This window comes from Ascidiella aspersa, chromosome 8, assembly GCF_963924565.1.
Source record: "Ascidiella aspersa chromosome 8, kaAscAspe10.2, whole genome shotgun sequence".
NCBI classification, from domain to species: domain Eukaryota; kingdom Metazoa; phylum Chordata; class Ascidiacea; order Phlebobranchia; family Ascidiidae; genus Ascidiella; species Ascidiella aspersa.
Genome location: NC_139454.1, coordinates 2,266,633 through 2,371,452, shown reverse-complemented (window position 1 = coordinate 2,371,452; position 104,820 = coordinate 2,266,633). Strand labels below are relative to the sequence as shown.

At 35.9% G+C, this 104,820-nt stretch overlaps 5 protein-coding genes across 5 annotated transcripts; all 5 read right to left on the bottom strand.

Moving 5' to 3' along the window:
- Positions 1–26,608: 26,608 nt before the first annotated feature.
- LOC146134846 (TATA element modulatory factor-like) lies at positions 26,609–63,164 on the bottom strand. Its single transcript, XM_083395682.1, has 25 exons — positions 62,936–63,164; positions 62,032–62,200; positions 60,691–60,917; positions 59,846–59,916; positions 59,291–59,393; positions 58,880–59,025; positions 57,584–57,641; positions 56,216–56,475; positions 55,664–55,880; positions 54,498–54,616; positions 53,818–53,945; positions 51,963–52,062; positions 50,045–50,183; positions 49,123–49,265; positions 47,467–47,633; positions 46,417–46,573; positions 45,645–45,737; positions 44,464–44,620; positions 37,284–37,476; positions 36,048–36,213; positions 35,577–35,675; positions 33,992–34,138; positions 32,410–32,535; positions 31,431–31,541; positions 26,609–29,377 (listed from the first exon to the last, which is right to left on the bottom strand). Exons 1-25 carry the CDS (start codon positions 63,081–63,083, stop codon positions 29,342–29,344), a joined length of 3,480 nt encoding a protein of 1,159 aa, XP_083251808.1. The 5' UTR covers positions 63,084–63,164; the 3' UTR covers positions 26,609–29,341.
- On the bottom strand, positions 38,815–41,679 carry LOC146134847 (uncharacterized). Its single transcript, XM_083395578.1, has one exon. It carries the CDS (start codon positions 41,677–41,679, stop codon positions 38,815–38,817), a length of 2,865 nt encoding a protein of 954 aa, XP_083251704.1.
- Positions 63,165–63,991: 827 nt separating the features above from the next.
- Positions 63,992–71,385, bottom strand: LOC146134845 (protein TBATA-like). Its single transcript, XM_083395618.1, has 11 exons — positions 71,308–71,385; positions 70,828–70,994; positions 70,391–70,492; positions 69,944–70,022; positions 69,551–69,675; positions 68,880–69,023; positions 68,025–68,122; positions 66,590–66,704; positions 65,664–65,768; positions 65,292–65,363; positions 63,992–64,703 (listed from the first exon to the last, which is right to left on the bottom strand). Exons 1-11 carry the CDS (start codon positions 71,331–71,333, stop codon positions 64,603–64,605), a joined length of 1,134 nt encoding a protein of 377 aa, XP_083251744.1. The 5' UTR covers positions 71,334–71,385; the 3' UTR covers positions 63,992–64,602.
- Positions 71,386–75,049: 3,664 nt separating this feature from the next.
- LOC146134844 (glycine amidinotransferase, mitochondrial-like) lies at positions 75,050–81,707 on the bottom strand. Its single transcript, XM_083395019.1, has 7 exons — positions 81,611–81,707; positions 79,540–79,730; positions 78,502–78,639; positions 77,317–77,481; positions 76,743–76,806; positions 76,206–76,322; positions 75,050–75,631 (listed from the first exon to the last, which is right to left on the bottom strand). The coding sequence occupies exons 1-7, from the start codon at positions 81,705–81,707 to the stop codon at positions 75,522–75,524; spliced, it is 882 nt and encodes a 293-aa protein (XP_083251145.1). The 3' UTR covers positions 75,050–75,521.
- Positions 81,708–92,688: 10,981 nt separating this feature from the next.
- Positions 92,689–98,215, bottom strand: LOC146134843 (uncharacterized). The gene is made up of 7 exons (XM_083395681.1): positions 98,111–98,215; positions 97,243–97,338; positions 96,804–96,998; positions 96,096–96,239; positions 95,100–95,195; positions 94,407–94,565; positions 92,689–93,907 (listed from the first exon to the last, which is right to left on the bottom strand). Exons 1-7 carry the CDS (start codon positions 98,213–98,215, stop codon positions 93,503–93,505), a joined length of 1,200 nt encoding a protein of 399 aa, XP_083251807.1. The 3' UTR covers positions 92,689–93,502.
- Positions 98,216–104,820: the final 6,605 nt, after the last annotated feature.

Genomic DNA, 104,820 nt, shown 5'->3' with positions numbered 1-104,820 from the left:
TGCTAGACCATTTTGCTGTGACCTATGAGGAGCTGCGTGAAAAAGTCAAATCCAGCAAGAGCAGCAGCTGAAAAGGTCGCCTGAAGGCCTGTATCAAGACGAATCAGCAAAAGTTCGAAGACTTTCCCATCAAACAGCCACCGACTCGGCGGTGAAAAGAATCGCACATACGAAGCTAACTTTCGCGGCGGCAACAATCAACAACAAACGCGCGATAAACAATGGATCGCGGCGCGCTAAAAATAGCGGCGTGTAAGGTGAATTAGGGGGGAAGCGGCTTGTGCTTATGGGCGCGGATGTAGCTTGTTTACAATTGCTTGCATCGCGTGGTCTTAATTACCAGCAGCGAATCGGCTGTTTTTTGGACTCTAGTCGCAATTCGAAATATTAAGGTTAAGCAACAACCAACAATATCGCGCGTTTTTACGTATACTTCGCTTTGCAGTGTGTTAGGGCGGGAATTGCACGCTCGCGTAGTGTTGTAAACAAGTCCTCTTCCAAAACATATATATATGTAAAAACGCAAATATGTAAAAGCTTAAGTCAAGTCATAAACAAAAAACACAATGCTTTGAGCTTCCCAAGTAAAGTCTAACGACAATTTGACAACACCGTTCATATCTACAATGTGTTACTTTTTTTATTTACAAAATCCGGTTTTACGAAAAATATCCTGTGGCCTGGATTTTCGGCGGTAATTCGACCATGCAACCTTATACAATTATAGCATAAGTACTATGCCATCTTAACACTTGCAACAGATATCAAACTGCCTTTCGTTTAGCGCTAACCCAGGTTGACTGACCGCTGCCCAATCAAGTACAAGAAGCAACATCTTTGTAAATGGCTGTACTTGTCTAGTTCTAAATAGGGTGATCAAGTGGCAATATATAAAACAAATTGTATTGAATTCTCGATAAGCTGGACACAATGTGCTTCATCAGGTCAAAGTAGAACATCAGCCTGATAAAGAACGGTTGTGCGAAAGCTTGTCTAAAATCAGTACAAATTGTCTTTCTATAGTGTCACCTTATTACCCTATCCTAACATACAACATAACATGGGCAAATATGGCCTAACTGCATTGAATAGTAAATGGACGAGAGCAAGTATCGATTACCCAATATAAAATATTTGCAGCGAACCGGAAACATTGCCTTTTTTCTTTTCGCTCTCTTCCTGTGAACAGTATTTTGCCATTCTACTGAAAACAAAAACTACATCAATACAATTGAGATTACTACTCCTTAAAATCAGGGGTAAAAGCATACTAATGTCTTATCGGAACGATGAAACAAGTAATGATGTCGTCACAAATTTACGTCATAACTAGGACGAATATTTTTTGACTTGTCACAAAAAGTCAAAATTTACACGTTAGGTCAAAATTTGTCAAAAATTTGTAAAGTCAAAATCAAATAAAAATGCACATATATCGTTTACAAAATTAAAAAAAATATATAGTCAGCTTTTTGAAATTTGTCGTTAAGTTGTTTAAAAATTTATCGTCCAATTTTATCAAAAAAATTTAGTTTTGATTTGTGTTCAAAGTCATTTTAACCGTATTATATCTTTATGGGAGCAATATACTGTATAAAAAACGCGTGATTAATGTCGCCTAGCTCATTTAAATCAATGTATTTCTAACAGGTCAATTTTTGTCAAAAATAATATCTATTTTTAGGTCAAAAAATATTCGCCCTAGTCATTTCCAAACGTCTAAAAAATAACCTTAAAAAAACGGAAGGTTTCGTTCAAAATGGTGGGCAAAAAAAAATCTCATATTTTAGGTTAAGTAAATACATTCAAGAAAATGGCGTGATTGGTCTGGTAAAAAACAACATTATTTTACCGGTAGTGCAAAAAACCTAATGCCTACCCTATTACAGACAGCACCACGAGAAAGTGATACAGATAATTAATTCATACCTTCACAAGTAGGTGTTTTTTGTTCCATTGAGCTTTTTTTTTACGCATCTGCTTCTCGACAAGAATTCAAATTTTAAATGAGCTTTAGGAAAAACCCAACGCAAGATTTTAATAAAGCAATTGCAATAAAATATTTATCGGAAGTGTAAAAAACGAATTTTTTATCGTTTTACCACTGTGTCTTTAATACCAAATTTTTACGCAAATGGAAGTGGTCCGACAACTTCCATATTTTCCTTTAATACCAAGATTTTACGGATCTGCAAAAACTATTTTACTTTTGCGAGCTTACTTTCACCACTGCACAAATCTAACACCATTAGGATATCCCTTGAAGTCAACAACTCGCGCTTTCTCCCTGTTGCGAACCCTGTCGCTCATAGCGGCCTGATTAGCAGCAAAGGCGGACTAACATAAGGCGGCAAGTCTTCCCACAGGGGACTCCTGAGTAGCGACTGTGGCGGTCTGGGCGCAGATCAGTCGGCAATCACACTTGGCAGGTATTGCGCGCACTTAAAACAACAAGGACCTTTTTCTGCTCTGCAGCCTGTTGTTGTTTTTAACTGGATAGGGTAAAGCGGAATGCGAATTGGTGAGGGCTTTTCGGCAAACATGCTGATTATCTGGACGCGAATGTTTTCCGACAAAAAGTAACGAATAAGGTATCATATAACATCCAAACAAGCTGATTTCCGGTTTACTAAGTTCTTTACTTCGTCTAACCTTTAGCATGTGCAACTATATTTGCTTGTTTTTTACGATTCGGATTCAGGCAGATTCTGTTATTCGCAAAAAAATGTGCACTTAAGTCACTGTTTTCAAAAGACCTGACTTGACTTGAGTTTTACGAAAAAATGACTTAACGTTATATAAGTATTTTTGACAAATGACTTTAGTCATTATTTTTGTAAAATTGGGCCGTCTATCTCAATTTGTGCATGTGAAACAATAACCTTGCTATATACAATTCTAACAGTTTAACGTTTACTTTTACTGACAACAACTTGACTTGCTTTAATTGTGATTTGAATAGGACTTCCCTAGTTATTTATTTAAACAACTTATTTTAAAACTACATGATTACAATACATGGTTCATAATGGCTGGAGGTTTTAGTTAGACATAGAAGGAACATCAAAGCTATAAAAGTAGGTAGCAGGTCTGACAACTTTTCATGCGTTTAGGTAAGGAAGTTATTCTACTTTAACGACTGACTTAAAACATGAGCTGGCCTGTTGAAAACGGCCACCATCCTTGATCTGGATCGAAATCCCCGGGATACCAAAGCGCGGTGTGATCGCGTGAGTGACCTTTAACCCGTTTAATGACCTCGGTCGGGGTCACCAAACGTCGGCGCAATTTAAGTGACTGGTAAAATGTGAGGATTTGTTTGCAAATAGTGGACTGATGTGGAGATTATGATTTTAAGTGGCACTAAGGAGGCAAGGAAACCGCCATTCAAAAAGACGAAAATTGTTACACTTATAATTTTTTAGTGATTTTAACAGGAATCCAAAATTTAATTGCCCTGCAAAAAAAATAATTGCCCTGCAAAAGTAAACTGTTTGCTTATATTTCTATCATTACCTGAAAAAAAATCATAATAAATACGTTAGACACTTAACGTAAATAAGGAGTTGTTAAACTGGGTCCATGGACCCCTTGGGGTTACGTTTTGGGGGGTCCGTGAAGGCGTAATGAAAATCTTACTGTATAATGAAAACAAAATCACTTACATATTTGCGCATAAATTCGACTTAAAGTCTAATTGCTTTATGAGGTCACCTTAAAAAAGCATTGTCGACCATGGTCCACAAACCAAACCCAAAATTCTTAGAGGTTCGTGTTTAAAAAAAGTTTGAAAACCCCTGACCTAAATCAAAGAAAGAAGCCCTGCTACAAAAACAATAAAAACACCGCGAGAAACTCCTCTTTAATCGAAACTCAAGGTTGCTGCAAAGCTCACAAACTAATGCAACACAAACAAACAAGTTACGCAGGCTGTCGTTTGGATTTCTCCCTTGCACGAAACATGGCTTGGGTCCCTAGGGCCGATTGGAGTCAAAATCCAATGACGGCTAATTGGATTGTCCGGATAAGAGGGCCCCTTATTGCATTATCGTTATGTAAAATTTATGGAACAATGTCACAAATGCGTAGCAATTAGACGTGTTGTGCCGCAGAAGATGTAGGTTTTATGTAACTTTATTCGTTTGGTCATATCTTATTGTGTGTGGCACAATAAAACTTTCATTAAAAGCGGGTCGCGAACTGAAAAAGGTTGAGAAGCACTGGTTTAGGAGACTTGAAATCGGCTAAATTGCACGGTCAATTTGAGGGGTGATTAACAGGGGGTGTTTGTTACTTCTCATTGTATTCCGATCCCCGGTGTTTGGGTAAAAAGTATGACCGTCTGATCGGAAGTTAAATCAGCCATTACTATGGCCACAAATTTTACTTTGATAAAATGAGAAAAAGTAGTTTTCCAGGTTGTTAAGGCAAAACGTTGATTATATTATTATTTCACGTTTTAATGTAATGTTTCTAAAGCATTAATTTTTAGGGTAGAAAACTCTATGTTGAATGGCAAAAAGCAGCCTACAAAACGCAAACTATATATTGAAGGAATACTGCAACTGTATCGGGCGTAGTCCTCGATACGATACTATCGGACACACCTAATTAAACTACCTAAAATAGTTAAGATTGGTCACAAAACTTGGTTTAATAATAGATCTCAGTAGAATAAACTTTGGAGCATAATGGTTGGGGTTACAGTTGGACGTACTAAATCAAAGGTCTGACCGCCATGTTGAAAATGAATAACGAGATATTCGAAACGTTCAAAATGGCCTGTTTCAATGTGGTTCCAAACAAAACCACAAAATAGAAAGAGAGTGGCCCAAATAATAGATAAAAGATTCATTCTTTTATTAGCAAACGTTTCGGCAATTTCTTTTGCCATCATCAGTGCAGTAAGTCTTACTGCACTGCACTGATGATGGCAAAATAAATTGCCGAAACGTTTGCTAATAAAAGAATGAATCTTTTATCTATTATTTGGGCCACTCTCTTTCTACTGAAGATAATCAACAGATCCGTGTTTAGTGTTCCTAAAACCACAAAAGGTATAAAAAGATCTTAAACAATTTTATTCAAAAATAGCAGAAAACTATAGTTACGCAAAATGCATCATCAGTTTTGCTTAAAAACGTCAATATGGGTTTTGATACTCTTTAGAGTCTGGTAAGTTTTTCAGCGACAGCGTAAAACTCCAATTTACGACCATAAACTTGATAATTTCCGAAATCAAATAATAATTTCCAAACCAAAACAAACTACGGGATTTCTAACAAGAATACAAAAATTGGATAGAAACGGGGACGGTTGCTTTCGTAAAACTCGCAAAGCCAAATTGGCGATGCCAGTGCGTGCCTAATACAAATGGCCTGTAGGAATCTGCCTAAACACACATAACATTGGACCGTAAGGGACAAAGACTTGGCGAAACTGATACAAACAACACTGTGACGCTAATTTGGAGCATAGTGGTTGGAGGTTGTAGTAAAACGTAATAAGAATATCAAAGCCTATACAGAAGAAGGCAGCATTCTCTTGAAACTAAGTAAAGATTTATTCAATAAATTTTAGAATAAAGATTTATTTCGAAAATTCAAAATGATACCTACTTCTGTATGGGCTTTAATATTGTGACGCTAATTTGCGCTAGGAGCGGCGCCCAGCAACCCATATATTGAAAAATTACGAATTCCTGGAATCGGCCACAAGAAAAACAATTAAGTCGGTTCTAGAGCCACAACACACGAGGCGCGGACAAAAAAAGCGAATATGTTTAGTAAACAGTTCTTGGAAACTAAAAAAATGTGTTTTCGACGTTTCCTGCCAATGGCACTACGCGAAAGCTCGCGTGTTGCTTTGAAAATGACTGAAGTGCATTTTAAGTCAGTTCCATTTAATCATTGCAGGTCCAAGTCAAGTCATTGTCGGGGAAAGTCAAGTTATTTGCATTAAACTAACATGTCAAATTATTACAATTGATAAAATCCATTTATTAGCGGTAACTCATTTTAGCAAGAATCAAACGGTAAAGACAAAGACCTGAGTCAAGTAAAGTTACGGCATTTTGCCAAACAGACTTAAGTAAAGTCATTTGAATCAATAAAGAAAACAAAACAGTGACTTAAGTAAAATTAAGTCATTTGAAACAAAACAACTTAAGTTAAGTAATGAAAAAAATGTGACTTAGGTCAATTCAAGTCATTTGAACCAAACGACTTGAGTCAAGTGATGAAAACAAAACAGTGATTTAAGTTAAGTCAGTCATTGAGGTAACTCATTGCAACACTGAAATCCTGCTCAAAACAGGGTCAGCAACAATAACAGCCCAATAACGAAATAAACGTGAGCAAAATTTAAAGTGGGTATTACTCACGAATAGAATAAAACGGAGTCGGGCGTGGTTTTGTGGTGAACGCGATATTGTTGACAAACGTCAATCCTAGCCAATAAAAGGGCAATTATTTCCTGCTTGTCTGTGCCTGGTTAAAAACATCGAAAGACTACAAAAAATATTTGCTGTTCTAAAATTCGTTGCAGAGCCCCGGAAAAAATCTATTTTAAACCCAAACCAACCTTGTTCGGCACTAAAAGAGTTCACGATATTTTTGTAAATCCGTAACAATTTTTTTTCTTCTGTTGTTTTTTAGGGAGGACTCATTTTAGATCACACTATAAACAATAAAACTAAAAACAGCTTTTCCTTTTTAATTTTTTTTACCCTTTGTGGAAATGGAGAGGATGTTCTATAAAAGGGCTTAGCATGTCAAAATCATAAAAAAAATACATTTTTAGTAAGTACATACGTAACAAACAAAGGCCTGAGTAAATAAGCTGTTAATTTCATCTCTTTCCACCACGTAATTTAGTGAGATCGTAATTCGACAGGTTGTGACTCACATCCTTAACAGCCATCAAGACGAGTTGTTAAGCATTGGTTTAAAGCAAAATTTAGCCCAACAAGATAGGCCTGGGGTTGCTGAACCAGTCAAAGGCCAACAGCTGTATTTCTTACTAAAGGATTGCCCGATACTATCGGATCGGAGCCGATACGCGATACCGAGTGATATTAACGGTACTCAACCGTTGTGATTTATCATTAAATTGTAGATAAGTATTTCTATTTTTGAAATCACATCTTTATGTATACTTTTTATGCAGTACTATTTCCAAAATAAATAATTCAAATTATCAGATTGCGTGAAAAACATTAATTAGGCTGCCTGTGTTTAAATATAAGGATCAACCTTTTCTTCAAATAATATCAACAAACCCATTAACATTCATTCGAATTAAGAGACTGATCATGCCGGATTGGCGAAATATATTTCTCTAGTAAAAACTAGAACTTATAAATGACTGATTTTAATTCAGACAACAAAGTCTTAAAGTTTATCAAAACCCATTTACTAAGATGTCCATAAACCTATTAAAAATAAATATATATATATGAAATATTGCTCAAACTACATCTAATAGATAACTATATACAAATAAAAAAAATATTCAATTTTACAGAAATATATATTTTTTAACCTCTTTTTACGAACAGTTTTAACATCATATGATACAAAAGCAAGAATCTTTTTTTTTAATTTTATTGTCTGCGGTGGATTTCTTACTTATGAAAGTATTTCAGCTTATGTTCTAATCACCTTTGTGAAAACCATATCAAACAATACATCGAAAATCGAATCGAATCGCTTCATCACGCAACTTAAAAACGGGTTGCAAGCTTTCAGTCAAACCTGAAGTCCTTCAAACGAGCCAAGTGATCCACACTGACACCCTGATATCAACAACAACAACAGCGTATGGTGCGTTGGAACGCTAAGCATCTTGGAAATATGTCGAGTCCCCAGTCGTGGTGTGGAGAGCATGATGTAACCGGGCCAATGGGACATATATGGTTCAAGAAAGGAGCCTGGCACCGTTTTAAGGCCCTGTTAGGCCGTTCTGTTAGGCCATTTTCGAAATGGCTTATTCCCTTTTTCCTTAAAACTCCCTGGCTGTGAGAAAATGACGACAATGCGACAGCCCAAGCACACCAAGCAAAGTAGACATTTCTATTATAAGTTGCAACTTATTTTCAGGCATAAGATTGATTAAATGTTTAACTATGTATGGGTTAAACGCGTGGTTCCCAGTCGGGGTGCCATTTTTGATTGTGTATGATTGTACAATAAATCAAGTTATATTTTTTCAACGTTGTGTAGAGTTGATGTGTGTTGTTCCAGTTCCATTTATTGTTATATTATAGTGCATTAATTAACGAATACACTTGTAGGGGTGCCGCAAACTGTTCAATATTTCTAAGGGTCGCCGCAAGCACCAAGGTTGGAACCACTGGGCTAGGCGAATAGTAAGAGCCACAAAAGTAAGCCACAAAACGTACAGCAAAAAACGATAAAGGCTGGACCAAGCACGTTCAAAAGGAATTTTTCGTTTTTTCGCAAACATAAACAAGTTTTAAAGCAACTATGAGCATTGGCCGAGCGGTACTTAAGGGAAATAAATAATTTTTATGTTACCGATTAAGCCAGTCAGAATTTTGAAATGCGGCGGGGAATTTTTAGGCCGTCAATAAGGGCTTTAGCTAGGACCCGCAATCCATCTAAATCTGCCTGTTACATGTTGTTGTTGTTGTTGTACCGCGTGGCATATGAGCGCATCGCACGCGCAAGCCGACAACCTTTCGTCGAAACGCGATAGCCGTCACTTTGAGAGGCCATAAGAGAGATATCCGGTTTCACAGTCAAGGATAGAAAATAGAGTGTGGGCGTATGCTGTTGTGGCGACCAGGGACGATTTTATTGTGCGCGGGGCTTGAAACCAGACTTGGGACACCTAGATAATTCTAGTTGATAATAAATTCAAAAAGGTCGAGTAGATCAATATAATCTTGATAATTAAGACGTTTAGATATGACGAACTTGTATTTTTTTCAGTTAATCTACGTGATTTCGGGCTTTGCAATTCATTATCAAGCTACATTACAGATCCGTGCATAGTGCATCACAGATAATTCTAGTTTTCTAATTCAATAAATTGGTCCAAAATGCGACTAGTTCGAATTTCTAATTCTAAAACTATTGTTCACATTTTTTTTTTTTTGATTGTAAGAATTAAATGTAATTCTGCAGTTCAAATTCTAGTTTATATTTTGGTTTGGAAAATTTGGTAAATCTAATTCTAATCTAATTTAAGAAAACAAAAATGATCTAATTTTAATCTAATTTGGAAAAACAGAAATGCTAACTGGCGCGTAAAAACAGCAATATAACAAAAAACATTCATCCCTGTTTGTAGGTTCATACTTACAAATATGTCGTTCAGTCTGAAATAAACAATTGACTGCAAGAATAAATACAATGGCCATAAGCATTTCACGTAAGAATGACGATAAAATCGGATCGGCACCGATACCAGCCTAATACCGATAATTCCACTATCGGATATCGAGCCGTCTTCTATATTATCGTCATACTTATCTTAAACGCTCAGCCATTGTATTTACGAAAAACATTTATCTGGAGAGAAAAAAATTAGGATCATACTTGCAAAAATGTAATTTACCCTGGAAAGAACAATTAACCAGACAACTCTAATAAATACAAATACTGACCATTCTAGATAAGGAAGGAAACAATATCGGATTTGAAGTTTATCGAGTTTTTGATGCTAAACTAATACATCAGAAAACACCAAAGGCCAATTCTAGGCAAACCAAATTCACCTAAACAGCAGCCGCGACTGCTACAGTGCTACAAAGAAGAGATAGTTTGATTTAGGAAACAATCTTTTTGTTTATTAAAGCCGAGTGTAAACTTGAACTTTATCGAAAGCGTCGCTTCGGCTGATTAAACAAAGAAGAAAGAACCGTGGCTCGCGAAAGCAGCGAACAACCTGATCCGATATTATCTTTACTCTTACCTAATATGCGAAAAATATTTTTATGGGTAAAAAAAAAATAATTTACTCTGGGATAAACAATTCACCAGACTGCTGTAACAAATACAATGACTAAGCTTCTTTTGCCTACAGTTAAATCTCGCCAAGTCGCACAACATTGAACGAGGAGGTGAACAGAAATAACATCCGGTTTGTTTCTGTGTTGCTGCAACAACAATAGTACAGACCTTAGGGGCGCTCGTTTTCGTTCGACGTTATTAATCGAGGAAAATGGGTATTCAGAACTTGCCAAGAAGCGAATTGCCATTTTCTATTCCTTTTCTCTCTTGAAAACACAACCCCACTGCTCCATCAGTAGAACGTCAACTATAACAAGACAAATATTCAAATATAATGCCGAAACTCCAATCATAACAAATCGTATGTTGTCTTCAACTAGACCTGATTTGAAAACAACGAACAATTTTGAGGTTGTGGGGAATTTCGTTTATTTATTTCAAATAATAAAATTGGTACACCATCTTGCGAGCAATAACTTAATTAAAAAAGGAAGGAAAAAACAAACATATTTCAAGAAAATTGTTTTATGTGCAAAAATAAGATAAATATACCACTCAATTTGAAAAAAAATTCCTCACTTAAAACATTTATTTCAACCAAAGTCATTTGAGTCAATGGCTTGAGTCTAATTTAATTAATTTGTCTAAAAGATTCAAGTCAATTCAAGTCATTTCCCCCAAAGCCTTAGGTCAAGTTAAGTCATTTGGCCAAATGACATAAGGCAAGTCTTTTGAGTCAGTGACTTAAGTCCTTACAACACTGTTGCACAACCTAAAAACTAAAATACATATAAGCGCTTGAGAATTATGTAACGATAGGTAAAGAGATTTAACAAAACACACAAACCACCATCCGCTACCCACAGAAGGAAATCGCTTTCCAGAAAAATACTAATCCATCCATCTCCTGACTGTCAACTGACTCGGTCCCAAAACACACAATTAAGGGGCGAGGAAAGGAAAACACCCCCTTTACTCTGTAGGTGTCATCTTGTTTACACCTGTGACCACCAAGACACATCGCCGCGCGTGACAAAAGTAAATAAATAAAATGTAAATGGCTGTATTTGTCTAATTCTAAATTGGCTAATAAGGTAGCACTATAAAAAGACAAATTGAATTGAATTCTCGACAAGCTTTCGCACAACTGTGATTCATCGGGTCAAAGTAGAAAACAAATTGGTTGAAGAACCTACTATTGAGGTAGGCCAATATAGCCAACGATGTCTGCTGTATTCCAGAGAAAGAGTTTTTTTTTAGACGAACTGGCCCGATATCTGGGCACGATATGTTTTTAAGGTTTTAATAGTTGACTGATTATTATTGAAATAGATTTTTGGTTTAAAAATTTGATCGGTTATAAACTTTGAAGCATAATAGTTGAAGGTTGTAGTAAGACGTAATAAGAATATCAAAGCACATACAGAAGTAGGTATTACAATTTTTTTTTCTACTTGAAGCATGGTTGTAAAGTTTGTCAGGATTTCAATACAATTTGTCGGTATAGAGTCACCTGATTACTCCATATTGAAACGCAACCACTGTGAAATACCCGGGAAAACAAACAAGGAAAGTGCGGTAGGCTTCTATGAGGCTGGTGACAAGCGAGATTCCAAATCACAAGGCAAATATGGACTTATTCACCGCAGAGTCACAAGACGTTCGCTCCACGAGGAAAAAATCGTCAGTATAGGCCGGAAAGCTAATAAAGAGCGACTATACGCCAGAGGTTCTTTTTTTGACACGAGGCCCGTCACAATTTTTTTGTTTTGCGTCGACCAGGTTGGGCATTGAATTTTTAGATGACGTAAATAAGTGACGTCATAAACAAGTGGATTTAAGAAACCTGCTGTTTTCGGTACAATAAATGTGAAGCAAAAAAAAGGCCAAACTGTCAAAGTAGAAGGCGCCAAAACGTTTATTTTAATTAAAATCTTCGTTTTTTTAGAAAATATTCTCATCGATAAATTATACACTTAAATTTCGTTTAGGATTAATGGACCCCCTTAAACTAGTCCACGTAGCCCAAGGACTCAAAATAACCCAGTTTAAAAACCTTAGCTCTGGGCGGTCGTCTGGAAACTTGAATATTTGACAAGCTAACGGGAAAGAGTAAGGGATGATCTGCTCCGTTGGCAAGTTCAACCGCGGCCTTGCAACGTAACGTCACGTATTCGAGCTTATGCGAGCTTTTTATTTGCCGTGACCGCGACTCAACTACGGAGCGGGAGAATTCGGCGAATCTCGCGAATTTTTCTGCAGGTGACAGGAGTGCTTATTATATACCGTCAGTGATTTTGGATCGAAACCAAAAGCGATATGAAAAATGAAACGCGTTTCATAACGGGTGACTCGGAGAGACCTGTCGGTTATATTGAACACAAACTATAACGAACGAGGAACTGTACAGGATTACAGGATGCGACAACTTATAATAAAATTAAACGTAAACGACTAAAGTGTCTTGGCAATGCACAAAAACATATGGTGATCAAATGGACACTTATCGCATGCTGCAATTTTCAATAGGATAGACTCCACCAGATAAAACTGGAAGACATAAATCGACATGGCGACGAACAATCACATAAATATGATAAGTCTAACATGGGGAACAACGCAACAAGCTGCTCAAAACAGTAAAAAAATGAAAGAACTTGTCTAGGCTGTATGCCCCGTGCGGGGTTAAAAAGTTTAATTAACCGATTGATATAAAGACACAAAAGCTATCACAGGGCTTGAAGAATTGCTAACCGTGCCTCAGTTTTAGGGGGTCAGCAACCTATATGTTATACTCCAAAACCCAACCAAAAAAAGGAAAATTAAATGCAGCAAAGCAAGTAGACCCTTCTCAGTTAGCCGCTCGGTTCGTGTTAGTGCTTTTCTAACTCCTTTAGCTTGTGGCACAGTAAAAATAAGAAAAGGTTCTCGACACGCTTTCTGCGAAACTACACTTTCATGTCTCGATATGAAAAAACTTTAAACAAGACAGTTTTTTTCTTATTATTTTTTTGAAGTTGTGCGTTTGAAGAGACTTCCAACTGTGCCTCGTACGTTTTTGTTATTTTGGAAAATAACCTACTTGTATTAAAAATAGGTTTGATGATCCATTTAACTAACTCGCAATATGATGTTTGCTTACACTGTCTGGCAAAAAAAGGTTTTCTTCAGTTGTAACACACACTGTCACCTGATTGCCGTTAAATTGATAACAAAAAACAAAAAACTGTCTTGCAGAGTTTATAGTTTTTTCTTAGTGTAGTTTCGCAGAAAGGTGCGCCGCTATTCCTTTTTTAACTTTTTACTTTGCCGCAAGCTAAAAGAGTTTAAAAAGCACTGAGACGAACCGGCCGGCGAGCGGCTAATCTCCTAACCCGAAACCCGCACAACGCACCTGCTCATGTCGCTACCAGCTTTGCGAATCGTCAATCACCCAAAACAGGGGTCTCAAGGCTTAACAACAACAGCACGTCAAGCAAGGTTTGAGCTACGTACAACTGGCATGGTATGAGGTCGCCGAAAGGTTAATTCTAATCTCAAATCCCTACGTCAAATAAAGAAGCCGACTCACACTGCAGAAGCTTCACAGAAACCTTATATAAGGATCGGGCGACATTTTTCAGCCAAGCTGTTGCGCGTTTTTACCGATAGTTAGCTTACAACGGGGGTTCTCAAACTGGGATCCGTGAACTACTTTTAGGGGCCCAAGAAGGCGTATTTGAAAACCTTGTGTATATTTAAAAAAAATCATTGAAAAACCGCTTTGGCGCCTTTTTAAACGCATTTAGTGGTAAGAATATTAAAGCCCATAGTATACAAAAGTAGATATAATTTTGAACGTTTTATACCTACTTCTGTATTGGTTTTTGATATTCTCACTACGTTGCATAACCGAATCAGCGAAGCACATCTAATTTCAGGCACGCGAGCAACATCCTACAACAAGTTTGTCTGAAATACTCGAAAGCGGCACAAACAACATCGGTCATGCGTGCGCGGTGTTGACACAGCTTATGTTCAAGATAGAGCTCGTTGGTAGAGCAAAGCAAAGAGTAACGCAATTTAGGGGAGGGGGCAAATCACAGTGATATGTCGCCGCAGTTTGCGAGTACTTTATCTACGCGACTATCTAACTTTCTTTTCGCCAATGAATTGCGTTTCTTCTTTATCCCGCGGACGATAAAGTATCTCATGTCGAAGTTGGACGCGTGTGGGTTTAGAGATAATCCACTGTCAATCGTAAAAGCAAACATGCGAACCGGAGTTGGTCGTACTCTGGGAGGCCTGAACTGAGTCACTAGATTTAAAAAGTATTTTTCTAGATTTAAACAAAATGACTACAATCGGATGAAATGTAATAAAAGTGTATTGGGGAAATCTTGGTCAGAACTTTTTTTTTATAAATTCAAGAACCCAAACTATTGGAGTCGGCGAACTACCCAATTCTCTTCAATAAATTTTTGTCAGCAAAACTATATGAAAACAAGCATAAATAAGTTCGACTTTAATTAATATGATTTATGCCTCCTATTGCTTTCGCAATTTTCTTAAATATTTGAGAAATCTTGCTTAGAAAAAATTCTATAAATATTACAAGTTGAACTTCTGCAGACAACTAACCAACAAAATTAAGCAGCGACCGACGGGTTGAGAAACACTTTTTACTGCAACACTTGTAGGATTTATCGACTTGTTTTTCATGTTTCTGCTCATTTTGATCGAGTCTGTGCGACCTTCTAGGAAGAGTCCCTAAGGGACTTGACATTCAACTTTTGCCTCGATTCGAATTCCGCTTTCTTGTCTGATGTTTTGATGTGAAAAGTTCAAGGCGTGGATTAGAGTTTTCGAAATGCGAACCTAATTTTAGAAAGTAAAAAAAAGGCAGACAACTTTTGCGGTGATTTAAGGGTGAAATTAAGTCAATCAGCATTCCGAATTAATAAAAAAAACAGGTAATGACTATTGCTTGAGACAGAAAACTAAATACGCCACATTTTATTGTTTCAACCAAAATTCCGTTCTTGAACAATATTCCGTTTTTTAAACTTCAAGTCGACTTGTAGAAATAAAAATATGGCTGATAAAAAAGAGACTTACATATTCAACAGTTTGGATTTCTACATCTGTAAACAACAAAGCTCGCAGCTCTGGCGAAACCTCAGATCAAGGATTCTTGCCTTACAAAAACCACACATGAATCAATATAAACTTACACTGCTGCATGATCAACCCACAATTAACACAACCTGCTTTATTTCTTATGTCTCGGCAAGTCAAGTGATGTTGACTTAATCGCTTTAAAACGCAACGCACAACATCAACTTTTCAACGTGGAGCTAACTGCTAGAGTCCAGTGTTTCGCAACCTTTTTTGGGGCGTACCAAATACTAAGCGTATAAAACGAAGCTTGGACGACCCAATTATCTTCACTGAACTTTTTGTAAGCGAAAAAAGATAAGACATCATTCTTATAAGTGCGAATTTAATGATGTGAGTCATGGTTTAGTATTTTAACCACAGTTTTCTAAAATTTTGCAATCATCTTGCTAATAGTAATAACCAATCTCAATAATTGTAAATATGTGAACTGCAGCAGTCGGCGACACAACCAAATCAAACGGCCACACAATTATGCGTTGACACCCTTATATTAAGAAACACTGAGATAGACGAAGACTGAAACTACAGATATCATAACGGACAAAAATAAATTATTGGCTACAGGATCCAGCTCCATAACCTTTTTCTATCCAACAACTACAGCAAGCAGAAAAAACATCTACTAAATTAACTAAAACACAGCGCACTGTTGAACTTCAACTAACTTCAAGGTGGACCAAGCCAGGCGAAAGCGAACGTAGGGGGAGCCTAAAGCCTATGACAAGCCTGGTTCTAAGCGGCGCAGTTTATCTGGCATAACAGGAGAGCAATTGCGATGGGACGATAAGGGCAGAAGGGGCGGGCACTGTCGAAACTACAGCAACAACATCAGCACAACATGAGAGTAACGTTCGTTTAACTTCTATTTCGGGAGGGTCGCCTCTTTGCCACGTGTGTGGAATGTAAATTGTCGGCGTCTTTGCGATTTTCTTGCGTCGCGCCCTTGTTTAGCAGACTGGGATTTCTTAACCTTTCTTTTTCGCTGCGAATCAGATGCAAAGCGTAAGTATGACGGCGAGACTTTGTCGAACCAGTTCCCTTCACTACTTTCCAACAAAACATACGGATGATAGCATTAATGTAATTAATGGGAATTTAATTAATATGACACCTGTCTTTAACCGCTTTTGCAATTGTTTTTTTAATTCTGTAAAAATCATTTTTAGAAACCAATCTTATCAAGTCTTACATATTTAATAGAACAGCTACCCTATGTGCGTCGTTTTAAAATATTTTAATAAACCTGGAATTCAAACAAAACAAGAAATTAAAACTGAAATCCCAACTAAGGTTGCCGCTTTCCAAATTAGGTCCACATCACATTCATTCTACTAAAATCTTGATAAGTTTTCGCACAACCGTGCTTCATCAGACCAAAGCAGTGATTTTCTACTTTGAACTGATTGAGCAAAGCTTGCCAATATCTTAATGCGATTTGTCGTTAAACACCGTCACCTGATTTACGGATTTAAAATTAGGAAAACACGGCTATCAGCAGAGATTAGTATTGAACTTGTACATGGTATCGGGCACATGCTTCGATCCAACAATATCGGACGTCTCAAGTAAGTAAATGAAGCTATCATTTTCTCACGGTGGCATGATGTCTGAACGCATTCCAGTTAATTATTGTTTTAGCATGACTGTCCTGTTCTATGTTGTTACTTTGTTCAGTTTTTGTCTTTTGTTTGGAAACCTGTTTTATATTTTTTATTTGTTTATATTTTTGTTCAATTATAATTTGTATCGTAACTATGCAAATAATAGCATGGTTGATATTGTTATGCCTTTGTTTCCTCCGACAAATTCATCCAACTCCCGATTTCGCCAGAATTGAATTGAAATAATCGAGATCGACAAGGGCAGTAAATAGCGCGACAATAGGTCTTAAGAATCACAAAGCATTAATATTTGACTGAAATCCATTGCGGAAAATAAGTTTTCAAACGGGATCATAGGTCTTAAGAGCCGAGAAGAAAACAGGAAGAGAAAATACAACACAGACAAATAATTCAAAATAAAATATTGGCATAAAAGTGTGGTGAAGCCTATTTCATAAAGAGCCGGATAACTGTAAGAATTGCCAGATAAAAAGATTCATGTCGAAAATCGGCCACGAACTATAGGTTCAGCGGCCTTTCGAAACCAATCCGTAGATTCAATCACCCTGGGTTAGATGGGTTTGGATCGCGGCAAAACACTTGAATAATTTAAGGGCGGTCGGTGTACGGGCAGCATTGATACCGGAACTCGCGTCGGCATCGCTTTAGTCACTCTAGACCAGGGATGTCCAACATTTTATTATAGTGGGCCGCATTGACACTTGAAATAATTTAATGGGCCGCAGAACCTATTAAATTTTAAGATTAAGTATTGCTCTTTAAAGTTATAACGGGCCTTTAGAGGTATATGTATATATTGTTACCCATACTATATTATTAGTGCGCCCCTAAAAGCTGACTGGTACAATTTAATTAGGCTAATATTGAACGTTTAAAATACTACCTGGGAGTGAAAATGACTAGCGGGCCGCACAAAAATTTCAGGCGGGCCGCAGGTTGGACATCCCTGCTCTAAACTGCCAAACAAACAATATCGATTGGAGTGGTTTAAACCAGGGAGTCGAACCGGAACCGAACCGGAACCGAACCGGAACTTTATGAACCGGTTTTGGGTCAATTTTTTCCGAACCGTAACCGAACCTGAACCGGTTTTTATAAGATTTTAAGTACCTGAACCTTAACCGAACCCGAACCTGTAAACAAAACCGGTTCGCTCCTGCATGACGTCACAACTTCTATTTTACAGAGTCAAGTTACGCCATGTTCGAAATTGAATGAAAAAATACGAATATTGAATGAAAAAATCGTTTATTTTTTAATTTTTTAGATATTTTAATAATAAGTTGCTGTTTTTTCAATAAGTCACGTAACTTAGATTAAATGACTTACAATTCAAAGATTATTCTTTACATTTATCGACCCACATTTTGAGATTGAACGCAAATTATATTGTATCTGAACCGGAACTTTATGAACCGGTTTTAAAATAACGATAATTGAACCGGAGCTGAACCGGAACTTTTAAATTACTCCGAACCGAAACCGGAACTGAACCGGACTCCGAAAAAATCCTTGAACCCGAACCGAACCTGAACCGGAAAAGTCAAACGGTTCGACTCCCTGGTTTAAACACACAAAGAAAAAGGAAGAATTGTTGATAGGGTAGCAGTGTTCGCTATAGTGGTGTCCGATAATACCGATAACAGATGCGGGTATTATAGACTTTCATTACGCAAACCAAATCCAAGACTCCAAAAAACGCTTTTAGACAACCCTGGTTATAGCAGAAAAAACAAAGTTAATTATCTCCTTGCAACTATTTTTCAAGCTCAAATTTTTTGAATTGGCACAAAACGCCATGGGGACCCGGAAATAACACTACATCTTCTGACTATGTTTCGATTTGCGGGTAAAGTTGAAATCGCATGATTTGAAGAAAAATGGATGAAAAGTTAATAGGGCAACAGTGTTCGTCCGATAATATCAGTTTGGGGCCAATAAAAGTTGCCAAGTGCATGGGCCGATTCCGCGGGAACCGACTATTTTTAAGAAAAAAACAAAGCGTTTTTTAATGACTTTTGGATTCGGCAAACGAAATCAAAGAAAATCAAATACATTCATAATTCAAAAACGATTTGACATCACCCTGGTTAAAGCATAAAAAAAATAAAAGTTACTTGTTAAAAAAATAGAAATTACTTGAAATATTTTTAATTGGCAAAATACGCCATGGCAGCCCGGCATTAACTTACAACACATTCTAATGCAGGCAAGGTTGGAATCGCACGATTTTTCGCTTCGTACAACACTTGCTCTACCCCAGTGCGCACCCTAGTGTACTAAACCAATCGGTTAGAAAGAGGAAAGCCACTTTTTTCTATGTTTCACATTTAGCAGCGCTAGTTTATATACAAATTCTCGTAGGAGACTTATGAGATCGGTTTAAGACTGAATTGAAATAAAAAACGCCGACCGACAGGCAGTTTTCAATCCGTTGCAGGTCGGGGGTCGATTAAGAGCGCTTTTAGTTGGCAGAAAACAACAGTTTAAAAGTCAAAAAACGGGCCGGAATAAATTGATGTGGTGATTCACGCCAGAACTTTTAAACTGTGATCAGATCGATCGACCCGGCAAAGTGACATATAAAGCTGCCTGTGTCACAGATATCCCCAAAATTCACGGCCACTGCCGTTTTTTTTGTCCTTTTCCTCCGACTTTCTTTTTTACCTTTCTCTTTCTTGTACTCCTCTTGCTTTTCCTATCTCTCGAAGCTGGGCGAAAATCGATCGTAGGCGATCGCGCCCGTTTAGCCACCTTAAGAGTATCAAACTTGGCCCGGCCGTGCGACAAAACCGGTCAGGCCCCTTTTTTCGGCTCCCTTATGTTGGCCGTTTTCGCGTCAAGTCTATGCAGAGAAATGAGATTGCACTGCTTTTTATGTTATTTTAGGGTGGGTTGAAAGGTACATAAGGCCTTTAAAAGGGGACTGTTGTATTCCTTTGTAAAATCTTACAGACAGAGAACGGACTTTGGTCATAGCGGCGGAACTCATCCGATTTCACGCCTTATGATATAAGTGATAGCCACACACGTGTGTTTACGATACAATTTAACGCTGGCATGGGTTGGTAAGTATTTGGCCTTGTAAAGCCTATAGGACCTACTGAAACGTTGAAACGATGTGCTAATGACATTTAGTAGGCTAGATAACTGTATTAGTCAACCGGTTACATTCGAAAAGGTTTACCGAAATATGTCGGCTTAATCAAAATTAACGTGCAAGCATGGTCAATTGGTCAGGTTAGAAAAACAACCATAACCTGGGGTGAGGTTCGAACCCACGACCTCGGATTAGTAAAGGTGTGTCGAGGAACGACCGCACGTTACCTGTTGCATCCTGTCCGTACATTCAACCTCATTTAAAGGGGATCAACACCAAAACACACATTGTGTATTCGATCATAAAGCCCTTCTGGAGTCGTACTGGTCAAAGACAACGGCACACATTATATCAGGGGTGTCCAACTTAAACATGCCGGCGTGCCACTTTTTATCCTATAACTTCATTCCGTGCCAAAGTTTAGTAATATAATTCTTTCTAATAATAAAAGCGTTTTTTTTGGAAATAATAAAAACGTGTAGTAAAGAGTGCGCATTACTGCATCTAAATGTCCGTCGGTGAGCTTTTTGTTTCTTCACACCAAACTTTATACTTATGTGTATGCTAGCCTCCACTACAATATAATGTTATAGTATTAGAAGTAATTGTTAGTTGCCGTGTTGCAGCGATTGTTTTCTATTGTGAATATACAATGACAATTTACTGTATAAAAAATTAAGCATTTTTTGGCAATTGGTTGAATAGCAAATTAACTAATTTAGGGGGGCTTGCGTGCCATTTTTTATTTGGTCGTGTGCCACATTTGGCACACGTGCCGCTTGTTAGACACCCCTGCATTATATAGTTAACTTTCATTGGATACTTTGGGAAATCAGTCGGCCTATTCAGGGTTATAGTGCAATCATTGATGTAAGCAGGGTAAGACTTGAAAAACAACCAGTCTTCCGTGAGGTTCGAAATCATGTCCTTCGGGCAAACCGGGCCTTAGTATCAAGTTTATCAATGCCATTACGACGATAAAGTATTAAACCCGCTCTAAAATTATAAAGCGTCATTAGTGCGGATGCATGAAAAAGTTAAATGCTAACCAAGCTAGAATACAGCACGATCACCCAAAATCGCCTAAAATTGAAACGGCATCAAACAGGGGAATTTAGAAACAGAATACTGCAGATTTGTCGACAGCATTAGCGTTGCAACACGAAACCAAAATTCGAACAGAGCTAAAAACAAGCTTTTGAAACGTATTCTATAATACGAGAGAAACCTTTAGCGACAAAGATCAAATAGGACTTATAGTGAGATCCATAGTAAGCCGATAGCCCTCCCAACAATAAATCCACACCAAAAACAGCAATTGCGGCGATAAAATGCGTACATCTTCTCGTATGTCGTTTGCCCTCGAAGGCCCTCAATTTAATTTCCTGGCCGCGTTGAGATAAGAGAAACCGTCGAGCCAATCTCTAGGATCGCGCCCTTTTCGTCAAGTCGCGCTCGCGCAGGCCAGATGCCTCAGACCGATACTAATCGTGTGCTGACTGTCACCCCCCCCCCCCTCCCCCCCAAAAAAAAAAAAAACAGCCAAAAAGGGTGCTGTTCTGAGATGACACCAGACGAGGTGTCAAAAAAATCAATGACTGGACGGCTGGACAGTTCGGGAAATTAAAATTCCGATAATATCGCGGCGTATCGTGTTTTGTTGCGCAATGTGAATAACTGTCGACTAGTGTTCTAGCATTAAATGCTATTTTATGCATTTGATTTTGAAACCATTTTTTTCCTGTCAGAAATACCAAGAGGACTTGACATCAATAAGCTGCCAACGTTTATTACACTTTTTAAAAGACATAAACATTAACCGCTGGCTGACAAGCGAAAAAAGGCGTTTCTTTTGTTTTTCTTTGCTTAAATCGTGATTTGCACGACAAAGGTTTGAAATAAATGGAGCTATAACACCGGTCTAACACCAAGGCATGAATACTACATAAGACTTCCCAAATTTTTTCTGTTTTATTTTTTATTTTTTTGCACATCGATATCTTACCAAAGGTTAAAATGCACAAAAGCTCTGCTAATTAAAGCTGGCTACAATAAATGACCGACGTCCGGCTTTCAGTACAGTAATCCCACATGGCAAAAATAAAAAAGTAATATCTATTCAAAGGGAGCTATTTCCTTGAGCACTGACAAAAAAAGAAAAGCAGCTTCGTAAAAGAAACGATCAACACAAGCCGATTGCTGCAATTCAAACACAAATCAGTTAAGTTTGACATCACCTCGTACCGTACTCGTCTTAGCAAGGCACTCCTGCGCTAAAGTGTCTGCTGCGATTTAAGCACAAAAATCAACACGTTAGAATACAAGGTTCACAACGAACAGTATTCGTCTTAGCTGCGCTAAAGCATCTGCCTGGTCACTCCAATAAGACACAATTCGAACTGAAATCGATCAAATTCGTCCCGAAGCTAGCTCACCTGACCGCTGCAGAATCGACCGGGTCAAATTTCTCTGCGCTGTTTGTAACTTAACGACACAAAAAACGGCCGAAAATAGAGAAAAAACAAATCAATTGGGCGATTTCAAATTGCAATCCATGGACTCTTGCTTTTCAAATAATATAATATGATTTTAACTATGGCTTCATGGACCCGTAAAACTATGCCACGAAACCCCCAGGTTAACAATCCTTGGTATAAACTTACAAAGGGTTAAAAAATAGCGATAAGCGCTTATTAGCAAAGTGGCCTTGTAAGATGGCTTAAATGTTGAAGCCTCGTTTCGCGTCGATAAAATAGCAATTGGGGTGAATTGGCCTCAACTAATTGTAAATAAAAGCGCAAGGCTTATTGTACTTAGGCCTGGTGCCTATATCGATTAGTTTACGGTAGAATTGTTCTGTTTCATATTCGGCTAGCTCCTACTGATTTGGTCATCCTTGTATAAAAAACATCAATATTAAGGCCCCTGGGACCACAAGGCCTTCAATTTGTCACACGTGCACGCGTTCAAATTGGCGTTTGGCAGATGACTGTGTAATTGGGGTACAGGGACAAAAATAAAACGCTTGAAAATACACGTTTAAATATTTTACCTTCTCTTTTGTTAGAAATTCAAGCAACGTTTTCGAGGACTACGACTAAACGCATATTTCACTTACAAAATATTTTTGGTTGCGGAATATTTTGCAGCCATATTTTTGAAAAAAAATTATTTAGATTGTTTTTGGATCGTCTTATTCCAATTAGCGCGTTCCAATTAACAAACTTAGCAATATGTTTAACCTGCAGAAAATTTACTATTTTTATGTCGATAACAAAGCTATCTTTTTATGTCTATAAACATAAAACAAAACGCTTAACTGATCAATTTGATTCAAGTGATTTTTCTACCAGTCGTTTATTAACAAAGATTTAATTTTTTTGGTTGAACGCGACTTAAGCATTATAATCGCTAAATCCGCGAACAATTTATCTGTGATCTGACAAGGCGTTGGTACGGCTTAAGTTCTGATCATTCGTAATACTAGGCGGTTGTGAAAACTACCAAATATTAAGATACTAGGAAATAATCTTATAGGAATTCTAATTTATTGTCTACTATTTTTTTTTATTTTTTTGTCCCGTTAGTTCACTTTTACGTTAATTAAAAAGGTCAATACTTTATCTCTCAATAATGTCAAATGCGCTGAAAACAATAATGTCAAATGCGCTGAGGCATACGTTTTTAGTTGTATGTTATTAGGAGCAGCTACTAGGCTCTATATTGATCACAAGCGCACAACGCAAAACTGTTGCTATATATAAATGATGAGACTACAAAGATTCGTTGAAATCCACATGTTTGGATATTTATAGATTGGCTAAACCTATTCAGCATATAAAACCACTATGTTACTCTGAAATTGTGCATCAAAATTGCTGGTAAAATTAGGGCAAATTGCCTGAAAAAGAAAGCTTTTGAAGGACAATGTCTAATGTTAACTAGTAGTTTTTTTCAGGTAAAATAAATTTCACAGCCCATAAATAATTTGGTAAAAATATATGGACATTAATTTAAAGCATTTACAATGATGTCTACTTTGTATGGGCTTTTGTATTTACTCCCTAAAATGTCTCACAAAACAGTTTTTCATATAACAGAAATCAAATGCAAAGGTCATTCTGATTAGGTTCTTGGCAATTCTTTACTTCAAAATACTTACAATTATACTAAAAAACTAAAAAAAAACTGTCTAAATGCTGTACAAACTTTGATAAATGCACTTAAGAGATGCTATTTACTTCAAAAAAAGAACAAGAAAGTACAATGAAATGCACTTAGCCCTTTAGCAGACTGACTGCATACCTGCTATGTTTACTATAAGAGAGTTACCGTGTTTACAATGTCATTAAATTTTGCCTGCAGGCTCAATGTGGCTGACATTAACTTTTTTAAAGACTGTAGAAGTTATTTGAGACTGCATTTCTTCATGTACAAGGCCTACACTCTGTTCGCACCCTAATAGCATTGTATTTGGGCAACAAAAATAACTCACATTAGGTACTCGAATGTTTCCTTGCCAGTTGACTGCAGCACTGTTTGTCCAGGTCACTTTCTATTTAAGGACTGTCTGGTTTTGTCTTGAATGTCAGCTCAAAGATTTCACACCAATAAAGAGCCACCAAAAGTGCATGCGTTTCGTGGCTTTAAATTCAAATAAATTTACAAAGATGTCATGTGATAAGCCAGCTAACAACACATTTTATTTTGCTGTTTAATATTTATTTACTTTTGAAGTTGTAACTAGCAAAGTTTAACAATAGAAGTAAGCCATTTGGTAAAAACAAATTTAGACACAGCAAAAATGTCAATTTGAAGTAATTGTAAACAACTGGTCAATTTGTACAACTACGAATGACAACTATAATATTTGACGTTTTCTGCCATTCAAAAGTGACAGGTAGTTCATGTTTATAATTATTTGAAATATTTTACCACTATCAAACCTTCAACACCTTTTTAATATGTTGAACAAAGATGTGCAGTACCAGTTTAAGATGGACCAAAAAGGTTGTGCCAATAAAACCTACCAACTTACCACTCTTTTATACAGCTGGCTGAAATTCACATTTGTTAAGCATGCAAAGTGGAAATATATTACACTTTAAACTATCACTATATTACACTTTAAACTATCACATCACTTACTGTCAAACAACCCTTTGAACTTATAGAACAGCCATAACATCTACAAAGTCACATACATTTAGGCAATGGATATGAAAACACAAAGGAAAACAATAATATTGTGGTTAATTATTAACCACATTATCAAGTGTCCCATGAAAAAAATAGAGTTCTTTTTTTAAATTCAAGTTATTTAAACAAAATGACAACCTCAAGAACAAAACATAGAAGCAACATTTGCAGATTCAACTATAAAATGTCGGTAGTGTAGATACATTCTCTCTTTGGCGATCTATTTCTGGCTTTATTTTCAACAAAGTTAAACTTTAACTTTTAACTATGTGAGTGAATGCCATTTTGTCAACAAAACGCCACAGCTAGGGGCTGAACACACAGCTAAAGACACAGCCTGGTGGTTTATAGAGCACTTTGCTAAGCACAAAGACACAACCAAAATGTTTACCTAAGAAACTAAACACGTTAAGCCTTTAAGCAGCTTAGATACTTGTGGTCTGTGAATGGTTAATCAGCCCACAAAAACTTTGTCAGAGGAGCCTGGGTCCTGTTTTAAGTATTTACAATGATTGCTATTCGTCCGACAACGATGTTTTTCGGTATGCCATTTAACATTGGTTGTAAGCTGATGTAACGGCCCACTAAACGATTAATTTAAATGTGCACGTGAAAATCATTAAGAAAAAGGGGTTTAAAACGAAAAGTTCTAGCAATACTAATTCCAGCTGCAAAACTACCACAAACTTTACAGAAGTACGAACTATTTTAATACACCAAAACAGTAGAACCGCTAAACAGAAAAGCAACTGGTTCAGCTCAAAAACTACCGTACGAGATTATTGAACTGAAAGCGACCAGACGAAACTTTTGCTGAACCGTGCAATTAACCCTAATGCTCAATAAACCCCGTCTACACAAACAAAAAGGCTAGCAATTTGCAGTCGTTGCATGCCGACAACCTTACAATTCAGACATGCTGTCATTTTGCTTCGCTGTGCAAACTTAAGCTTTGCGATTTTTTACGAGATAGCGTTTATGGTTGTCATAGAAATCCTACACCGGCCGACTGCGTTTTTCGACTGTTATTTAAAGTAGAAATCTGACCAAATTGACTGGTCATTTCGATAGCTTCACTGGTCTTAAATCATGAAGAGGACATATTTTCTGTTTTGCAGTGTCTACTCTGTTATTATCTAAATGTGTAGGATAGATTTTTTGTCACCACTTTCAGAATACAAACAGTTTTTATCAGCATGGAGGACTTACCATTAGTTCAACCTGACAACATTTTCAATGAAGGCTTATTAATAGTTTGTTCAGGCAAAACAGCAAACGAACACAACTTTTTGAAAAGTTAGGCTTTGTATCAAGTAAATTCTACAAAAATCAAAAGCCTATTCGGTGGAGACATCTATATTTTGTTGCACTTGTTACAAACAAAAAAAACTAAAATATTTATTACCTACACTGGTCTTTTGCATCACAGCAAGTCATAACACTCTCTCCTTACATTATTTTAAATCCTGAACTCTAAATATAAACTACTCATCCCGAAATAAACTACTCTAGCCTTTCCTTGAAATACAATTTAAAACAGTAGTCGCGAGCCTTATCAAGGCTTGTTTTATTGTTGCCAGTTACTACTGGCATTATAGGAGCAGAGAGTGGGCAGCCAGAAAGAACGAGGAGTGAAAGAAATTAATTATTGCACCACGAGCAGTATTCACAGCAAACGTTTCGTGACCGCGTACAGCTGTACTACAACATAGACTGCCAGGGTCGCGTACCGATTCAAAGCAACACCGTAAATACTGAAATAAATAGACTCTATTCTTTTCACGTCGCTTCATATAGTGTAAAAAAGAGCGGCCCTAATATAGAATACAAGTGTGTTTTAAGTACATTGTGGTTTTAAAAGCGTTTCCTATAGGAAAATAAGGCGAAACAAAATGCGCACACTTCAGCCATTGTATGACGTTTCTTGTAGAATGATATTTTAGAATGTTTTTTTAATAACATTAAACAGTTTTTTTCGTTTGGCCGAACATAGAAATGAGTTTAAATACAAATGACAAAAAAACATAATGTTATAAACTACACATTTTTTCGTATTATTAAATAAGCTTGTTACATCAAAATATGCTTTGGCTTATCACGAGTATTTTCATAATACGATACTTCTTTGAAGAAGCAATTTGTAACAAATGTAGAGTAAAAGTACTTTAACATTTGCGAAAACGACTGTACGCGTTCATTTAAAGTCAATCTTTTTTGCTAAATTTAAAGCGGTACACGGATATTTTAAAACGAGATAAAACTCGGTACGTTTCAAAAACGGGCGAGTGAATTAAAATATGGAAATACACGCTTGAAAGCAAATTCGCCACGTTAGCAAAAGCAAAGTTAAACACCGAAACTCCGTGCCGAGTAAATGAAAAAAACAAACAAGTTAAGCAAGAATAAATAGGGTAACAAGAGACGGCGTATACCAAATAAAGCACCGATTTTTGTGGACATTACGACCGTAAGTGCAAAATACACACATAACGTTGCGAGAGACTTGGAATATTTCACTGTATAGGGCTTCGCGTTGTTTTGGATTAACAGACAATACAATATACCCCAGTTTTTATTAATTTGGAGTAAGCAAATAAGTTATTTTATATCAGGGATGTTGTAATGGAAATAGTTTTAGCCCCAAAAGGTTCAAAACCGGCAATATTTTGCAAACGTGCCAAAACGAAAAGGGGTTACATGTCCTAGCACTATAAGCGCTCCGCAGTTTTAGTGTCAATTTCTCGAAAAACAGTAACATTTATTTCCCTCGCGTTTTTAACGATCCGGGTCGACTGAGTTTACTGACGTCATCCAGCTCGTAACTTGGCCTTTCTCGTTTTATTTGCAGCGCTTGTGGTTTGTTTTGAAGGAGTTACAGAGTTAGGTGCGTAAGCGTTGTAGGCGCGGAATTCCAACAATGCAGATACAAGCCAAGTGTTGTTTTTCGACACGCTTGTTGTTTAAATAAGGTTTGCATTACAAATGATAAATAAGCATAAAAGTAAGCGTGTGATGGTTTAACTCACATTATTTACTGTTAAATTAAATTGGGTGATTATATATGACATTAATAAGTGGTAGAAAGTGTGCTTGAAAAATGTTTTATATACTTGGCTGAATATCATAAGCTGGAGTCATCTTTAGCTTTCCAAGCCATGCATACAAAAAGTTCTTTATGTCAGCCATTTTGCAAATTACTTGCAACAAACAAAACTGACTTTGGCCTAGATATTGGAATTACAACTATATAACTACAGTTAATAGAGTTACAATTATATTATTTTGCCCAGAAGAAGACTGCCCGAATAGGTGGTCGAAACGTTGGTACTTTAATAACATTTTTGCCGGAGGAATAATTTTACAATTGAAACAATGCCTGGCAGCAACAACTTGTTCAGAATTTTCTTAAGTTATGGCGAAAACGACAAATTTGAATTTAACTGGCTAATAACTACAATAAGATATGCATGTGGCCATCCCTGGGGGCCGAAGACCACAGTTGAGAAACGCCGTGTTTGAAGCGCATCAGCAAATAGCAATTACCCGATTTTTAATGAACTGCTGTTGATTTTAGTAACGGCGGTTTTTAATGCGGTCAAAAAGCAATTCGACCGCGTTCAAACGATTTTCCTACGTTTCAGCAGTCAATTCCCAACCTTAAAAATTTAAATTGGATATGGGTCATTGGCTTCAAGGACCACGGACATCTGTGGGACCTACCTAACTGGTTTTAGAACGAAAATGGTTTAATGTGTTGAATAACAGAATCGAAATAGATTAAGACTTCAAGGGCGACGGCATTAAAATAATGTAGTATTTACTTGACCACAGGGGTCTAAAAAAGTAGTTTTAAAGTAGTTTAATTCATAAAAGCGCGTTTGCCGGTATTTATTAATTATATTTCCCTATTTTCCTTAAAAAAGCATTTAAACTTCATTACAGGTTCATTTTGGTTGGAACTAAAAAGAGCAGGTTTCTTGAGCCTACTTGCTTTGTTCCATGCAGGCTGTTGTTGTCCACGCTAACCCCCAAAAAATCGCGACACTTTTCAATATATATATAACTACCGGGTGTCGGAATAAAATCTCAGGTAGCGGACATCCCTAGTTTGTACAACAAGTTGTCAAAGATACATAAAGCGGATTGCACAACAGACAGCGTTCACCACTGCTGGTCGGATCATTCGGTGAGCGTCGAATAACTCTGACGCATTACACCGGACGGTGATGACGTAGTATGACGTCGGAATTTCCTAGTTTGAGCCTTCCGCCGGGGGGGGGGTGCTATGACGTAGCTTCCGCTTTTAGGAGAGCATCGATCTGGAAAGAGTGAAAAAGTGTGGAAATAAAAGTTGACAATGAATTTGGTTTCTTCGGGGAGCTTGAAATATAAAGAGGAAAAAAAACGTTAAAAGTGCGGCATTAATAGCATCAAGAGTTTGAAATTAAGTAGTAAATCGGAGGCTACTAGATATTTTTTGTATTTTGCCAAATGCATGTTGGAAACAAATTCGCTAGAATTACAAAAGAGTACAATTTGCAAATAAATGCAGTTTTGCAAGCTTATCATTTTCAAATAAAATCATTTTTTGCGATTAAATGCGGTTTTGGGGAAGTTACCATTTAAGTCCGGCATTTAATCAAAAAACATAAGATCAAAATGTTATTTTTGAAAATACACCGGATGCTTTTGAAAAGGCTTACAGAAAGTATTCGGCTTAATCAGGATTATAGTTGAAGCATGTAAAGCAATATAAAAGGCAGGTTTCGTCAAAATAAGGTGACGAGTATCTAGTATTTACATATTATTCAAACAATCGGGTCTACCATCGAAATGAAACAGGCAGTGTTGGGGATGAAGATGGGAAGTTAATATTTACATCAAATGAAAATGATACAAGTTTGTATCAAAACGTCTTAACCAAGATAATGTCGATTTAAACAACCTTTTTGGCATTGTAATTCATTATCAAACTCATTAGCTTCGCGCAAATTTGCAATAACGCAACAATATACACAATATCCATTGGTTATCAATATCGCTCCAATCGAAACAGTAATATGCAAATTTCGACAATCGAAAAAAAATAATAGGTTTTGGAGAAAAGCGATCGATCAAAATGAACCGTAATTTGAGGCTTTCTATTTATAGCGCAATTTCATTGGTGCTGCGCATAGCGTGCCCATGTCTTCTACAAATAAACGCAACAGGCAATTTGAGAGGGACCGGTTCGGCTCTAAGGTCGGCAATTTGGTGTTTAAGTAGTTAGTTAAGTAAAAAGCAGCGCTGTGTGCTGTGAAGTGGTTTGTAATTGTAGTGACCTAGCAAAAATTAAGCAAACAAAACAACATTCATTTTAGCGCTTGTGGCAATACAATGACATCCCAATAAAGTTCGTAAAAACTAGAAAATCTAGCTTTAACTTTTTCAGTAATTGATTGAAATTTACAATTAATTAAACAAGTTTATGGAATTCCAGCAAATAGAGATTTAAACAAAAAACATATCAGTGGTGAAAGTCACGATTTATCATCTGTGACTTAAACATATAACTTTGCCTGACATTATAAAAACTATAAAAGATATTATGTGAAAATAAGGCAGGGTCTCCACTTTGGGTGATTTAGGTCGTATCACGTCACAATGTGAATACAACAGCACATAAGTTCGTACAAACAGCTCAGTTTCAAGTGCGAACTAAACTGGGAATTTATTGAAGCTGCAAAAATCTTGCTCAGAAATAATCTCAATAAATATAAATATATAACTACAGCAGTCAATTAAATTAAGCCAAGTGAACTACTGCAGTCGGCGCGACCCGTAGGTTAAAAAAAACAAAGTTATAAAACCGATAGATAGTCTTCACGTCATAACAATAAATTGGCATAAAAAGATCGAATTAAATCAATGCTTTATGTATTTGCATTGGCTTCGCAATTTTTTCAAATTTGTAGTAATCTTGCTTAGGACCAATCTTAACAAAACTAATTATTAAAACTAATACAGTCGGCCACTCAACACGATCAAACGGCCACACATTGTTGGGTCGCGACCAATGGGGTGTAAAACACAGTTCTAAAGCTTACCTGTTGTCAGTAAATGTGCTTCACGCCAAGAAATTAGCATACACATGTTCGAATTGAATTAACACGATTTACGTCTTCTTATTGCATTCGCAATTGTCACAATATCTTAACAAATCGAACCATGTTAAACTACTGCAGTCGGCGAAAAACGGCCACACAATTTTATGTCACGGACCATGGGTTGAAAGAAACTTTTTAACAAATATAAGCATGTGAAGTAGTACTGCTGTATGCAACCAAATTAAACAGCGACCCATAGGCTGAGAAACACAGTTCTAAGTCCCACCTGTTGCCGATACATATCCTTCACGTCTTGCAAGTCGAGCTTCAGTTCTTCCGCCTCTTCAGCTTTTTCGCCGTACATAGTGAGGACCGCGTCTTGACGTGCTTTCATCTCCTAAAGGCAAAACGATTAGTAAAGGTTGATAGACGTGTGCATGATTTTAAAACTGGCATTGTAGCCAACTGTAAATTATAGAGGTGGAATAGCATATGGTGGAATATTTTCCAACCGTCTGTTAGGAGTAAATAGGACAGCCCTATGAGGGGATTGCTGAAAATCCACCTTAATTTTGTTAGTAAATTGGCGGAATACAGGCTGTAGAGTCGCAGCCGGACTCGGTAATCAGAAGTTGGACTCGTTTTTTTTTTAACTGACTCCGCAGTCCTGGTGAAAACTAATGGATCCGATCCGATACTGAATTCGTTATCAGTGTACAGGAATTCACAAAATGGGTTTTATAAGTGGATTCATATCTTATTCGACTGAATACAAAACAATGTATATAATTAAAATAGGAACAGAATTAGTGTAAATTAAGCATTCTCGCCAAACACCAACAAGTAACTAACAAGGCGAGCTCCTACCGCTACAAGGTGGTAACACCAACTAGATCAGTGGTTCTCAACCTTTTTTTCTTTCGTGGCCCATTTTCGTTGCACAAAAATTCTGTGGCCCAGTAAATTTTTGTGAAAGAAAAAATTATAAAAAAGGTTTAGAACAAAAAAAAAATATATATATATATATATATATATATATACAAACAGATTATTTATTCAACCGTCTTCTCAATTCCTCCCAAAGCAATTATTCCTGTAAAATTAGGTATAGTGGCACAAATGAAACTAAATTCTTCAGTAAATCTAGCTTTTTTAAATTGGTCTGTGGCTCACCTAAAAAGTTTCCATAGCCCACTGGTTGAGAACCGCTGTTATAGAATCATTACACAATTAAATAGGTCATAAACCAATCAATGGAAACCCACCGTAATCTTGGCTTTCATGGCTTGCACTTCCTTTGCAGTTTCTTCCAATTCTTCATTGAGGTTTGTGAGCCGCACAATTTCCTCGGCCATAGAGGCTCGGGTCCGCTCCAGTGTGTTGATTTCACCCTAGCGAGAGAACACACCGTGGTGACCCGGATTTGGTTATGTCTTTACAAAAGACAGCTAAAGAGATTTTTGCCGAAACAGCTAAGAACCGGCGCCTATAGGGTTAAATATATAGCAAAAACCAGAATTTAGTCTTAACAATTTTTAAAACACCTGCTAAAACGTTTTTTGAAGGAGTATTCTAGTGGCAGTTTGGTTTACAAAATAATATCATTCGTTTAATGGTGAAAATAACGGCCCAAATCGACGTAAAAAGCGACATGCTTTATTGTTCAAATGTTTCGGCAAATGCTCATGCCATCATCAGTGATTGCCGAAACGTTTGAAAATAAAGCATGTCGCTTTTTACGTCTATTTGGCCCGTTATTTTCACCATTAAACTTTTGAACAGATCCGTATATAGTGTTCCAAAATATCATTCGTGTTTTTATATATTTTTGAAACACCTGCTAATTCAGTTGACATCTGTACAAACACTGGTAAAATAACCGAAAACCAAATTTGCCTATTTATTTTATTTTGGTTTGTAAACGTTTTAAGGATTTTTTTACCCAAAAAATTGTCGTTTTTTCTACAGTTTTTTTAATTCCTAGTAGCTTTAAAATAAACTACTAAAATGTGGATATAAAGTTTTATTACGTTCCTAATGGATAGTTTATTGGACGATTCAAGGCATATGTTGGTAAAGATAAAGATTTCCGATAAATGTTTAGTGCAAAAAAAATCTTTGAACTATCACAAACCAATAGAAAATAATAGGCAAATTTTCTTTTTGGTTCCTACCAGTGTTTGTATAGATGTCAACAGAATTCTCAAGTGGCAAGTGTTTCAAAAATATATAAAAACAAACATGATATTAATCTCTAAACGAAAATGCTTCTACAATACTTCTTCAAAAGAAAAACAAGTTTTTATCCAAGCGACAAATTTCCAAACAACATAATGATTGAGTTGTGCATTAATTTTTTGACAATCACAAAAAGATTATATTTCTGCCAGCTGTATCACTAAAAAAGCTTAGCACCTTCCTAGACCAGCCTACAAGCAAGCTATTATACGACTACCCAAACGTAAACGTTTTTTTAGCGGTTTAACTAAATATAGTTTTCAATTATACTATAATTTAAACTTTTTTTATGGTGAAAATAACGGTCCAAATAGACGTAAAAAGCGACATGCTTTATTATTCAAACGTTTCGGCAAATGCTCATGCCATCATCAGTGATATGAAGGCCACATCAGTTACACCCGTTTATTAAACAAATTTGCTATTTATCAACTAACTTTGTCGTTATCAATTTTTTTAACAGTCACCAAAATAAGAGATTGTATTTACAGCCATCATAATGATTGAATTGTGCATTAATTTGTCAGCTGACAATCACAGAAAGATAATATTACGCCAGCCCATATTACTAAAGAACAAATATACTTAAATTATTATTACAGGCCTTACCTGCAGTTGTACTATTTCTCCATCCCGTTGCTTCAACTGAGACTGTAGGTTCTCCAGTAGTGTGCTGCCGCTAGCGACCGAACGCAGACTGTCGTACACGCCGCTGGGTGCCCCCGAAGAGCTGAACTGTCGCTCGTAAGCTTCGAGCTAGAGACAAGACGGGTGATGAATAGAATATGGTTTTACCAAAAAAACTACCATTTTAACTTCTTTACAAAATTTTTTTTAACAAGGGCTTTTTTGCCTTGTAAATGGTTTATTTTAGGTATATATTTTTGGACCCTGTAAAAATGTAAAGTGCATTTCGACCTAGAAAAAAAACTAAAACATTACAGTAGTGTAAAACAGTAGATGAGCAAATATAAACATGCCTTTTTACCGAAGCAATTACAAGCGTTTTGTAGAAGCCCAAAACAAAGTGGGTAACTTATACTGTAGATAAAAATATTTTTAAGCTTGAAAAGTTTAATTACCACTAGTTGTTAACGAACTAACGTACTATATTTTGATGAATTTCATTTGAAGGTAGAAAATGCTGCTTCAGATAGCAAATCATGGATAAAAAACTATATGTGCCGATACTACCCTTGTATCGGACGAGTGCCGATACTCCCCTTGTATCGGACGAGTGCCGATACTACCACTTGGTATCGGGTATCGGCTCCGATCCGATATTATCGGACGAGTGCCGATACTACCACTTGGTATCGGGTATCGGCTCCGATCCGATATTATCGGACGAGTACCGATACTACCAATTGGTATCGGGTATCGGCTCCGATCCGATATTATCGGACGAGTACCGATACTACCACTTGTTATCTAGTATCGGCTCCGATCCGATATTATATTATCAGACATCCCTAGTGATGGTTTACAGTTTTTGTGTGAAAAAAACATTAGAACTGTTCACGTTTTCTTAGCAAAATTGTATACTACTGCAGGTTAGCCGCTAACAACACCGGGGTAGTACTGTGGCCCTATGCTACCTTATTATAAACGCAAATATGATAGTTTTTTTTTATTAATTTACTACAGCATCGGTTTTACACCTGGACTGTACTTTATGCTAATTTCGGTTTCGGTATTTTATACTTGAATATTATTTATAACTTTTTGTATTTTAGTTGTGTTTGAGTTTTTAAGCGAAATTGATGACGCATTCATAGTACATTGTCATTTTTGGTAGTTTTAGGTCTTTTATACGCTTTGTGATTATAAGATAAGTTAGGGTTAGGGTTTCTTAAACTGGGGTCCATGGACCCCTTGGCGGTCAGTGAACAAATTTAAGGGGGTCTATGAAGAGCTACTTGAAACATTAGTGTATATATTTAAAAAGTAATCAATTTTCATAGAAAAGAGTTTCGTTAAAAATCGTTTTAGCAATGAATGTTTTTAGACACCATTTTAAATTCGCATTTTTTGGACGGGAAACACCACATTTCTAAAGTCTTTTTGTATTGTGACGTCAATTTATGACGTCATTTTTGAAAATCCCTTGTCCACTGTGGTCAAGGTGAAGCAAAAAAAATTATGGGTCCGTGGTAAAAAAAGGTTATGAATTACTGCATTAGAATGTACTCACATTGTTGAAGGTATCTGACGAACTCGCAACCGACTCGTTGTCAATCATACTCGCTGATGACGTAATACTTTCCGATCTACTCATCCACAAGAGTTTGTCCTGAAAAAAAAAAAGTTTAACTACTAAGCATTATATTTAACGTATAACTACGCAAATACTAGTTAATTAGTATTTTAGTTAACTACTAAACCAGTTGTACAGATAAACTAAACAACCAACAAACAGACGAACCAACCAACCAATCAATCAACTAACTACAGACCAAACCAACCAAACATCAAATTAATAGACGAACCAACCAATCAACTAACAATTCAACCAATTAACTGAACAACAAACAGACCAACCAACCAACCAACTAACAGACAAACCAACCAACCAACTAACAGACAAACCAACCAACCAACCAACCAACTAATAATTCAACTAATTAAATGAACAACAAACAGACCAACCAACCAACCAACCAACCTTTTCCTTCTGCATATTCTCGAACTGCGCTTGGTACTTCTTGCGATCGACCTCGGCCCTGACTTTCTCCATGTCAAGTTGGTTCTCTAGGGTGAGTCGCTCTCTCCTGGAGCGGTTAAGAGCATCCGAGTGCTCCTGCTCCTTCATAGCAAGCTCCTTCCTCATTCTAAAGCAACAAAAATGTCAAAGATATGTGAACCAGTCGTGTCTCCTATATATGAAATTTAATTGTTGTAGAAACCGCATTTTTACATTGAGATTCTTTTTTTTTTAATATTTTACTGCAAATTATCAGGAGAAATAACATAATGGTGGAATATTTGCTCACCACGCATTGTGAGTGGATGAATTATTTATTATTATTATATACCACATCTTGAAGTGGATGTTGAAAATCCACCTTATTTTAGTTACGTAAATGGTATAAAAACAGGCTGCAGAGTCAGGACTATATATATATACTGAATGTCATGTTAAGATTTTACACAACAAAAGCCTTAAGGGGACTCACGAAGGTTTTGCCAACAAATTGGAATAACGCTATAAGAGTTTTATCAATAACCTATGTAATCTGGTAAAAAACCTGAAATGTCACAAATAAAAAATGTACAATCTTTGGACGAGTACTTGAAACAAAAACGAAATGAAAGTTAAATTGCAGACAAGGCGGAAAACTTTTAGTTCAGACACGTTTTAAAAAGAGATATTTTGCCAAAGAATAAAATTTGGAAATACCAGCAATCAGATCGAGCGAGTAATTGTGTTAACTTAACTCTACTCGTTACTGGTGTGAGTAGTCCAACTGTACTTACAACTCGTCCGGGCGACTTAACTTATTTGTCGGGCGATTATTTTTTAAATTGTCAAAAAAATTGCCAATTATCTCATTTTCCATTTTGATAATATGCCCGGTTTCTGTTAATTTTCTGCAACTATTTTTACCTTGTAGTTCAACTGTTTACATAACATTTTTAGAGTGGTTTATCTTTTTAAAATATAAAACATATCAACCAAACATATTTATTGGTTTTGCATAAACCGAAAAAAAACCTTGATTGGTCAAAATTTGTCAAAAAAACAAATTTTTAGATCAAATTTGCCAAAATTTGCATTTTTTAGGTCAAAAATAACCGCCCCACTAGTTAGCCTTAAATCGTTTTAGCCGTTGTGGTACATCTGCATAAACCTTGAATACATAACGTAGGAATTTCGTATACTTGACGTAGTAACTCTTACCGTTCAAGTATAGAGTCGAACTCGTCGGTTTTCTTCCGTAACTTTTCTACCTCATCTTTCAGCTCGGACTTTCCCTTCCGCTCATCGGACAGCTGCAGCTCGCAGGCGGCCAGGCGTGAACGAAGGTCAACCAAGGTCATTTGCGCCATGCGTTCCTTTTCTTGCGCTGCTGCAAGTTGGGTCTGGGCGTCACCTGGAAAGTAGCGAGTTCTTATGAGTTGTTTTAAGTTTATTTCTTTCAAAAGTTGGTTGGAGGAATTATGTTACCTACGAGTTTTTTAGAGTAAAGGGGCTAATTTTACAAGTTTTTTGGAGTAAATTGTCTACTTTTACATGTTCTTTGGAGTAAATTGTCTACTTTTAAGAGTTTTTATCGAATAAATGGGCTACTTTTACAAGTTTTTTGGAGTAAATTGTCTACTTTTACAAGTTTTTGGAGTAAATGGGCTACTTTTACAAGTTTTTGGAGTAAAGGGGCTACTTTTACGAGTTTTTTGAAGTAAATGGGCTACTTTTACAAGTTTTTTGGAGTAAATTGTCTACTTTTACAAGTTTTTGGAGTAAATGGGTTACTTTTACAAGTTTTTTGGAGTAAATTGTCTACTTTTACAAGTTTTTGGAGTAAATGGGCTACTTTTGCAAGTTTTTTGGAGTAAATTGTCTACTTTTACAAGTTTTTGGAGTAAATGGGTTACTTTTACAAGTTTTTGGAGTAAAGGGGCTACTTTTACGAGTTTTTTGGAGTGAATGGGCTACTTTTACGAGTTTGTTTGAAAAAGTGGGTTCATTTAAAAGTTGGATTGGGTAATTGTGTGGTTTTATGAGTTTGTTGGATAAGTAAGTTATTTTTACGAGTTGGTTTGAGTAAGTGAGTTATTTTAAAGAGTTGGTTTGAGTAAGTGAGTTACTTTTACGCGTTGCAAACTCAGTTACGTTTACGGGTAGATTTGAGTAATTGTTTTGCTTACGAGTTAGTTCGAATTATTTAGTGCTTGTAAAGTTGTTTTTACCGACAGTTTTGATTGATAGATTTATACCGCCGTCGAAAATAAAATGTTCTGTCCAACGTTTTTAGTTTGGTATAAAAATTGTGAGAGTCTGAAGAGAGTTCAGCATTAAAAGGGTTGAAAAACCCAATACAGCGGCTATTGCTTAAAGCTTTCATGTCCCCTACTGTCTTAGCCCTTTCTTGTAGGAATTTTTTTTATTGGTTCACAAATTGCTCACTGCGATATTTTACTCACTTCGCAGGTTTCTGCTTTCAACTCGTTTTCGAATATCTGCAAACTCGTTTATTTACGCCACTAGGTGAAAACTATTCTGTAAACACCGGACTCCAAGTTAAATAATTTAGCATTCAAGAACTTTCTCCTGGTATATAAGCCTATCATATAAACTGCTAGTTTGCAGAATTTAATTACAATATAAGCAGTAAACATTTTTTTGTCCATATATAAATGAATGTACATCACAACTAAAAAAATCGTAATCACTATTAAACCAACGGTAAAAAACAAATTCAGTAACTTTGTTACATTTGGTCCATATCAATATCAACAGAAGCATTTCTTCTCTGTAAATATTGGGTTTTAAAATTATTGATTAGAACACAGCATCTGTCTATGAGTGTTGAGTAAAGCAATGGGTTCATGGCACTATTAATGGGAAGCAAAATACCAGCACTAATAATATATACATCTTTGGAAAGTGGAACACCAGAAACAGCCAAGTAAGCAAGCACACACATTGGGATCCAGCAACAGAAGTCAGTGACAAGCAAGCGAGAAATACGTTTTTGCAGTCTGGAATTAGGTTGTTTGTTCTTCGATTTAGCCATTTTGTTACTCTGTACATAAATGAGTATGTAAGCAACGAGCATGAAAATGAAAAGCACAAAGTTAAGTGTAATAAGAAACACAGAATATTGCCAGGAAGCGTCTTTTGAAGAAACAAACAGTCTGGGCATACAAACACTAGTTTCACCATAATAACCAAATATCCCCTTTATTGGTTGATTGGGGAAGGTTTTGCTGATAATTTGAATGACATCTTGCCAAGAAATGGGCGCTGTGTAATTGGATTGAACACTATTGGCTAAATACACCATTTTCTGTTTTGGGACCTGGTCAGTTTTGAAAAATCTACTTGGAAACCAAATATGAGAAACAAAATATCCTGAACTGTGGTCAAATAAAGGCACACTGGCAGCCATAAAAGCAAAAAGCCAAACAAATGCACACGGAATATAAATCGATTTCAACTCAAAAGTGCGTGTAATGTAAGGTTTATACACTGTTATAAGTCTAAACGCTGTCATAACAGCCATAGTACCCGAAGAGGCCATGGTAGCTACAACACACAACACCCCAAGAGTGGAACAGGTGCTACTTGTACGCCAAAGTGCGTCAAACGAGCAATAATCCCCCGAAAACTCTAAACCCTTTATGCTTACAGCAATTAGATAAATTCCCATAAGAAAATCAGCCGATGCCAAACTAAACAAAAATATGTAGGTGCTCTTTGTAAAGTTATCGGCGTTTTTTCGATTGACAACATCCTTTACGGTAATAACTATAACGGCTAAATTTCCGATGGCAGCCACCAACCCCATTAACCAGAAGAAGGCGCTGAATACAGGGTTGGCGATCATTTCCTTTTGATTTGAGAAAGTGGAACTCCGCTTACTTATGGGCGGGCACTCGTCACTTCCGTCCGAACATTGAGGAAATCCATCTTCAACCAAGTTGATGTCGACCGACAGGGGCTTTCCATTGCGACAGTAAAACCTAGTTTCGCTGCATCGCGTCGTATTCTCGTCCGATCCGTCGTCACAGTCTATTGTTCCGTCACAAAGGAAGTTAACATCGATGCTGGTGAGCGTTTCACTGGCGCAATCGTGACGCTTGGGGCACAATCCACGTTCGTCGCACGATGTCAAAGGCGATGACCACTTTACCCCTTTGCATGCCCCACCCCAGCCAGCCCTCCAACGCATACAGTCAATGTCGCAGAACTTGGGCCGAGGCTCACAATCTTTGCACTCATCTCTCATGTCCCAACAGTCAGGTATGCCATCGCATTTCGTGGCGCGTGCTGGCGGTGAGCCGTACACAGGTAGGCAATATATGTAATCTGCATTTGTGTTATCCCGTGCTAGTCCGCAATATTTCGTGTTGGATTCACCCATACAACTGACCTTTGGGTTACAGAGTGCTTTGTCCATATCCACACAGTCCGTTTCATTGCGGCAATGCATTCGGTGGGGAGGGCAAGTGTCTCTAGCGTCGCCCAAAACTGACTGGCAAACTGTTTGGTTGTCGCACAAACATTCATCGGAAAGGTCGTAGCAGTCTGGAACCCCGTCACAAACTTGCTGTTGAGAAACAACCAGTCGTTTGTCCAAACATAAGAAGCATTTAAATTGTCCATCAACGAAACATATATCTGACTTATCAGCGCATTGAGCTTCATCGTCGTAGATGTTTATCTGGGGCAAAACACAAATTCCTGTTCTTCCAGTTCCCGGGCATTTAAAACCCAGCCCGGTTTTGATTTCATCATCATTGCAGCGAACAGCATTGTCGCAATATTCATGGGTAGAAATGAGATTACCGTTACTGCATTGCGACAAACTTGTGTGGGTTCCCTCCTCACAAACCCACTGTCCATTCCCACAAACCCTGTCTCTCTGCCCTTCACACGGCCCCATAAGTTGGCGGCAAGTCGTATTATTGTAAAGTGCTTCATACTTGGTTTTGCTTTTCTCGTTTGAACAATACGTTACGTAAACCCACTTGTCATTAACTACCACACGCCGGTCATCGCAAGGCTCCTTACGTTCGACGCACTGGATCTTACCGTCAGCCACTTGTTGCTGGCAAGCTCTGCAAAACCACTCGTCGCTACCGTCCAGGCAATCTGGCCGATCGTTACATAAGCGCTCGCTCTGTAAACACTGAAGCCCATCGTTGCAATGCACTGCGCCACTTCCACAACTGCTACAGTTGGTCTCATCGCTACCTTTAGCGCATTCGCGGAATCCGTTGCACCAATGACTGGCGTTAAGGCACTGATTGCCATCATCGCACATCTTTGCACCTGGTTTGCAAGTTGCGCAGTTCGTCTCATCACTTAAATCGTCGCAGTGGGGGTGTCCATCGCACAACTGACTTGCTGGAATACACTTCATCTCGTTTTCGCATCTCTTCGATGGTGTTTTGCAAGTTGTGCAGATTCTCTCGACATCACCAACGAACGAACAGCTCTCTAGCTTATCGCAAACTCGAACTTGTTTAATGCACTTCACGTGAGGCCAGTTGCACTCAAACTCATCTACGGCGCATCTTGAGTTAGCTCCAATGCACAAGGCGAGCAAAACATAAGTAAACAACAACATATTGGGAATGAGATCTAATCTAACCTGACACACAGGAATTGATCCTTAGTTAGACGATGACTGATTTTGAACTTTTATAATTGTTTGCTCCTAATATTTAACTCGTTTATGAATAGGTCGCATAAAACATTACTCTTCCATTTACAGATATACAACAATAAGCTTCAACTTTAGAAGACAAGTTTCACACATAACTGCAATGCTTTACTACTCGTCTTAACTGAACCAATTCCGACCAATTTACTACTAGAGCAGGGGCTCTTCAACTGGGGTCCATGAACCCCTTGGGGGTCCGTGAACTAGTTTTAGGGGGTCCATCAACGACCAATTAAAATATTATTGTATATTTTAGAAGTAAATCAATTCATCAAAGAGAACAATTTAATTAAAAATAGAACGGTTTTACACTGACTGTAATAAGACTTCATTTCACTTTCACATTTTTGGACCGAAACCAGCAGATTTAAGTCTATTTGTATTGTGACGTAAATTTATGACGTCATTTTTTTTAATTTTTTGGCCTAGCGTGGTCTGCGCGAGCTCCAAAAAAATTTTAGGGGTCCGTGGTAAAAAAAGTTTAAGAACCCCTGTACTGGAGTAAACGAAAACACAAGTCAACCATTTCAACAACATACTATGAATGGGATTTAATCTGACCTGGCACTCAGTAATTGATGCTTGGTTTGGTGGTAACTCATACCGGTGTATATTTAACTTTTCTGACTTTTTGGTTCTGATATTTAATTCGTTTATAAATAAGTCACATAAAACATTACTATTCCATTTCAACGATACGTTTACAGGCATACAGCAATAAACCTTAGCGTTATAACTAGGGCGAATATTTTTTGACTTGTCAAAAAAAGTCAAAATTTTATCAAAATTTACACGTTAGGTCAAAATTTGTCAAAAATTTGTCAAAAATTTGTAAAGACAAAATCAATAAAAATGCACATAAATTGTTTACTAAATTAAAAAAATATATAGTCAGCTTTTTGAATTTCGTCGTTCAGTTGTTCTGAAATTTATCGTTCATTTTTATGAAAAAAATTTAGTTTTGATATATGTTCAAAGTCATTTTAACCGTATTATATATTTATTAGAGCAATATACGTTATAAAAAACGCGTGATTAACGACGCCTAGGTAATTTAAATCAATCTATTTCTAACAGGTCAAAATTTTGTCAAAATAAATTATATTTAGGTTAAAATTTGTCAAAATTTCTCATTTTTTAGGTCAAAAAATATTCGCCCTAGTTATAACAAAAGTATCACAAATCACTAAAAAACTTTTCTAATCGTTCTAACTAACTAATTTTAACCACTTTGTAAATTGATTAAATGCATTCTAGCCACCCGTAGGTTTGACTGGCCTACGATAACGGCAAACATATGGGAGCCTTCAAAAGGATAACCGAATTAAATTGACCGATCGCGCAAAAAAATTAACCGGTTTTGCTTCATTCAAATATATATTAAATTATGTCATACTAGATTAAACGTAAAATAATTTAACAAACAGTTAGGTTAAACATGTTTTATACATATAGAGATGCGATGCTAGGTTGCAACTTAGGCGACTGCCTAATTTTAAACTGTATAAATCTGCTGAGTTTCATTTCTTCAAACACGCAAGTAGTTGAAAAACCTAAGCAGAATTTTAGCCTTGTGTCCAAACATGTGCATCGCCTCACGTTTTAGCGGCTAAACAATGCAGTTTGTGAGCTTGGTGCAGATTTCGAAAAAAAAAACAGGAGAATAAGGACTCGACACACGAAAACACAAAAGACCAAAAAAACACAAAAGCCACAGTTCAACGAAACGCGAATAGAAAGAAGCGCCATCGCAAAAGAGCCCAAGGATACCTCCTCAAAAAGGTTGCAATATCGTTGACTGGGATCACGCATTGGTGTGTCGTGATAATATGTGACTGTGAAGCATGGAACGTGCTGTGGACAAACACCGGGGTCGCGCGCCATAGACAATGGAAAAGAGCTTTTCAATGTATGACGTCATAAAGGCAGTTCGTCGGTTCAGTTAAGGCCAATATTCAGCATACAATGATAAGTTTTTTTACCAATTTCAAGAATTAAATTCTTGATACCAACTCAATAAAACCATCTTTGGCCCAGAAAACGTTTCACAAAAAACAGTTGTGTTAACAGAACTATTCGGAAACCTAATACAATGCAGTAACTGCGGTAAAAAACGAACTAAGTTTATTTTAAAAAACGAGTTTTTTGGGATCACTGCATTCGCACTATGTTGAAAACGAATACAGAATTATTCAAATCTTTAAAATGCTACTTACTTCTGTATGGAAAGTAAATATATTCCTACTAAGTTGTTAACTAATTTTGACAGTCAAAAAATCACAAACAATGTAAATTAAAAACAAGTGGGAAAATGGCCTACCTAGTCGTAAAGTCAGACTCTTCTCTAGAACAATTTTTTTTTTATCTGGTGTTGAAAATGAATCAAGAGTTATTCGAAACGTTCGAATAATACCTACTTCTGTATGGGCTTTAATATTATTATTATGTTAACTCATCAAGATTATGCAAAGGCATACATTATAATTTTGGAGCATAATGGTTGGAGGTTGTAGTAAGACGTAATAAGAATATCAAAGCCCATACAGAAGTAGGTATCATTTAAAAATGTGTAAAATGTTATTGGAAACGTTCGAAATGCTACCTACTTCTGTATGGGCTTGATATTCGTTCTACATCGTCTAAACAATATTCTCCAAAATTCGAATCTAACGATAAAACATCGCCCACCAAGTCGTGAGGTGAGACTTTTCTCTAATGCTTCCCATGTCTTGGCTTGAGTGGCTTGGGTCGACTGGAGACTTTCCATCTGCCTCAGCAGAGGTCGGGTCGACTCGGTGATTCCTTCACTCAACTCGTGGTTGCGCAACTCCGAATCCTGCAACCGCTGAAAAACAAGTGACCACACTTTGTAACATGGGTTCAATAAAATCTAAGATGAAAATGATGTAAATTTACTGGAAAATATACAGGTTAAATAAAGCAGGGCTGACGGACTTGAACCTTTGTTTCTTGACCTTTTCACGTCACGGCGTAACAGTGGTCCTCTAAAAAGGGTCTCAATGAGCTAAGCTTAAAAGGGTTTTCAGTGTTTTTTTTAAAGAGTGGGTTCTCTTAAATTTGTTCGACCACTGCAAATAGCGTGACGTCATTATACTACATGTAACGTCATCATGTGTGCAGTGTGGTTTTTAAAGTGTTTTGAGGACGTTATCCCACATTTTCCTAGAGGTGACGTCATAATATGTGCAGTGTAATTTTTAAGTGTTTTGAAGGCGTTTGATCAAAATTCTCCGGCCGCTGCGAAACAAAACACGTGACGTCATTCTATGTGACGTCATTGGTGTGAGACAAAAACGTGACGTAATTATACTAGCTGTGACGTCATCATATGTGCAGTGTGCATTATAGGTGTTTTAGGAGCTTACTCACAAATTTACCCGACCGATGCGAGACAAAAACACGACGTCATTATTTTATGTGTGCAGTGTGTGTCTAGGCAGGGGTCGGCAACCTTTTTTACACCGCGGACCGGTTTAAAACTGAAATTTGGTCGCGGACCGGCCTTAAAAGACAAATGTTTAGTAAAGAAACAACTTTTTTCAATGTCCTAATTAAAATGCATGCTTTTTTTCTAAAATTTCCTGTCTGAACATCAACATTGTTTATAGACATTGTTTGCATGATTTGATTCTATTGCACTTTAGGGTGAGCACGCTTGAACATCAAAAAAATTTATATATGGTCCGTTCGATATATTGCACGTACGAGGAGTTATATTTTTATCAAAATATCATCTGGAAACCCTGCTATTGACCGGTAATGAACTCCTCGCGGACCGGCGATTGCCGACCACTGTCTTGGTATCGTAATGAAACATCAAGTATCGAACATTTCTGCTATCGACTTACTTGTTGCAAGTCTTGTATCTCCTTACGCCACTGATCATCCTTGCGTGTCGAAATCGCCTCTGCGCGCTCAACCGCATCGCGTAGCTCACTCATCTGGAACGATAAAATGAACACGTGATCAAAGAATTAACATTACACTCGAGTAAATGCGTTTAAAAAGACTAATCAACTCTGGTCAAATCTTGGAATTTTTCATGATGTAATTTACTAGAATATCACAATAACCAGAACTGGAACAACACACTTCAACTCTACGCAACGTAGGAAGTATAGTTGGATTTATCCCACTCTAATCCAGTGGTTTTAAACTTTTTTTACCACAAACACCTAAAATTTTTTTGGAGCTCGCGCAGACCACGCTAGGCCAAAAAATTAAAAAATGACGTCATAAATTTACGTTACAAAACAAATAGACTTAAATCTGCTGATTTCGGTCCAAAAATGTGAAAGTGAAATGAAGTCTTATTACAGTCAGTGTAAAACCGTTCTATTTTTAATTAAATTGTTCTCTTTGATGAATTTATTTACTTCTAAAATATACACTAATATTTTAATTAGTCGTTGATGGACCCCCTAAAACTAGTTCACGGAGACCCCAGTTTAAGAACCCCTGCTCTAATCTTTACAAAAGAAGTTGTAAGAGTTGAGCAAAAATCAGATTGTTTTTGATTGATTCTTAAATATTTCTTTTCACCCTTGAGCATTAGAAATGGCATCCCGGTTGGGAACCACTGACTAAAGTAAAAACAACACTGGTTTAAACGCAACCGACCTGTAGTTGCGCCATGTGCTTCTGGTGCTCTGCATCTTGCTTCATCCTCTCAACCTCCTGTTGCATCTTCCTCTTTACTTGATCTTCTCGATCTTTCAACTCAGACTCCTGCTCGCTCTCTAGCGCCACCTGGCGCTTATTCATTTCCGCCAATTCCCTGGATTTTTTAAACAAAATCAGTTTTTATGACGATTACTGACTATGTTATAGCTAAGTCATTATAAAAAGACTTCAGTCCAAAGAGTTTTAAACTTAAGTCTTAGAGAACGTTGCAGACGTAATGCTTTCCCACAACAGGACTATCGCCGTATAAGAATAAAGTCTGTGTGGAACCTACATTGATTTGACCGGTGTGGTATAAATTATTCTCGCTCAGTCCAATTCCCTCAGATTTTTGGCAAATGATGTTATTAATAACTTTAAAAACAAAATTTGAAATGATCAGTGAAAATATAGCTTGTCGGTTGTTAGATCTAAACTTGCTCTAGTTATGTTCGGTTGCTTACCTACTATTATTGGACAAATATATATTTCAAAGTAATAGTAAATCCAAAACAAACGCTGAATTTTTTTAATCAGGTATCGGATCGGAAACGATACAACCGTACTATCGAACGAATACTGATCCAATGTTATGTTTTTTGACATCGCTAACACTGACCAATAGTGACAGCCTACACAGTACACAGTACTGGTCTATAGGTGCTTTTAAGTAAACAGCCAGCAGACTTAGGTTCTATTGAGACGATTTCGATCTTATACTGTTTCGAGCCCAAATTACTCTTTTCAGAGTTATTGCAGGTCCACTACGTAAAACCACTACGAAAAAGTGGCGTATTCAGGATATTTTTAAGGAAATGTAACAACGCGCCTTGGTGCCCAAAACACTGCCATATCGTAATCTTTAACATACTACGAAGAATATAAGCGCGAAGCACGAAAAATTTTTCAATTGCATACAGTTAAAGTTGGCAAAAAAATAGTTCGACATGCTGCCAGGACCACATTTGCCGACCACCGGTCCACACCCTACATTTACACAGTACTGACCTATAGGCGGTGTCTAGCGTGGCTTGGGCTGCGCGTCGTTTTTCTTCCGAGTCTTCGAGCTGACTGGCCAGCTCACTCATGCGTAACTCTCTCTCCTGATACGCTTCAGTGAGTCGCTCAGCTGTCCCTCGATCTTCTGAGCTTCTTCCGCGTAATTCATACAGTTTCTGGGCAAAAATAGACGTTTTTTAAGCTAGTTTAAAGGTTGTGGTAAGAGATATGGTAGTCTAGGTCAGGGGTTCCTAAACTGTGGCCCTTTAGGGTACGTGGACTAGTTTTAGGGGAACCATGAAGGCCTATTTGAAATTTAGATGTATAATTCGTAAAATGGATCAAATTTTTTTAAAGAAGATATTAATTGAAAAAAAAACGTTTTAACGCCTTCTCCTAAACTTCAGTTTAGTTTTACATTGTTAGACCGTAAGCTGTAGATTTATTTGTGGTAAGATATGCGGTAGGTCTGGGAAAATCGTAAAATGGTTAAGAGTAAAGGTTGGTTTACACTATAAGACGCGTCTGGCGTTAACAGAAAACGTCGGCGCCTAAAGCGTAAAAAATGCTTTCCGTTGCAGAAAGTTGAAATATTTTAACTTTGACGCTTTCGGTTAGAAGCGAGGAAACTTACCGTAACGCTGGCAACGTGTTATAACAGTAGTCGGCAAACTTTGGGCCGCAGAGCCATTTTTAGTGGGCCGCGAGTTACTTTTAAATAGCTTGGTGTTTTGTTAGCCGCGTGATAGCCGTACAATCATTGCATTTTATTTTAAAAGTTGGTGTGGCTAAGAGTTTTTATATTTTCTCACCGTGGTTTAGACCCAAGTGCCAAATGTGGTCCCGATAGCGTGTCCAACTTTATTTTTGGCGACCTTTAACTATTTGTTAGTGCAAAATTTTTCACATAGTTTTTGTTTTAAACCATGTTTTATATTATGCCATAGCAGTGTTTAGGCAATCGAGGCGCCGGCTAGTATTTCACCTTAGAAATCGAATATGCTTAATCCGCCACTGTATAGCTTTGAAAAGAGTACTTTGGGCCGCGTCAAAAAAGTTTGCCGACCATTGCCTTATAAAGTTATAACTACAATACGGTACGGTAAAGCAAAATTTGTCATAATAATTTGCGAAAATTACTTTGGAACGTTTCGGTTTGATTATAGTTTCGTCATAATAATGACGTCATTGGTATCGTATCGCGATACTTTTTGTCCAAAATATCGGTTATCGGTATCGGAATTAATTGTCAAGTATCGTATATCACTAGTTTACTGTGATCAACAAAAAAAACTATAAAGCCGATTGTAGTTTAGTTTTGCTCGTTTTGTCAAAACAATAACGTTAGTTGGCATGGTGTCGGATCGATACTTATTGTGCAAAATATCGGGTATCAGTATCGGAAATACCTAGTAATAAACAGAAAAAACAAAAACAGCCTAGTTGTGCATAAATGTGGATAAAGGTTTCACAGCAATTTCAATAAAAATATCAAAGCCATAATATTTGATAAAATCGACATTTTGCAGTTTACAGACGTTTCAGCAATAACTCTGCCATCATCAGTGTAAAAAACAAGTGATGGCATGAGAGGAGTTATTTCTGAAACGTCTGAAAATTGCGAAATGTCGGTTTCACAGCAATTTCGAGGAATGTTTAAATCACCTCTTTCAAGTCCTTGTTGTCGGCTTCGGTCTTTTCAAGTTTGTCTGTGAGTGAATTGATGCTAGCTTCACGTTCGGTCGCCTTACTCCGCAACTTCTTGATGAGGTTGTTCTGCTGGAGATGTTGTTTGGAAAGAGCCTCGCCTGTGGAAAAAAAATTTAATTAAAAATTAAAATTAATTTTTAATTTTTTTTTTTTAATTTTTTAACCTCTACTACAGTCTACCCCAACCTTTTTCACGGCGACCCAATTTCTTAAGCGTAAGTTTAACAGCGAAATTTTGGCGACCTAATTCTCTTAGGTGGGACTTTTTAAGCATTATTCGGTACAAATTTATTAAATAGGACATTTCTTCGTATAGCAGTGGTAGTATCGGTACTCGTCCGATCCTAGGGTGGTATCGGTGCCGGTCCGGTATCAAGTAAATGTGCTACTTTCAACCAACATTTGCGATCCACAACAGCGATTTCTACCTTTAAAGGTGAATTATTCAAAAAAATAAGTTAATTGCACAAAACGGAACTAAATCTCTTAACGCTAAAGCAGGTTTTTGCCGAAAAAAGCTGGAAACAATTATCTTAAAACGTTTCAATTTTATCTATTTTGCTTGTTTCAGCATATAAATGACGCAGTTGTTATTAGAAAGGATTGCGCTACTTCTTGTCCAATATCGGGCATCGGAACTAATTGTCAAGTAATGTTGGTTAATAACTGGATGTAACTAAATTTTCTAAAGCTAAAGCAAATTCGGGCCGACAAACCTGGAAACAATTATTTTGCAGCGATGATTTTATATTGTGAATATACAATGACCATTGGCTGAATAACAAATTTAGTATTTTTTTGATAATTGGCTAAATAAACTTGCGTGTCAGACATCCTTAGGCATAACCAAACAAATATAATAATTTCTATTCCTAACCTTCATCGAGCAGTCCTTGTATTGATTCTTCCTTTTCTGCCAGGATCTGCTGGACTTGTTCGTTGCTTAGACGTTGGCTTATTTCGCTCTTGTAGCTATCGATGTCGATTTCAAGATCACTCTTTTCCGATTCCAGGATCTTTCCACAGAAAAATAAAGTTTTTTTTTGGAACTAACCGTATTATATATGGAAGAAAAATTTGAAAAAAACTTTAATATTGCAATAAAGTAACAAATTAATGCATAAAATTGTCCTTAACTGTCTAAATTTCATACAAGAATTTCCAGCTAACATCGCAAGCTCATTTGTTAATAGTTGTTAATTAATGACGTGTCCTAATTGTTTCGGTAAAGAATGCCTGTGAAATTCTGGTTACCAATCCGCCAAAATACATTTGTATTTTCACCGGTCTGCAGGTGTCAAAAGGTCAAGAAGCAAAACGACTGACGTAATATACCGGGCAGAGTTGATTACAGTGTTCGAAAAAGTCTGTCGGTGATGGGCAGTTGCCAAGAATTTCGACCACTGTGGTTGAATTAAGAAGTTGCTTTAGTAAGTCGGGCACGTAATCAAGTTTTATAACAATTACGGATGATAAAACGACCTCATATTCCCAGAAATAATGGCGGAAACGATCATTGTTTAATTTAACCGCAATACATATATTCAGGGGCGTATCCAGAAAATCAAAAAAATGGGGGGGGTCGAATCTTGTGCAAACAAAAGACCAAAAAGGCGTTTTGCGTTTGATTTTGGGTTTTGCATTAGAAAACGGCCATCGTAAAAAAAAATATTTTAGGGAAAATTACTAATTCCTGACACAAGTCCTTTCTTTCATATTTTTGCTAACGCCTTTAAGCTAAAAAAAACTTTGAGAAGTCCACATTTTGCACTTACAAAAAGGAGTAGCTTGATGTCAAACCCCTAAATACGCCACTGCATATAAATATATATATACAGGGGCGTAGCGTGGGGGTGTGTAGGAGTCTTGACACCCCCCTTTGAAATCTCAGTAAACAATGATCACAAAACTAAAACCGTGATGGCTGCAATGTTACATCGGTAACATTGCACCTAGCATTGCACTCATGGAAAACACGTCGGTCGTGGGTGCCGCAACCGCCCAATCAACGCTCGTTATCGTTGTTTCGTTTAGTCACCGACTCGAGTAATCTTCAAAGTCTCAAACAAGCCTGATAACGAAAATATATTTTATTGTTAAAACGAACATTCTCAACAACGTAGAAAACGGGCGTGTAAGCTACAGCAAACGTCTTCACCGCAGGTCGCTCTATTGATGTTTTTATTAGCCTCAATCTCGAAAAGGAGCGAAAAAGGTAGAAACACAAGAGTCAAAACATCGGTGAGGTCCGTGAAACAAAAGTGACTTTTTTTGCTGATTATTGTGGCACTGATCAAAAAAGGCTCACAAAATCCATACGGGGTAATCAGGTGGCACAATATAAAGACAAATTGTATTAAATTCTCGACAAGCTTTCACACAACCGTTCTTCATCAGGTCAAAGTAGAAATCAAATAAAAAGTAGAGATTTCTATTTTGACCTGATGAAGAACGGTTGTGTGAAAGCTTGTCGAGAATTTAATACAATTTGTCTTTATATTGTGCCACCTGATTACCCTGCTTAGAATCAAACAACTACAGCCATTTACAAAGTGTGTAATGTAAGGAATATATATTTCTTCCACACTAGAATCTTCAGTTCCGTAATTCGAACGAATGTGTTCTAATGATTTGTTTACTACTTTGACCTGATGAAGCACGGTTGTGCGAAAACTTGTCGAGAATTCAATACAATTTGTTTTAAATAGTGCCACCTGATTACCATATATTTACAATTAGGCAAATACGGCCATTTACAAAAATAAACACCCATACGTAATCCTAGAGCTACTTACGGCCAGTTTTTGCTGCAGATTCTCGATGGTCTCCATGAACTGCCGCCTCCCGTCCTCGAAACTGTTAAGAGCGTTTAACTTTGAACTGCTCACCTCTGACCTGTGACGTAGAGCCATTATTACGCGACAATAGAGTTTTCAACCAATCAGATTTCGTTCGGTTCGTTTAAAAGACAACATTGAAGCAATAACGGACAACGGCTGCTTTAATGCATTAAATAAAATACTAGGCTACCTAGTAAGAAAACAGATATTTTAATTAGACGAACAAAACTAACTACTTTCGAATATAGCGCAGCATTCGCTTTTTAATTTACTACTGAAAGCTCAACAAACAGTTGAAATACTTTTTGTAAGACAACAACTGTTTTTGAAGACGACAATTTTTTTCAAAAGACTCAATTAAATGCAAACAAATCAATTTAATGCAAACAAATTGCAAATGAACAGAAAAATGACGTGGTATGTGTAAATTATTTTAAGTTAATTGAACAATTGAAAGCCGCAGCCTATTGAGTTAAGAAACAGTGACTTAAAAAACACTGAGCTGTAGTGGCACTGATTAAAAAAGGTCTTCAAAAAAAATGTTTCGTCTCCTACGTAAACCACAGACAGACAGCTATCGGCAACAAAGTCATATTGAAGCGAGCACTGCAAGTTTTATAGCAGCAAATTTTTCACGCGAATTTATGACGTCAACGCATGGTGGTTGTGACGTCATACTAACATGCGGGTCAGAGCGAGGGAGCTAATTGAACAATTCGTAAGAAATACACTAAATCAGAACCGAGCTGTGTTCTTGTTATTGTTGATATAGTAGAGGTATTTTGCTGGGGGGATAATTGGAAACGTCTATTTCCTCATTAAGGGTTATTTATTGCGTCACAAGGCGGAAATGGTTAGTAAGTGGGTCACACATACATCACAAAAATTAATCGCTTTTGTTAACTTTATTCCGGCGATTAATACCTTAATATAACACTTGAAATTTATTGATAGTGATTAATACAATGGTTTCTAAAAAATCGCTGGTTCCAAGTATGTTGATGAATTGCTTTGAACGTTTACTGTTATCGTCACATTTCGAAGTTTTAAAATCCAGGTGATATGTAATTACTCTACATTATTAAGGCGCCGTCCAGATTCGAACAATAAACCTTTAAATTTTGCATTATTTTTATAAAACGTTGGTTTTACAAACAAACAATAGAAATGATTGAAGTCTTTAAAACCGATTTGAATAGTAAAGCAGCGATTCCGATAATAACCTACAGTCTTAATTTATATGTTTTTTTAAAAACGTTTAAAGATTCAAAGACCTTCATTTTTTTTTTTTCATTTTTACCCTCATTTTTTGACTGTAGCTGTGTTCCACCTGGTTCCCAACGAAACCATTTTGCTCAAATTAACTTGAATCGTTAAGGATTTTGCAATAAGTGTCTTCAGTCTGTTGCGTTTAACATAATGTGTCGCAAATTTAGTTCAGTAGGTCTGATAACGACAACTTATTTTAGCTTCAGATACTCGCCAGTCAGGTGAGTGAGTGTCAATCAAAACTCGCCCGGAGCGAATTGCACTCGCATTGGCGAGTGGGCGAGTACATACTCCCAACCCTGATACATTAAGTGTCGAATTAGCCCAATATTGTCCACCAATATAGAATATAGTTGACACTAATTTTCGCGCTTTCAAAGAAACGCTACTGGTTACATTCTAAAAACCTTATTAGTCTACTAGTTAGTTGAATTGATGTTACGTAGCAAGTTTTACCACAAGTATTGAAAAACACATTTATTTTTTATTTACCTTAAAACCTCATTAGTATTAAATAACTATACCTTGGGAAAAGTGTTACCTCAAATTGTCGTTTTCTTCCGACAGCTTAGCATTACTCATACTTAAGTTGAGAAGTTGCTGCTCGTAAGATCGAAACTTTAGTTCCGTTTCAGACAAATCAGCTGATTCGCCGACATCGTAGTTGGCCTAAACATAAGAGAAAAAATAAGCAAGCTGTGAAACCAACTTGATGCCTTCAAGAAGGCTTATCGATATCAGTCCGCCTGGTCAGGATTCTAGTGCGAGCAAGGCAGGCTAGAAAAACAAATAGGCTGTGGTGAGGTCCGAACTCACAACCTCGGTCATACTGGGACCATCGCTCTACGAACTGAGCTACACAGGCTCAGAGGGGAGCGAGTTGAGAAACAATCATAGCACTATTTTTGTTCGTATATACAATCTCACTTGTAGGGAATCAACAGCCCGTATTTAGCTGTGAAACTCATTTAACCTTTTTATCTACTTTAAAGTGCAACATGCCTTAAATCAGGGGTTCTTAACCTAAAAAAAATTAATTGATTTTCTAAGACCTAAAAACTTGCTTACACGGCGTGTTCAAATATAGTTCGAAAGTATAAAAGCCATGGTTAACACAATAGTAGTTTCAAAAAATTTTACTACTACTTTTTAAATCACATAACTAAGCTCTTTTGCACCTAACCAAGCCTTTAACAGCCTATAAACTTTTGACCTACTCACCTCGTTCTTATCAGTTGTTTCCTCGGTAAGATTGACTTCTTGCGAATTTAGGAGAGTGGTAATGATGCTCTCTGTCGCCGCTTGCGGATTTTCCGGTTCAAATTCCTCCTTCGTAATCCCTTAAAAAAAATAACGGAAATGGTGATTGGTGATTGTGGTGTCAACGAGAAAAAAGAAGATTTTTAATGCCTGAGATGTGTTAGTTTTACACTATAGGACAATTACACTGATATAACACAATTTAGAATCATATCTCAGACGATTCATTTTATTGAAATAGTGTCCCAACACGTAAAATATACTTCTGTTTAAACAAATGTAAGTTTGGGTAAGAAATATCGCGGCTATTTTGTCAATGGACAAAAAAAGCATTTTGTTGTTTTGGCGTACGAAATCGCCTCTAATTTATAGAAAGAGTTACTTGTTAGTTTGTTTTTAGTTCACTACGACGTAACATGAAAAATCATAAAAAAAATCCATTTCTATTCTGAAAAGAAGAAGATTATTTCCAAGACCAGGCAACATAAATTTTATTTAGTTTTGCTTTTAAATAAGGTAAGTTTAAGGCCATGAGAGCTAAGTAGGAATGTGCGTTAGCTAAGAAGGATTCTCTAGTTGTGGTTTTGAGAAGTGGGCGTCAAGTGCTCCTTTAAGATTACTTTACCGCCATTTAAAGATTCACAAGTATAGCAACTCGCTAAGTAGCAAGATAAAGCGCTAATTACCGGTTTCACGTTTTGCATTCAATTTTTTTGTCGTTTTGCGTTAGTTTTTACCAAGTTGTTTTTATTTCTTTGTTTTTTCTCCTTGTGCAATTATACGGATACAAAAAACGTTGTTCTGGACGGTTTTAAGAAATTGCAATCTATATATTGAAGAAACAAGGCTAGAAATAATAAACATGTTTGTTTTCTGGAAGGTTTTAATATATTGCTTTATTTGCAATCTTGCAAGATAGTGAAAATTAAACCGAGCAATGACCGCCAATATAAGTATCGCTAAGTGGTAACTTTATTCAAAGGCCATGTTTCGTTAGATCTTTGTACATGGTCAATGGTCATGTTTGTCTAATTCTCATGAAATATACAGTTAAAAAATACAGTTGAAAGTACAATATTTATAAATTTAATAATTTCGACTTGGGATTTGGGAATATAACAAGTTACCTGGAGAAGTATCTTGCTCCAGAGTTCGCGAAGCGAGATTTGAATCATCAACTTCCTCGGCCAGATCGTTTATTTCGCTAGTAACCACAAGTAGGGGGTCCTTGCTTTCACCATCAGGGGGAATTTCGTCGATAATCTTCTCCGAAGGATCAACATCATCCATGGATGGGGGAGTGTCGCAGATTTTGTCAGCCTGTGGATCGGGACTAACGCCTCTCTGAACGAAGAAACAACAGGCATTTTTTTGAGCGCTAAGTAAATGTATGAATACTGGGCGAGCACTAAGATTTTAATTTGCAAGGATAGTGTGTATTTAAGTCTCAAATGCTTTCGTTTATTCATATTGATTATAAAAATAGCATATTTTTGAAAATAACAAAAAGTTTTGCGGCACACTTGAGGTACAATAGTGCACATAGTTTGGGAAATCACACAGTTTGGGAATCACTAAGTTCTTTGACTAACTCAAAAACTTAGTCAAAGTAAAAAACTTAGAAAAAAGGTTTTCACAAACTTTAATAAAAACAGGAAATTCTTTTTGTAAATACAAACCTCTACTTGGATGTCATTGTCACTGGCAACCATGGATTCGCTGCTTGGGTTCTCCGCGTGTACAGTAGACGACTGGCTGTCATCCATCGCCGACTGCTCAACTTCCTCCTGCTCCTCTTCCTTCTCGCGTTTCTCCTCCTCGGAGCTGAGGGAGATCGAGTCGTGATTCGTGTCGCTTGAATCATTTTCACCCAACACTGGGGTAAAAGTCGCAGAAGCGACGATGTTTTCGGGGCTTTGTCTTTCGCCGGGTGCTTCATCTATATGTGAGGGAAAGAAAGAAATTTGGTGAATGGACAACCTAGATCTAGGAAAAATATGACAGGCGTGAAAAAACAATATAGGAATAGGCTTTGATATTCATTCTACATCTAACTACAACCTCCAGCCATTATCTTAAGTTTATTTGGAACATTCAAAATACAACCTTCTTTTGTGTGTCTTTTATATTACAATGTCTTACTACAACCTCCAACCATTATATGCTCCAAAAGTCATGTAGGTTACTTAGAATTAATTAAAAAAAAACGAAAGCATTTTAGCTTTGACAAAAAGAGAGTGGTAGACTGGTAGCTAGAAGCAAACAGAAGCTATGGCAATCAGAATCACAAGAACGACTAGCGAAACATGGGTGACTGACTGCAAGCAGTGTTTGTAATGAAAGTCAAGGACTTGACTTAAGCGCACTTATGTCACTGTTTTAAAATGAACTTGACTTGACTTGAGTCTTTTGGACAAAATACTTGCCTTGACTTCAGTCATTGACTCAAATGAGTTACAATAAAGTGTTTTCAAATAACATTTTTATATAAAGTTAAGTAGTTTATCTGAAGTTTTGCAAAACCGCTAATAAGGAAAGCGATACACGTTAATCAGAGGTGAATAACCGATGATAATTACGGAGTCACGGTCAGAGGCAATTGTGCTAGGAGAAACACAAGAGGCGCACAATCGCATAGAAATCACCAGCAAGGATAGAAACATAAATCAATACACAAAATTAAGTTGATTAATTATCTAACAAACGTTAAAGTTTTCTTTTTAATTCCTTATTCTAGTCCACACAACTTTTATTTATGTTTTCTAAAGCTTCACCAGATTTTTTGACAAGTTCTAAAAAATTGAGTCTAAAGGTTAACTTATTCTAAACCACTCATACATGTGTATTGTGTATAACATAATCTGCACAAGTGGTTAAATTACTTTCCCAGTTTTGCTTTCATTTATTCTCAGATGTAGGTTCAACTATTACGAGCAAACATAGCAACAAGCCTGTGTTAAAATTGGCCGCTGGCAACATCAGTCTATACTTGCTCGACCTGGTTGTTTGGTTGCACAAATGAAACCACAAAAAACAAACACACTCACTTGTCAGCGAGGTGCGGTCCGGAGATTTAAACACGGCCATGTTCTCATAACCGTCCATCTGAAATGTCAACACAACGTGTAATTCAATCAAAAAAATAACATATGGCTTTGAAACAAAAAGTTTAGAAATAACTGTCAGGCAAAGCTGGGGTAAAATTATAGGGATTCTCGAACGAAAAACATTTCTAGGTTTTCAAATGTCTAATTTTTCATCACTTTTTCAACAAAAAAAAAGGTCAGTGGTCACCCCTTAACGCAATAAGTAGCAGTTTAAAAAATAGTTTTACTACAGTACTTTTTAAACATGTTACTAAAGTTGCAGATATAATAAATAAAAAAACAATTTTGCAAAAACATCAATTTGATATCAATTAAAATAATCAAAGACATTTGAAAATGTAAAGGCTTGATGGCAAGCCAAGATTAGGTTATTACACTTCCTCAGCTTTATAGCACAAAAGTTTGGATCATCAAACACAGCAATGTTTCCAACTAGAAAACAACTTGTCCCTCAAAAACTAAAAGTAACACAAAAATTTAACTCTTATCACAAACTATTGGCCACATAGCAACCGCTTCATATTTTCAGAGCCTAGAGGTGATATTCAGTTCACAATATTGATTTGTATTCATTACACACGCTTACAACACATATCAAACCTTGGATAGTACAAAAACTACAGGGGACAAGACAAAAAAAACGTTGCAATAAACCAACACTTAACAAAAAGCAAATCCAAAAACAACATTTGGCATATATACTGCACCTTAAATAGACAAAATTAAAGTTAGGAAAAAAATGTGTGGAATTTTAAGGTCTTTCACAGAGTATTGGCATATTTGGCATTAGGATGAGATAAATACTCTTAGGGTTCAAATAAGTTCAAATAGTCATGGTAAAATGAGGTCTGCATACAGCAATTGTTTTGACATGTTTTATGTATGAAGTGTTACTGTTTATCTTTGACCATTTCACAAAAGGTTAAATGTATTTATAGAAGTGCAAAAATATATTATTTTTTTAATTTGTGTTGGTAAGATATTACCATGAGCCAAAATAAATTTATGAATTGTTAAAATGCTGGCAGAGATTAAATTGCTAGTTAATTAAAAAACTAAACCATAACGCCAATGTAAAATATATTGTTACATATAAGTTTAAAATGATTAGGTATTGGATTTCTTCATACTATTAATTTTCATCAACATAGTAAACATTTACATGTTTGGTGCATATTTAAAAAATTAACCTATTTAAAAAAAAAATAACTAAAAAAAAAAAATAAGACAAATTACCGATAAAGGAGAGGAACAGTATCCACTTATTCGAACGATGTCAGAAGCTTCACTGTCAAAGTTGTCTTGTGACATTCGCTGATGGTGATAAGTGCTTTCTCCGCCGATAAAATGCAGACTGTTGTCGAACTCGTACATTTTTGAAGCTTTGCATAAAAGTTCCATGAATATTGTACTCTATTTTTATTGAAAGTTAGAAGTATTTTTATTTTTATTCGCCTTTTAATAGCAAACAAACCAATTCCTATTTAGAACACTTGTGATTTTCTTAACTTGATCCTATTATTTCTTTTTAAATTGATGGTCAAGTTATATGTTGGAAACAGAATTTTAAGTTGTCCTGTAATCTATATTCGTTACAGTTATCCGGCCATTTATGAAAAAAGTTTGTTGACCCTATATTAAACCAACCGAATGAAGCCTCGCTTTGTGTGCTTTCGTGGTCTAGTATGTCTATGTCACTTGATGTCGTTATAGAGCCACAGGGTGAATGAGACACTTCGTTGGTGGTGGCCTGAAGCAAACAAATTCAAATATCAGGGTTTCACACACTCTTATCAAACAAAAATATACAGTAAAGCAGCACAAATGTCACTGGTATAAGATGCCTTCGAGCTTACACAAGCCCAGTCAGTATAGACTTAGGTTATAATTTGAAACGTCAATAGTTTTTTCAGCTTAATGTTGATTGCATGAAAACCCTAAAAGGTGATGGACTTTGGTAGGCTGTATTTTAAAACTATTGTGCGTATATATTCAAAGCAGCGTAATATAAGTTTTTTTATTTTTAAAGATGATTTAAAATGATCAAAGGATGATAATCTCTGTCACATTAAACTATTTGATTCAAATTTTACTCGCACAGTAAAACCCAATTGAAAAAGCATGTACAATATTTGTTTTTAGCTTTATTAAGGAAATTACAAAACAGATATTACAGAAATGCAAACCAACTTTTTAACTTACAGGATAAGATACAGCAGCAGGTGATGTCACGCTCACACCATTCTCCTCTTTTGTCACATTATGAAAATGGACTAAAATAAAAAAGACTTCATGATATTATATGTTAACGGATATGTTTGTGTCAAAAAGAAAGGCAGACAACATACACTTAGTTACACAAAAGACAAGTAAAAAGATACTTGTCAAAAGACAAGTAAAAAAAAAAGAAACTAAAATATTTTTAAAAATATTTAGTCCTGGACAGTTAGGAATAAGTTGTGTACTAGAGTAAAATTCTTAAACAGTTTAACAATGGAGCATAATAGTTTGAGGCTTTGGTAAGAATATCAAAGCCCATACAGACATAGGTAGCATTAAGCATTTTGATAAGTTCGAATAACTAAGTATAACTATGAATTACTAATGAAAAAATTTCAGTATTTTGTAGCTAAATTTTCATTTTTTTGTATAAAATAGTACTCTGGCATTTTCTCATAAGAGCAATTTTTCTGAGATAACCGACTTAATGACAGAATACACATTTTATATGTCAACATTTCAGTTAATTTTACACAGTACACAATATTGTTATCGTGCAAGATTTATATATATAACATATAGCTTAGCAAAGGTTTGTGTAAGTGAGGAAAAAAAATGGTAATACTCATTTTTGTACAACAGTGTACATGTTTAAGATGTGGCTCTTAGTGGTTTAAGAAAATGTGACTCTTGGTATCTTACTGTTTGGCTATCCCTGACATAGGCTATTGGTTGGCAAAAACATAAAAAATTGAATGGTGAAAAGAGTAAAACAAGCCAAATTTCCATTATTTTCTTTATTATGTTAAAATTTTGAAGAAGTTTACCAGAGTCTGTATTGGTGACAGAGTTGGTCAAATTAGCAGCAGCTGTCTGGCTCATAGGGGTTTGCATAATCTCATTGTGATTAGCTAGAGAAGGAACATGGGTGGCTTCTGTGTTGAGATCCCCTTGACTGAGAGGCACATCATTTTCATCATTGTCAAGTGGAATTTCAGAAAAGCTTTCTAGAGGGCTTGTGGTCAAACTTGATGATGGAGATGGTGATTGAACCCTGCATTACAAAAATATAATTCTTGCCACACACGCACACACGCACACACACACACACATCTCACAAACTTTCTCTTTTATTATGTAGATGAATTGAAATATAAAGTTAAATTGATATATTGCTATTCATATTTTTTGGAGCATAATTGTTGTAGGTTGTACTAAGATGTAACAAGAATATCAATTCAATCCCATACAAAAAAGTAGGTGGCATTTTGTGAACCCTTTGAATAAATCTTTATTCATTTTTAACATCAGATGAAAACGAAACAATAAAAATATATCCTACTTCTGTGTGGGCTTTTATATTCTTATTACTGCTTTATATGTAAGATTTATATATATGAAGTAATGCATTACATACATTTATATATCATTTAATATTCTTATTCAATTAAAAATCATTTGTACAGTGAAAGATTCAAAGTATATGGCCAATACAGTTCCGAGTTATTGAAAAGAATGCTGGTTTTGTCAGCAATCAATTTCTGGACACTTTAAACAGCTGGATATTGTTAAAACTTCATTCAAAAGACTGAAGTGCTGTCCAAGTGGCTTTAAACTAGTTTATTTTAAGCCTAAGTACATGTCAGCATTTATGACTTTAGACAATGGTGATGTTTATTATAAGGTATTTTATGGTAACATGGATAGCCAATATTCTAGGCAAAAGTACCGCCAATCAAAACAGATACAAAATGATGTCATTAAATAAACAAAATTATTTCAAATTAAACAGTTGAACGTTATGTTTTTTGAGTTGCAGGCACAAAATAGTGGTGGGAAACTTAGGTAATTTAATTGTTAATGTAATTCAAAAAAACGTGGAAAAGTACATTTACTTTCTTAGCATCAGCTTTCAGCTTTGATCTGATATTTATTTGAACATCCCTATTAGAAACCCTACTGATCGAAGTTAAAAAAAATATATTTATGAAAGATTACACATTAGTTGACATTACCTTGGCTCTTAACTCCGTTTGGCAGATAAGTATTTGAAATTATTCGGCAACCTATATTACATAAATATCACAAAGCAGTTTCAACAAATAACCTGGCACAATTTTGTCATAACCAATGAATATGCATATATATCACATTATCAATTAAACAACCTTGGCTTAGAAGTTTTAACTTCAGTATTTCTTGTCAACGAACTTCCCAGCTTGATTGGTTTCCCTCTTTTCTTGTTTGCGTTTAAGTTTGTTTTTCGTGAAGAGAGAGATAACCTCTTGGCATCTCCATTTGAACTCCCACTACCTTGAGATCTGAGGTTTGATGAATCTTGAAGACAAAACAAATGATTTAAAGTGATTATAGTGCAAAGGAATATTTCCCAATCCATGTGTCGCGACCCAAAAAACATTGGATCCATGTTTCATTTGGTTGGTTTGCGGAGTGCAGTAGTTTGTATGACTTAGTTTTATTCAGATTGTTTCTCAGTAAGATTTCTCCCATACTAGAGAAAATTAAAGGATCATATTAATTAAATACACACTGATTAATGCTTTTAAATGTCTTATGATAAGAAATGGGTCAGTGAAGTCTTGCTGTTTTACTTGTACTTTTTCATTCGGTCACAGCAAACCAAGGTTCACAAAAACTGACGTAAGAAAATTAAAAAAATAATGATGGTGAAAAATCAATACAACCTACTCACTAGCAACAGTTTCAAGAGTAAGCCAATTAAGACAAAACGACAACTTTTTCAGGACCTGACTTCATTCCATAATTCGTGGCTGCCAAAAACGCCAAAATAACACGATATGTACACCAAAGACGACAGTTTTTTTGGTAAATTAACTAGGGCGATATTTCACGTCAAATATCGTCACCGGCATGATTTTGGGCAAGTATTCCACGCCAAAGATGGAAAGGTATAAGTATGTAAGACTAAACAAAATAAAAATACTCTCACCCTAACCCAAATGTTTTTAGAAACATAAACCCCCAGACGAAATGTGGTGCGATTTTAGACCAGCGACGGATATAATGTATTTGGAAAAAACATAACATTACCAATTGATTTGTTGAGGTTTGGTTTTGGCACAGCAGTGGTGGCAGATACAGGTGACCCATCTTCTTGTATGTCCAAAACCTTGTCGATTCGTTTTTGAGCCTCACTGAAAGCAGACTTTGCGATGTCGGAAAACGACAACCAACTCATGTTAAGATCTTAGTCTATGCAGAGATGTCAGGAAATAGCATCCCACAAAAACACACAAAACTGATTGGCATCCACTAGTTTAATTTTTTTCTGTCCAACGTAGAAAAACAATCGGGGTTGTTTTGAGATTTTAACATGACGAACAGTGGTCTAGAATCCTGGGCGCTGGTCCAATCCTACCACAACAAACAGTATTTGGGTTAGCGTTTGGGTTTGGGTGGGTTAGCAATATCATTAAATAACAATACTTGAACCACCCCCAACCAAAACACTAACATCGTAACCCAAATATTGTTCGTTGCTTAATTGTTTAAACGAGAAGTCTAGACCAGCGCCCCTAATTTCAGGCAGTATACATTATAAAGCCATTAGATATTAACATTTAATTAGGTAAAATTTACGTGTCAACTAAGTTTTTTTTCTAACTTTATATTTTTAGGTTTATTTTTTTTACTTAAAATTTTGCTTTTGGAAAACGACGACAAAACCGAAATAACGTCCAGAAAATAAGTATGTTTATGGATAAGTGACCAAGCGCAACTTTGTTATACGATTATTAAATTAAACTAACTTGTAACAAAAATGAGGATTTTAACTGAAATTATTTACAATTTAAACTATATTAATATATGAGCAATGACATACATCTTACTTTCTACAATATTTTAAAACAACGTCAAAAAACGATGATTTAGAACTGATTGGAACCACCTTTGCTTCCTTTCGTTTTTTTCCTCAGATAACAACAATTAAGCTTTTCGATCATCCACAATAAATTTGTGACGTTTTTGTTATTTATTTCAATTAGGGATTTCAATCATTTGTATTTATTAGCACTTAAATGCTTCTGACTTTGTTTGTGTATGCCTTAAATTCGCACTTTAAATGAAAACTCAGTGGTATAATACAACAATGAATTTATTAAGCAGTCGACAAAAATATCACTTCTATTTGAGAAAGTCGATTCACATTTTTACGGATGTTAACACACTGTTGTATTTGAAAGCACTTGTTTAAGCATGGCAACATCACAGTCAATTTGGACTGTTCTAAACTAATCTAGCAAGAAAGGCGATGGCATTTTTACATAATTACAATTTCACGAACAAATGAAATTACAAACGCGATATTCTAACTTTAGAATTACTGAAACATAACAGTGGTACGTTATAAAGTAGGTAAAACAAAAATTGTCAGGAAAAACAGTGAATTAACATTAACTTCTCACAATATTTGGATTGTCTTTTTGGTAATATCACAGGCTTGACAGTTGACAAAAAACATTTAGGTAAATATCTTGTAAAATAAGTGCATCATGCTAAATTACGGGCAGGAATCCATGCCAGGATTTTTGGCAATTGGCAGTCTACCAAATCAATTAGAATCGGTAAAAAGCGTACAACATTTTTAATCATCACAAAGAAAGAGCAAGAAAAAACGTATATTTAGTCAGCCTTAATTTTGAGACTTGACATTCATAAAGCTATGAGGGCATTTTCTTATGTTGTCTTTTATTTCTTTAGGCAACTTGAATTGCGGTGGGGTGGGATTTTAAAACGGGGCTGGCACAGTTAGACAAAGCCTCATCTAATCTTTTGCTAAGAGCGTCGTCTATCGGATCTGAAAAATAAATACACGTATGTTATTGCAAAACAATTTGTACCTAAGAAATTGAATGTCCTGCATAACAAAAATGGCGTTCTATTAAATTTAATGTTTATACTTAAAAAGGGTACCTCCTATTTTAATATTTTAAGCAAGAGGAGTGTGTAAAAGCTATTTAACATTTTAAAAATAAAAATTCGCTCGATAGAAATTAAAATAAACCAACTCCCTACAATTTTTTATTTAATTACATTAATCGGAAACACATAATAATAAATACTTAAGGTGAAATCTATTTAACATATTAACACATTTTTATTGTTTTACCCTTGAAAAAATTGTGAACACAATATACAAGTACTTTTTCCTACATTTGTTTTAACTTAGAAAAAGTTTGTTTCAAAAAAATAAATTAATAAAATTGATAGTGCAAATATACTATAGACTTTCTTGTCTCAGTCAAAATCAGTCACTATAGGTCCTAGTACATTAACGTGCTTTAGGGCGAGGAGATATCTTCTTTTTTAAATATTCAGTTTGCACTGCATTTGAAATATTCAGCCTTAAAAAAATTAAATAAAAAACAAATTTCAATGAACTAACCCGGTATTGGTGTGGCTGGTGGCTTCGGAGATCTTGGCCCGCTAAGTGAAGAATATACTCTGTGGACTTCATCTTCAAAAATAGAGTAAATAATTCATGAAATGTACAATTTAAAAACACATATATAAACATTAGATTCCTTTAATATATAGAACAAGTAAACATTTCAAAAAATAAATTCTATACAGAGATATATATTACAAAAACTTCGAAGAAATTACATAACATATACTGGTGTATTTGCCTTCCCAGGATGTTCTATTAAAATAAATTAAATATTATAACTTTTCACAAATTTGTTTTAATGAATAAATGCATTTTTTCATTATTCACTTACGTTAGTTTGAATACACAGAATAAAATAAGGTTTACCTCGTGAAAATCCCCTTTTTGATGGAATCATCTGAATTGGTTCCTGAACATCTTTTACAGCAGTGTCCAAGGTGGAGTTGATTATATCTAAAACCAGGTTCTTTTCTGCATAAAGAGAGGAAAAATAAAATTGATTAAGTAGACAACAATGAAGGCGCGGTTCCAGGATCTCTTTTGGGCATGACATTGTTATAGATGACATTACAGCAAAGATGCGTCATTACGTAACGTTACAAAGTTACGTCAAAACGTTACGCAATAAAGTTATATTTAGACGTGGCGTTTTTTATTCCTTTTTACGTGAACAATTAATAGTAATATAATTTTGTAATAGTAACACAATTTTCACGTATGCCTGTTTCAGCGCACGTTTAGTGACCGATTTTGGCAAAAACTGAGTTATAATCGATACAAGTTTACATCATAGTTTAATACATAGGTTGGGAGGAAGTAATGTTTTATAATTATTTACACCAAAAAAAAGAAGTTTTAAACTTTAAAGGATAAAGAAATATAATTTAAAGTAAAAATGCAAAACTGTTTTTATTATTGTTTAAATGTATTTGATTCTTTTTTTTGTGACAAAATTGGTATGCTTAATGACTCTTGTTTTGTACAACAAAAATACGATGCTTGAAAAAATAAGGTTGAAGTTTAAAACAACAAAAACATTAAGAATTCTGATGGAGATATTTTACTAATCATTCACAGGTTTAACCTTAACTATGAAATACAACTTTTATTTAAAGTTTTTTAAGACATATTTATTACTAAATAATATGTTAAATAAATGCGCATATAACACTCAAAAACATTTTTAAAGACCAAGAAAATACAATAGCCTCAGCCATTTAAACCAATTCAGATATAGATGTGTGAAGATAAATAAACACAGATTAGAAAAATAAATCTCTAAAAGGCTTCACCTTTGTCACCAGAAGAGACAAGCCATTGTTGGACGGTCTGCACGGAGTCCGTCTGGAGAATCTGACAAAGCATCTCTAGCACAATGGTCTCCACGTCTGGGTATTGTATGATGTGCTATAACAACGTACACATACTGGCAGATTAGATCGGGAGATTATTTTTTAGGCTGAATCCGGGTTTTGCGGCACACTTTTTGCAAAAGCATCACCTAAAATTGGTGGGTGTATCAACTGATGTGCATTTCTAACTAAATAATTTTTAAAACACATGCACAAAAACAAGAAATACAAATTAAATACAAAGTAAGGTAATATCGTTATAAGATCTATATTTATCTTCCAAAATAAACAAAATTGCTTCAACTGTGTTTGAAATATGTTAACAGACAGCCAAAGCTTACTTTCAAAGCATAATGCTTTGCAAATACATTTCGGTATTTTCACACTTTAATAAACAGATTTTTATTTATGATTATTGCTAAATATTTAGTGGACTTAAATATTACTCATGATTTCAAGTGATAACAAACTTGTCTAAATTATAATAAACTAATCCAGAATTCACAGTTTAAACCAATTTTCTACTGATTTTAAACAACTTAACCTAAAACTGGCCATACTGAGCTGACTAATATTAATAACCTTTTTCTTGCGACGAGTATTTGATCTTGAACCTTGTGTTGACCGACCCTGATTTAAAAAAAACGAGTAACCAATTTACTTAAATTGATTTTCATTATAAAATAGGTTAAAAAAACTAAAAAAAAATCAGCTCAACTGTAAACGACTCTGAGGACTAAAGTCAATTTTTTTCAATTTTGACAATGTCTGTTTGGTTTTAAATATTATTATTCGGCTATTTTTCTAAGATGAACACAAATTAAGCTAAATTTGGATCATGAAAAACTATTATTTCTGCTACCTTGGTTCAACTTTTTTGTCTAGAGTTGTAAAACTATTGCTTTGTCTCAATTTCCTTTGTCATCAATATGAAAATATTGCATACTGTACGTTAGTTTAAGCAAAATTAGGGAAATTTTAGAAAAAAAACTACTCTACCTTTCTCTAAAATGTTTATTATCTTCTGTTTAAAATCCTTTTATGTCTGTATTGCTTTCTAGCTTTGAATTATTTTATAAATTAGCAAACACTTAACCTGCAATCAGTTGTTTGCTTAAGAACCTATAGAAAATAAGGTTATATTTTTTGTTAGTCACAATTTTTTTTAAATAAAGCATCAGTCAAATAAAAAATGCAGAAAACATATTTCATGAGTTACAAATATTAAAAAAAAAATATTGAACAAGCCAAAGTGACTAAATGACACCCATTTTATCCATCCCAATTTTCCTAAACTATATTGTCTCACAAGTTAAACAGCACTTGCACACTTGCTATTGGACAACTGTAGTGCTGTCAAGCAGGTCTTGCTTACCGCATAAGGCCCATATCTTGAAGAACGAGAGCTTGAACCACGACTTGAGGCCCGACTTCCAGCCCTTGAACCACGAGGTATTAACCTTCCTGTGTCTTCTGCATAAAAAGTAGCGTTTGTAGAGCCTAATGCAGTGTTTCTCAACCTTTTTTCGCGGCGGCTCAAATAATAAATGTAAGTATGACGACTAAGGTTTGGCAACCCAATAGTTTTCTTGTAAGCGAACAAAATAAGCATTAGCATAAAGAATTTCGAATTTTAATAACTATACATTATTTGTACTTGCTTCCTAATGCTTTGAGAAACTCTTAACTAGGTGCTTGAACTGGCTCTGAAATCAATGAATAGCCTTGTTTTTTTCACAATTTTTCTGTCCAATTTATGGCAAAAATTATAAGAATATGTTTAACTGTTGAAGAGCCTATATAATTAGTGACGATTTTTTTAATTAAACTTGTCACATAGCAGGGGGGCGAGAGTTAAGAAACCTGAAACTAGGTGTTTGTCTGATTTTGCCTGCAATTCAAATAAATATCTTTGCTTATTTTAATCATTTTTTGTGTCTAATTTATGACAAAATTGTGAAAGAAAAGCCTATATAATTAGCTAATCTTTTTTTCAAACTTGTATGGCTATTTGAAGGTGACATTATAAACCAAGTTTTAAATTTAAACCATTACCTTGGTTGCCAGAATCTTAAACAGCGTTTTAATGTGATATCATGCAATAAATTAAGAAAAAAAAATATTTTGTAAAAAATATGAAACATAAAGTATAACATCAAACACTTGAATTTAAACAGCTATTCATTTTCTAGCATTTTTTATACTGCTGGTAACTAGGTGTTTGACTTACCAGAGTAGTTTGTCTTTCTGAGTTGTGCCGCGGGTTTTTGTTGGGTAAGTTGACCCTCAGGAATCTTGGGTAGGTCTTGTTTTAAAAGCCCGGCTTTGTAACACAACTCCCTCAGTTCATCTCTCCAGGTTTCAGTCATTGGAACTAAAAGAGACAAACAGCAAAATGCCATTGTCGATAGCTGTAGCGCTCAACGAGCATCTACTATCTTGTAAGAGTTAGTGATTACAAAATAGTAAAGGCTTTTGTGTGATAAAAAATATCTTTGAGCTCTGGCCGTTTACAGTTTGCAAAATATTGTCACAACAAGAAAAGTGAGACCCATTGTAAAATAACAGGATTTTGAGATCACTCTATGTCAAAAAGTGTGCACATCAAAACAATTAACTCCACTGGCAAAAGTTGGAACTATTTTTTACAACAAAAAAAGTTTAGTAGTGAGAAACAAATGAATTATATATCCAGTATAACACATTTAGGAATTTTATCATTGCAAACTCAAAGCAATTTGAATAATTTGTTTTCCAGTGATAATTTTTCCATAAGACATACTATGACAACTACAAAATGTACCGCTGTTGAAATTTATTTAATATACATTATAATTTGAGGCAGTTAAAACGCAGAAGATCCGGTATTCTTTCGAAAATAAAAGACACTCTGTGGGTTACTTAATCCAAGTCTGGGAACTGCTTTTTCTCTGAAGGGATATTGCTGGAATCCATGCAGTGGGTTAAAGGGCAGAGGTGCAAGATGGTGTGGAATCGCATGCTTTCGTATCATTGGACCTTGGGTGCTAAACAAACAATAACAAAAATATTACGAAATTTCTAATTATCAGTTTAAGCTAATAGAAACAGTTGGGTTTAAAATTTTGATAAAATTAAACTCAATTATCAGTTTGTATTATGAGTTAATAATTTGCAATAAAATTAAATGATTTGTCTCTAGAGGATTTTGGTTACTGATTTTTAAGTTTTTTGTACATATAGACCTACAAATAGTTTCATATATTATCTTTAATCTGTTGGTAGATACAGAAAGCATTTAATTATAAAACTTACATGAGTGGTCCTCCAAATTGTAATCTCGCAGGAAGAGTTGTAAAATCATTTACAGCGCAAATTGGTATTCCATTCAGTCCTTGGGATGAATGAGAAACATTAAAAAACTTTTAAATAACAAACAGTAAAACACAAGAATGGTATGAGTTTATAATAAAATGGAAAAAGGATTTATTAAAGTTTCTGATTTATTAAAAAAAAAAAAAAAAAAAAATGAAAGCAGTACTATATTTAATATTTTCTAATAACCAACAATATAATTAAGCATCAATTGTAAAATTGTTCTTCCCGCAAATATTTTTAATAAATGCAGCGATCTTTTAATAACCTTTACAGGAAATATAGGTCAGTAAATTTAATTGTTACAATGTGTGGCAGTAACAGCATATTCATAATTAAGCATGTATTCAAAAACAATAGTTCAGCAAAAATGCAGAAAAACAATACCTTTGATATGCCGAACTCTTGTAGGGTGTGGATTGTGTCTAGAAAAAAATGATGCAGGGCTGATCCCACCAAACCTTGGTCCAGCCTTTATTTCTGAAGCAACTGTACATAAACTCATTTATTAAAATAGGACAAAATCTAACTCAAGTGAAAGTCTAAATATATTGCGTGGTTTTCAAAAAGTAGATCAAATTAAAATTAAATTTCCAGCATAAATAAACATATATACTTGCGTGAATAATCAACTTAAATTACAAGACAAAACTATATTTACATCTTTTAAAAGACACGCAAACTGCGAAACTTAAGGTATTAAGTACCTAAAAGAAAAAAAAATTATTTTATTTTATTTTTTTTAAATTTTAGGTATTAAGTGATTTAACAATCTGTACACAAATATTTAAATCAATTTACAAATAAAATATGTATATGCTTACCTGACATTGGTCTTGAAGGGGGGGCTTTGGATTTAAGCGGGGGGACTACTGAGCTTGGTCTAATTGGGGTTCCCTTTCTTGAAGATTTTTCGTTAGGCTGGTCGAAAACGTTGCCCATGGCACTCCGTGACACCAAAGGCTTGCTGTCCATTTTAAAAACACTAAAACTGCAGAAATTATAGCGGGTTAACAATTGAATATTATGTATTGCGAGATACATGAAAAAAGTATGGGGCTCAGCTAGTTCTAGAAGAAATTTGAAGAAGCTGTAAATTGACAATAATGTACAGATAATAAAATAATGTGTCTTTCATAATTTTACCTTCAATAGTTTTCAAACGTCATGGAAATATAATATATATACCCCAAAACAAGCATATACAAATAACCTATTTACAAAATAAAGTTATCCATGTATATATTTGGTAAAATTAGGGTGCATCTTATTCTAGTTTTAGTTAAAATATAATTTTGCCTTACCTCGATGATGGCCTTTCGGTCGCCATTATTAAAAAAGAAAATTGCAACCCTAGGTCTACAAACACGCAGTTCTACAAACAACTGAACAGTGTGAATATGTTTGCACACCAACAAAACAGATGTAAATGAATTTAAATATGGTTAAAAATAGAGTTAGCCCACCAGGCAACACATCAATAGATAGAAATCGCTCTTCTGGTGTATTAAATATGGTTAGTTAAGGGCTACAATGTTTACAGCCATACAAACACTACACTCACACAATAACAAAAATATGCTGGGATACACTTTCTGATGCTATTTGCCAACTACAAATGGGAACTCATATATAACTATATTTGGAAATTCATATAAAGCTTTTTAACTATTGTACAAGTTTAAAAAAAGAGGAATATGACTATAAGTTATAGTTTGTGGCAAACATAAAACATATATTAGAGTTTGTGTTGCACAGTCATAATAAATTTTAAACATGTTTCAATTATAGAAAGACGTTAACCTATTCTACCCCACAATGTAGAGCATTGTTTTGAATATTAGAACACAATAATTCCTAAAATCAAAGGTTTGAACTTATTTTTTATGGTGTTGCTTTAAATGGACACAAATAAATTAGAAGAAGCTATTTACTGAAAAAATTAGTACAAATCAACATTATAATCACTAACATTATAATCACTAACAGTTACAAGCATAAATGGCCGATCCGGACAAAATACCAAAGGCACTTTCTGAGATTCTGAGGTTATTTAAACGGCTAACAAAGTGTTTTAAATAGATTTATGAATAATGCATAGAAATTATGAAAAAAATCAGAAACTAAACCCAAATCCTAAACCAATGCATAATCACGTATGGGTGCAAGTGCAAAAGAGTGATCCTGGAAAACAGCCACTTCTAAATAAACTACCGGTACTAGCAAAATAGCATCATAAGACCCACAACATTTTCAAATAGACCAAATATATCAATAGGTGATTCACTAATTCTACCTAAAGCAAACCTCATGGTGTTTTTTGGCGCTGGTAGAGTCCTACCACATTTCGTCTGGGGGATTATATTGCTAACATTGTTTAGGTTAGGGTGCGAGTTAGCGTTTGGTTGGGTCAAGTGTTATTATTATACCTTTTACCTATATTTATTTATATTTATTTATTTATAACAATTGCTAAAAATCGTTTCGTTACCGTAAAAAATGTGGTTATAGACCAGCGCCGTTTTTTACTTCTAACGTAAGTCTAACACTTTGTTAGCAATAATATAAATACCGTTACTGACAATTAAACGTCGTCGTCGTAAAATGATAAAACTGTCTAGCAACATATTCGCATTTGCCAAAACCTATAGGACATAAAAAGTTCCTAAAAAACAAAGCAACTATTCTTGCTTCAGGCAATGAGTAGTTTAATACCCTTTTGCAGCAAAAACTTGAAGCAGCAAGCCGTTGCTATGGAGCGCCAGCCGTGGTCTCTAGGGACTCTAATAGAAATCATACGCAATTTTTTTGTCTGTGAAAAAAGTATTTAAATATTAATTATAAAGAGATCTTTGAACTGTAAAATATCGTGTGGGTTTAATTACACATCATAACTTGCTGCTTTAAAAAAAAAGTGCAAAAAGAAGCTAAAATAATGCTTGTTTAATAAATAATTTCCTTCATAAACGGCGTATTCTCAAAGTGGACGATTTTAAATTCATATGCTTGCGGGTGGAATCGGGAATACTAGAGTTAATAGTAGCTAAGAAACGCAACCTAAAACAACAGCTCGTTTGGACAGTATTTAATTGCATTTGTCCATGGACCAGCCAGCCTATTTAGATCAGTGGTTCTCAAACTTTTTTTTCACTGCGTACCACCTCGAGCTTCTATGATCTTGTTGCGTACCAACAAAATATTGACAAACTCAACTTTACTTAAATGTATATCCAATTATTAACAGGGGTGGATTAGCTAATTAGTTAGCCCGGAAATTTCAAAACAAATGCGACCACCACTCTCAAAAATGTTTCCCTTTTTTAACTTTACAAGACACTGGTCAAGTTTTGTGATTCTTTGTTGTTTTTCTATGATGTCATAAAATAAATTTGCATCGATGTTCCGCAAAGATAATAATTCCTATCATTGATGAAGCATAAAATATTTAACTATACTATCATTACGATGAATGTACAGTTTATTACAACAGAAAAAAAACTAAATTCTTCGTAAAACTGTAATTTTACTTAAAAACATACTGCGTATACAGCGTACCACCAAAATGACTTCGTGTACCACAGGTTGAGAACCACTGATTTAGATGAATCTGTTGGCCCCTAACATACACGATTAAATCGTATGTAGGTACTATTTGGTATCTACGTACTATTTGGTATGTTTTTTTAACAGAAATCAATTAAGGGTGAAAAATTGTAATAATAGACTAAATAAAAACTATACATTTATATAATACGACTGAGTAAAAACGTATTATCTACACATAATCTTATAAAATTTAATATTTGAACTTTCCACAATTAGCCTACCACGTCTTTATTGATATGTCGCGATAATAAATAAAGAGGCCGGGCCATACAATAAAGTTTGACCCATTGTTAGAACGCAGGAAAGCATTTCGAGAAGCTTCAATAATGACATTTAAGAACTGTGTCGCCAGATTGGACCATAAACAAAAATGGAGCTCAAAACTTTCTTAAAAGTAAAGCTTTTAGGTGTAAATTGCCAGTTTGTCGCTGTCTCTGGGAATTGTTTTTGTTTAGCGGCAGCAAAAACAGTATACATCTATAAATTTTGGAACACTAAACACGGATCTGTTCATAATCTTCAGTAGAAAGAGAGTGGCCCAAATAATAGATAGAAGATTCATTATTTTATTAGCAAACGTTTCGGCAAGTGCTCATGCCATCATCAGTGCGGTAAGTCTTGCCGAAACGTTTGCTAATAAAATAATGAATCTTTTATCTATTAATTGGGCCACTCTCTTATTTTACTATATAAATTCTATTTGCAGAGTTATTCTAATAATTTAATTTTGCAGTCTTAACCAAATTAATATCAATTAAAATGTATTCCCTTGGAAAACTACCCCTTTCTCATCTACGCTTTAATTTAAGGCGGGAAAATTTCGGCCCATATCCATTTTTCCTTGCAGAAACAAGTAAAGATAAATATAGAACATTCGAAAAATATCCCAAACCACAAACCAAAGTAAAATTTTGGAGCATATAGCTAGAGGTTGTAGTAAGACGTAGTAAGAATATCAAAGCCTATAAAAAAGTAGGTAACATTTTGAACGTTTCGAATAACTCTTTATTCATTTTCAACATCAGTGAAAATTAAGTGAAATTAATTGTTAAACGTATCCTTACCCTGGTAAATAATGCTATTTATAATGGTCCACTGACACTGCCAAACCATCAATGAAAAACTAACCGCTGAAATTATACCCCCCGACAAATACACAACAACCAGAAACCCGTCTAGTGTTTTCTGTTTTTTTCTGTTAAAACACTCGGATCCATTTTCCAATTATCTGTTTAATTGCACAAATGAGACGCCTACTGGCACTTAATGAACAGTGATACGAAAAATGGTGCTTTTACATAAAGACTGAACGTTTATATAGGTTAAGAAAGGGCAATTGGATAGCTATATGGTAACACCACAAATAAAAGTCTGTGGTAAGTGAAAAGTATTGTCGAAACTGCACAACATTGTTAAGAAAAAAATCAGGTACGGGCACATTTTATTCGTTACCTGGGTAGGTTATGCGTAAAAAACTTCATGTGTAGGTCCTAACATTTATTTCTTTTCTTTTTTTTTGGGGGGGGGGCAAAAATGTAAACAGAATTTCTTAACTTTTGTGGCCCCAAACGGAAAACGCAAAGGTGCAACGGCGGTCAACCTGTTACGACATTCTTTAAAAGTCCGCAAATTTCTAGTCTTACAAAAAATGTTATAAAACAGAAAAAACAGTATGTTAAAAAAAAACATAATGTTGTCTTGGCCAACGTCAACACATAACAAAATAAAAAGCTAAATAACAATTGCAATTAATTTTTCAGATCTGAAAAAATCTAGATAAATTTTTAATCGTTGAATTTAATACGAAATTGTCGGACATAGTAGGCTATATGGCACCGGCATCTCATAAAATTTTTAATTAATGTTTAGGCATTAACAGGTTTGGAACTCCTGTAAAAACTGAAGTACGCAATCAAAAATATGATTCAAGTGTTCCCTTTCTTCTGACATCAGTGGTCCAGCAGTGAAACCCACCACCAAGTGAATTGGCGAACCTTATGTCCACAGGTATTGGAGTGATACCTAGAAAGATTTGCAATTGAACAGATGTTAAAAATGAAAACAATTGAAGAGGTATTGGAAAACGTTCAAGATGATACCTACTTCTGTATAAGCTATGATACGTCTTGCTACAACCTCCTACTATTATGCTCCAAAATTCAACATTCTGTTTTTTTAACGCATTTTTAGTTGACTAAATAAACTGGTTCATAAATGCAGGTCAGCATTCTTTGTGTGTTAAATTACAGGTGTTAATAATTAGGGTTTTGACCCCTAAAATACTTATTTAACTGTTACCGGTACTTGAACGCAAAACAGCATAATTAAATATGGTAATTTGAACCTTTTTTGCTTTTATAGACTTTGCAAAATTATTATCTAAGCATACCCACTAATCGAATTATTTTTCAAACATTTTTTTAAAGTAAAAGTTTAATTTTGTTCTTTTATTGGGCGATATCTTGATTAATAAACAATAAAATCTTAAAATATTACCATTTAAAATCAGTGTCTTAAATGTACTGAAGCCACAATTAAGTCAGTGGCTGAAGATATTACAGCCCTAAAAACCGATGTACTATTATTTGATACATACCAAGGCTTCGGAACATTTTCTGTGTTGGTATTTCGTGTTTGCAAACCATGACTCTCTTTTCGTCCAACATTAAAACGTTCATGCTTAGCCATTTAGAACCCATCCAAAGTGGTCGTTCTGCGAATTATACATTTTCATCAGAAATCGATCAGGTTCAAAAAACTGTGACAGGGATTTAACTTTGGGAAAAATATTTGGGACACTCTCTTTTATTATAAAAAAGTTGGGGCTCCTTCAGTTATGTACGTAGAAATTAACAAAAAAAAAACAAAAAAACAATACCGCATACCACAACAACAAATTATTTAGGTTAAGGTTAGCGTTTGGGTTAAGGTGGTTCAAGTGTTTTTATATTTATATTGATTATTACAAGTTTATGTGAAAAATTATTAATAAAAGGTATGTGAATTTGGTTAATTTCTACGTACATAAATTTGGTTAATTTCTACGTACATAACTGAAGTTGCGCCAAAAGGTTTTCCATTTTGGCGTATAAAACTTACCATATCAAGTTATATCATGTATTTGTTATCTTACCATCTGGCATCACAGGTTTAGCAGTTTCTACTAGCTTCCAGCCAGCCTTTATAAACATATCTTTCTGTGGAAGGCAAAAGTGGTTTACTTCAGGATGCTTTTACAGCAAAAATTACAATTTTGACAATAACATAAAATTAACATTATCCTGCAATATAAAAGATACACATCCATATGTGTGTTTAACAACTGTTATCTAGCCCTTCTGAAGCTGTGTTTTGGCCAACGGGTACGGCTTGGGTATCATTAGTAGCCCTACATTAAAACCACAAACACAATTAGAAAAACGACTAGACTCTTTTTTAGTCCAATAAAACCTAAATAAGTCTAAATACATTTAAGGAGAAGGCGGCAAAGCATTTTTTCATTATATAAGTTTATTTTAAAAATTCAATTCTATTTTAACTTATAGGCTTACTCATGTTTTAATTAGGCGTCCATTGGCCCCGTATCACTAGCCCACGTACCCTCGCGGGTCCATGGAACCCAGTTTAAAAAACCCTGCTATAACCCCAACAAAATGCCAAAGACAATTGTGGCAGTTTTAGCAGCTCTCAAAAGTTTTCTTTTTTACCTGTAAACAAGGCCTGTCTGGATTGGTGATAACCAGGCCTGGGCCGACTGGGCTAAATGTGGCATCGATATGCATTGGGTTTGGGTCTTTAAACTGGAGAAGGTGAACGTTGTAGTTGGGGCCGATATGCTTTTTCATCCAGTCAATGCCAAATTGATTGGTAACCTGTAAATGGTCAAAGGCGTAATCACGTATGCTGGGTGCAAGCGTAAAACAGTGATCCGCGCAAATAGCCATTTCTAAATAATGCTTTGGCAAAATAGCCTCAGAAAACCAACAAGATTTTCAAATAGACCCAATATATATGCGCTAATTATGTTTTAGCTTGGACTAAGCTTTTCAGATCCTAAAAATCACCAACAAGTCGTTCCGAGTTTTAATTTAAATTTTTGGGTTCGACAGAAAGACTAAAAATGCCGTTGGACATGACGAACGGCCACGTTGGTAATTAATTGAAAACAGAAAAAATTAAGTTGGTGCGTCGCTTTATGCAACCGCCGTACACTAAGTGCTGCAGTAGCTGGAAACAGTTACTAGCTGGTTAATTTACAATTTTTAGTCAACAATTTATCAAAATCCGATAATTGACGGAAGCAGAAAAGCGGAAGTTATTCCACACGACTGCAAACTCAACAAAGCAAGTGGAAAAAGGTCTTGTGGATGCTGTGTTGCGGAAAGTGTACAAGTTGTGTGAAAGTTGAATGTATGGATTTCATTGAGCGCTGCTAGTTTTCTTGTTCGTATATGCTTTTGGAAAGCTACTTGTGGTTCATGTTAAAAGCAGAATATTAAAAAAGGCCTAATTTAAAAAAAAATAATTGTTTTTCAATCAATTTTAATGTTCATTTTGGTTGTAAATAAAACACAAAATAAACAAATCAACAAAAAAATCGGAGCCAGACTCGAGACTTAACGAAATCGCACATTTAGCGGGGTCGGTTTTATTAAATTGGCCGGAGTCAGACTCGGGTTATTTTTAACCGAATCTGCAGCCGTGATTTTTTGCCTTGAAACAGTAATGACTTAGGAGCATAATGAACGTTTCGAATAACTCTTTATTCATTTCCAACATAGAGAGAAGTCACTGATGGTAAGTGTATATAAGTAATGACTTGGGGTTGGGTTAAAAATTCAAATACACTGGGTGGCTGTTATATGGCACAAACTGATTTTTCACAAGTATACCTGGCTCTTCTGAACAAATATATCCCTTCCACATCTCATGAAATCGGCTGCGTCAAAGCAAGGCTCCCATTCAGTGGTCACGTATTGTCCCTTGTTGGCCAATTTATATCTGGATTCCAAGCTTTCTATTGGATAATCCTTAAGAGCAATATACATTATACCGTTACGCATTGTATTTTAAATATATGTAAGATATGCCCATATACAAACACGATATTAAAACAACTATTGTTTTCAATATTTGCTGTTTACTTTATTCCTAGAAACATTTTTTGTTTTCTTATTTACCGCACACTATATGATCAAGGTGTTTTCGATAACATGGACTAGGTACAGGCATCTAGATTAATTTAGCATTCTAAAACTAGAATAGAATTATAATTAAAGTATTTCAGTTTGTTCGAATTAGATTAGAATTAGATGATTTTAGTTTTCGCAAATTAGATTAGAATTAGAATTACCGATTTCTTGAAAAACGAATTTAAACTAAAATTACATTTATTTTATTCACAATCAATATAATTTAAATGGCAAATTGTTTTAATAATGATTGGTAAATAAGTGTGTTGCTATTTGTTAAGCCTTTGAGGATTTTTAGTTGTTCAAAACATAGCCTACAGTTTTAATTCAAATTATTTGTTTTGACTAAGAGCAGTTGTACAAAAGTAGCATTTTTGGTAAAATCCGAATAATACTAGAATTAGAGAAAACACGCAACTCGTAAACTATATTAGAATTAAAATTAGCCGCAGTTTGCTATAATTCGTTGAAGTAGGAATCTAGAATTATCTAGATTCTAGATAATAAATTGCAAGGTCCAAAAGGTCAATGTGTTATAGTTAACATTAACTGAAGATCATACAAGCTCGTATCGAAACGTCTTAATAATCAAGACGATGCCTTGCAATTTATTATCAAGCTGCATTTCAGATCCGTGCATAGTGTACCCTAGAATTATCTATTTCCAAGTCCAGCTGGGTAGCACAAACATATCCTAGCCGAATTTAAAAAAAAATGTTCCTAAAGTTTGCAGGCAACCTGATTATACAGCTCATCAGCCATTAAGGGTTTAGGGGCTGTCGTCCACTTGGCTCCACGTTTGAAGTATTCCTTCATAAGAGAGCGGTAAGCTCGGTACTCAAAAAAACGTGAGCGCCAAGCCATCGGTGCTTCGATCATCTCTTCCCCGATCACGATTAGTATATCTCTTGGCATAGCCGCGTACAAACCTGGAAGAAAGAAATTTGCTGAACTTAGCTGCATTCCAATAAAAATACTAAAGCCATTATACCCGAAAAAATCGACATGTCGCTGTTTACCTGCGTTTCGGCAATCTCATGCCATCAACAGTGAAAAAATATTTTTTTTGATACCTACTTCTGTATGGGCTTTGATATTCTTTTCAAGTGTTAAAATACATTTTAGGATGAATTAGCAGCATTAATAGTAAAGTCAGCTATATGTTGTTCAATATTCAGTATAACATTTTGAATTTACAGAGGAGAAGTTTGCCGTAACGGTCCGGAACAGTGTTATTACGTGTTGTTCCTTAAAATTGTTTGTTACTCGTTGTAATTGGTGTCGCGACAAAAGGTTTTCTTCAGTCGTAAGACTGCCACCTGATTGTCGTTAAATCAACAAAAAAAAAAAAAAAAAGTGTTCCAGTTAAATAATTGTTTTTTGAAACAGCGTTCTGGCAAAATAATTTTTGCAGGTACATCAATGTTTTTTTTGCCAGGCCATGAACCTTTTCCAACCAGGCCATCCCGCCATCTATTGTACCTTATAAGACTAATATTTCAGTTTCATATTTGTGCACGACCTCGATCGACAACCTTGGTTGACCTAAGGTTACTTGGTTTCAACGTGACGTTATGACGTAACTTCGTGACGTCATCTCTCATGCATTAAGGTAAGAAATTGTTGTATCGTTCTGGTAAGAAAATTATTTACTCCCCTCTTTGATATGGAATATATATTTTCTATAATGGCAAATAAATAAAACCAAGTGTATATCGTCGAATTTGCTGGTTAATTTTTTAATTGCTAACAACCTAATAAATTGTATAACGCGGTAGCAAGCTAAGTTATTTTGACATCAAATAATGCAAAGTTTGAAGCATGATGGTCGGAGGTTGTAGTAAAACGTAATAAGAATATGAAAGCCCATACAGAAGTAGGTATATCATTTTGAACGTTTCGAATAAGTCTATTCATTTTTTACAGATTTTAAGCTTGCTTTTTTATCATGAAAATTATTTTTTTAACTGGGTCGATTGAAATGGGGACGTGCAAGATGTTATAAAGACAGAAAAATGTGCGTATCCGGATTAAACCACATGCTTATGAACGAAATTATTTCTTCCACTCCTTCATAAGACTCGATATTGTTTATACCAGGGGTCGGCAACCTTTTTCTAGTCGCGGGCCAAAACCAAACTTAAACAGGTCTGTGCGGGTCGCACAAAATGCTAAATAAGAATTGTTTTATTAAAATGTTAGAACAACTGTGAATCAGGCAGGCCTCGGATATTTTTTGAACTTTTTTTTTTGGTTTACCGGCATCTTTTTTTAATTTTTGGCAAGTTTTTATTACATTGCCGAAAAAAGAAAATAAAGAAATGTTAAAAAATATATCCAATATTTTGTTATACTTTTTCCCATTTTGCGCTACGCACTTGGCAGCCTAACACGGCTCAACGGTAAAGAATCGCTGAACTAATTGAAAAGGCAGCATCAATACGTATACAAACCAAACGCATAATCAACATTCTTTTTTCGCAATTTACCTAGTTAAAATTTTTCGTAATTACGTAGTTAAAATACTCGAAAAGCATTTAAAATAGACTCGTGTCTCATTTGTCAAAGAGGCGGTGGGCCGGATGAATTACATCGTCAGGATCCGCGGGCCGTAGGTTAAAAACTAAAAATATTAGATCAAATACATTAAAAAAGATAAATAAAAACAAAATACCGGTCCGGCAAAATTGCTCTACTGGAACGCCGACTTTTTCAACTAGTCCTATTAAAGATTTATATACAAGGTTACACATCAAAAAATACTAGCATCAGGATCGGCGGGCCGTAGGTTGCCGACCCCTGGTTATACCTTGTGCCTTGAAGTCGGGAGTTTCGTATTGCTGACTCCAGTCGACCAAATCGGGTCTCCTCACAGTAACTCCTTCGTGGCGAAGAATGTTGCACATTTCTTCAATCTGCTCTTTGGCTTTTTTCACGTGTTCTTCGGGAAAAGGTTTTCCGCAGTATTTGTGGAAAAACGGCCAGTTCACTGGGTCGGTGGTCGCCTGTTTCAAAAAACGACGAAAGCATATTTAATGTTTCATCTATTGATAATGCATGTGAAAACCAACATGTTTTACTATGCACGGATCTGTAATGTAGCTTGATAATGAATTGCAAAGCGACAAAGGTCGAGTAGATGGACTTTATCCTGATAAAGACGTTTCAATACGAACGTATCATCTTCAGTTAATGTGACTGAGAAGTAATTCAAGCATCACTTATAAAAGGTGAGAGTTAGGATGTTATCATTGCGTCCCACTTTTTATAATGGTTTACTTCTCAGTCACATTACTGAATATGATACAAGTGCGTTATTTGTACATTTAAGCCTAATTTTAATGAATTTCGGACTTATTCCGTCGGGTTTATATCTTATTCAGACGATTTCGATCTTATTCTGTCGTGAATATTACCGCGTATTTGGCTTTATTACGTCTTTGGTCTTAATGTCACGCTATTATAGATTATTTCTGCTTAAAGTATTGCTGCTTTTTAGGTCTTATTGAGTATCTAGATTTAGAACACAATAATGTGCCCGCTATTTCGGAACTACTTCAATAATTTCCAGTCAAAATACCCAGAAGTGTTAACTTTCAGTTAGCTTTCTACTTGGGCTTTTAGTAGCACAAAAAACACACGTGTTTTCACTGCCACGTTTAATGTAGAATGGCCTGCCTCAATACAGTAAACATCACGCCACTTTTGGGGCAATATAATGTAGCACAAACGGCTAGTCGTAAACAAAACAACAAGTTTAACGCATAAGAAAAGAATGGGCACTGGTCTAGAATCCTGCCACAGCGCACATTGTTTGGGTTAGGGTTTTCGTTTTGGTTTAGGGTGGGTCAAATATTATTATTAATTAATAATAATACTCGATCCACTCACACGCAAACGCCATCTCGCACCCTACATCAAATATTTTTAATAATTGTGGTAGGATTCTAGACCAGCGCCAAAGAATGTTACATACAATCGTTAGATACTAATTTGTGACATTGTGTGTTCCAAGTTGAACACACATATGTTTGTATCGCTCATTGCTAGCTGCAAGCTGGTTAGGCCAGTACCTTTACTTCCACGGTGAGCTTTGGAACACAAGCGGCGTCTGGCCTTCCTACAATCACTTCCTCTAAAGGATCCCATTCGTTGTGAGAACACACAGGTGATGATGCAACCTGTAACATAGGACACAAAAAAAACTTTTGTAAAGCGCTTTTTAAACTGGTGAACGGTTCACCCAAAAGTGAGTGAGATGCAGTGTTGTAATGACTTGAGTCAGTGACTTGACTTAAGTGCACTTAAGTCACTGTTTTTAAATGACTTAAGTGTTTCTTCAGATCGGCGTCCACAATCTGTAACAGGGAATACAAAAAAAACTCTTTGAATAGTGACATGGTTGCCAGTTAGGATTTTTAAAAGCTAAATTCGAAAAATTATTTTGTTTTGTTGATAGTTCGCAGTCGTGTTGAATAACTTCCGCTTTTCTGCTTCCGTCAACCATCGGATTTTGATAAATTGTTGACTCAAAATTTTAAACTATAGCTAGTAACTAACTGTAACCAGCTACTGAAGCAATTGTTCCATGATGGTTTTGAAACAATAGCACAACAAAAGGCTATCGTGCAAGACGATTTTAATCGTGGAGGAATTAGAATTTGCTTTACGCTCAAAATGCCGTTGGCGTTAATTTAAAGCAGGAGTGTCCAACGAGCGGCACGCGTGCCAATTGTGGCACGCGACCTTATAAAAAAAGGCACGCAAGCCACCCCATAATACTTAATTTGTTATTCAGCCAATTGTAAAAAAATACCTAATTTTGTATACAGTAAATTGCGATTGTTTATTTACAATATAAAACAATCGCTGCGATCACGACAACTAACAATTACTTCTAATACCATAACATTATATTGTTATATAGATGCTAGCATTCACATAACTATTCAGTTTGGTGTGAAGAAACAAAAAGTCAGCTCACCGACGGACATTTAGATGCAGTAAAATGCGCACTGCTACTAGGCCTACACGTTTTAATCATTTGTAAAAAAAACGCTTTTATCAACAGAAACACTGATTTACTAAACGTTGGCACGGGAAGAAGTTATAGGATAAAAATTGGCACGTCGGCATGTTTAAGTTGGACACCCCTGATTTAAAGTAAATCGCTTCCTACCTCATACTGTTGTTATTCCAACAAACAAGACTTACATTCCAAAATGTGACCTAGACTAAAGTTAATAAGTTTTAATATCCTAATCTAACAGTTACCTAAGCGGAGATATAAGCGATTAAAAAACAAAAACGGCCAAAATGACTGTAACATTAGTTCTAGTGTTAAACGGGTCAAATGACGTGACTTAAGTGCACTTAATTAACCAAAGTGCACTTAATTCACTGTTTACAAATGACTTGAGTTGACTTAAATTTTTAGGACAAATGACTTGTGCTGTAGTGAAGTGTCTTTTCATAAAACTTTTTTTTTTCAAGCATTTTTCAGTAAGAAATTATTTTTTCACATAAACCAATTTAATTGCTAAATGTTGCGTTTTGTGTTATTTTTTTGAGTTTTTGCTCATAATTGGACGAGTTTACCGATATTAATGGTTTAACGTTAATTTTTATGACATGGACTTGAAATTTACGGGCGCGATGGCGAAGTGGTTAGCGCCACTGACCAGCAATGCTCAGATCCGGGGCTTAACTCCCGGCTGAGCACTTTCCGCGCGGTGCTTGTGGGCTGAGCACCTGAAAACCGTAGCCCGAAGATCAAGCAGAGAGCGCAAGTCGCGATCAAGTTAATAATCTCTGCAACAGCGCGTCTGTGAGCTGAGCTGGCGGCCGTGGAAGGAGAAGAACATCTCTCACTACTTTACAGACTTGTATGCATGCTAGTGCAGGGGTCGGCAACCTACGGCCCGCGGGTTCATCCGGCCCGCCGCCTCTTTGACAAACTAGACACGATTCCATTTCAAATACTTTTTAACTATTTTAACTAGGTAAGTGCGAAAAATTTTCGCGCTTCGCGCGAATGATCCTTCTCCATTCGGTTTGTTTACGTTTTGACGCTGTCTTTTGAAATATAGATTAGCGCTTCTTTACCGTTCTGCCGTGGAAGGCTGCCAAGTGCGTCGCGGACAAACGGAAAACGTATTCACAAATATTGGACATTTATTTTTTAGCATTTTTTTATTTTTTATTGTCGGCAATGTAGGCTAATGAAAACTTGCAAGAAATGGCGTTATACCAAAATAAAATCGCGCTCGCTTCGCTCGCCAGGTGTGCCCGGACTTTAAAAGGTTGACAAACACTCAACTAGATTAACTATTGTTATTGCGTTTCCTCAAAGTAGTTTTATTACACTTTTCATTAGTTGTATGGATGGCGATGTGTGGACTCGGATTTTAAACCAAACAAACGTATTTTATTCGCGCTTTGTGCCAATACTTTATTACTGCCTCCTTAAATGTAATTAAACACGTTTTTAGGCGCAAAAAAGATCCGAGGTCCGCCTAATTCACGGTAGTTTTAACATTTTAATAACATAATTCTTAGTCAACATTTTGTGCGGCCCGCAGAGACCTTTCTGAATTTGGTTTTGGCCCGCGACTACAAAAAGGTTGCCGACCCCTGTGCTAGTGCAATGCATGGTGACGCGTGCATTTTATTGTGATGTAAATGTAACGCGCACTCGAATATATATATATACTTGAAATTGACTTGCTCCAATTATGACTTGACTGGGACTTAAGTCATTTCAAAATGACTTGTTAACAAAACTGTAATTTAACTTTCAAAAAAAAAGTTCCATGTTTGAAAATTACTAAAATGGGAATTTTTACTGCCAGTTGTTAGAGCGAAAACAGGCCCAGTCAGGCAATTTTAGTCTATAGGAATTTTAAACAGTGATAAAAGCTACTCTTACCTTATTTTTTTCCACAGTGTGTTGACTCCTCTTCGTATGCATCTGTAGCCATTTTTCGCATAGTTTCTGCATTTAGACGCAATATTAGGTTTAAAAGCTATATGGATGGCATTATTTTTGTTTTTTAAGTATTGCGCTAAAACTCAGTCAGTTGCTGGTCAAAACAGTTTGCTAGCATCGTTATTTGTGTTCGTTACGGCAGTTCATACAATGGCAAAAGCTAAACAAAGAAAGTTCAAACTTTTTGCCTTCCCCCAAATTTTGATTTTTCAGTTTGCTTAGCCGATTTACCAAAACAACTTAAACAGCATACAAAGTAGATTCAGTGGACCCCCCAGTTCTCTGAAATTATTTATATCTTAATCGTAATATTCAATCGCTCTTGTAATAAGTTTAAAAATTTGGCTACATTTCGAAAAACAAGCTGGGGGATCGCATGTAAATGCTGATTTCATTTTATAGGTAATTTGGGTGCGGTTCAAAAAAAAAATGTTGCAGGCCACTGGATTAGATGCATACCTGGGTTCCTTTTTGTGCTGAGAGTTTTGAAAGAATCTTTTCAGCCGACTTCAGCATTTTTAACAGATTTTAATTTCTTTTAGTCGTCTTGATTTTCTGAAAAATACCTGTTGTCACACATTTCGATTTATTTCAATGAATAACGTTATTTTCGAGCTTTTATAATGATACCTACTTCTGTATGGGCCTTGACGTTCTTACTACGTCTTACTACAACCTCCAACCATTATCCTAAGACTGATTCGAAACGTTCGAAATCAAAACGCACAATCACGTAAATCGTCACAAGAAAAAACCATCAATCTTCACTTATGCAGAAAACTTTGATCGTTAAAGCAAATTCGGAATGCACAGACATTTTCTGAACAATCGCTATCCTAAAACCCTATAGTTAACAATTCGTAAATCATTCCTGTGGGGCGCAGCCACAGCTGGCGGTAATTAAATATTGTGACAGTGCGGTTCGGCGAAGCAGCAAACAAAGGGGAAACTCGGAGAATCGACGATAACACGATCAGGCAATAAGTTGTCATTTTGATGAATTCACAGAGGATGGTGTGACGACGTCACAACCATGGGCGCCCGCAGGGTAATAAACAACCATGGGCGCCCGCAGGGTAAAATAATATGTTATTACTTATGATGGTTAAAAATAATATACACTATCCATTGCCCCCAGTGGCGTATCCAGTGGGGACGGGAGTTCTTACCACCCATTTTTGTAAGTGATATTATCGCTTTTGCTTCGTTTTTGTGATGGTTTAGCAAACTGTTCTAAGCGCGTGCTTTTTAAGTAATTGGGTCACGCGTCTTAATCTAATGCGAAAACGCCGTTTTTCGTCTTTAGTTTGGTCGACCGTAAACGCTGGATAGTTTTTCTCTTTCGTTCTTTGTTTAGGTCAATGGTTTTCAACCATTTTTCTTTCGTGGCCCATTTACCTTGCAAAAAAATTCTGTGGCCCAATAAAATTTTTATGAAAGAAAAAACTTTAAAATAGGTTTAGAACAAAACACAGCAGAACATATTTCAAAACAGATTATTTAATCAACCGTGCATTAGTGAGATACTTGCTGCTGAACAATAAATTTACATTCCTTTTGAATTCCTCCCAAGCCATTATTCCTTTAAATATAATGACACAAATGAAACTATAAATCTAGCTTTTTAAATTGGTCTGTGGCCCACCTCGAATGTTCTTATGGCCCCCACTGGTTGAGAAGTGCTGGTTTAGGTTGACTAATTAGTGATTAGCAAGTATTCGACAATTGACAACGCTAAGTCAAACCTTATTTTTTTTTCTCGCTAAAAAACGTCAAGTTATACGCAGTATGTTTCTCGCTGTTCGGTCTCTGCGCTTATATCCGATGTTGGTGTAACATCGACGTTTGTTTAAATGAAGAAGATTTTTAAAAGGAGGTATAATGGTGACTGTCGTGCGCGTATTAAAGTATAAATTTTTAAGTAATGATAGTTAACGCAAAATTATGCTGTTTATGCATACTCTAAGACCACATGGTGTGCAATGGACACGACTTATTTCTCCTCAACCAAAGCTTGTAATTTAGCTGACTTGGCACACAGCTCGGCGCAGATGTTGCGTGGCATCCGGTAAAAACGATCTTCGTTTAGTATTGCGCGTGGTGAAAGACGTGCTTGTAATTTAGCGCTTGTTCCGTTCATCGAACTTGAAAACTGCGCTGCTGATAGTCGAATTATGTATGATTCTACCACAATTAAACACACATATTTCACGGTCTTGGTTTGTTTTTTGCCTAAAGTTAACAATTGTACACCGTGATTTCGCAGCTGGCGCCTGACAGGATTGTCGACGACGCACGTGCTCGCTTTTGCTGGACGTATTTGGTGTTTCTGGGTTTTTTCTATCACGTCTTGTAATCACCATTCTATGACGTCATACTTTCACTGTTTTAATGACGTCATTATTCATTAACATCAGGCGAAAAATAGGGGAATTCCCTAAGTTGAAAATTCAGGACCCCTGATTGCCCCCCCTGGAAAATTTTCTGCGGGCGCCCCTGGTCACAACCGACCAGCCTGCTTCATCTGGATGGTCGGAGTTTCAAGTCGGTAACAATATGGGGCAGCGCAAGCTGCTACATTCCTAATGATAATAAGAATCTTGAGATTATTGACTTATAGCAGTTAACTAATTTAGATGTTTACTGTGTTGGTAAGTCACTCTAGAAAAAATAGAAATAAGTGTCTCTCATTTGATATGTGTATTAAAGGTTTATCAAACAAAAACAAATTTTAGCCAAGAGGAAAGGGGGGGGGGACTGATTCGAAAACGTTCGAAATCAAAACGCACAATCACGTAAATCGTCACAAGAAAAAAACATCAATCTTCACTTATGCAGAAAACTTTGATCGTTAAAGCAAATTCGGAATGCACAGACATTTTCTGAACAATCGCTATCCTAAAACCCTATAGTTAACAATTCGTAAATAATTCGTGTGGGGCGCAGCCACAGCTGGCGGTAATTAAATATTGTGACAGTGCGGTTCGGCGACGCAGCAAACAAAGAGGAAACTCGGAGAATCGACGATAACACGAACAGGCAATAAGCTGTCAATTTGATGAATTCACGGAGGCTGGTGTGACGACGTCACAACCATGGGCGCCCGCAGGGGGGGGACAAGGGGGGGCACTTGCCCCCCCTTGGAATTTCAAAATGTGATTATTAGTATTATTTGTAAGTGTAATATGTTATTACTTATGAAGGTTAAAAATAATATACACTATCCATTGCCCCCAGTGGCGTATCCAGTGGGGACGGGAGTTCTTACCTCCCATTTCTGTAAGTGATATTATCGCTTTTGCTTCGTTTTTGTGATGGTTTAGCAAACTGTTCTAAGCGCGTGCTTTTTAAGTAATTGGGTAACGCGTCTTAATCTAATGCGAAAACGCCGTTTTTCGTCTTTAGTTTGGTCGACCGTAAACGCTGGATAGTTTTTCTCTTTCGTTATTTGTTTAGGTTAGTGGTTCTCAACCATTTTTTCTTTCGTGGCCCATTTACCTTGCAAAAAAAGTCTGTGGCCCAATAGAATTTTTATGAAAGAAAAAACTTTAAAATAGGTTTAGAACAAAACACAGCAGAACATATTTCAAAACAGATTATTTAATCAACCGTGCATAAGTGAGATACTTGCGGCTGAGCAATAAATTTACATTCCTTTTTAATTCCTCCCAAACCATTATTCCTTTAAATATAATGACACAAATGAAACTAAATCTAACTTTTTAAATTGGTCTGTGGCCCACCTCGAATGTTCTTATGGCCCCCACTGGTTGAGAAGTGCTGGCTTAGGTTGACTAATTAGTGATTAGCAAGTATTCGACAATTGACAACGCTAAGTCAAACCTTATTTATTTTTTTCTCGCTAAAAAACGTCAAGTTATACGCAGTACGTTTCTCGCTGTTCGGTCTCTGCGCTTATATCCGATGTTGGTGTAACATCGACATTTGTTTAAATGAAGCAGATTCTTAAAAGGAGGTATAATGGTGACTGTCGTGCGCGTATTAAAGTATAAATTTGTAAGTAATGATAGTTAACGCAAAATTATTCTCTTTATGCATACTCTAAGACCACGTGCTAAGTGTGCAATGGACACGACTTATTTCCCCTCAACCAAAGCTTGTAATTTAGCTGACTTGGCACAAAGCTCGGCGCAGATGTTGCGTGGCATCCGGTAAAAACGATCTTCGTTTAGTATTGCACGTGGTGAAAGACGTGCTTGTAATTTAGCGCTTGTTCCGTTCATGGAACTTGAAAACTGCGCTGCTGATAGTCGAATTATGTATGATTCTACCACAATTAAACACACATATTTCACGGTCTTGGTTTGTTTTTTGCCTAAAGTTAACAATTGTACACCGTGATTTCGCAGCTGACGCCTGACAGGATTGTCGACTCGAGTCCGACTACGGCAAGGGTTCCCAACCTGTGGTACGCGAACGTTGTTCAGGTGGTACATGAGTATCTTTCGTTTTATTCCCCAAAACCCTCGATTCATAACTTTACATTTTGTTTACATAAAATAATTTTTCCGGAAGCCCATTCTTCTTGTTACGTAACTATTCCTGTTGTTTCGAAACATTACGATCTTTAAAATACAGGCCATGTGACATATCAATTGTCGGCAAGCAGCACAGTTGCTTTGTAAAGCGTACAACGCTGTGGAACAGTGGGCGTTAATTATGTCAAATAATTGCTCTTGATAGATATCAACTACTGTTTTATAGCCTAAGCTACAAATAGCGTTAAATAATGCTAGTTCTAAGCTAAAAATATGATTCGATCAAATTAGTTGTTCTGCAAGAAGTTATACGCATGACACTACAGAGCGTCCCAGTGATTTTCAACGTTTTTAGTGCTAGAGCCGCATTTCAAACCTATAAGCTTTGCAAGGAGCCGCATAAAAAACAACAGTAGGCATATAATTGAAAAACATTAAGAAAGCAACAAGAAAACACCAAATATCATTACGCTAGCTTAGACTAACTAATTAACACTGTTGAAATAGATATTTCTTATTATCATAGCTTGTCGAGCAGTACTAAATATATTATGACGACACAAACCACAAAATTATTTTAAACAGCAGGACGGAAGTAACCCGGTGTAGCGACTTTTTAGTTATGTTGAGAATATCTTATGGTAGTATCCTATATTCGTTTAATAAGTAACAAAACCTAAAGTCGCTAAGTGAGTTCTATCCGGGTAATTATAAATTCTATTCTGTCCTTAGGAATAATCAAACAACACAAATGTATCTCTTTAGTATATATTGGGTTAAGTGTAAAAGATGAGCGTTAATAACTACCACAAACAAGAGTTTGCGTTAATATCGGCATTACACAAATCTACTTACAATATTATTGTCAAATCATAACATTTTACTGCAATAACCACGAATCAAAACTGGCATATTAGAACCGAATCGTTCTCAAATATATAGCACAAAATGCAATACAATGTAGCAAAGTCATCACGCTAACAATTCTATTTCTGGCCAAGTTGGTAATTTAGAAACACAAAAAAGTCCATCAGTCGTTCAAAGACCTGCAGACTAAGCCAGCAGGAATTTTCTAAGTAAACAGTACGCGGGACTGGGCGCCCAATTATCTCGCCCGAGTGACCATCGCTTCGGGAAGCGAATGTCGCTCGCACGCACAGGCTACATTAACATTGTATGCTCTAAATGACCGAAATAAAGTCGTGGTAATGTACACCTGAAAAAGATAGAAAGGAACAGACAATAACTACATTAATTTCGAAATACAAAAACACTTTAGAATTATCGCCGTCTTAAAACCTATTTAACAATTCGTAATAACTCCTAATGATAGTGGAACTTTGAGATTATATGCTTATGGCAATTAACAAATTTAGGTGTTTACTGTGTTGATAAACACGTAACACCCGGTAACATTAATACTTCGTACTCGGATCATTGCTGATACAATTCATTAATTTTTTATTTCTCTTACTTCCTTTGTTGCAATTCTGCTACTGCTAACTAATTTTACACTCCGTTGGTGAGAGCCGCAAAATGTACAGTTCAGAGCCGCACGCGCCTCTGAGAGCTGCGGTTGAGAATCACTGGTCCAAGTGGTACGAGATCGTAAAAAGGTTGGGAATCCCTGGACTACGGCCAAGTGTGCGATTTCGTCGAGTCCCGAGTCCAACTGCACTCCACCAATTTACATAACTAAATATGGTGGATATTCAGCAATCGACTTATATGGGTGTCATATGATTCATCCACCCACAATACGTGGTTGGAAAATATCCACCATTTGCTATTCCACTTTTATATTTTACAGTTTGAGGCCTTATCACCAGTGTTGTAAACAAGTCATATGTAAAATAACTTAAGTCCAAGTCAAGTCTTTTTGAATAAATAACAAGTCAAGTCCCAGTCCAAGTCATCAGTTGCGCAAGTCAAGTCCCACTCAAGTCATAATTAGAGCAAGTCAACTTCAAGTCATGTCCTTGTCATAAAAATAAAACGTTAAACTATTAGAATTTTTAAACTCGCATAAATATGAACAATAACGGAAAAATTTGGACAAATAGCTCAATTTTATAAATAAAATACCAAAATAAATACTTTATTTCAACCCAAGTCATATGTTGAAAAGACTTAAGTCAAGTCGAGTCATTTGAAAACAGTGACTTAAGTTCAGATTGTCAAATAGTTATCAAATTGCGAGGAACAAATTTCCGAAAAAAAGAGGTATTTATAATTTACACTTGTAAGGCATCGTCACCTATTCCTACTCTTGCCAGTATATCAAAATAAGGATATTTGAAGATTCTTTTATAAGGACCACACATTGTATTATTTATATTCGAAATTCCTCTTGTGTCACGGCCCGCCAAGACATTTTCTGTTTCTCATTCGGCCCGCTGTCAAAAATAAATTCCAACCCCTGGTCAGGCTCAATTGTCTACGACCAAACAAAGATACAGTAGAAAATGACGTCATCATTAAGTAAAAATGACGTCACACAGTGATAACGCATAAAGTGTAAAGTCACTTTACAAAGCAAAGCAGTTTTAAGAAAAATAATTAAAAAAAAATAAATTTATTACAATAAAATAGCAAATAAACCCCACCATTAAACGCAAGGTATAAGAACACTTTTTTTTAGGTAAATACTAGCATTTTTAAGATGAGTCATGTGTCTTTAAACTGAGGCTGAGGCTACCGAAAAAATGTCAATTTATTCAGAGCAATCCACTATAGATGACTTATAGCAATAGTCGTTAGGTGGGGCGCGAGATTGTGCAAGAAAGCGGCTTTGTGTTGCCATATTTTTGTTGGAAAACATATATTAGTTCGCCCAATGAAAGATAATCACACATACGTGTTCAGCAACTGCTGATGTAGCTCTTCTGAAGCCGCTTTTTGACCAACGATTACGGATTCAGTATCATTGTACACCGAAAGCCATCTAAGACTGACCGAATCATGGTTGTTTCTCGACTTGCCCCCCTCTGAGCCTGCATAACTCAGTTGGTAGACGACAGTCCCGATGGTCTATAGTTCGAACCTCAGCACAGACTAGTTGTTTTCTAGCCAGCCTTGCTTGCATAATTGATCGACAGATTTGGTGAGTCTGTAATGGTTTTAGGTGTAATATTAGTAGAACTTTGCAGTTCGTTTTGCTAGTTTATAGACGACGGCAGGAACCATTAAAAAAGAACAAAAAAACAGCCTCGTTTCACTGCTTCGTGAAAATCAGTCGCACTTTGGGTGAGAGCTGCTTTGCGCCTTTGTCCGTCGACGACTTGCCCAGGTGGGTCATGCGACTGGGTGACGGGGAATTCCCGTAGAGAGCGGGGGCGCAGTTCAGCATCAGGCCAGAGTCCTGCTCGGCGCCGGGGTGCTGAATATGGGGCAAGCTGGTTCCATGAGGCCGACCCCCTAGCCTTCCAGGGGAGGGGGACACCATGAGTAGTTTGCTGTCGTTTTCTCTGTACCTCTGCTGTTGATGATGATGTTGGTGTTTTTCTGGTGAAACGAGCACGGGCTGGAATTTGGCGAAAACCCGGTTAAAGTTTCCTTCTCTGTTGTTCAGTTCCAGTTTGAGCCAATCGATCTCACGACGCAAGCGCTCGATTTCCAGCTGGAATATGAACAGCATTTTTTATAGGATTAATTTGTAAGTTTTAATTTTAGCAATTTCGTTTGACGCTATGTTGTAAACAAGTCAGCTTAAAATGATTTCAGTCACAATTAAGTCATTAAAAATAGCTTCAAAGTGAATAACAAGTTAAGTCCCAGTTCAAGTCATCAGTTGCCCAAGTCATAATAAGAGAAAGTCAACTTCAAGTCAAGTCATTCACATAAAATTAAAACGTTAAACTTATAAAATTGGTAAATTCGAAAAAACAGTTCTTCTAAACCGAAATTTATTTCCATAAGAATGTGAATGGTAAAAATTTCAGTGCCAATTTTTATATGTCTTAGAAATATCCTATACTATTTCGACCGACCAACGTGTATTAATTTAAATTCTTGGTTTCGACTGAGAGACTAAACATGCAAAGACATCCAGTTGTAAAATTCTGTCTGTTTCAGGCTTATTTAAAACAAATAGCCTTTTCGGCCAATCACCATTTTACCTCGTGTAGTTCACAACCTTCCACGTCGGGGACTTCCCCCCGAGTCCTTCTGTAGTCAGTCACGCTCCGGTTGTTGTCGAGTCTCGAAGCTTGTTCGCTCCTTTCTTTCTTGTGCGACTTCACCACGTCATCAAGGCTTCGAGAACTTTCTTCCAGGGCCTTTTCAGAATATTCAGAAAAAACGATTAACTGTTGCAATAACATGGTTAGCGTTTTCAGGGTTGACTTTAAGACTTTGAATGTTTTTGAATTGATTTGTGCATTAATAGTCTTTAAAAAACCCTATGGATTCCAAAAGTCTTCTTTTTTTTTTAATTCATTTTTTTTTTTTTTTTTTAATTGATGTAAAAAATCTGCTGTTTCCAGTCCAAAAAATGTAAAAGCGCAATAGAGTCTAAATATACATTCAGTGCAAAAACGTTTTATTGTTAATTCAAAACTTTGTTTTCAAAAACTAATTACTTTTTAAATATACACTAAACTTTAACAAGGGCTTCATGTACCCCCTAAAATTTGTTTAGTTTAAGAACCCCTGGGGTAGAGAATTTATTTATTCCGACCAGTTCATAAATTAATTACCAGAGAAAAATCTCAGCAAACTTAAAAAACTAATTTTAATTAATAAACATTCCATTTTCTGTTTTTTTGGTTTCGCAAAGTTTCAGGTTTTGTTTGTCATCGATAACCACTCACCTTGTTGGCTTTTAGCAGCTCTTCACGCTTTTCACGCAATTCTTCTTCCAGTAAAAACATTTGATTTCTCAGTTCATTTATCGTCTGGTCACTCGTCTGAAATAATTGTAAAGACATGGTAATGGTATATTAAAGGGGTGCAACCTTTTTTTATACATATTCAATTATATATAAAAAAAAATGAACTACTAATAAGACAGACCACAAAACTAGCATACTTAATGGCAATCCTTTGTGCTTTAATTGGAACACAATTTAAATGTTAAATCAGCCTTAATCAAAGCATTCGGCAATTTGGGCATGAATAAAAAAGTAGGCAATCATTTTTCTCAAAAACTTGTGTTTGTCTTCCAATTTGAGTTCAGAAAATTTGAGTTTGTGGTTTCGAAAGTGAAGTCCTCAACAGTCGTGTAGAGGCTTGTGTACACTAATGACTTTGTAAGGCAGTTGTGTGAACAAGTCATTTTGGAATGACTTAATTCCCAGTCAAGTTGTTTTTGTAAACTTTAGTCAAGGTGAAGTTTTTTTTCAATAAATAACAAGTCAAGGCATCTGTTACCCAATTCATAATATGTGCAATCAATTCTTTGTCATTAAATTAAAAACTATTTACCCAGCTAAATAAGCCTTAAAACAAAACGTTTGCCTGTAGATGGAACCCTTAATACACACAGAAGGCAAGTTATTCAAATAGAAAATGACCAGTAGTGTGACTTTATTCTTACCTTCCGTTCTTATTGTTTCTGTACAGGGGTTGTACACATTGGATGTCATTACTATTTGAAAGCTTTTATATTTTATATTTTAGTTATTTTACTCTGTTTTATTTAATCTTTATTGTTTTTGACTCTTTCTTATACTGTTGGGTTTGTTTTTATTCAGATGTACTAACGATGCCTTAGTTGGCGAAATATATATATATATCTTTTAAGATCTGGTTAATGTGTTTGACCTGAATTGCTAGCTTTGCTAGAGTATTTTGCTGTTTATTCTTACCTTTAATTTTTCTTTGGTCAATCGACAGATTTTCTGCTGTTCGCTTGCATTGGACAAAGCTTGTTCCAATTTCCGTGTTAATCCTTCTAAGCTGTCTAGTGCGTTGGATTTTACCGATTTGAGTTGACTGATTTCCTTGTTGGCCTTGAAGTATAAAATATCTCATAAGTCACAGCTTTAATTTTGTCCGAGAAAAAAGACAACAGAAAGGTAATGCAAACACGGGCTGTAATCCCCATTATTTGAGGTTGTATGTACATACAGATAATAGTGTCATGGTTGTTTCTCGACTTGCTCCTGTATAGCTCAATTAGAAGGGTGACAGTCTTGATGTGATCGCAGGTCGTGAGTTTAAACCACAGGCTAGTTGTTTTTCCAACAAATTAGGCTGAATGATTTCGGTAAGCCTTTAAAAGGTGTAGAGAGCACTGTTTGATTTATTTGGAAGTTAAGTGCTAATGCTATGAAAATAAACACAGATTGCATACAAAAGCATGTTTTATAGCCTTCTAACAATATTAAAGTTATATTTTAAACAGTTAACACCTTGCCACAAATTTACAACCACAATGTAAGCAAACATAATGTGCTGTCCTAAAATAATTCTTATAACATTTCTTTCCCTGGATAAGTCAAACCATTTAATAACTTTCCACAAATTTAACATCAACAACATCAGTTGTCTTCCTTAAAAATTCAATTTCTTACCTGGATAAGTTGATGTCTTAGCCGATTTGTTTCCGCTTTTTCTTCGAGGAAATCCTGTCGATATTGTTCCAGTTTATCCTGTGTGTCTCTCAGGAGTTGTGACGTGCTGTCGGCGGCGTGGTCAATCTGCCGGTTCTTTTGCCTTTCCACCTCACGGACTTGGTACTCGAGCTTCTCCAAATGTGACCTTGTCACCTTTGCAGGAAAATTGTTTAGCAAGGTTGTAACAGGGTCGCCCCACAATTTTTATAAATAAAATTCTATGATGTTCACAAACTTTTCAAGGGCAATTTATAGCTATGCAAAGACTTAAGATTGAATTGCTTGTCAATTTTTTGATATAATTTGTAAAAAAGAGTTGAAAACCATTGAATGTCGGCCCAATAAATAAAACAAAGCTCAATTTATGGCATTGCGCTTGTTGGCCAAAAGCACACACCTTAAACAGCTGATTAGCCTGCTCCGCAAACAATTCTTTCATTTCATCAATTTCAACTTCACGCTCATGATTTTTCGTGAAGAGCATGTGAACAACCTGCACGGTAATAAAAGTAACATTGTATGGATTAGACTGGCAAATTAACTATAGCACAGCCCATACATTTAAAACTGTCAGAAATTTATGATTTAAAACAACAGCTTTTAAGGTTATTTTCCAGCCTTGGCTTTCAATTTCAAAATGCTTTTTCGTCTCATATTTTATTGCAAAACTTGGAATAGCAACAAGGTGGTTTAAAACTTATGTTTAAAAAAAATACTTTTGACTAAATGTTAAGTCCAAGACAGGATAAGGTATTGCGTAACGCAGATACTCGTAACGATAAAAAATATTTTTTTAGACATCTATTGACCTAGTTATAGTAGAATAAATATAATAATATTCGGCCCACCCCAACCCAAATGCTAACCCGCACCCTAACCTAAATAAATAGCGGCAGTAAGCATTACGTAACCCTTATCCTGCTTTGGAAATATTTTCAATTGCCTTAACTTGCCGTACATTTGTCAGATATTTTCCTGTTATTCAACATATAAATCAAATAGGGGAAACCCCATATGGTCCTGCATTGTAATGCATGAATGAACATGCATTTATTCATTCACTCACTTGTAAAAATAAGTATTTCAAAAAAGTAAATTTTCGTCGAGTTTTACTTGGTAACACGGGATATCGAACTTTTCTAGGAATTACTTATATAAACTTTCAGTGACAAATATGAGTTTATTTTAGGGATTCCCTATAAAAGTAGGTTAGAATGGTCGTATCTTAACAACGTTAGAAATAGCAGAAAAGCACATTAGCCTACCTGTGTCAGCTCTGCCACTTTCTTTGACATGCGGTGTCCAAACGAACCCTTGGTGAAGCCCACAGCAGCACTGCTATCATCCTGAACTGTAGAAAACCCCGACATAACTGAACAGCAACAAATACCAGCAGTTTATACACTGTCACCGCGGTACGATGATTAGCAACTGAGAATTCTGGCAAAGCATCTCAATTCACTGAAATGTGTTGGGCTTGATATTCGATCTGATTTTCCATTCTTTCGCCGCGCGACAAAACAAAAGCCCCGGGTCGCTGGAAAAGGCTGAAAAGACCAACATCAACAGATAGTTTTTAGATTTACACGGGCGCACCACAAAAGGCACTTGTTTCAATTTCGGCAGCCCTCGGAACTGTTGGCAACAGTAGATTGAATATCTTCAGGTAAATTGTATCTATTACCGGAAGGCGGCGATGTTTCACTATCTAACATGTTTACTGTTTATTTTCAACATAACTGTAATGTTAATTAAAGCAGTGGTCTACAACCTATGGTTCGCGACCCCATGTGGGTAGCCTAGACCTTTTATGGGGTCGCCATTACTCACCAATTCATGAATTGTCCAATTATTTCAGTTTTATTTCATTGCGCTCGTGGTTCAAAGGTTAAGCGAGTTAAAAATGTCGAACAAATTTAAAAAATGTTGTGTTTTATTCTTAAATTTAAATCCAAGTGTTGATTTAAACTTGACATTCTGGGGCACTTGAGCAGCCACAGTTCTCTGGACTTGGGTATAATCTAAGCATAAATCAATCGCGTGTGCTATTCAGTTCAAGAATTACTTACCAAAACTGGGGTCGCATGTAAACGTCCATTTCAGTTTATTTCAATTGGGGTCAAGTAATAAAAAGGTTGGAGACCACTAAACTAAAGGCAGACGGGCTAGTTTAAATGTAAATTAAAATTGCAGCGAATTCATTCAGCGTTTATGATGCCATTAAGCCATACAAGAAATGGAAAGCTTATTTTTAAAAGCTATTTTTTTGCCAAGGCACTTAAGCGTATAAATTAAGCACTGTTGATATTAAGTGGTCTCTACCTCGATTTGAAACCACTTTAAAGAGTTTTAATGTAAAACTTTGTTAAGTGTTCATTTTATTATGAAAAAAACAAAAACATCCCAATCAGTTAAAAAGATCTGTGAAAATGGAGCCTTTCTTTTAATCATTTTGTTACACTATACCGATGTAATCTATATTCGATTTCTCAGTTTGCAAACTAGTTGAAAATACTGGTGTTTCTATTATTTCACAAAGTAAGATATTGCTGTTAAACTGCATATACACAATCGAGAGACCATTACGCGATTTGTCAGAGGAAAATAAGCGATTGCCAAAGACGAAATAATAAATCAAAAGAGGATCGGACAAATTGCAAAGTTTTTGGTTAATTTACTCGCATCTGCCAAAAAGTTCCGATTCTCCCTTACCCCACATTTTTTTTATGAGATTAGACCACTTTCTATGTTTTTTAAAAGGTAGTATAACAACAGGATCATGATTAAATGATTTGCAGCAGCAGTTTTGCATTTTAATATGCCCGATTCTACAAAAAGATCCACAAACTTGCTTAAACTACTAAAAGTTACTATAAATTGCAAGCAAAAACGCCGATTCTAAGCGAAACCACCCTCGTGTTGTTACAGCCTTGTTTCTGCGGCAAGAACGAAATGACAACAAACATCTGAGGAGAAGGCCTCCCACACAAGCGAGTCTTGTTTACGCCAGACGTCATTATATGGAGCAATACACTTATTCTCCATGGCTCCTCAATGGCCTGCTTGGACTTGTACTACAGGGCTGCTAGCAGTGTTGTAATGACTTAAGTCAATGACTCACTGTTTCAAATGCCGTGACTTGGCTTAAGTCTTCTGGACAAATGAAAGTATTTTGGACAAATGACTTGACTTGAAATGAAATGTTTTTCTAAGTATTTTCTATTTTATAGAATTGAGCTATTTTTTTCAAATGTTTACACATAAAACAAATCGCCTGTTATATCTTGCATTTTCTTTTAGTTCAGTTATTGCTTATAATAGTACTAGTTTAAACATTCTAGCTTAACGTTTTATTTTTATGACAAGGGCGTAACTTGAATTTGACTTGCTCTCATAATGACTTGACTGAGACTTGACGTGGGCAACCGGTGACTTGAACTGGGACTTGACTTGTTATTTATTCAAAAGTACTTGCCTTGGACTTAAGTTATTTTATAAATGACTTAACTGGGACTTGTTTACAACACTGGCTGGTTGCATATGACACGGCCACAGGACTGGATACGCTATTACACCCTGTATACTGGGCACATTCATGATCAAGGTCAGCCTATAACTGTATTGAAATTATAATGTCAATGACTTGACATAATTCATTATTTTTCACCAAAAGAAAATATTACTAATAAAATCTTATATATGGAATGCGTGTAACATACAGAAAGTTCAAGAATAAAATAAGTAGGCTAATTGGTTGAAGCTAAGCCAAATGTGGTCAAATTTGTTACGTCAAAGAACGCTTTATTAGGCTTGTCCAGACAACAAATGGTCATTTTAATGTTGCTATGACGTAACACATATTCGACGCGATCGACGTCTTGGCTACCCCTGGTTTGTAGCCAAGCGGCCAGTCAGTTTTGGAGAGAGCCACGATGGTCTCTCTCCGTTTCGATGCGACGAAAAAGGGGATTTGCTTTTCTCTTGCAACAAGCGCCCCTCTCTCGCCGCAGGCAAAACGCGAAAGCTCGCCAACCAGAAACACCAATCGATTCACTAAAAGGGGCAGCAATGAAAAAGTAAGCAGATCCAGTCAAAATGGCGGCGCAACAGCAACAGCAAGCTGAGAACAAGAACGTGCGACAAAAAGAGAAAAAACGTACCGAGTGCATTAACCGAGCCTTCTCCGAGCTACGTCGCTGTATACCTAATGTCCCATCGGACACAAAGTTATCAAAGATTAAAACGCTCCGGCTAGCTTCCTCCTACATAGCTTACCTCTCAGAGCTGCTCCAGGGATCCTCCGTTTCCTCTTCAGGAGGAGCGGATGGGAGGAGCGGAGCTAAGGAGTTCCACGCCGAGATGCAGATGCTAAGAGGAAAGGAAAAGTACGCGAGGAACAATCAGGTGAGTGTGCTGATTCTGTCGAAAATGCAGGGTTTTTGAAGCAAACTGATGAGTATTAAACCAGTCATTGTGTTAACGTTCTTGTTAAACAATGTCTATTATTTACGTCACAATAGTCTTTTCTTATTTATTTTATATAAGTTTATTAGAGCTAACAAACACGTTATTAGTAAAAGGTTCAGCCAATAGTGTTTGAAGGTAAAAAACAATAAAAAAATCACATATTGGCGTAATATTGCTGACTAGGGGCGCAAAACGGAATGCGAGAAATGCATGGCAAGCGGCATAGACCTTCAAGTAAGGCAGGGAGGCAAAAATACAAGAGTAACTATTCCTTATTATATGGGCGCACACCGCGTATAACGAGTAGCTCATAATTTGCGGCTCGCCCAGTTAATAGACGCGCTGTTTGTATACAATCAACATCAACACAGCGACCGAGCAATTGGCCGGTTGTTGCTGCTGAAAAAGGGGGTTGTTTGGATTTTCGGCGTTTGAAGTCGCCTACTGCTTGAACGACGAGGCTTTACTGAGAAATTTAGTGCTCTACGTACAGGAGTTGCGACAACTAGGCTAGAGTGATGTGCTGACTTAAGTCTTAAGGAAACAACTTAAGTGCAACTAATGACTTGACATGACTCGAGTCCTACCGCTACTCTGTTAGTTGTAATTCAGTTATTCCCAACATGTTATGGCTTACGGCACCCTCAAAAATAATAATTAAATTTTCGGCAACCGACTGTAATTTTTGTTGAGTATTTTACTGAAATGTCACTATAAATGGAACTGGAACCAAACAATCAACTTAAAACATGTAGGAAAATGTTATTTAATATAATGGTCTCTAATCGTACACAAATAGTTGTATCAAGAAACTTACCAATCGAGTAAAAATAAAAATTCATAAAAATGTTACTGCCTATCGGCACCCTTGAGCATCATGGCACACCAGGGCGCCGCGGCACCCCGGATGAGAACCACTGTTCTAGAATGACACTCAACACTTGTAGTACAATATATGGAAAAAACACACCTGGTACAACAGTTGATCTAAGGCAGTGGTTCTTAAACTTTTTTAAAGCAGACTCCTAAACATAATTTTGGTTCTCGTTGACAAGGATGGACATAAAGTTTTTCATAGATGTCGTCATATTACATGTAGACTTGGAAAACCTGCTGTTTACGATCCTATTAATGTCATTTGGGCAAATTTTTGGGCTTAAACTTAAACGTTTACCTTAAATATATTTGTATTGGAAAACAAGTTATTTGGGTTTTTTATTGACAAATGTGCATTTTAGCAATTAATCTACTATACAGATTCGTGCATAGTGTACATGAGGTAATGACTTTTAATTTATACGTAGGGGTTTTATGAATAATATTGGTTAAATTGGGTGGTTATTTAACCCTTTCTTGACGCGCGAAGCAGTTTTTCTGCTAATTGTTTTGCTATAGGAGTTTGCCATACGGATTATTATTGCTCGAAAGGCGTTTACTGATTTCGTTAGTTTGATGGGAATAACATGACATGGTATCGACTGCAAAGCCTTGTAGGAACAATCGAATGTTAAAAAAACGATTTAACCTAGACCAAAATTATTTTGCAATTCCTTGTCTGGGACTTGACTCATTTTAAGTAGTCTTGCTGCTTGCAATACTGAGATATGAAACTAAAGAAATCTCACAGCAAAACGTTAAGCTACCTTTGTTGCAAAGTAACATCTTATTCGATTTACAAAACGAAACAACATATTATTAACATAATAAAAAGCTGCGTTTATATACAAAAAATCTAATGGTAGATTTGACTTGTGGTCTTTGGTCACTTTTTTGTTAAATCGGTCAGTCGAACTGGTTTGAGATTGGAAATTAGGATAACCAAGACAAAAGACAACTTAAAATGGTGGCCAATTAAATGGTTTGTCAGTAGTGGTAATGGTATAAATCGCCACTTAAAATATAGGCCTGCATATCACAAAGCATTTTTTTTTCATTTTGAGGAAATATAAAAGTGCCCATTTAAACTGGGTTTGGGCTGAAAAGCATTAACTACGGTTTGTAAATGGCCTAGACCGAGAATAAATGGCCTTGTAAAACAAATTATTCCAGTTTAACAAAAAACAGCAGTCTTGTTAATAAGAATACGTCGGTTGGCCTGCCACTGTAATATTTCAAAATATGCTCTACAATAAGCAGTTTTTTGAAAGTTTTAGTATGACGTTGTTTACTGAATAAGCCGCCACAGCAGAGGTAGTATCATTGGAAGAACCTTTCCAATAAATTTGTAATCGTGGGTGTTTTTAAACTAATAAAAACGTTTTAAAAAACACGCACAAAGATGTTGTATATGCCTACGAGTTTCGCTTATATACTTTAAATCTTATTATGACCTCCGAGCCAATTCCAACCTTTATTCCAAGATAATTGGGAGGCAGGTTAACACCGATAAATTTCGAAACCTATTCGCGTAATATTTTCGGACGCCATTTTGCACAAAGTCACCATTTGCGCTTGGAGACAATGCACAGCAAAATACTATGTTTAGTGCTCGTAGAAACACTTTAGGAAACTTTTTCATTTGGTTTAACATACAAACAGCATTGATATTCTTATCGTTATGTTGTTGTTTCCCTCACTCAGATAACGACTATTAAATTTATGGTCTGCGTTTTGCTACCAACGTGCATCACCAATTCCTTGTGTCGCAAACAAGTCATTTAAAAATGAAGTCCAAGTAAAGTCATTTGTAGAATATTTTTAGTCCAATAAAGAAGTTTGGATAAGATAACACTATCGCAACATGTAGCGAGCATTTTTGTTTTATTTCCAAATATTTGATAAAAAATTATTAATGGAAACACACTATTATTTGTCCAAATATCTTTAGCACAGACAAATAATTTTCGCAAAACACTTAAGTCAAGTGAACTTATTTAAAATAGTTGCTCAAGTCCATTACAACTACCAATACAGGAAAACCCAAATTAAAACAGCCTATGCAAATTGTATTCGATGCTACTGCATTCTATTGCCACACGACCCAGCCTAGAGAGATCTGGTTAATTTAGTTATGTTTCTTTTAAAATCCTGGCGTGTTTGCATTTAGTGGTCTCACACTTGATTTATCGTTAAATAACTGTGGGATAAATTGGTTAAGCCGAACGAGAAATAAAATATGATACATATTATTTGGAACACTATATACGGATCTGTTCATAAGTTTAATGGTGAAAATAACGGCCCAAATAGACGTTAAAAGCAACATGCTTTATTTTCAAACGTTTCGGCAATTTCTAATGCCATCATCAGTGAGATGCATATTATGTTTTATATTTTTTTCACGGTTAAGAAGCGCCGGCTTATTCATATAGCAGGACTACACAACATGAAATTAAAAAACAATATTTATTTTTCTGTCTGGAGGATTTCTCCAGCAACATCAAACCTTTAGAGGATGTGTAGGACCTTTAGGAGTCGAACGATAAGAATGTGTTGCTCGAAATTGGTCACACGTGTATTTCAACTAAATTATAGGGGTCATTATTTCACAAAGGTCCGGATAACTGTA

Coding starts and splice junctions, on each gene's coding strand:
- LOC146134843 (XM_083395681.1), bottom strand. CDS start 98,215: ATGTCGGGGTTTTCTACAGTTCAGGATGATAGCAGTGCTGCTGTGGGC. Junction 97,339..98,110: donor AAGTGGCAGAGCTGACACAG/GTAGGCTAATGT, acceptor ATTACCGTGCAG/GTTGTTCACATGCTCTTCAC. Junction 93,908..94,406: donor AAGGTTGTGAACTACACGAG/GTAAAATGGTGA, acceptor TTCATATTCCAG/CTGGAAATCGAGCGCTTGCG.
- LOC146134846 (XM_083395682.1), bottom strand. CDS start 63,083: ATGAGTTGGTTGTCGTTTTCCGACATCGCAAAGTCTGCTTTCAGTGAG. Junction 54,617..55,663: donor GGAGCAAGATACTTCTCCAG/GTAACTTGTTAT, acceptor ATTTTTTTTAAG/GGATTACGAAGGAGGAATTT. Junction 53,946..54,497: donor AAACAACTGATAAGAACGAG/GTGAGTAGGTCA, acceptor TCTTATGTTTAG/GCCAACTACGATGTCGGCGA.
- LOC146134847 (XM_083395578.1), bottom strand. CDS start 41,679: ATGTTGTTGTTTACTTATGTTTTGCTCGCCTTGTGCATTGGAGCTAAC.
- LOC146134844 (XM_083395019.1), bottom strand. CDS start 81,707: ATGTGCAACATTCTTCGCCACGAAGGAGTTACTGTGAGGAGACCCGAT. Junction 79,731..81,610: donor TCCCGACTTCAAGGCACAAG/GTATAACCAGGG, acceptor TCTTTCTTCCAG/GTTTGTACGCGGCTATGCCA. Junction 76,323..76,742: donor TAAACCTGTGATGCCAGATG/GTAAGATAACAA, acceptor TATAATTCGCAG/AACGACCACTTTGGATGGGT.
- LOC146134845 (XM_083395618.1), bottom strand. CDS start 71,333: ATGGCGACCGAAAGGCCATCATCGAG. Junction 65,769..66,589: donor TGTCTCTTCTGGTGACAAAG/GTGAAGCCTTTT, acceptor CTCTTTATGCAG/AAAAGAACCTGGTTTTAGAT. Junction 65,364..65,663: donor AAAAAGGGGATTTTCACGAG/GTAAACCTTATT, acceptor CTATTTTTGAAG/ATGAAGTCCACAGAGTATAT.